The sequence below is a fragment of the Haliotis cracherodii genome, unplaced genomic scaffold (assembly GCF_022045235.1).
Source record: "Haliotis cracherodii isolate W230 unplaced genomic scaffold, xgHalCrac1.p SCAF_3, whole genome shotgun sequence".
NCBI lineage: Eukaryota > Metazoa > Mollusca > Gastropoda > Lepetellida > Haliotidae > Haliotis > Haliotis cracherodii.
Window position 1 is genome coordinate 15,133,253 of NW_027266286.1, and position 144,179 is coordinate 15,277,431.

At 42.1% G+C, this 144,179-nt stretch overlaps 5 protein-coding genes and 1 pseudogene across 6 annotated transcripts; 4 read left to right on the plus strand and 2 right to left on the minus strand.

The window, feature by feature from the left end:
- Positions 1–26,412: 26,412 nt before the first annotated feature.
- Positions 26,413–35,262, minus strand: LOC139475106 (probable methyltransferase-like protein 25). The gene is made up of 6 exons (XM_071258357.1): positions 34,541–35,262; positions 32,338–33,250; positions 30,217–30,341; positions 28,388–28,558; positions 27,620–27,766; positions 26,413–26,506 (listed from the first exon to the last, which is right to left on the minus strand). The coding sequence occupies exons 1-6, from the start codon at positions 35,246–35,248 to the stop codon at positions 26,414–26,416; spliced, it is 2,157 nt and encodes a 718-aa protein (XP_071114458.1). The 5' UTR covers positions 35,249–35,262; the 3' UTR covers position 26,413.
- A 1,249-nt stretch (positions 35,263–36,511) lies between these two features.
- On the plus strand, positions 36,512–65,498 carry LOC139474503 (protein CIP2A homolog). Its single transcript, XM_071257549.1, has 23 exons — positions 36,512–36,611; positions 37,759–37,896; positions 38,362–38,521; positions 39,965–40,077; positions 40,338–40,432; positions 41,492–41,585; positions 43,157–43,279; positions 43,835–43,980; positions 44,830–44,905; positions 45,182–45,418; positions 47,774–47,930; positions 49,450–49,591; positions 50,478–50,577; positions 51,355–51,473; positions 54,307–54,538; positions 55,780–55,842; positions 58,208–58,318; positions 60,488–60,621; positions 60,985–61,047; positions 61,224–61,337; positions 62,706–62,788; positions 63,301–63,461; positions 65,094–65,498. The coding sequence occupies exons 2-23, from the start codon at positions 37,795–37,797 to the stop codon at positions 65,250–65,252; spliced, it is 2,784 nt and encodes a 927-aa protein (XP_071113650.1). The 5' UTR covers positions 36,512–36,611; positions 37,759–37,794; the 3' UTR covers positions 65,253–65,498.
- A 2,877-nt stretch (positions 65,499–68,375) lies between these two features.
- LOC139474571 (caspase-3-like) lies at positions 68,376–75,109 on the minus strand. Of its 2 annotated transcripts, none has more exons than XM_071257635.1 (7): positions 74,973–75,109; positions 74,649–74,678; positions 74,137–74,194; positions 73,149–73,420; positions 71,605–71,783; positions 70,640–70,796; positions 68,376–70,026 (listed from the first exon to the last, which is right to left on the minus strand). In XM_071257635.1, the coding sequence occupies exons 1-7, from the start codon at positions 75,043–75,045 to the stop codon at positions 69,803–69,805; spliced, it is 993 nt and encodes a 330-aa protein (XP_071113736.1). In that variant the 5' UTR covers positions 75,046–75,109; the 3' UTR covers positions 68,376–69,802. The 2 variants fall into 2 exon arrangements, with proteins under 2 accessions (XP_071113736.1, XP_071113737.1); XM_071257636.1 differs by lacking the exon at positions 74,973–75,109 and adding an exon at positions 74,793–74,874.
- Positions 75,110–76,754: 1,645 nt separating this feature from the next.
- LOC139475022 (caspase-3-like) lies at positions 76,755–85,511 on the plus strand. The gene is made up of 6 exons (XM_071258238.1): positions 76,755–76,869; positions 78,471–78,513; positions 79,184–79,464; positions 79,984–80,162; positions 83,445–83,613; positions 84,953–85,511. The coding sequence occupies exons 1-6, from the start codon at positions 76,857–76,859 to the stop codon at positions 85,174–85,176; spliced, it is 909 nt and encodes a 302-aa protein (XP_071114339.1). The 5' UTR covers positions 76,755–76,856; the 3' UTR covers positions 85,177–85,511.
- A 12,524-nt stretch (positions 85,512–98,035) lies between these two features.
- LOC139475244 (uncharacterized) lies at positions 98,036–106,167 on the plus strand. Its single transcript, XM_071258483.1, has 2 exons — positions 98,036–98,126; positions 105,485–106,167. The coding sequence occupies exons 1-2, from the start codon at positions 98,036–98,038 to the stop codon at positions 106,165–106,167; spliced, it is 774 nt and encodes a 257-aa protein (XP_071114584.1).
- Positions 106,168–111,526: 5,359 nt separating this feature from the next.
- Positions 111,527–115,781, plus strand: LOC139473995 (uncharacterized; annotated as a pseudogene).
- Positions 115,782–144,179: the final 28,398 nt, after the last annotated feature.

A 144,179-nucleotide genomic window follows, 5' to 3' on the forward strand; every position in this document is an offset into this window, starting at 1 on the left:
AGAACATAAAATGTCAAGCATCCAAAGCAGCAGACACATCTAAAGTTTGAAAGTAATTGGACAAGCGGTTGTGAAGCAATAGGGCTAAATATAGCTTTAAAAATTGTTTATTTTTCAGTTATCTGCCCTTGGTCTTTGGGCCTACGGCCTTGGAATTTGTGTGGTATCTGGTACATAAGTATCTGGATACACATACAAAATTTGAACGGAATCGAGACAGTGGTTATTATGCTAGCTCTGGTACAAAAATCGGCGGAATAATAATAATATTAAATCGAACGATAGCACTGGGACTCTTCAGCTTTTCGGCTTGGTGACTCTTTAACAGGCTGTAACGTCTTTGTCAGTTGAGCTCCAGTCAAATGGATGAGCGTTCTGAGTTCGTCGGGGCCCCTGGTTTATGTCGTATTGCTGAGATAAAGTGCTAAACCTGTTTCCGACCTCGTCCATGTTCGAATCCTGATATGGTTTGCCTGTACCAACGCCGTCAAATGTAATGAACTGCTTGTCAGACATCCCCACATGTGTGCCAGTGGGTTCTTAACCCATGTTTGACTTCGACCATGTTCGAATCCTCAAATGGTTTGCCTGTACCAACGCCGTCAAATGTAATGAACCGCTTGTCAGACATCCCCACATGTGTCCCAGTGTGTTCTTAACCCATGTTTGACTTCGACCATGTTCGAATCCTCAAATGGTTTGCCTGTACCAACGCCGTCAAATGTAATGAACCGCTTGTCAGACATCACCACATATGTCCCAGTGTGTTCTTAACCCATGTTTGACATCGACCATGTTCGAATCCGCATATGGTTTGCTTGTACCAACTCATGCAAATGATAGTCACCGTTTGCAGGACATCACCGCTACGAAATTGGTGTGTGCCAGAGTTAACCAGTGTGTTCTAAACCCATTACCACCAAGACAATGTTCGAATCCCGATAATCGCCTCTTAAGACAAGCATGGGTTGCTGAAGACCAATTCTAACCCTCATCTTCAAGGGTAGTATACATACTGCAAAAGACACTTGACGGTCAAAGGGAAATAACCCTAGGTTTTCTGAGCGATGTATTCAGTATTTTGTCAATATTACCACCAAGCGGTTTTACTTTTAGCATGCAACCAAGAACAAAATATGATGTACATATGTCCGACTAACTTCATGTGAACTTTCACTGGTTTCTGTGGAGAACCTTACAAGATATGATCTTTGTATAAAGTAAATATTCGGTGAAAGAAATCATCAAAATCAAAATCCAGTAGCGCCGTCACCAAGAAAGATATCCAAAAACGGCTATGCCTATTTGTTGTGTTCTGTATGGAGACAATTCTCAGAAAGATTGAAAGCATTTCATGCAGTGGATTCAGAGGAGATAGTATTTGAAGACAGGTACCCAAAAAACCCTGTGAAAACCTTAAATTCAATATGGCCGCAACTAAAAAAGATATCCAAAAACGGCTATGGCTATTTGTTGTGTTCTGTATGGAGACAATTCTCAGAAAGTTTGAAAGCATTTCATGCAGTGGATTCAGAGGAGATAGTATTTGAAGACAGGTACCCCCAAAAAACCTGTAAAAACCTTTAATCCAATATGGCTGCCAAACCATGTGACCAATGACCAAAGTCAAAGAACAAACAATGTCAAGGAACTGAAGCAGCAGATACATACAAGGTTTGAAAGTAAATGGACAAACGGTTGTGGAGCAGCAGGGCAAAATATATCGTCCAAAAATACTTGTTTTTCAGTTATCTGCCCTTGTCCTTTGGGCCTATGGCCTTGTGTTTTTAGGGGAATCTAGTACTCAAAGGTCTCCATACACACACAACATTTGAACAAAATCGGGCCAGTGGTTATTGTGCTAGCGCTGGTACAAAAATCGGCGGAATAATAAATAATAATAATAATAAATAATAAATCGAACGATTACAATAGGGCTTCCAGCCTTTCGGCTTGGAGCCCTAATAATAATAAATCGAACGATTACAATAGGGCTCTACAGCCTTTCGGCTTGGAGCCCTAATAAATAATAATAAATCGAACGATTACAATAGGGCTCTACAGCCTTTCGGCTTGGAGCCCTAATAAATCGAAAGATATCAACAGGACAACAGGATGACAATAATAAACTGGACAATCCCAATCTACACACGAAATTTGGTCGAAATCGGACCAGTAGTTTCCGAGTTACAAGTGTCCAAAGGTCTGCTATTCAGAGGTCTGCTGTACGGCAGCTTGTGGCAGGGTGACAGGCAGGGTGGTAGGGTGGCAGGCAGGGTGACAGGCCGACAGGCCGGGTGGCAGGCACTTTGTGACAGGGGGTCAAATAGTCCGGGAGAAGAATGAGCGTAGCTCCTTTGTCCATTGAGCTACGGTCAAACGGATTAGCTTTCTGAGCTCGCCAGCACCCCGGCTTTCTGTCGCACTGCTCGGATAAAGTGCCGAACCCGAACCTGTTTCCGACCTCGTCCATGTTCGAATCCCCAGATGGTTTGGTTGTACCGACGCCGTCAAAAGCAAGGAAACGCTTGCGAGACATCGCCGCTACGAAACCGACGTGTCCCAGAACGTCCCGTGATGTTCTACGCCCATTTCAGACGTCGCGCATGTTCGAATCCGCACAAGGTTTGCCTGTGCCAACGCCGTCAAACGTAAGGAACCGTTTGCGAGACATTACCGCATGTGTCCTAGTGAGTTCGTAACCCATTTCCGACCTCGAATCCTCATGTTCGAATCCTGAAAGGGTTTGCTTGTCCCAACTCATGCAAAAGATAGTCACCGTTTGCAGGACATCACCGCTACGAAATTGGCGTGTGCCAGAGTCAACCAGAATGTTCCAAACCCATTTACCACCCAGACAATGTTCGAATCCCGATAATCGCCTCTTAAGACAAGCGTGGGTTGCCGAAGACCAATTCTAACCCCGATCTTCAAGGGCAGCATACATACTGCAAAAGACACTTGACGGTCAAAGGGAAATAACCCTAGGTTTTCTGAGCGATATGTTCGGCATTTTGTCCATATTACCACCAAGCGGTGTTACTTTTAGCATGCAGCCAAGAACAAAAGATGAGATACATGTGCCCGACTAACTTCATGTAAACTTTCAATAGTTTCTGTGGAGAACCTCACAAGATGTGATCTTTATATAAAGGAAAAATTCGGTGAAAGAAATCATCAAAATCAAAATCAAACAGAGCCGTCACTAAGACAGATATCCAAAAACGGCTAACAGAGTTTGGTGTGTTATGTGTGGAGACAATTCTCAGAAAGTTTGAAAGCATTTCATGCAGTGGATTCAGAGGAGATAGTATTTGAAGACAGGTACCCCAAAAACCCTGTGAAAACCTTGAATCCAATATGGCAGCAACTAAAAAAGATATCCAAAATCAGCTAACAGAGTTTGATGTGATATGCTTGAGACAGTGCTCAGAAAGTTTGGATGCATTTCATGCATTGGATTCAGAGGAGATAGGATTTGAAGACAGGTACCCCCAAAACCCTGTAAAAACTTTGAATCCAATATGGCCGCCAAAGCACGTGACCAATGACCAAGATCAAAGAACAGAAAATGTTAAGCACCCGAAGCAGCAGACATGTGTAAAGTTTGAAAGTAATCGGACGAGCGGTTGCGGAGCAATAAGGCGAAATATATCTTCAAAAAATACTTGTTTTTCAGTTATGTGCCCTTGGCCATAGGGCCTACGGCCTTGGGTTTTTTGTGGTATCTGGTACCTAACAACTTGCACACACACACAAAATTTGAACAAAATCGAGCCAGTGGTTAAACTGCTATCTCTGGAACAAAAAACGGCGGAATAATAAATAATAATAATAATAATAATAATAATAAATAATAATAAATCGAACGATTACAATAGGGCTCTACAGCCTTTCGGCTTGGAGCCCTAATAATAATAATAATAATAATTAAAGCTGCAAGCAGCAATGGCGGGCTCCAAGAAACACTGTGCCCAAACGTCCCTTTTCGAATCCTCAAACGGTTTCCTTGAACCAAATCCGTCAAATGTAGGCACCACTTGCAGGGTATCGTCGCAAGGAAAATGGCGTGTGCCAGGGTGTCCAGGTCTGTTCTAAAACCATTTCCGACCTCGAACATGTTCGAATCCATAATAGGTTGGCTTGTGCCAACTCTGTCAAAAGATAGTCACCGGAAATCGCCGCTACAAAATTGGCGTGTTCCAGGGGTGTCCCAAATATAAATCAAATATTACCACCATGCGGTGTTACTTTTAGCATACAACCAATAACAATAAATGAGATGCATATGGCACACTAACTTCATGTAAACTTGCAATAGTTTCTGTGGAGAACCTTACAAGATATGATCTTTAAAGCAAAATTTCGTTGAAAAAAAATGATCAAAATCAAAATTCAATACGGCCGTAACTAAAAATGAATTCCAAAATCGGCTATTAAAGTTTGATGTGTTATGTATGGAGATAATTATCAAAAAGTTTGAAAGCATTTCATGCTGTGGACTCGGAGTTCTTTGCGTTTAAAGACAGGTACCCAAAAAAACACTGTGGAAACCTTGAATCCATAATGGCTGCCAAACCACGTGACCAATGACCAAAGTCAAAGAACAAAAAATGTCAAGCAGCTCAAGCAGCAGATACATGCAAGGTTTCAAAGTAATCGGATAAGCGGTTGCTGAGCAATAGGGCGAAACATATCTTCAAAATATTCTGTTCTTTTAGTTATCTGCCCTTGGCTTTTGGGCCTACGGCCTTGGGTTTTTGGAGGGCACTAGTACCCAACGGTCCACATACACACACAAAATGTGAACAAAATCGAGCAAGTGGTTATTTTTCTAGCTCTGGTACAAAAATCAGCGGAATAATAATAATATTAAATCAAACGCTAACACTGGGACTCTTCAGCCTTTCGGCTTGGTGACTCTTTAACAGGCCGTAACTTCTTTGTCAGTTGGGCTCCAGTCAAACGGATTAGCGTTCTGCGTTCGTCCCTGGGTTCCTGTCGCATTGCTGAGATAGAGTGCTAAACCTGTTCCCCACCTCATTCATATATTCGAATCCTCAAAGGGCTTACCTGTACCAACGCCGTGAAATGTAAAGAATCTCTTGTGAGACATCACCACTACTAAATTGACCTGGATGTCCCAGGATGTTTTAACCAATTTCCAACTTCCACCATGTTCGAATCCTCAAATGGTTTGTTTGTGCCAATGCCATCAAATGTAATGAACCACTTGCATGACATCGCCACATGTGTCCCAGTGTGTTCTTAAACCATGTTTGACTTCGACTATGTTCGAATCCCAAAATGGTTTGCTTGTACCAACGCTATCAAATGTAAGGAACCGTTTGTGAGATATCACCACACGTGTCCCAGTGTGATCTTAACCCATGTTTGACTTCGACTATGTTCGAATCCGCATATGGTTTGGTTGTACCAACGCCATCAAATGTATTAAACCGCTTGTGAGACATCACAACACGTGTCCCAGCGTGTTTTTAACGCATGTTTGACTTCGACCATGTTCGAATCCGCACATGGTTTGGTTGTACCAACGCCATCAAATGTAATGAACCGCTTGTGAGACATCATCACACGTGTCCCAGTGTGTTCTTTACCCATGTTTGACCTCGACCATGTTCGAATCCCCAAATGGTTTGGTTGTACCAACGCCATCAAATGTAATGAACCGCTTGTGAGACATCATCACACGTGTCCCAGTGTGTTCTTAACCCATGTTTGACATCGACCATGTTCGAATCCGCATATAGTTTTGTTGTACCAACTCCGTCAAAAGATAGTCACGGTTTGCAGGATATTACCGCTACCAAATTTACGTGTGCCACAGTTTCCCAGAGTGTACTAAACCAATTTCCGACCTCGACCATATCCTAATCCGCAAATGGTTTGCTTTAAACGACGCTGTCAAAAATAAGGTACCCTAGCAATTGGCAATTGAGAAATAAAGAATCAAGTCTGAAGCGAGTCTGACCACCCGATCCGATTAGTCGCCTCCTGTGACAAGCATAGTTGCCTCTTGAGACAAGCATCGGTTGAAAAAGGCCAATTCTAACTCTGGTCGTCAATGGTAGTACACATAATATTGAACAAGGCTGTGGAGAACGCGAGGGTATCTGCTAGGCCAGTGAATGGGGGTTTATAGTAGATTTATGAGGCGCTTCCTTCAGTATTTGTACTCAAGTCTGATTTTTTTACTTAAATCGAATAATACCATACCAAGCAGTGGTGCTTTCAGTGCGCAACCCAGGACAAAATGAGCTGCATATAGTCTCAAAGTTTTATGCAAACTTTCAATAGTTTCTGTTAAGAACCTTACAAGCTATGATCTTAAAAGTAAAATTTCGGTGAAAAAAATGATCAAAATCAAAATCCAATATGGTCGCAACTACAAAAGATATCGAAAAATGGCTATGCTAATGTGTTGTGTTCTGTATGGAGACAATTCTCAGAAAGTTTGAAATCATTTCATGCAGTGGATTCAGAGGAGATAGTATTTGAAGACAGGTGCCCAAAAAACCCTGGCAAAACCTTGAATCCAATATGGCTGCCAAACCACGTGATCAATGACCAAAGTCAAAGAACAAAAATTATCAAGCAACTGAAGCAGTAGATACATGCAAGGTTTGAAAGTAAACGGACAAACGGTTGTGGAGCAACAGGGCAAAATATATCGTCAAAAAATACTTGTTTTTCAGTTATCTGCCCTTGGCCTTTGGGCCTGCGGCCTTGGCCTTTTGGCGGGCACTAGTACCCAATGGTCTACAAGCACACACAAAATTTGAACAAAATCGAGCTAGTGGTTATTTTGCTAGGGCAGGTACAAAAATCGGCGGAATAATAAATAATAATAATAATAAATAATAATAATAATAATAATAATAATAATAATAAATCGAACGATTACAATAGGGCTCTACAGCCTTTCGGCTTGGAGCCCTAATAATAAATCGAACGATTACAATAGGGCTCTACAGCCTTTCGGCTTGGAGCCCTAAATATTTAATGGTCGTCTTTTTGATGATAAAGGTATTGGTAAAATTACATGTAAAGCAAACAACGGACAGAATGTCGTTGATTACGTTTTATGTACAAATAAATGTCAATATAGTTATTTAGTAGTTTATGCAGCAATAACATTCCTACTGCATCTATACTTTCGTATTTGCCATATTATCTTTCTTACTTTCAACCACATGTGTCACATAGAGTTACGTCCCTTCTTTACCCCATTCCGTCGGGTACTAAACTTACTTGTTTGTTTATACATTGCAGCTAGAGTTTCTTTTTTATTTACCTTCATGCCACATGCATCATGTACATTACAATTCACTATGGCCTAATATTTCTTGTATTCCTGTCTCTATTAATAAATACTTACACTGGAACATTGTCCCATAATGCACTGCATTTCCGCCCAGCCTCGTCTTCACATTCCATTGTTGTTTCACATCGCCATCTTGTCTATACGTACGCTGCTAACACTTGAAAAAACGTGACACATGACTGAAAATTTTCTCGGTGATCGTTATCAGGCCATCGATCTAACTGCCCCACAGCTGACGCAAAGCTGTCGGAAGTACCAGCTAGTGCATTCCGGCTACGAGCGAAGTCTGCTTAGCCTGCATGACCTCGTTTTAAGGTCACCATGGAAGGGTCGTCAGGTCGGAGAGGCAAAACCCGCTCAACACGAATCCGCAGACAGAGGAATGCGCCTACACAACAAGACTGACCAGTCGACGTTTGGGATACCGACCGACCAGAAAACTGGACAGCTGCCCAGTTGAAGGATAAATTGAAAGAACTTGGTGTATGTGTTCCTGACAACATGACAAAAAAGTTACTGTTACAAATGTATGAGCTCAACCAGCCAAATCCAAGTGATAGCCAAACACGAACCCCTCCACAACAACAAACCCCTCAAAGTGTAAGCAGACGACAACCAACAGCTACCATTTCCAGAGCAGAATCTGATAACCAACAGGGGCAAGGAGGCGTGACTCCACAACGCATATCAGGAGATACTCAGCATGCCGACCTGAGTCTCAACAACTCGGACTATGTGGTACACTCCACGCCAACGCCTGGGACTTCTTCCAACATTACCCCGCCTAACAGCCTACATGATGGCGCTAATTACACGATCAGTGAGGTAGTCAACGAGATGAGACAACTCAGACAGATGGTACAGAGCCTACAACCTTCTCCACCAGGTAATAATATACCTGCATCGGCTAGCAATCCACCTGATTTCTACAGACTGAGGCATTCCAGACTCCAGACAATTTAGCCAAGGAATGCATGACAGGATTTATGATCAACACTCCAGCTACACTTGTCAGTGATCAGGACATTCAGCATCCCATCTCCGACCTGCACAGTAACCAGACAGAAGTTCCGGTATCCAACATGGCAGACAGAAACCTGAGAGACAAGGTCATGGAGTTTAAGGAGCTTACCTGTGCCATGGGTCAAGAGATTGGAAACAGAACCACACACCAGATGCCTCAATTGGTGCCTTCAGACAGCCTGCCCCCTATAGACACAGGGTCAAAAGCCATCAAGGACAAGATCAAAGCCGGTAAGTATGTGAATCTGGCTATCTTATTACAACAAGATTTAGACTATGGTGATAAAGGATACAGTCAAGAGAGCTGCAAGGACAAATTATCAAGAACCCTGCCTTTATTATGGCTTTCACCACCTTCAAGAACGTTTATTGTGAGAACAACAACCTCAGACGACAGTTGGATGCTCATGAACAGACAGTGATTAATTTGGCTCAGCTATTTCCAGGTAAAAGAAACCATTATGGCATCATAAACTGTCTGCCTCTCGCGTGGCCTCATATGCCAAGAAAGGTCAACCCATCAGGTGGGATATGCCTGATCAACGGATTCTTACAAGGTGCTCTACAAGAACCTACAGGTCGTGCCAACTTTGCCATAGTGTGACACACGATAGTGACCATTGCTACGAGTACAAACCAAGGAGGTACAACCCACCAGTCTCTGACAGACCGCAAGGCTACCGACAAGACAAGGCCGACATCAGGGGACGTCCCAAGATGAGGTTTGTCGGCAAAGAAATTTGCAACAATTTCAACGATCAAGTTTGCATCAGAAAAAAAAAGTTTCTTTGAATAGTTTGTTTAACCTGTAGGGAGCCAAGCCATGGAAAAAAACAACTGTAGCGACAAGAGAAAGAAGGTTTGACTGGATACCAGCTCCAACAACTCCGCCGTACCCATGGAAACAGTGCCTGTATCATCTCCACACACCCCAATTAACCATGCCCAGTTACAACCGGAACTGGCTCTTCATCCGGATATTGAGTTTACCAAATATTTGATTAACGGTGTGTGAAGAGGTATTGCGCACATAAAATCCTTGCCGTAAATAGTCGGTAACTTCCGGAAGTACTCACAAATTCGAAATGTTTTAGAGTTACATTTGCTGTTAAAATTTATTAAGAAACTGTTAAAATATAAGAAAATGTACCTGTAAGAATTCTGACGCATAGTAACTGTTAAATTGGATAAAAGTACGAAAAGCTTTCAACTTTTCCCAGGGTGCACTCGTTTCGTAGTTTTCCCGCCACAATCGCCATGCTTCTCGAAGTGTGAGGTACCCAACATTTTTAGAGCGCTACTCGTATGAAGACACAACTTTGTCATTCCTTGTAAGTACACTCCAATTACTTGTAGCACGTTGTATGTAGATGATTTGTTATTTAGAAATTATTTACGTAGATGGTTTGCTAAATTGATGTCTTTTTTAGAAGTCGTTTTTTAGTCTTTTTTAGTTCAGGCCTCGTCACAGTACAGTTCATGGTGAAAATAACACCACGTGGTAAAACTATTTCAATTCCTGACTGTTGTTTATTGACATGATCATGGAAATATAATTGTTTGCTGATGGTTGTATTTCTGCTAGAATTCTTTTTGTGTTATTTTCACTTATTTGTAATATCAATGCTAGTCATGTTGAATACCGTATTCGACCCATTAGGCGCCCAGGGCGCTTAAAAAAAGACAGAAGGGATGGGCGCTTATTGGGACCAATTCAGAGTCAAATTGGCGTAAATTCATCAGTAAGGGGCGCTTATTGGGTCGAATTCGGTAGTTGTAGTGAGTGATCACGAGTCACTTCCTTTGACCATTTTATGTAAACATCGGCCATGCTCATTGGAAATGAGATCGTTTTGATTTTCTATTCGGCCAAAGTCAAAATACATTATTTACTAGTTTTGTAAAACATGTTGTGATCATGGAGAGATTATATCGTGGATTGTTACGATTAGCCCTTTTGTTTGGTGCTTGGACCTGTGACTGTCCCTGTGTTTGCCGATAGGCATGGAGAACCTTTGACCCTTGTCAGTTGGTTGTAGTCACCTGGGGGTGAGTTGTTGTTAGCCCAGACATCTTAGAAAGATTGTAATATTTTGCTCTCATGTCATATGTCTGTATTCCTTTGTTGTTAATCTCGATCCTTACTTTGTAATTTGAAATAGAAGAAATTAGTGAATTAGTAACTGGTTTTATTGTGGAAGTGAAGGTTCAAGTGCCACTGATATTTTCAGTGCTGATTAACCCACTATGTATTTACTATTATGGATTTACGTGTGGTGACAGAAATTATTATATGATAACATGTAATATTTTAACATTTCATATTTTATGAATATTGTCTGTAGGAAATATCCATCATGCTTAAAGTGAATTAACTTGTTGTACATCATAATATCGGCGCAGATGCTGACAATTGTGTTTATATTGTTTTGTAGGTTTTTCATCATGTTTGACTTCACGGAACGCCAATAAATACTCTTTGATGAAACCATTCACTCTTCTGTGCTGAATTCCCAGGTTACAGGTGTAAGGTACGGCTTCACAGATTCATTCATCCTCTACCCCTAACCCCCATAGAGGGCAACACCAATTACAGTGCTAGGAAAGACCAGGCTGCAGTGTCAGAAGTTGCAAAGGATTACGTTGCAGGTCCATTTTACAAAGTGCCATACCCTGTATACAGGGTGAGTCCCCTCGGGTTGACCATTGGTAAATACAGCCAGAAGAAGAGACTTGTCCTTGACCTGTCGGCGCACCATGACAATCCGGAAATACTCAGCATCAATGAGCTCAGCAACAAAGATCAGTGTTCTCTTTCATGTGACAATCGACCACACTATCGCTATCATCTCTAACAAAGGTCATGGCTCCCAACTGTGTAAACTAGACATTTCAGATGCCTTCAAACAGGTCCCTATAGATAATGCATTCATACCTTTCCTTGGATTCAAGTGGCAAAAGCAGTACTTCTTTCAAAAACGTCTGGCCTTCAGATGTTGTTCAAGTCCTAAAATGTTTGACACTTTATCAGAAGCTTTATGCTGGATACTGCATCATAACTATGGCAACCAACACATTCTCCATCTCTTGGATAGTTTTCTTACTATTGACTCCCATGAAGCTGATGCCCAAAACACCATGATGAACCCCTATAGTACAAGACAATGGGACCAATACCTGGGCATTAATCTGGATACAGACGCCATGACAGCGAGCCTACCACAAGATAAGCTGCCAACAAGATCTCCACATGTGGCATATCTTTCTCCATCAGTGGAATGGCGTCTCCCTATTGCAAATTGCTTACGCTACCTCAAATCAGGACATGGCAAGTATACCGATGCATCTACATCGTTTGGTTTCGGCGAATACTTTCAAGGAGCGTGGGTTTCAGTGAAGTGGCCGGAAAACTTACTGACAGACTTAAGTGTCGAACATTCCCTCGCCTTCCTTGAACTGTATCCCATCGTGATAGCATCTGTTGGGGGCATAGGTAGACTCAGTTAAGAGTGTTATTCCATTGTGACAACCAAGCTACTGTACATATCATTCAGAAAGGGAGATCTAAATGCCCCCAAATCACGTCTCTTCTGCACACTCTAACACGCACAGAAGCAAAAGGCAATTTCGTTATATTAACTAAGCATATCCCTGGGGTTCACAATACTTTAGCTGATGCTCTTTCTCGTTCACAGCTGGACCGGTTCTGCTCCTTAGCCCTGGCAGCCCAGGTCGAACCCACACCGTCCCACCCAGCCTCTCAAATCAAATCATGTGGAACTGACAAGGCACCTGAACAAAATGTGGTCAGCAGCCCACGTACAAAGGATACCTATGCTACAGGGATGTCCGGATTCATAACCCCTGGGAAACTGATCCCATTATTAGGTCCTCGTCCTTTCTAACCGTGGGTCCAAGACCTACAGGTTTTTGTCTGATTGCAACTGTTAATATATCTGTTTGGCCACAATCAGACTCTGCACTTTAATGTGCCATGACAGTTCTTATGGTTTTTTTGGGGTGAGTACCTCATATCCCAAAGTATAGGGCTGCTTTGCAAAGTTTTGCTTACCCGCGACTCTGCATATATTGCTAATTGTTCGTGTTCGCTTTTGCTAATTACATTGAAAGTTTGGCTTGATACACACTGTACTTGGCTAGCCACCAGTCATTGACTAAAGGGGTACGCCTCCATTAGTTAGGTGTCTGTATAAGGCATGGTTGTGCTTTGCTGTATATCTAAGTACTGAGTAGTTACATTACATTTGTTCTTCATCAATTTCCCATTAAAAAGGAAATGAACATCGACAACGTTATTGGTGTTTGACCCAACCATCAATCATGGTGAGACTGTCACCATTACGAAAAGAGAGCTGAAAACATGGGCCGGATGCTTTGTCAATGATTAATTATTGAAAATATTGTAACCATGGTCAAATTATATTTCTCAGCTAGGTAAAACCATAACACAGATCCTGTTTGGATCTGAGACATTGAGACAGATGAAAATTATGTGGACAAGACATCACAAAGTGCTTCTGTATTTCAAAGAAAAGGCAGACAAACAAGATGTCGTCCAACCACACCATTGACACGGAAACCAACTAGGAATGATCCTCATGGATCACAAACTGTGCTGGGTGGCAGAATAACTTCCAGTTGATTGCTTTGACTGGCTGCATCAAGAAATGCCAAAGATACAAAAGTGAATTCATTCCTCCACCAAGGGCACCATTGGACATGGCAGTGAGACATCTAGAGTTGAGACACTTGTCCAGACAGAGGACAGCAACAGACATTTGGGACTTATTCTCATTACCACTTCAGGCCACAGTGCATTCTGACAAATAATCCACATTTCACACTAAGTAGACTAGTAACTGATCCAAACATAATATTGTCAGGTGACCATGTACAACACTGAGTACAAACTGGGACAGACATAACGCATACGATAAACTCAAGAGTACCATATTTCTGAACATCACAATGTCAAGACCCCCTTGGTGAACACACGTCTTGTCAGAGTAAAGAGGCAGTTTTGTCAGCTAGGCAGCAAATACTCCATAAGAGATTCATCTGATTCCAAAGACTTTTCCTTGGACCATCAAGAAATAGCAAAACCATACACTTATGAACCAACACAAGCCAGTTTCCCAAACTGGAAGATAAAGTCACGGTATGGAAACTATGAACATGATGAGTGAGTGAGTGAGTTGGGTTTAACGCCGCTTTTAACAGTATTCCAGTTATATCACAGCGTGTCAGCTTAATGTGGTAGGAAAGCCCGAAGTGATGCAGGTCTCAGACGTTTACCACGTCGGTGAAACCCACGAGCACGGGTATGGTGCTGACAAACCTAGAAACATAATCGGGGTGAACCTGGATTTGAACCCACAATCACAGGTTTCTGGCGTGTGCAGGGGACGCAACTCTGCACAGCGAATCACCTTAGACGACTGGGCCACCCGTGCCCCCCATGAACATGATGAACATGATGAAGTGGAAACAAGTGAAGTGATTAAACCTAGTTGAGGTGTGAAAGAATTTCAGTTCACTGCTTGTTTCCTGTTTTGTCACATGATAAACCATCCAAATAGACCTCCACGTTTGTCAAACTAACCTATCTGATACCAAGATATATCACTTGGAGCTTTACACAGCTGCTTGCAGCTACATTTATTATATCAAAATAAGAAGGATTTAACATCAAACAGACAAAACTCAAATGCAATGTGGGGCTGACACACACTTTGTTTAAGGTTTTTTGTTTAACGTCACACTCAGAAATATTCCACCTAATGTTTAAAAGACAGAACTTATTTCTGGGACAGGGTGGTTCAGCTTCTGAAAGATAAGATCCTTGCTCCATGTCACAGGACAGCCATGGCATGTTTGTGGTGTACACCTAAAGACATGAGATTATAGACTTTAACCCCCTTGGGGAACACATTTCTTGTCAGAGTAAAGAGGCAGTTTTGTAAGCTTGATGGCGAATGCTGCACATAAGATGTAAAAAGGTACTGAACTACGTTCAGACTTTGGCTTCCATTAAACCAGAATTTTTGCAGGCTCTATCATATCTCCTAGACAAGATACATGCCGAGCTTCAATCTTCAACCCATGCCCAAATAATTTTGACATGAAGCAGTCATATTTTGGGAAACTGATGTCGTTCAAAGTTGAGCAAAGTGAGAGGTCTATATTCGAAGTGACAAAGGATGATGAAAAGCCAGGATCTTCCATTGAAGACAGAATTTATACAAATCATGGACAATGAGATGTTCAAAGACGCCGAGGGAAACTGGGTGTCACCTCTTCCATTTCGGTCTCTCAGACCAAGCCTGCCCTAACAATAAGCCACATGTGGTAAAGAGAGCTAAGACCTTAGATCGCAGAGACCCAATTAAGAGACAGCACATCATCTCTCCTAGGCGAGATACGTACAGGGGAGGATGTGAGGATTATGAGGGCTGCAGCAAACAAGATGTGCCCTCTCTCCAGTCAAGCTGGACGTTCAGAAGTACGTCACTTTCTCAGTGTGTGCCCACACCTACCAGAACATGACAGAAAATATATGACAAAGGCTCAACAGATATCCCACATTTTGGAGATACACGACGACGACAATGAGGAGGCAGAGGCTGCTTTCACCATTCACCCCTCCACATTATCTAAGTCGACAACCTCTCAGCACTAAGGATTCAGTTCCGTCAATCACCGTATCTAGATGCTTTCCACCATCATCATGTTGTTCGCCTCACCCTTGTCTCTGTAGCTAGTGGCCTATCAGCCGCAAAACATCTAGATGCTAGCTTAGGCTAAAAAAAATCAAATAAAAAAAATCCTGGTTCTCAGGCACTGCCGCATCATCATCAAGTCCACCGCATGTTTCGTTTTTATCTGTAAATATCCCGCGTCTCGAACACACGACCTCGACAATGGAATGCTGCAAACTAACAATAACCCAATCCTTTATAGCACGCGGTAAGTTCCCACTGCGTTATTGCACACCTAGTAGTTATGGCGGGTAGACATTCGTGGAATTCAAAGCATGGTTGGTACACTATATTTTGTGTTTTTTCATGATGACACTTTCAGTGTCAGTACAAGTTGAAAAGCAAGGGCAGTCGTTGTTGCAGTGGACTATAATAGGCGTCTGTTAGAATCTAAACTTTAGTGTCAGTGATTTTATGTTAGCTTGCACTTCATTTATTCTTTATATATTGGAAGAGTTACTTCCCTTTAATTGCAAAGTTACTCGAAATCCAGAAAAGTGTATGAAACATCAATACGGTACTTGACCATGAATACCCTGTACCCAACAAAATCTGAATTTTGTTTAATTTAAGACCCATGACGGATGAAGTTCTTTAAGAAACTATCATGTATTGATGTTTCAAACACTTTTCTGGATTTCGAGTTATTTTGCAATTCATCGTTCTCATTTGGAGTCAAACAACTGTAGATGGAAAAATGGTGGACATGTGAAATGTAGATTTGATTGATGAGTTGAAGAAATACAGAAGATTTATTTGAAGATTTGTCTTTTTTGATCATTGAAGATAGAAACAAGATGTCTTTAACAGGTTATGGGCCCAGTGAACGCCTTAGATTTTGTGAAGATGAATCAAGATATGAACTTTGGGAGGTAAAATTTCTCGGTCACATGAGAATTCGAAAACTTATTGAAGTCTTTGAAGGGGTAAACTAAGAACAAATGGATGAAAATAAGAATGCTAATGCATATGCAGAACTTGTCCAATGTCTCGATGATAGGAGCCTGAATTTGGTAATTAGAGATGCCAAAAATGATGGTAGGAAAGCATTGAAAATTCTCAGAGATCATTATTTGGGAAATGGAAACCCAGGTGTTATTGCACTGTATACCATGGTATACTGAGTTGACTTCTCTGAGAATGAAACATGATGAATGTGTGACTGACTATTTGATTCGTGCTGAAACTGCTTCAAATTCACATAAATTGGCAGGCGAAACAATTAGTGATAGTTTACTGATTGCTATGAATTTGAAAGGACTCCCAAAACATTTCAAACCATTTACCACTGTTGTTACTCAGAGAGATACAGAAATGAACTTACAATCCTTCAAATCAGCATTAAGAAGTTTTGAGGAAACTGAAAAGACTCAACAACAAACATCTAGTAGTAATGACTGTGTAATGAAAATTAAGTGTTTTTCATGTGGAAAACCTGGACACAAATCAGGGCAATGTACTACAAATGAAAACAAGATGAATAGATGGTGTGAGATTTGCCGCATGTCGAATCATGTAACAAAATATTGTCGACGAAGAGACACTGTCAAATTTGCTAGCCAAAATACAAGTGATGAAGTTCAAGAGAATATGAATGCTGACCATTCGTGTGCTATTGCTCCTGCCACCAGACGATTGGTGGTACCATCTGTTGTACGACCTCATGATCGGTCGTACGACCAGTCCCAACTGGTTGCACAATTGGTGGTACCACCAGTCTTTAGTTCGCAGACCAGTATATTTGGAGTTGCTTCTGGGCTTCAGGTAACTCTAGACTAGAACACCCAAAGACAGCATTTCGCTATGGCAGGTGTACTAGTGCTGCCAAGACTTATGGAGCAACAACAACAGCTGGATGATCGCCATGACTGATTGTAGGATAGGTTGCTGATCACAAAAGCTAGTTGTACAATTACCTACGTTTGAACTTGCGATTGATTTTCTCCAATCATTGGCGATCGCACGACCACGTGTACCACCAAATGTTAAATTTGTTATTTTAGTTTGTGCACAAACAATGACTAACTTAGCTGCAGCATTCTTGTGCTTTTCTGTATCTTACAACGTCATATTTATATTATGATTATTAATTTGTACATGTTTCTTAACCCATTCCTGGCTTTCTTCATATTTTTCAACCTGATCAGCCACGAAAGTTTTTGTAACTCCGTCGTACGTTTGTCATAACTGCTTCATACCTCCTACCGATTCTCCACGAATGTTTGCATTATTGGCCGAATCATCACGAATTTCGAAAGTTTCCGATTCGGGGTGATTCGGGATATTCGTGGTCATAGTGAAATAGGGGCTTAAGCTAGGAAGGTCTTTGTCACTACCCGATTTCATCATTGCATTTACTGCCTACAAGAATGTGTACTGTGAAAATAACCATGAACTATGTGCACAATTGGATGACCACGAACAAACTGTTGTAGGACTAGCAAAACTCTTTCCTGGCAAGACTATTCACTATGATTATCACAAGCTATTTGCCGCACGTGTAGCAGCATATGCAGAGAAAGGAACTCCTTTTAGGTGGGACATGGTGGACAAAACGATTTATACTATGTGTTCCACAGGACAGAGGGCCAGGCAAAGTTGACTTCAACGGCGGAGAAGTGTGTAATAATTTTAATGACCAAGGCTGCCAGCGACAAACATGTTACTTTGAACATGTGTGTGTTCTCTGTAAAGACACAAGCCACGGAAAACAGAACTGCAGAGAGAGGAAGAATAAGACATGGTCGACTCCAGACGGGCTGGCTCCCCAACTATCATGTAGACCTGTCAACTCAACACCAATTAACGTGACTCAATTATAATAAGAACTTTCATCCCATCCAGATCAAATTTCCTCCAACAACCTAATCGATGGACTTACACTGGGCTTTGACCCTCTAATCTCTCAGCTGCCAACTACAACTGTCAAGTGTTCTAACAATCTCAGTGCACGACGAGAGCCTTCAATCATCACTAAACTGGTCCAGTCAGAGGTGGCAAAGGGATACGTGATGGGACCTTTCACAAAGTCACCTTACCCCATCTATTGAGTCAGTCCTCTGGGTTTAGCTGAAGGCAAGTACAGCCGCAAGAAAAGACTCATTTTGGATCTATCAGCCCCACATGACAAGTCAGATATTCCAAGTTTGAATGAACTGATTAACAAAGACTTGTGCTCCCTGTCCTACGTGACTGTTAACAATTGACCATTGTTTTTTTATCTCATAAAAGTTCTTGATATATAAAAAGTGTTGTATCCCAATGTACATGTGTCATATGTGCTAATAAAAATATAAATCTTGATTTTTACATATTGAAGCAAAAATTCCATTTTAGGTGCCGTGTCTGGCTTTAACATAATATGATAATACATAATAACAAATGTTTTGTGAAAGAACTGAAGATGCAAATTTCAGGGAAGACCATGTCCACCCAATTTGACACAAATGAATCCAGGATACCCTTCATCGCATCGACACCGACATTCTCATCTTCACCACAAGCAAGAACATTGAGCACCTGTGTGCAGCAGATGCAGTGATGAGTACACAGATCACGTTGGTGACCTGATCCACTTGGAGTGAATGACTTGAACACAACGTGTATGCCAGTGCAACCGCAATTTTATTATAGAATGTATTTATGTATTTACCATTATATTTTAAGATATAAGTTATTGTTGTTTTTGAAGAAATTATAGTGTACATCTATGAAATATTAAAGTATTAGAGTTATTAAATTTGTTAAATGTAAAGAAACTTTTGTGTAACTATACTATACTTCAGCATCTAGTAAATTACTACTGTGATTATGTTTTATGCATTTCTGTGTTTTTCTTGTAAGTTGAGAGTCCCGGTATAGCAATATCCCGTGTTTACTGTAGCTTGACCAGTCTTACTGTAGCTTCACGAAATCGAAGAGATTTTGGAGTTGATTATGGCTAGGTTTCGCTCTTCCAGCCCAGAACCGACGCAGGGGTAGCATTATGCAGATGGCTGTTTCAATTAATGCTTGTTCCACCCGTGACGAACAGGTCTGGTTGTTGATGAAATAAAGTGATAGCTATTTAGACAGATTTTTGTTTCATGCACCGATTGTCTTTAAATGTAATATCCAGTTATGTATGACTGTTTTATAATCTCATACCAACTTTGACTGGAGTAGGTCTGACAGTTTTTCAGATATTGTAGTTAACGTCGGTACCTTAAATTACCTTCCAGACTATAGTGTCACACTTTCCCGTAAGTCCAGAAGACAGACCCCTTATAAAACTACAGAGGTCTTGCGTCAACGTTTAGATACCATGTGGTTTAAACTTCCCAAATCTTGGGGACGTAAGATGCTGTTACAACTCTATACCGAGAATTCCTCACAGACTGCAAGCGAACCCAGCGAATCTCTACCGCAGTTGCCTACTCGGAAGTCACGTCCCACGCCATCTGCCACTGTCAGTGCTCCCCCTGACCTACCAGTACCAGCAGACCCAGACCTACTTGCCTCCCAGGCTAATCTGGAGGTTGCAAATTCGGCCAATAATGGACCCTGATCACCTCTCTGCAGAACCAGTTGAAAGAATTGAGTGACCTAGTCTACACCATGGCACACAATCAGTCAGCGGTTTCAGACAACCCACCTTCTACCTACCCAGCCCAGGATCATACAAAATCTTTGCCTGCAAATCATGATATGCATCAGATTTCAAATGTTGGACTTTACCCTCGTTCCCAAGATCCCATGTTTCCAGCAACACATCTAGTTCCACAGGTCGGACACTCTACTACAGCTGTTCCATCAGATTCCCTCCCCTCAATTTACCTGGTTCCAGAGCAACTCCTCACAAAGATCAGGACAGGTAAATTTATTACTCAGAAATTTGAGTCGAGTTTATAGTGACACACAACATTTGCTTATGACATGTAGGAGTACGTAGCTTAGGATTGCATGTGTCTTTTATACACTACATCTAGTCTTTAGTTATTATTAAGTATGTTTCTTACAGTTACAGATTCACGTAATTGGACTATGGTAGTTATATTTAGAATGTAAGGGCAGTAACTCACACCGCACATCTCATCTGCACATTGCGATGCGCATGTTCCTCAGTTGTTTTGTTCACAATCGCCATTGTTCTGTTTACATCATACGCTACATAAATCGATCTGACACAGTCACTACGTCAGTTTCGTTGCTGTTAGTCGGCTGGAACGATCTTTTCATCTCATAGATCATTTTCACCGAATGATCGTCATGGCTACTCGCCGTTCAAAGAGACCTCGAGGTAGAACTAGTTCATCGTTGCATGCGACGGATGACAAAGAGATCCAACATGGCGCCCTTGCGTCTTCTGACCACGAGAATCAAGCATCAATCGACAGCGCGCAATCTTTGGACGCAGAGACTTTCCGTGCGAGGTATGGCCACGAAAATACGTGGATTTACATATGGTATGTGCCCAGCTGAGAGCACGAATTGCCAGGGACATCGGTATACAACATCTTCTCCCAAGTCCCACCAAAGCACAACTTCTGGCGATCTATTTACGCAACCGCCCATCAGAGTCATCATGTGGACAGTCAGGAGAGCCAGAATCGTCGGATGTCACTGAGGTTCACAGGACACACTTGCCCAGTAGGACTGCCTCCTCCAGAGCCACCATTACATCAGCTGACCATAATGTGCCCAACTCGCCTGTGTCTGACCTTCAAGGTTTAACCATGACAGTTAATCAACTGGTTGCATCAGTAGCTGCACTAGCAGAGAAGGTTAATTCAACAGCCAGGACAGGTAAATATGTCAATCTGGCATTATTGTTGACAACTATTCACGACTTCTTGGATGGTAAAGGAGAAAACAGTTAATGCGGCATCTAAACTGACTAGAACCCTATCTCCTCGGGAATTCTCCAAAGCCTTCCGAACATATCGCAACATTTACTGCGGCCAAGATACCCAGAAGAAGGCTCTAATGGAAGCTCATGAAGAGTACGTCTTAGACGTAGCGGCCCTATATGAATCAGATGGGTACTATGAGTATCATAAACGATTCGCCATGAGAGTCGCAGCATACGCAGCTATCGGCAAGCTAGTAGATTGGTCCAAACCCAACACTTACATTTTTAATGTGTGTTGTGCTCATCTCAAGAGGAAGGTATGTATTTCTTGTGACAGTATAGATCATGTTAAAGCAGAGTGCCCTAGCGCTAACTTTTCATTCAAATCTGTTAGGTTCCATGGCGATCGCTTCCACAACCAGTCCCGGACCAGCAGGGAGCAAGATTCCAACATGTCCAAGGGCCGCACTTGTGTGTTCCTTGCTAACCGGGAAGTGTGTAATAACTTCAATGGAAATGGGTGCTCCCGAGAGAGATGTAAATTTTCCCATATCTGTTTGACCTGCTAAGCTACCTCTCATGGTAAATCTTCATGTCGGCAGAATAAGCACACTTCTGACAAATGACCAGATCTAGTAGTTGGGTGGGAGAATAACTTCCAGTTGATTGCTTGGACTGGTTACATCAAGAAATGACAAATACAAAACTGAATTCATTCCTCCACCAAGGGCACCATTGGACATTGACTGTTTGCATCAACCTCATTCGTTTCTATATGGAGAACATGGAAGCTAAAAAGGTGACCTCCCCAGGGACAAGGGAAGTGGATAATTCTGTTGTCGATTACCGAAGGGACACTAGTGGACCCGCTTCAACAGTAAACTCTCCTATCAACACCGGAGGACAGTCATCCATTTCAAACATAGCTGCCCTGATGCCAGAATCCGAACCTGACAGGGACTTCCATTCACTGGCACAGACAGTTCGGAAACTGCAGGATTCTGTGAACCTCATCACGAACTCCCTCCTACCCATGCACAATCAGCCTAGTGCAAGCAATAGCATACCACCTGGACAATCTGATACACCCCACCAGTACCCTCCAACAGTTACAGGCCAACGTACCGCAGCCATCTACAACAGGACGAGGCAGTCGACCAGCCACTGGCAATTTCACGTTACCCCGGTATATACAGCTTTGCCAGCATAGGAACAAGTTCCTAATACCAAGGTACCCGGTAACTCACCTATTACCAGTTCATATTCGTCTTTGATGGATGTCGAGGTTGTGTCAGCTTCCCTTCGGAAACAAATAATTGAAAGGAAAGACGTAAAGCTGGCATGTCTATTGATGCCAGACGACATTTTTATATATTCGAGAGTGATCGAGATGGGCAACCATGAACTCCACCTCAAATCCCCTTCTGACAACAGACTACAAAACGTCTTGACCATTCAAGAGTTTATTGTAGCATTCACCCGGTATAGGAACATCATGGTACAGGAGTGGCCAGGCCGTAAAGACGCATTGGACCGTTATCAACGATTGATCATGGAGATGCATGCCAGGTTTGGAGGTACGCTCTTCTACCAATACCATAAGACGTTCTCTTCCAAAGCAGCAGCGGCGCTGGCACTCACCAATCAACTACCACCATGGGATCAACTATGCGCACTGTGCAACAACTTTATTTGTTATTTTGTCTAGTAATTTATTTATCTATTACCTTTGTGATTGATTGATGTAGGTGGCTGCTATCAACTTGTAATCATCTGATATCATTGTTTTTGATGTAATACTAGTAAATAATACTGAAGTGATTTATTTTGTTTGTTAATTGTTTCCTTATTTTGATGGTACAAAATTAATATGCATAAAATTAATACGACCTTCTGTCACTCGCATTTTTCGCATTAATATTCTGCTCACATTAATTTCCTGTTTAACAGTATACAATATATATTATAGCATTTCAGGATATTATAACCCCTGTTCATTTCTCAACTGATCACTTAGTTTGTTTCAGTTGTTTCACATATGTGACAAGTCTCAAACGTCAGCTTAGAAAGCCCTTGTGACATCTATTTTCATAATGTCCAAGGTTCGTAAAAAGATCCATTGAGTTGGATAACAATGGGCATGATGGGCAATCAATCAACGGTTAATCCAGAATTGTTGAATCCTAAGCTACCAGACCGTTGTCTACTTAGGAACAAAGAGCAGCAGAGCAAATCAGCCCAGAAGAGAAACTTCGATCATCGACATAGGCTGGAGACTTCTGTGAGCTTGAACCGGGAAAGATGTAAAGCTGGCATGTCTATTGATGCCAGACGACATTCCTTCACATCCGAGGGTGATCGAGATGGGCAACTATGAACTCCACCTCAAATCCCCTAATGATCACAGACTACAAAACATCTTGACCATTCAAGAGTTTATTGTGGCATTTACCTGGTACCAGAACATTATGGTACAGGAGTGGCCAGGCCGTAGAGACACATTGGACCGGTATCAACGATTGATTGTAGAAATGCATGCCAGGTTTGGAGGTATGCTCTTCTACCAATTCCATAAGACGTTCTTGTCCAAAGCAGCAGTGGCGCTGGCGCTCACCAATCAACTACCACCATGGGATCAACATGACGAACACCTGTACTTTACAGTTGTGGCTGGTCACCGTGTCGATACCTGCGAACTATGTTTCCTGTCCGACCACAGCACAGACTTTTGTCCACTGGTCAGCAGCCGCAGACTGTCATTGTCACACAAGGTTCCCAATCAATCAATCACGCACCAGTCGGCAAGCAACAGCAGCAAGGACAAGCCCCCAGACTGATTCACTAGTAGAACCATCCGATTCCACAATGGACGCGCACTATGCAACAACTTTAATGAGAGCAAGTGCATATATCCTCGTGCAGGTATCTGCATGTATGCGCCCACTGCAGGCAGCCACACCCGGGTAACAAGTGTGAGGTGGTTTCGGACAAGCCGTCCCAGTCCTCAGCCAGAAAAACAAGAGAAAAAACAAGAAACAGAGACTAAAATCTGACTGCTTCCCCGATAAACGTGTCCACCTTACAACGACTGCTCAGACGACATCGACTAAATTTGACTGCTTCACCAATAAACGTGTCTACCTTACAATGACTGCTCAGACGGCATCCAGATCATCACTTCGTAAACCAACTGATATCAGGCCTAGAATCAAGTTTCCACACGGGTATTCAGTTTTGGGAATTCTCATTTTTTTCATAACTTCGTTTTGGGCATGTATTACCCTAAAATAATCCGTCTATAATTCACAGTTGCTTTGTTAAGGCATACACCTTCAGTCCGCTATACCCGTCAGGGTATTGTTTATCAGCTACACTGTTATCTGTAGCTAGTTTATAGACTTATAATAAACTTGTCATAACACCAAACACATTTCTAGAATGGAGGACCAGTTTCTACAAATCTGTTTATATCATTTTGTTCTATCAAGTTTCATGGTAAACACAAAGAGGGAATACAAAACATATTAAATGTTTCAGACAGTTTTGTTTTCTTAGAAAAACATCCTTTTACATCTTTTCCATACTGACCAGAATCGAGGAATCATAATGTTTTGTAATACCATGCAAGTAAAGATAGAACCTTCATTGTCTCATCTCTGGCAAAGTCAACATCTGAGGGAGGAAAGAGGGAGAGAACCGTTATAGATGCGAAAGAAGACATCCACCGATGTCCAATGAAATACTGACAATACCATGAGCTGTCAGTGGGTCGGGTCTGTAAGTCACAGATATGGTTCCAAGGGGGGAGTAATGTTAAACTAAGTTACGTTTGTAAATATGTGGTGAGGTGAGGTGAAATGGGGTTTAACGTCGCGTCCCAGATTATTGCACTTATATAGCGACATGCATGTACGTGTGTGTGTGTGTGTGTGTGTGTGTGTGTGTGTGTGTGTGTGTGTGTGTGTGTGTGTGTGTGTGTGTGTGTGTGTGTGTGTGTGTGTGTGTGGCTGCTTGTACTAGTCCGGACTGATGCCAATTTACAGTGCTAGCCCACTGAGATACCATGCTGCAGTTTAACATGAATAGCCCACTCAGACACAGTATACTGACTCGGAGCCGATCAGCCCTTGTTTAAGCCCCTTAATGCCGAGTGCCATACAGGGTAACAACAAGTACCATTTTTAACGTCTTTAGGTATGACGCGACTGGGAATGGAACCCCGGACCTTCCGCTCTCCGGGTGGACGCTCTACCACTAGACCACGGAGGCAGTCTTGTAAATATGTAACGGGATCTTACGAGAGACAAACTTCATTCAAGATGGTGGAACACAGCAAGTGATTGAGTTTGATGTTGCCAGCACAACTTGATTGGTCAGAAATTCTCTGTGATTGCATATGTGACGTAAGTGAAGGTAGGTTGCTGGACAGGGACGTAAGTGTTATTTGTAGGGGCAAGTGTGTAATTGAATATGAATGACTAGAAGACATTGATGCAAGACATTGTCTAATCACTGCAATATTCTGATCAAACACATGTCAAGCTACCAGTTAATGAATACCCAAATAACATTGAGACAATGTCGGAGTCAGTGTTGCATAGGACATAAATACAATGTCACCTTGACTGAAAATGGAACTAGACTGCAGAGCATACTGCCCCTTAATGCCAAAGGTTGCAGCAGGATCACGAGGGTGCATGGGTTTTATGCATCCCGAGGTTGGTTTTATACCACAAGGTGAATGACATAAAACATAAGGAGGGATGCATAAAACCCCATGTACCCTGTGTGATCCTGCTGCAACAAATTTATCTTACCGACATGTTTTAATATGACATTGACATCAAATTTGATAGAAAATAGCTGTGTGATTAAGCTGAGATTTACTAGAGCTATGTCACATGTCTTCTATTGACTCGGAAAAAGCATGTGATTTTTGCATCGAAGAGGGGTATAATTACTCCCCTCCAAGGCGGGGTACATTGTATTTTATCAAGATCACGCGGACCAATCAGATCTCTGACATGGAGGTATGATAACATTGTTTATACAATATAGAGCAAGTGACTTGGCCATGTTGGCTGTCCAATCAATGGAGCTCTTATTCCTTTTCTGAATCTAAAAGTAAAGCCAGACTTTATTCTAAATTGGATTACAAAGTTTGATAGTGAAAAACTTGGTAGTCAAGTCAAAATGGACTTTTTCACTACTAATTAGTGTTTGGTGTAAAAACCATTCAAGTAAACATTTACGGTATGAATCAATATTTTTTACTTTGTGTGCAACTGTGATCGATACTTGTATCGGGAAGTAAAATATCGCGATGCACCGATCGTCCCTTCACTAAAAAGTGCATCATGTTTTCATGGACAAATATAACGACACAGAGCTAACATGTCTACTTGGTGGTGGTGATGTAAATAGGTCCAGGCACTTTCAGCTTGTCTTCTTGGTGGCGATGATGGCAAAGCATCTCGGTGACACAACTGGATCAAATAGTTGTGTGAGGTACACATCTTGGATATTGTCCTGAAAAAGAGTTGATTCCATGTGACTGATAGTCAAGAACCTTGTGGAGGACAGCATGGAATCAATACATTAAAACATACTGTTCCAAACTCCCCTCAGTATATTCAGGGATGTGAATGGATATATTCCTTTTCAGCTGAAACAACTTTGCAATTGAGCGTGGTCCATAATTTGGGGGTGGTTATGGGGGAAGCCATTAGAATTTAACAAGTTTGTGGTCACTATGCAGAAATTTGCGAATCTGTGAATGAGCGAGTTGGGTTTGACGCTGCTTTGAACAGTATTCCATATATATTATGGTGTGTCAGCCTAATGTAGGAGGAAAGCTCAAAGTGATGCAGGTCTCAGACGTTTACCACTTCGGTGAAACCCACAAACACGTGTATACCGGGGACAAACCTAGAAACATAATCAGGGAGAACCGGGATTCGAGCCCATGATCATAGGTTTCTGGTGTGGCCAAGGGACACAAATCTGCACATTGAATTGTGGTGCCTCAACTGGTCCACCCGTGCCTCAAATATAAATTCTGGAGAGAGATTAACACCATTAGTGCCCACATCAAAACCTAGAAACTGCATGCGGTGACATTGTCTATGAAATAAAGTTAAATTACTTGCTAGATTAACATGTAAGTGAAGTGATATATGAATGTCTTGATTCAAAGTTGCAGGACTGAAAACTGGGAAAAGGAGAGTCTAACCTCTCATTACCAAAAGCTAAGGCTAAAAAAAATACTTGGCAATGACTTTTGAAAATATAGTGCAGGCGGTGCTGATTCTTATTTTTTTGCTTGTTCAAACAAGTATGTAACCAAACAAACAGTTGTGTGCCATCAGCCTGGGAAAGGGCCTCCCTATATAAACAAGCATACAAACTCCTATTGTCGCCATTACCATAACACGAAATGTGTAGTAAAGCAGTGCGCATGTAAAGGGAAGTAACTGCATGCTATATCGGATCACATTTTTTTTCAGTAGTGGGATTTAAAATATAAAAAATTAAAATGGAAATAAAAAAACAACTTGCGGCTAACTTTATGATGATGCAGGCGGTGCATGAGAACTAAGACTATTATATTTTTTAGCCTAATGTGAAATGTGCCCAGCTCACCTGTTCCAGGAGATACAGATATCTGTCGAGGAGGATGAGGGACTCGATACACGGAGCTAGGACGGCACGGAGCTGGACAAAGGCTGCCAACTGCTGCCGAACATGGCTGTACCTGCTGTCATAGCCTTCAACAAGTCCCGGGGTCACCTGACAAATAACATGACATGTTGCTGTGGTCTATACAATCTATGGGGCGTATCTTGCACCAATCAAATTCAAGTGAAATGTGTCATCTGGCAGAAGAGATTGTTGTTGGGTTATGACTTCTGGTTGTCATGGGCAGCAAATGAGTGAGGCTCTCATGAAAATATTGAGTCCTGTAATGTAGTGGTCATTCTGCACAAGACGTATGATCTAGAGTTACCTCCCTTGGTTGTCATCAAACAGTCGTCATCATTTGAGAAGTTTCATGATGTGACAGTTTCTAGAAGGCTGGCTGAACCTACATAAGAGCAACACAAGGCCTTTTTGTGACCCGCCTAGGGTCTTTCTGCTTGCCCAATGGGGATGTTAAGGATTGACCATTTAACATTCACGGAGGGCCCAGGGATTTTACAACATTGACCAGATATTTTTCCAGCTACATCTGCCAAACCAGATATTTTTTTTAAACACAGACAGTTTATTTATTTTTGAACAGACTGAAGTATAATTAATTACTTCTTGCATTTTCTGGGACAATTCATTTTGTTCGATAAAATCCCAACTGAACCAAGAAATATTGATATCTGCATGATCAGAGATATGTGTGTTCCTCCTGAAATGTACCTTGTCTGTAGGTAGTCCCAGTCTTGTGAATGCCTTCACCACATAGTCATACAGAGACTTGCTTCGCTTGTCTAGTTTCCGGAGTTTCCGACCTCCGTATTCCACGTCTCCGACCAAGTCATGGATGATCTTTTCTAACAGGGCCCTTGCATAGAAAGACTGGCCCTGAAGCTGGATACAAATGCTTTGTTACACATCAGTATTGATTACTAGCATGATTAGAGTCAATATCAATACTGTTAAAACTTGCTAACATCGTGGACAGAGCAGAGACAGCTGATCAGATCCAGACACTCATGATGTCAATCACTGGATCGTCTGGTCCTGACTGGATTATTTACAGACTGCCGTCATATAGCTGGAATATTGCTGAGTGCGGCATTAAACAACAAACAAACAAATATAATCAACAGACACATTAACTGACACAAATGCAATTTTCTAAAGAGAGTCATTTGACAATTTTACTGCTACACATGCTAAACCCATTAACCAGTTCGCATATTGAATATGTCCTGTGCAGGTAAACTTGTGGTTGATAATATGAGCAACAGCCAATGTCTCAGGTCACAATGACACTGTAACCATGGTAACCCAATTCAATAGCAGTCCACTCATATGCATTAGGTCCTGACAGTTCATTCTACAACATTTCAGCTATACCATGTCAATCTGTAAACAATTTAGTCAGGACCACACATAGAGAATCTCACCCGAGTGTCTTTTGATATTAAATAAATCAACATAAGTTGACAAAAGTGGAAAAATTCCGAGGCTTGCTGAGGAATTTTTCCACTTTTGTCAACGAGTGTTGATATATCTGATATCAAAAGACATGAGGGTGAGATCTTATTTATCATCCAACATCATTCTCCCAACTGTTTCAGTTTGTAGACAGTAATAAGCAGTGTCTTAAGTGTAAAAAGTACTGCTAACAGCTTCAGTAGCAGAGCCATTAGCGATCTCATAGTAACAATGATGTCACAATGGTCCGCAAAGCATTGTGATGCAATTTCATTGGAGCGATAACTACAATGTAGATATTGCTTGATCTACAATCCTGACATCGGTGATCGATCAACCAAGTCACCAAGTGGTGACAGTTACATTCGAAAAAAAATCTGCAACAAACATACAGATAGATGCCAATTGAAAAGTCTGTGTACATTTTGTATCCTGAACAGTCATTGAGTGATGATTAAAAAAAGCATGTTTCTTACAACGCTAGATTTTTGCAAACAAAAATGGCTTCCCCGTGAGGAAGTGAGTGAGTAAGCATGGTTTTACGCCGCTTTTACCAATATTCCAGCAATATCACGGCGGGGAACACAAGAAATGGGCTTCACACATTGTACCCACGTCGGGAATCGAACCCGGGTCTTTGGCGTGACAAGCGAACGCTTTAACCACTAGACTACCCGACCACCCCTCCCCGTGAGGGAACTGCAAGCAGACGGGTATACTATTATTCACATAGTTTTAAATGATTTGCAGTGATTGTTATGACACAGGTTTCAAGTTAGAACACCAAAATGTCAAGAAACTGGGGGGTAAAAAAAAATGAATACCCTCTGAAAATTGTGGATACCCAATCTACCAAATAAATACCCAAATAACTAAAAGCGTATCTAGAGCTCTGGAAATGACACTCTGAATTACAAATGGTTGACTGGAAGTCAAGTTTTATTCCACCAGTCCTAATAATGAGCATGATGAGAATATATAGCAAAACCATAAAATTGGCAAATTTCTATTAGTCCTTATGATACCTAACTATTGGGCAGTTTGGCCAGGACTACAGGATGAGTGCCAATTTCAGTGCCAGTCACCTGTTTCTCTGCAGCCATTCTGTGAACAGACAGACAGGCTATGTTCCGGGCAGCCTTCCCCAAGCCTATCTGTCCCTCCTGTAGGTAGCTGCTCATGGGGAAGTCAGAGTTGACACAGGGGGCACCTGCCGGATATAATGCACATGAACACTGCAGGCTGTACATACACATTGAGCATGGTCCTAATGATGCTAATAGCTATGTTATTGGACCACCATATCCTGTTAGTCAGTACCACAAATTATAGTTGTAGTTCCCTTTCAGCTTGCAAGACTCGGCAATATTCCAGCCATATGATGGCAGCCTCCAAATCATTGACACTGGACAGATAATTCAGTGTGCGACGATCCACTGTCGGGGTATGATGACACACAATCAACCACGTCTCTGGGCCTGACCATCCGATCCATTTGTTCACCTCATACGACCAGCATAGGGTGCTGGGAATCACTTCTTAACCGGACAAGCTACCAATCTCATTAAAATCAGACTTTAGTTCTCGCTACCGCTAAACAAAGATCTGAAGACATCCCATTTGGGGTCACGTCAGAACGACCTTTCATCCGACCAATCAGAGCGTCACTTACCAGATCATGAAAGTGACAGTCGGAATGTGATTTCTAATCATGTAACCAAGAAAACTTTAACAAAGAGTATTCCGAACGATAGTTACGGGCTTAACGACCGAATCCATACAATCTAGACTATCTTTCAGCCATTCCAGAATGTTCTTTTGTTCAGGTTTCAAATTTGTAATGGAGAATTTGTCAAAATATGTTTCGAAGCGTAGTCGCCAATTTGAAATTAGTGCCGTAAAGCTGGAGAAAACTGCCTTCTGATTGGTCATTCCACTGGTCGGTCAAAGTTCGCGCAAGGTCGGTCTGACGTGACCCGTAATGGGATGTCCTCAGATCTTTGTTCAGCGGTACCGAGAACTAAGATTTGATTATAATGAGATTGGACAAGCTTCAAGACTTACAGAGTGTGAGTAAGAATGGTTTTGTGCAACTTTTGGCAATACTGCAGCAATATCACGGCGGGGGACGCCTGAAATGGGCTTCACACATACTAGGCAACTTGGGTAAGCAACAGAAATATCAACAGTGATTTAGGAATTGGGAAAATAAATTGCTGTAGGGTGGACTCCCCTGGCAGAAGGTGCATGAAATTCAAAATAAATTCGCAGACAATATCGTGAATATCACACTGAACAATATTATACTCAAATAAGCAAGATAAGGGCATGTCTGAAAATAACTGAGTTTTGACGAAATACAAAGGTGGTACAGTTTATATGATCAATGATGCTTGCTGTAAAAGGTGACTATGCTTGTCGTAAGAGACGATTCACGTGATCGGGTGGTCAGGTTTGCTGACTTGGTTGATGCATGTCATCGATCCCAATCGCTTGGACCGATGTGCATGATGTCACTGGATTGTCTGGTCCAGACTTGATTATTTACAGACCGCCGCCATAAAGCTGGAATATTGCTGAGTGCAGCGTGAAACAACAAACAAACAAACATGAACAATGATCCATGCCACTGAAATAAGATGACACGAGTCAGCTTTAAGTCAGCTATAATAACATAACAACAGTGGCACACCAGGGGCCTCCTCCACCATGGATCTCACTTGGAGCAAGGCATCAGGTGGACTCTTCTCAAGAGACTACTTGTGTTTCAGTTTCTAGAAGTTTGGAGCGGATTTAAAGTGACTGACCCTGTCAGCATGCAATCAGGTTTTTCTCTGCTAAGAAGCTGATATAACTACTATCGACCAGTCTGTGCAAAACTCGCACATGATTAATTTAGTCTGGTTTGCAGATTGTCTTATGATAAGCAGTAAGGCAAATCTAGCCCGAGCAGCTACCAGGCAGAGTTTTTGTAAAACTTTGAAATTTTTCACCTTTTGAAAATTGATACAAATTTAAACTATGGATCAATACATGTATACTATGAACAATGAATGGTATCGACAGGTGTAAATTCATGATGCACTGATTCATCAGTGAAACCCCACCTGTAATTACTGCTCCAAAGGGAAAGTCACACACAGCTGTTTTGTCAGCCCAGTCTCACATGAAAAAGGTCCACCTTCAAACTCATACCTCTAACATACTTGCATCATCGCCAAATGGACCAGCAACAAGCTCCTCCTCCAAGAGATGATAGCAGCAAGCGACATTACACATGACTGCGACAGACGGACTGTTGACGAACAGACGCAGAAGACTTGAACCAAGACCCCCACAAGTGTGAAGACCCGTCAGAAGCATTCTGGCCTTGTCCGGGTCCAATCCCAACTCAACTACCGATTCCTTTACCGATTCCATCAGCTTCATGTTACAATCTACAAACTTAGTCAGTGGGACAAACCTTTCCTCTTTAGGCCTGTCCTTGGTGGTACTGTGGATCCCTAGGGTAGAACTATTGTTTAATGAGGATTGTGAGCATTTGTGCTTCTCAGTTGACTCCGAGTTACACAAACTCTCCGAATGTTCCACTGAACTATTACTTGTATTGTCAGCCACAGATAATTCATTGTTGATGGATCTATATTTGTTGATTCTTACTGTATTCTCAAAAACCTTCTTTGGACAAACATTTTTGCTTGTTGAACAATGGTCATGAGTAGTTTGGTCTGAAGGCTTAATATCTGCATTTTCTGCATGAAGAGTGTCCTCCATAGCCCCATCTACATCATGGACATTAAAAGCAATAAAACTGTCCGAGAGTTCATTAATATCACAGCTTGAACATTTACTCTCAAAAGAACTGGACTTCGTCTTAAAATCCTTCCTTGTACTTTTATCTGAAAAAAAATTGGATGGATGGCCTTCGTGTCTTTGTGAATTTTTTTTTGATTTCACAGGCTGTTTTTTTCTGGCACCCCATTCCTTGTCCAGTCTGCCTGCCCTCTTGGTGGCGCCCTCTGTGTTGGTGCTGGAGGAGTCGATCCCAATGACGTGATGATTAAATTCGTAACACAACTGAGTGCTGAGGTAGCCCTTCCCACTGCCTAGATCCACTGTCTGAAACATTATTGACCCTGGTCATGCTTCTGAAACCCGGGACCATGAGTGAGCATGTTCCTAATTGAACTAGGCAAGGGTGTTCAGTGAGCATGTTCCTAATTGAACTAGGCCAGGGTGTTCAGTGAGTCGCAACGTAGCCAAGGTAGTGCTGATGTAACATCATATTGGAACTCACTCACTTTGGCATGATGAGGGAATGCTTCAACAACTAGGCTATCCCAGCACACCCACAATATCGAAATTCTGTTACACAAAGCTATCTTACTGCTTTGAATATCATAAGCCTATGTTAATGTATGGAAATTACGTTCATCGAAGTGATCATAGTGCTCAATCTCATTAAAATCAGATCTTAGTTCTGGCTACAAAGATCTGAGGACATGCCATTGCGGGTCATGTCAGAACAAATTTTCATCTGACCAATCAGAGCATCACTTATCAGATCATGAAAGTGACAGTTGGAATGTGATTTTTTATCGTGCAACCTCGAAAAAAAACCACACAGGAAATTCCAAACGACAGTTATGGGCTTTGTGTCTGTATTCATACAGTCCAGACCATCAATTAGCCATTCAAGAATGATCTTTCGTTCAGTTCTTAATTTTTTAATCAAGTATATGTCAAAATATGTTTCGACGCTTAGTTGCCATTTTGAACCTTGTGCCATAAAGCTTGAATAAGCTGCCTTCTGATTGGCTATTGTCAACTTCTTGTTAATCATTCGATTGGTCAGTCAATGTTTGTGAAAGGTCGATTTCATCTGACCCGTAATGGGATGTCCTCAGATCTTTGTTTAGTAGTGGTAGTGAGAACTAAGATATAATTTTAATGAGATTGCAATTTGTGTCATAAGAAACAAATATTGCATAAAACATGGCATACACTCAAACTGAAAATGCTTTTTTGTTCATGTTGACCACTCAACTTAGTGTTCTAAAAGTTTTGAGAACTGATCATGCTGACTGGCCATTGTCAGCTGATTTAGTGATTATAGTAAATATAATGTACATGGTGTATGCCATGTATTTGGCAGCAATACACTGTGCAGAGTTGTGTCCCTTGAGCATGCCAGATGCCTGTGAGTGTGGGTTCGAATCAAGGTTCACCCCGATTATGTTTCTAGGTTTGTAAGCATCATACACATGCTTGTGGGTTTCACGAAAGTGGGAAACGTCTGAGCCCTGTATCACTTTGGGCTTTCCTCCCACATTAAGCTGACACGCTTTGACACACCCAACTCACTCACAATACAATAATTACAAATCTGCATCGACATGTTTTACTTACCAGATTGGTGTTGAAAACATCGGCCATATGTGCACAAACTTCGGCCATGACTTCCACCTCATGACTCTTCTTCTGTGACATCAGCACACGTTCAAGTCTATCATCATCATCATCATCATCATCATCTACACCACATCGCAGCACACTCACATCACCAGCTGCAGTCAGCACATTCATCGAGGTCAGGGTAGAGTCTTTGGCAGCTTGTGTGAAGGCATGCAGATTTGAATGATTCCAAGAAATAGGACATAATGTTTGAAGATGAACATTTTTTCTTCCTTCTACAGACATTGGAGATTTCTCGAGGAACTGACACTTAATGCGTTTAAGATGATGTTGCCCAGGGTTAAAAGACTCCCACTTTTCTTCTGCTTTTGCATTCACTTTGGTCTGCTCAGCATTCAATAATTCGCTGTTACAGTCTGTCACCCCATAACCTTCTGACATCACTTTTCCAGTCACGACAGATGGTAAAGAAGACAATTCATCATCTGACATCTCCAAAAGTTCTTCCTGGATGTTTTCCGGCACATAGAAACTCCACAAGTTTTTAACTATGAAATCGGATGCTTGTGAGTTTGCTAGAGGCAAATATTCTGCTAAGAAAGACCAGGATTTATAAAGCATTACTTTAGTGTTATTGATGACAGCTTTCCTGGAGCCACCAGTGACACCACCGTCAGGTTTAGGGTTAGACTTGGCCGCCATATCACAACATTAAAACTGCACCTGCAAAGAAAGAGGTAAAATATTTCAACTGGATGCCAATTATCAAAAGACTATATATAACTATGACTATATGTCACTGATGAGGTTGCCGCACGCCATGATAAACTTATACTTTCAAGTACTTTTTCGATGTTGATGTCCAATTTTCATTTGACATTCAATTTCAAGGTTTAATCATATTAAATCATACAAATGCAAACAGGGTATTTTTTTCTGCTTATTTTGAGCTTTATAGCCTTATTTTATTATTTCTTAAAATAGTGGTTCTGTCACGTGCTGCTTTAGTAGTAGCATCAAACAAGCATGGTGGATTGGTGTCTGGTGTAATGCATGTGTACCCCATACAATAACAGTGTATTGACACTAAAATGTAGGGCTGGGACAATACACCAACTGTGCGACCCAATATGTATCACGATACGTACAATGCTCACGATCTGATACATATCATGACACTTGTAACAATGTTTTACAAATTGCTGCGCGATCTTGCGTTCTTTATCATCAACGTTGTCCTTTTAGCAGTGAGTCCTTTCGTGCACTGACGTTCATTAGCAAGTAAATGTATGAATGAATGAGTGAAACTATGTATGTGCACAGGTATGAAAGTGTACAATGTTCAGATCAATGATACGAAATCAGTGAGAGAGCTTGCTTTGTAAATGTAGTCAGTCAGTGTCCTGATATGTCTTCAAATTAAAACTTTAATCTTTTTCGTTTAGGCTGCCATGCTCAATCGAATCGGACAGCACAAGGCACGATCCACGTGTTCAGGCACAGGACTTCGCCTACGAGATTTATGGAGTTTGTTTATTATTATTATCAATATTAGTTACATGGTCCTGTGTTTCAGGATACGATCAGTGAACACATTGTGATCAGGTCGGTCGATATACATTAGTATGATTGTTAATGTTAGATCTTTATAACTAACACATATATTAACTCACGAAATTGACGATTCCTGCCCTGTCACAAAAGTTCATCACCATTTTCTCCTCTGGCTTTTCGCAAGCACTTCCCCCGTGTTGTGTATCAGGGCGCTGTCATGTTTGACGGTGCAGTCTGGGAGTATCTGGACATTGAATCGCCGCCAATAAAACAACAATTTGGGTGATGACTACTCAAAAAGACTATGAAAATCTCCTTTCTGGCGACAGAAGATAGCATTTTCCCAAATTCTTGGCCAATTTTCTCGCGCATGCGTAGTAAAAGCTGAAGCGCGAGGTTTGAAACTTTCAAAATGGTTGCTGTAAACAAAGCACATTGCTATGCATTTTGATGTGGTTTGTATGACATTTCATAAGACACTGGAACTAAGCCGACAACGTCATTACAAACTGTAAGTTACAGTGCATGATCCTATTTGTCGTAGAATAGCAGATTGGTTTGAATCCAGTCTATTTCGTGTATGCCTAAAGTTGTCAACCACCTTGTGTCACCTATTTTCGTGGCATTGAAATGGTGTTTTATTATAAAAAGATACGAGAATACACGCAGTACATACGTAATCAGCACGATAGTGTGCAATATATACAGTGAGGATCACGACTTGGACCAAGATATGTGGTGGAAAATTTAATACAACCATTTATTGTTTCCTTCCTCGTCAGTCATCACCTCATCTGCATCTGGTGCTGTCACCGATGAGGTCAATTTGCCTATATCAGAAACAGACAAACTGATAGTCTTAGCCCAAACGATAGTGGGATTGCTGTGGGAAGTTTGGGCATTGGTAGTTATTGTCAAGGGGTCCTTGTCCATTTGGAGGCCAGTCAAAACGGGCCAGTGTCAAAACAGACCAGTCAATCTGGATTTCGTTTGGTAATGCTCAATGACAACCTGGTTATGTGATAATTGGGCAAGAATACAGTATACTGCACACCATTTTGGTAAGGGATGTGCGCTTCTTTTGAGCGGTTTCTATGTTTTTTAGATGCCATTTTTTTCTCCTCGCTAAAATAACGGGGTTTGGGGGACTTGCCCCCCCAATCTACAGCTTGAATTAAATGCTTTTGTAAGTAAATGAAATGTTTAATTACCAAAGTAGACACAAAGTATGTGTTCGCTGAAATGTGGCTCCGACGTTTGTCACTGATGAGACTGTCACACGCCATTATGGAACCTTGATTTTCAAGTACTTTTTCAATGTTGATGTCCAATTCTTGCTGTTTGTGCATCACATTGATATTCAATTCCAAGGTTTAATCGTATTAAACCATACGATTGCAAGCGTGGATAATTTTTTCTGCTCATTTTGGGCTTATTGCCCTATTTTTCAAATAGTGATGCTGTCGCATGCTGCTTTTTTAGTAGCATCAAACAAATATGGCGGATAGGTGTCTGGTATAATGCATGCATGTGTACCAATAAATATTCATTTAGTGTTTGAGGACTTGTTCAGGTGAGCTGGAAAACTTGAAGAAATCTGTGATCAGTGTCAACTCAGTCATACATTCTGTTGAACAATAAAATATTTCTGTCTGCAGAGAAGACATAGCTGACAATTCCAACTAACTACAATAATGGAGGCTGCCCCATGTGTGAAACAGGTGACAATCGCAGCCAATCAGTACCACAACAGTCGCAGCAACAGCAACCTTATCTATCTACAGCGCCAACTTGAGGTACAAGGATGATTGTTACAAGTCACTATGTGTACATTTAGAGACTATGATCTAATGAAATGGCACTACATTGTTGATTTTGAATATTGCCAATTCCGAACATCTTCTTGTTAATATTTTTGTGTGAAATTTATTAATAATTTATGAACATGATAAAGGAATATTTGATAATAGTAAATCAAGTTTTTCAAAAAAATATCCTAAAAGTTTGATTATGAACTTTGTATTGACCCTTTCCTTTGACATTGACCACCATCCAATTCTTACTACACTGCTTTTTTGTACTTCATCTGTTAATTAGATTAGCATTATTTAGTTTGGTACATGTACTATGGAACATCACAAGAGTCACCATGGTCACCAGAGAAAGTTCAGAAACTGTAATACTGAGAGTGGTTTTGTCACACTGATCATGATGATACTTGTAACAACACCAAGAATGACCGTTGTTCTGTTGTATTTTAGATCCTACATGGAGTGATAGGCCGCACTTTGCCCCTCAAGTTCTTCAACCCCCGCCAGCTTCTGGCTGCAGAGTGTCTGACATGCATCGTGGATATCCTCAATGACTCACAGTCCAAGTCGGGGCTAGTACTCAAGTGTCTCACAGTGCTCAATCAAATAGGTAAGCTTGAAAACATAGGAAAATCCTTTTACATATCTTTTATGTATCTCCTAACTAACTGAATATATTACTGCATCTCTTTATACCTTCCTCCCATGTAATGCTGATACAGCATGTTGTGCTATGTGTTGCAGTCTGTGGCATCAACTTTTGAGTCTTTTTGCCTGAACTTGGCTCTTGGCATCATTTTCAGTGCATTGTGGTGTTATGAAGTGGACTATTACTAGCTGAGCATACAAGGCCAAACAGAATTTTACCATGTTTACTAGACTAGGGTTTCGGACAAGTGGCTGAAGTTGCAAACTGTTAACGTTTTGTTCAAAGCTGAATTTAATGTAACTGTCTTTGAACCCATCGTGCATGTTGTGTACAGTCTGCATCTTTAGCCAATAGTCCATAGTCCAGTAGATTTCTTTTCTTCAGCTGGTAGCTCAGCTCATAATGGTCAAATAGTACCAACACTAATATCTACTGAAAATTAGGGGTGAAACGATACAGCAAGGTCATGAAACGATACATGACACGACGATGTGTAGGTCACAATACAATATGTATCACAATACGCATATTTACCTCAACATGCTCAAATCATGTGGAAACTTCTTGATTATCATGATTATAATTATTTCAGAGCAGGTTCCAAAGGAAAAGCTAGCTGTAGACACATTTTCGTAGTGGTTATTTTTAGTAGTGAACTTGAAAAGCTAATTACAACCCATATTGCAACAGTTGACTGACAAAAAATGCTGGGTTGAGGGGCTTTAAACAACTAGTAAATAGGGTATTTAGCAAGTTTTTAATCTTGTTTCGATACAGAGAAAAACATATTGTGTATCATATCATTGCATGAAAACTCACGATGCACCGGCTCAGCAATGTATAGTTTCACCCCTACTGAAAATGATGCAAACAGCATAGTCTTGGCTGGTAGATTAACAAGATTTTGGCACAACTAGACTTATCATCAATGTATTGAAGTCAGGCCATGGCCAATTTGGATGCATAGATTATTAGATCAGTCCTGACATCCCTAATATCTGTTGTGGGATGCCCCGATTACGTTTCTAGGTTTGTTAGCACCATACCCGTGCTTGTGGGTTTCACCGAAGTGCTAAACGTCTGAGGCCTGCATCACTTGGGGCTTTCCTCCCACATTAAGCAGACACGCTGTGATATAACTGGAATACTGTTAAAAGCGGCGTTAAACCAAACTCGCTTACTCCCTCACTCACTGTTGTGAGGCGACTAAATGGATCAGGTGGTGACAGGTTTATTGCATGACATCGTATCCCAATTGCGTGGATCGATGCTCATGATGTCAATCACAGGATTGTCTCGGGGTACCGGGGTACTATGTTTACAGACAGCTGTCATATAGCTAGAACATTGCTTAGTGTGGCGTTTAACAACAAACAAACAAACAAACAAACTTGTGTGTTTCAGGCCAGGAGCACGATATGAAGGAGATGCTGCACACGACCTTCAACCTGACCCCCGTGTTGGCTGGGGTGCTGAAGCTGCACGGGGGCCCCTCCTCAGACCAGCTCACAGCAGAGGTAATGCACACACGCCCCTTGGATTGTCTAGTGTGTGGTGTGACCATTTTGATAATAATAATAAACGGATGTTTGTAATGTGCTATGATCCTTCTCTTGAAGCCAGCTCAAAGTGCTTATTCTTGACAGTCATTTTGGAGACGTAAATGCGTAGTTAATTAATGCAAGCAAAGCCAACTCGCATTTTTCGCATTTATTTCACGCTCGCAATAATTTCAAGATTTACATTGTATTGAATCGTCTTGTACTGACTGTTTCAGTGTCTGCAGCTCATGATGAAGATCACCCATGGTCACAGAATCAGCTTTCATGAGAGTTTCATGGAAGATCTTCTCAAATACCTCATTAAACAAGTGTGAGTTGTGCTGGTGTTGTGAAGTTTTTCGTTTTTTTAATTCAGTTCCATGTAGAATTCAACCTGCTCAAGGTTCAATCACCACCGAACAAAAAGACATACCCTATGGTAATTCTAATGTAGAATTGGTCATCAGAATCCAATGCTTGTCGTAAGAGACGACTAAAATGGATGGTGTCAGTGCAGTCGTTGGACATGTTCCATAAGGCGATCTTAACACTACGACTGTCGTAAGTCTGTGTTAAAGTATGTGAGTTACGATAATCTTAGCTGTGACTTACGATCATCTTAGCACTACGACTGTCGTAAGTCTGTGTTAAAGTATGTGAGTTACGATCATCTTAACACTACGACTGTCGTAAGTCTGTGTTAAAGTATGTGAGTTACGATCATCTTAGCACTAAGATAGCTTTGTCCTTGGAGTCTTCCATGGTATTTGAATCTGGAGACCCCATAAATCTTTAATGTTTAACACAGGATCATGTTTGATAACACCCCCAAAACTGAAAAAAACCCAACACTTTTATGAACATTGTAGAAACAAAGATTGTCAGTAATTTTCAAAAGCTTGAAGTGTTCATATTAAGTACATGTATTAATATTAATCAAAATGTATTCATGCCATATATCACATATACAAATTTAAGATTGAAGAAAGTGTTATTTTTCAAGATTTACTGGTTTCAAATCCTATTTTATAGTATCTCTTTTAATCCAATCACTTTGCAGCACACTCTCATCTATTGTACATGAAAAGACTGGGTTAGAATTCTTCAGCAACCCCTGCTTGCTGTAAGAGGCGACTAATGGGATCGTGTGATCAGGCTCGCTGACTTGGTTGATGGGTGTCATTGTATCCCAATTGGGTAGTTCAATGCTCTTGATGTCAATCACTGGATTATCTGATCCAGACATGATTATTTAGACCGCTGTCATATAGCTGAATATTGCTGAGTGCAGTGTTTAACAACAAGCAAACAAACAAATTGCATCTGTTGTAAAATTCCCTTCTGAAGTGAGTTTTTTTTTTCTCAGTTTGAAACATGTGACCTGTTTCAGACTGACTCCCAATGAGATCACCCAGTCGTGTCTGGGTCTGCTAGCCAACCTGTCTCGGGACAACTATACAGTACAGTCGTATGTCAAGAGTCTGGTACGTCCTCATCACAAAGAATACTGCATGTATGCACTGGTTGTCAGATAACTGGTGCCTTTTGCTATTTTGAAATTTGTCAATAATGGAAACAATTTCAACTTAGTCTCAGCCGAGGGTAGGGTTCGTTTCTGGGCCATATTTTGAAAAATGTTCAACATATTTCAACAAAACTTGAGATATGCATTGCTCATCAGCTACACTGGTGCCTTTTGCTATTTTGATTTTTTTCTAAATTTCATTTTGTTATGTTTCCATGGAAACAATTTGGACTTAGTCTCAAACAACTCTAGGCTTAGTTTCCGAGGGATAACTTTCAAACTAATGAATATTTGAGCATGCAACTATACATGTGCAATGACCATATGCTCAGCTATTGCCCTTTCATATTTTTAAATTAATTTTTGTTTTTAATTTGTTGTGTTTCCATGGAAATAGTTTTGACTAAGTCTCAAACATGTAGGGTTTGTTTCCCACCAAAACTCTACAGTTAATGAATATTTCTGCATGTGACCGTTATCTTTCTAGGCTATGATTTTCTGTTATTATTTTTCAGATTTGCAAACACATTTACAGTACCAAGTTGAACTAATTAACAAAAAAAAGGGAAGGGAAACTTATTTTGTTATGACACTGGAGTTGGGTGCAGATATGAAACTCCATTATTTTGTGTCTTCTAGCCATTGAGTATCGCCAATCTCATTAAAATCAGATCGCAGCTACCGCTAAACAAAGATCTGAGGACATCCCATTAGGGGTCACGTCAGAACGACCTTTCATCTGACCAATCAGAGTGTCGCTTACCAGATCATGAAAATGACAGTTGCAATGTGATTTCTAATCATGCAACCCCGATTACTTTAACACGGGGTATTCCGGACAATATAGTTACGGGTTTAACGACTGAATCTATACATTCTAGACTATCTATTAGTCAGGTTTCAAATGTTTTATCGAGAACTTGTCAAAATATGTTTCGAAGCGTAGTCGCCAATTTGAATTAATTCCGTAAAGCACGAGAAAACTGCCTTCTGACTTCTTGTCAGTCATTCCATGGGCGGTCAAAATTCGCGCAAGGTCGGTCTGACGTGACCTGTAATGGGATGTTCTCAGATCTTTGTTTAGCGGTAGTGAGAACTAAGATCTGATTTTAATGAGATTAGAGTATCGCTTGATGGCTTCTTTTAAAATACATTTAGTTTTGTATTAAATGTTGCGTGAATGTATCAGGTGTTCATGTATCATTTTGTATTGACTTCTCAGAAACAAACAGTATCCCTTCAAAACAACTTTCTAGGGGCGGTTGGGTAGCCTAGTGGTTAAAGCGTTCGCTCGTCACGCCAAAGACCTGGGTTCGATTTCCGACATGGGTACAACGTGTGAAGCCCATTTCTGGTGTTCCCTGCCGTGATATTGCTGGATTATTGCTAAAAGTGGCGTAAAACCATACTCACTAACTACTAACAAAACACTTCTCAGAAACAAACAGTATCCCTTCAAAACAACTTTCTGAAATGCTATGTTAAAGCTCACAAGGCCTAATTATTGGTGAAAACATGGCTATATTGCAGGAGAACTTTAAACGGTTGATGCGGATGCTGTGTACGTACATCTCGGACAAGAACCTGACTGTTGCTGTGTTCAGCATGTGTGTCCTCACGAGTCTGTGTCTTCATGAAGAGATCGGTCAGGAGGTACGTCCACCAGAGACAGGTGCATGTGTTACTGGCAATTTCAGTCATAATACATCTGGAACGTTTTCTTCAAACTTCTTTTGTTTGTTTGTTGTTTAATGCCGCACTCCAGCTATATGAAGGCTGTCTGTAAATAATCGATCCTGGACTAGACAATCCAGTGATTGACATCATGAGCATCAATGCACGCAATTTGGATACGATGATATGCATCAACCAAGTCAGCGAGACTGACCACCTGATCCCGTTAGTTGCCTCTTACGACAAGCATAATCGCCATTTATGGCAAGGATGGTTTGCTGAAGACCTATTCTACCCCGGATCTTCACGGGTCTTGTGTACTTCTATACTGCATGTGTCAGTATAACACCTTCATACTGAACAATAGTATTTCTGTTTCAACCAAACCTTGTCATGTATATATATCAAAACCTTTAGTGCTTAAAAAGTAAATGTCATTTCTCTCTTGGTGTCATTGGTGTTTCTGAGATAAATACCAAAAGATTGTATTGCAGTAAACTGACAACTGATTCAGATCTCGTTTATTTTCTCCAGATTTTCAACACAGAGAATGTGAATGAGACTCTGAAGCTGATCTTCAACATCCTGGTGAATGGAGACTTTGGTGTGACGCGTCTCTACGTTGTCGACCTCTTCCAGGATCTGCTGAAGAAACCCAGCATACAGAACTCCCTACAGAGGTGAGTTTCATGTTGGTGGTCCCAGTACACTCCTGAATGTGGTACCTAAACAGGAGAAGGCTCAGGGAAATTGGCTCTCCTGACGGGTTTGATTCAAGTCACTTAGGGGTAACGGGTGGCCCAGTCATCTAAGGCGCCGCGATTCGCTGTGCAGAGTTGCGTCCCTTGGGCACGCCAGAAACCTATGATTGTGGGTTCAAATCCTGTTTCGCGTTGATTATGTTTCTAGGTTCGTCAGCACCATACCTCGTGGGTTTCATCAAAGTGGTAAACGTCTGAGACCTGCATCTCTTCAGGCTTTCCTTCCACATTAAGCTGACACCCTGGGATATAACTGGAATACTGTTAAAAGCGGCGTTAAACCCAACTCAGTCACTCACTCAAGTCACTTTAAACCACTTTGTTCTTCTGCACACTCAAATATACTCATGTATGTCGAGGCACCAGCTGATGATACCACCAACACCACAGAGACAATCTATCACTTTCATGTATCACTTATGAACACATTAAATGCAAAAAGTATCCATAAGTATCAGAAATATCTACTAAAAGTAGAATCTGACAATATCATGAGCATGTGTATCAAATTGTGATGATACCAGATGTTAGCAAAAAGGTGAGCGTATCCTATAACAGCATCTTGGCTTGTACTGCACATGGATGTGGTACCAAGGAGCATAGGCCCTTTAGTCTGACAGTTGTATGTTCGCTTAACTTTCAGGCTTATGAACACATAATTTTGTTTGCTTCATGATCAACATAATACTTATCGATGTAAGTTTTAATGTAAGTTTTCAATGATAATTATGCATGTGGTTTATCTGGGATGTGACTTCGTTATTTCAGGTATAAACACCTACAGATATGTATCAACCACACCTTGAACCTGATTGCCTCCAGCACAGGAGAAACTGTCACCAAGGTAGGTTTTCTCCAGGGACTTACTCTCTCAGACACACATGCTCCTGTGTAAATCTGCCCTCACTCTCTCAGAAACACATGCTCCTATGTTAATCTCCCCTCACTCTCTCAGACACACATGCTCCTGTGTTAATCTCCCCTCACTCTTTCAGACACACATGCTCCTATGTTAATCTGCCCTCACTCTCTCAGACACACATGCTCCTGTGTTAATCTGCCCTCACTCTCTCAGACACACATGCTCCTGTGTTAATCTGCCCTCACTCTCTACCCACAGTTATTTGAGCTGCTGCTCAGCTTCTGTACCCTGGGCACCATCAGGACGTCCATCTGCAAGACCTTGTTCAGTGCCCCCAGACTGCAGTCTGCTGACCACTACCGGAATGCACTCAAGGGTCCCGTGAGTGGTCAGTCTGAGCCGCTGTTTGCCGTCGTCCACTGGGCCATGCAGACAGTGGACACATCCGACACAGCATCACTGTTTGCCCTGGATCTGCTCACAGAGATTTACGAGGTTTGTGTTTTCTTTGTGTTGTCAGGATGAGATACGAAGTTATCTGCCTTTGACTGTTGATTATAGGCTTTATCAAAGAATGAATGCTTTTATTAGTCCATGTATTTGTGATATTTCGTCCATCGTTTCGGCCAAGCAGTTTCACAATACTCTGTGTGCTTTAGTTCAATAAAACAAGTGACCCCTGAAGTCTTCAGCAACCCATGCTTGCCGTAAAAGGCGACTATGCTTGTCGTAAAAGGCGACTAACGGGATCTTGTGGTCAGGCTCGTTGACTTGGTTGATACATGTCATCGATCCCAATTGCGTGGATCGATGCTCATGATGTCAGTCACTGGATTGTCTGGTCCAGACTCGATTATTTTACAGACCGCCGTCATATAGCTGGCATATTGCTGAGTGTGGCGTTAAACAACAAACAAACAATAAAACAAGTGATGACTGTATGATAATTCCTACAGTTTTACATGAACTTACTGTGGTGTGTGTATGTGTTGGCAGGGTTAGAAATTGGCACTAGTCCTAAAGTCCTTGCCAAACTGCCCAATAGTAAAGGTATCCTAAGGACCAGTAGAATTTTGAGATTTTTAAAGGTTTTACTATATGCTATCATTATAAGGACTAATGGACAGAAACTGTTAGTTTCTACCGCTGGTTGGGGTGGGAGAGTGGGGGGGGATTGTGCTGTAATATCTCCACCTGTGGTCAAGTCTGAGCACACACTGGACATGGAAGTTGTATGAGAGAATGAACCGACCATCGTGAGACACCATCCACCTGATCCATGTAGGTCTGTCACGCTACATCTTGTAGTATAAGGGGAGGTAACTTGTGTTACCATATAGCATTCGTGACCAACTCGTGTGATTCCGGGACAAGCCTACTTGTACCCCTCTCATGGCCATATTTGTGACCGGGTATCATCTTAGTGCAAACAGGCATACCTAAAACAGTTGTCAACTCGTTACGAAATGGGTCACATATATTTTCCAATATATTAAAAAGAATTCAGATGCAATTTAAAGCACATCTGGACGTGCAGAATTATACAGTATGATTGAACACATTTAACTGTGTCTTGGGTATATTTTTCAATGCAAGACATATGTAAAATCAAAAATCATACGCCCATTCTGATTGGTTTTCTCGTACTTTTGCACTTTACATTCATCGATAGGGGGATGAGTCTTCTTGCAAGTTACGGAAAGGGGTGTGGTGGCAAATGACCATACATGTACGGGCAGTGTAAGGGGGATAACTCTATAATGATGTAGAATGAATATGTGGGACGAGGGGGATGCGTTGTTAGGTAGGCAGGCGCACGGTAAGAATAGAAGGGAGGAGAGGGCAGTTCATTTTCCCCGAGGCAAGAGAGTTAACTGACTTTCAAAGTCCAGTTTCCACCCTTGCCTTTTAAGCCTGGTACCAATCAGATTCCACCTCTCGTATCACTTGCATTTGTTTCAAACAAAATGGCGGCACCCAGTCAAGGTGATCTGATCAATAATCAAGATCTCTATATTGCGATAAAGCGGGTCTTACATCGAGAAGTGCATCAAATCACGTGAGCACCTTGATCAAAAACATAAAAGATCTGGAAAATATCTGTTGGCAACGAGTTGGCGGTGCACATGTTTTGCAAATCCTGCAATCAACCAAAATCTGCATGACAGTTTACGTACCAGATTTCGATTTCGTTGCTTGAATTTGATTGGACTATGCATAGACTAGTAAGTCGAGCCAAAATGTAACTCCATAATACCAACCTAGTTCGGCAAGGGTGGAAACTATCGCTGTGTATAAGGCGATTTTTTTTTTTCATACCTAGAATTAGGGGGTTAAGAAGGGGGGTCGTCTTATACACAGTAGAAGTTCTCACATTTTTATCCAGTTGTTTCACTTTCAGCTTCCACTGGCGATGTCAACCGGCGTTTGATAGCCAGCCCGGCATTTGACAATAAAACTAAATAACTGTTCCAAGAGCTTTTTCCATACATAACATGATTTGTATCTGTTTTCCTTGAATAAAGTTGAATGTTTCTGCAAATGGTGGTAATATCCCATCAGCTTGCAGGCCTAGCCGGCCGTGCTAATTAACCTACACATCCTTGTTAGAGCTTTTAAGATTTGTTTGTGTTGTGACAAATACAGACCTAAAAATATATACTTTTAATTAAGCGCAACAGCACTAACTTTACCTTGTCATACTTTTCTTCTCAGCCATCGTATTGTACATCGTACTGGATACATAGTGATGTAAGAAAATTCTATTACTGTTTTTCATGATACTTGCCCTTTTAACAACAAACAAACAAACAAACATGATTCTCCTGAGATGGGTTCCATGTTGTGCAGGAGGTGCTGTACTCCGGCCGGACCCCAGACCTGTGCATCCACTCCGACCTGCTCCTCCCAGTGCTGGTGGAGATCCTGCGGTCAAGTGTGGACGGTGATGCCACGCTGGTCAGAAGGAAGTGTAACAAGGTGGTCAAGGCAGTGAGACTTCTCACAGGTCAGTGGTCACATCTATACTGAGATTCCCTTCACGTACGGTTGGCCATGGAGGTGGTGCTTAGAACTGATTTATAGTGAGGGAGTATGGTTTTACGCCGCTTTTAGCAATATTCCAGCAGTATCACGGTGGGGACACCAGAAATGGGCTTCATACATTGTACCCATGTCCGGAATCGAACAGGGGTCTTCGGCACGACGAGCGAACACTTTAACCACTAGGCTACCCAGCCGCCCCAGCTGATTTTGAAGCAATGACAGAAGCATCACAATCATGATCAACACCCTGGATTTACTCGGATATTATCGCATCCTTAAACTATCATTACAGATTTTTTTCACTTTTTTTCATAAAAATTAGGCAGGGCCCAGTTTTACAAAGTGTTTTTGTGCTACAACTGTCAAGTCCCATAGCTGAACATAGCTTTGATCATCATATCACTAAGAAAGCTTTCTGCAGCTTGGCCCACATTTCAGTTGAGCTGTACAAGCTCACATGACTAGGTTTTAAACCAGAGAGTAAAACCATGGGAGATTACACTGTGACAAGATTGACAATAATGATGTCAAATGATGCGAGTCAGGTTGAACATTAAAGGGCAAGTAAAGTCAACATAGCAACTTTGCAGATTTTGATTCTTAGGGCATTCGTAATCACAAATGCCTGACCAAGATGAAATTTGAAAAATTGCATAAAACAGACCAAAAAAACATGCGAAAACGGGTTCCTGGTGTTTGATGCACTGCTGTATTTCAACAATCATCATCTTCGAAAAAAACTCTAGTTACCGATTGTTAATTGTTATTTTAATTATTCACAATGTCAAAGATCAAAGTCTTTTCACACATTTAACTATGTATTCAATGTTGTTTTTGTAGGATTACCAGAAATATCAGTAACATTATATGTATCGCTGAGAATGATCACAAGATAGTTAAACACAGCAGCCCTCTCAGCCAATGAAAACAGTTGTCACCACTTTAGGTGACACCCCCAAATAGGTTTGTTTTGGAAGCCGATTACGCAGCTTGTTATTTCAGCACTTTCACTTGGATATTTAAATTAATGACAAATATTATGAATTTTTTTTTCTCAGAAATAAACTAAATGTAAATTGTTTGATAGGCATTACTTAGAAGTTTACGAATGACAAGGTAGACACAATTTTATGGATAACAACTTCTTTAATACTGTAAAAAAAGCGACGTTTCGGTATAGATCCTTATACAGTTGTCATGCAACGTTGACAACGGTATAATGATCTATACTGAAACGTCACTTTTTTTAGAGTATTAAAAAAGGTTTTAACCACAAAATTGTGTCTGCTTAGACTAAATGTATGTAGGAAAATTGACATTCGCAAAACATGCAGTCATTTTTATCTTTACTTTTTAACACCAACTTTTTTTTTAACATCAACTAGGGGCTTTTCTCCAGCATTATGCTGCAATGACACAACTGTTGTACTGTGCGAAGTAAGTTAAGTCCGCTCACTGACTGAGATCTCCTCTGTGCCCAGTGTTGTGCAGTGAGGATGACCTGAAGGCATCGCTAGTGGACCTGGTGGACACGCCCCTGTTCCAGACCATCATCGCCTTCCAGCTGGACCACAACAAGATCCTGCACCCCAAACCTGGCCCCCCTCAACCCGATGACTGGAGGTACACACGGGGCTAGCCATGATGGTTGATGATCATGTATTCTTAGTATTTATCAGGCGTGACAGGCGACTATGCTTGTCATAAGAGGTGACTGAATGGATCTCAGACTTGGTGACTTGGTTGATTTCACGTCATCATATTCCAATTGTGTGGATCATGATGTCAATCACTGGATTGTCTGATCAAGATTTGATTATGTACAGATTGGCCTCACATAGCTGGGATATTGCTGAGTGCGGCATTAAACAACAAGCAACCAAATCTTAGTATGCATGCATCTCTGTATCAAAGTATGTGTTGTAAATGTCCTTCTTTTCATATTTTTCTGTCTCGGTATTCCAAAAGACGTTAAAAGATGGTACTTGTTGTTGCTCTGTCTTGCGCTTGGCATTAAGGTGCTAAAACAAGGACTGGTTGGCTTGGAGTCAGTATACTGTGTCTGAGTGGGGAATTCTTGTAAAACTGCAGCATGGTATCTCAGTGCGCTAGCACTATAAATCGTCAGTCCGGACTAGTACAAGCAGGCACACACACACATACAGACAGACAGACAGACACACACAGACACACACACACACACACAGACACACACACACACACACACACACACACACACACACACACACACACACACACACACACACACACACACACACACACACACACACACACACACATACACACACTCTCTCACACACACGCACACACTAGCACACACTAGCACACACATACTGCAATAATCTCACGACAACGTTAAACCCCATTTCCCCACCACCACATCAGTCTGGGTAACATCATTTTTATTTTCTCACTATTTGTATGATGAATGGGTGACAGCGAGGTGTTCAGATATGACAGGTGATTATCGCAGCTCCCTGTGTTTCAGTGAGGCAGGCATCGAGGTGGCGCTGGTGTGTATGCACCTGATGACCAAGATCAAGAGATACGTCCGGGACATGGATGTGTACATCTCAGGGCTACTGCAGGTACGTGCAACAGCTGTACTGATGGTTGTAGAGTTGACATACACTTAACTTGTTCACTGCATCTTTTTGTCTAAAGCAGATCAAGTTTACAGCCCCTACATTTCTTGATTAATTCATAATCCAATAAAATCAGCCGAACATTTCCACATTGTGACATGGAGCTTGATTAGGTTAATTAGGACAGTTTACAAGATATCTGGGGCTGATCGAGACTTAAACTGCATAAACACGCGTTACATGCACTCATTGTTACAAGACCTGTGAACATCCAGGTTAGAAGAGGTCTTGCATCAACCCATGCTTGCCGTAAAAGGCGACTATGCTTGTTGTAAGAGGCGACTAACGGGATCAGGTGGTCAGGCTTGCTGACTTGGTTGATGCATGTCATTAATCCCAAGTGTATGGATCGATGCGCATGATGTCAATCACTGGATTGTCTGGTCCAGACACGATTATTTACAGACCGCCGTCATATAGCTGGAATATTGCTGAGTGCGGCGTAAAACAACAAACAAATAAAAACATTGTTACAAGTTGTGTAGATCACCTATCTACTCCGCTTGCTTCTCAGCACAGCATTGTAATCACACCATGCAACCTAAGAAATAGTTTGACATACTTTAGTTTCTCCCTATTTTGTTCTTGTGAGTTCTCTTGTTGATTGGCAGTAGGTCTAATTCTTGTTTGAATCTGTATGATCTAGACCAGCTGTAGACATAATTTACCGTTATGAAAATGTCACGATATTACCTGTGATGAGGTGACCTTGTGTTTCAGGACGGTCGTATTGTTCCGTTCCTGGCATCTGGTCTTGTGTGTGAGAAGAGTGACACGGTACAGCTGGCACTCAGACTGGTGTGTCAGGGGTCAACCCTGGAGAACTTCCCCGATGTCATGTGAGTCAACACATTGTCAACAAAGTTTGTATTTTATCTTATCCTGACTCATTCCCTAAAGCACCAACCCCACCGTCCCCACTTCCCCTGTTTCGGACGTATTAAGTGCGGGAAATATGAGGGTGACAAGCAACCGGGCTTGGTCACATGTTTCCAGTGTGCATGCTCAGTCCAGGGCTGCATTTGGGTGCGATGTTTTCTCTGTTCTCCGGGAACACAGTTCGGGAAGTTTCATCTACCTTATGAAAAGGAGTAGAGATAAGCAATAAGTATGAGTCAGGATAAGTATATGTAATATTTTTAACCCCAAGAATACATTATTCCCAGCAGTTTTACAGAGCTACTTCTGATTGTGTTATTTAGCTGTCCTCTGTAAATGGAGATGATGTATGGTTTGCAGAATTTAAGTGCTACAATTGCACCACTTTGTTTTCAAAACCATCTATGTCTAATAATCCAGGGACAATTGTTTACACATTCATCGGTCATGTCAGCAGTTACGGCCTGCCTCAGGGTCACAGCCTTAACAAATTCACAGCCTGTGGTAATTCAAAAAGAATTTACTGCAGGTTAAAGAAACTTGATGCATGTCATCCTTAGGACAGTGCTGCAGTCTGAAAAAGTCATGAGTGACCTACGTAATAGGTCAAGTAACAGTTGTCGTGTTCAGCTGTTGTTCTAGTTTACATTATCGCTGTTCCTCAGTCTGGGAGATGCTGTGGCTGCCTTGTGAAGTTGTTCTAGTTTACATTATCTCTGTTCCCAAGTCTGGGAGATGCTGTGGCTGCCATGTGAAGTTGTTCTAGTTTACATTATCTCTGTTCCCAAGTCTGGGAGATGCTGTGGTTGCCATGTGAAGTTGTTCTAGTTTACATTATCGCTGTTCCTCAGTCTGGGAGATGCTGTGGCTGCCATGTGAAGTTGTTCTAGTTTACATTATCTCTGTTCCCAAGTCTGGGAGATGCTGTGGTTGCCATGTGAAGTTGTTCTAGTTTACATTATCGCTGTTCCTCAGTCTGGGAGATGCTGTGGCTGCCATGTGAAGTTGTTCTAGTTTACATTATCGCTGTTCCCAAGTCTGGGAGATGCTGTGAAGTTGTTCTAGTTTACATTATCTCTGTTCCCAAGTCTGGGAGATGCTGTGGCTGCCATGTGAAGTTGTTCTAGTTTACATTATCTCTGTTCCCCAGTCTGGGAGATGCTGTGGTTGCCATGTGAAGTTGTTCTAGTTAACATTATCTCTGTTCCCAAGTCTGGGAGATGCTGTGGCTGCCATGTGAAGTTGTTCTAGTTTACATTATCTCTGTTCCCAAGTCTGGGAGATGCTGTGGTTGCCATGTGAAGTTGTTCTAGTTTACATTATCGCTGTTCCTCAGTCTGGGAGATGCTGTGGCTGCCATGTGAAGTTGTTCTAGTTTACATTATCGCTGTTCCCAAGTCTGGGAGATGCTGTGAAGTTGTTTTAGTTAACATTATCTCTGTTCCCCAGTCTGGGAGATGCTGTGGTTGCCTTGTGAAGTTGTTCCAGTTAACATTATCGCTGTTCCCAAGTCTGGGAGATGCTGTGAAGTTGTTTTAGTTAACATTATCTCTGTTCCCCAGTCTGGGAGATGCTGTGGTTGCCTTGTGAAGTTGTTCCAGTTAACATTATCGCTGTTCCTCAGTCTGGGAGATGCTGTGGTTGCCATGTGAAGTTGTTCTAGTTAACATTATTGCTGTTCCTCAGTCTGGGTGATGCTGTGGCTGCTTTGAATGTGAAGTTCTAGTTAACATTATCGCTGTTCCCCAGTCTGGGAGATGCTGTGGTTGCCTTATGAAGTTGTTCTAGTTTACATTATCTCTGTTCCCAAGTCTGGGAGATGCTGTGGCTGCCATGTGAAGTTGTTCTAGTTAACATTATTGCTGTTCCTCAGTCTGGGTGATGCTGTGAAGTTGTTCTAGTTAACATTATCGCTGTTCCTCAGTCTGGGAGATGCTGTGGTTGCCTTGTGAAGTTGTTCCAGTTAACATTATCGCTGTTCCTCAGTCTGGGAGATGCTGTGGTTGCCATGTGAAGTTGTTCTAGTTAACATTATCGCTGTTCCTCAGTCTGGGAGATGCTGTGGTTGCCATGTGAAGTTGTTCCAGTTAACATTATCGCTGTTCCTCAGTCTGGGAGATGCTGTGGTTGCCTTGTGAAGTTGTTCCAGTTAACATTATCGCTGTTCCTCAGTCTGGGAGATGCTGTGGTTGCCATGTGAAGTTGTTCTAGTTAACATTATCGCTGTTCCTCAGTCTGGGAGATGCTGTGGTTGCCATGTGAAGTTGTTCTAGTTAACATTATCGCTGTTCCTCAGTCTGGGAGATGCTGTGGTTGCCTTGTGAAGTTGTTCCAGTTAACATTATCGCTGTTCCTCAGTCTGGGAGATGCTGTGGTTGCCATGTGAAGTTGTTCTAGTTAACATTATCGCTGTTCCTCAGTCTGGGAGATGCTGTGGTTGCCATGTGAAGTTGTTCCAGTTAACATTATCGCTGTTCCTCAGTCTGGGAGATGCTGTGGTTGCCATGTGAAGTTGTTCTAGTTAACATTATCGCTGTTCCTCAGTCTGGGAGATGCTGTGGCTGCCATGAATGTGAAGTTCTAGTTTACATTATCGCTGTTCCCCAGTCTGGGAGATGCTGTGGTTGCCATGTGAAGTTGTCTAACATTATTGCTGTTTTCCCAGTCTGGGCGATGCTGTGGCTGCTTTGAATGTGAAGTTGTTCTTGTTGACATATTGGCTGTTCCCCAGTCTGGGAGATGCTGTGGTTGCCATGTGAAGTTGTTCTAGTTAACATTATTGCTGTTCCCCAGTCTGGGAGATGCTGTGGCTGCCTTGAATGTGAAGAAGGCGGAGGAGACCAGCAAGTCCTCGGCTTCCAGCGTGACGGTCACTCCGATGAAACACTCGAACCAGCAGGTCAAGCGTGGCCTGGATAACAAGGAGAATGTGCCAGTGAAGTCCATGAAGAGATCCGTCTCCGACAATGAAAATATCGACACATCACTGCAGTCTCTCATAGAGAAGATGCATACTAGTCTGGAGGTGAGGATAATTAGTGAAAACAACAACTAACCACTTCATTTCATATCCATGTAGATGAGAACTGAACACTACTGGTTAGATTCTCTCATTCAGCATGGTGTAATGTAATGTCACTGGGTCCGGTGGGGTAGCCAAGTTGCTTGTTCTCCTCTCACTGAAGGCCTGGGTTCATCCTCATAAGGATGCAGTGTGTGAGGCCCATTCTTGGTGTCCTCTTTCTTGATATGGCTTGAAAAATGCTAAGAGTTGTGTGATAACAACTGAGTCAGGTCCTGCTTCACTGGGTTGGTACAGTGACTGTTTCATTGGGAGCCCATGGTAGAATAGGTTCCCAGTACTTCATGTTGGTTCTGAGGGCAGACTTCAGTCATGATTGAGTGGTTACAGTGAGTGGCTTGGGTGTCACTGTAACCCACTTGTATGGATGGATGCACATGCTTCTGGGTCCTGGTTTGTCTGTCCCAGATTATTTCCTTGCCATCAGGACATGGCTACAATAATACTGATGCCCACTCACAAACTCACCCACCCACTCACTCACTCACTCACTACCTCACCAACCCCATCTCACCCCAAACCACCCCACCTCACCTCACCTCACCTCACCTCACCTCACCCACCCACTCACTCACTCACTCACTCACTACCTCACCAACCCCATCTCACCCCAAACCACCCCACCTCACATCAACCTCACCTCACCTCACCTCACCCACCCACTCACTCACTCACTACCTCACCAACCCCATCTCACCCCAAACCACCCCACCCCACGTCAACCTCACCTCACCTCACCTCACCTCACCCACCCACTCACTAACTCACTACCTCACCAACCCAATCTCACCCCAAACCACCCCACCCCACGTCAACCTCACCTCACCTCACCTCACCTCACCTCACCTCACCCACCCACTCACTAACTCACTACCTCACCAACCCAATCTCACCCCAAACCACCCCACCTCAACCCATCCCATCCCTCCCCACCTCACCTGACCTACCCCCCTCACCCAAACACTCTCTTACTCTTCTAAAGAAACAAAGGCTGTCCTTTAAATCTAATCTTTGATTTCCCATTGTAAGTGATTTGATTTACTTATTTGTGGACCATGTTATAAAGCAATGCTCTTATGTCATATAACGACTGATGCCTCATCACATGTTTGTCTTGGCCTGTTGTGTTTGTTTTTGCTGTGTGTCTACATGATCTCTAGTCTGTCTGATTTATTCCAACACAGGTGAAGGACACCAAAGCCTCCGATATAATTGAAATATATGAGCACAGATTTCAGACTCTACAGGTAATTGTTAAACTACTACCATTAATAGTTCCATGACAACAGTGTCAAAATATACTACAGAAAAAAAGTTAAGAATTTTTAACGTATACTGCATTACATATTGCACATTGCTCTTACTACCGAAGTCGTAAGTGGAAATGAATGACGATATATCAGCATCATCAGTAATTTTTGTTGCCCTCCATGATCCATGACATCTGTGACTGCATCCGGAGTGCTTCGGTTTACTGTGCCAGCAGTTGGGCATCTGAACATCAACCTGTTTGCCACAAGACACAGCACGCAGTTGCCGATGTTCGTGTCTCCAATGCCGGACCCTCAGGTCTGGACTGCTGATGCCAACGCAACAACCAGTCTGTCCTTGATCCTTTTGATGCCGCATTGGCCGCAAGAATCTGGTTCCCTGACCCATGACGTGTCCCCGGGCAACCAGCTCTGAAACTCCCAGAGTCGTCCAATCTCCTGCAGGACCCTCACAAACACCGCCTCAATCCATCCCCAGTGCAGTTCCAACTTCATGCTTGGGTCGTATACTGAAGGTACTGATAGCCAAGGGTTACTCCAGTAGAGCAGCCCAAGCCGTAGCTCAGGTTCACAGACCATCCACCAGGGGGCTGTATGTTGATAAATGGGGCTCCTTTGAGATTTTCTGTCGGAAACATGGCGTTAGCCCCACAGACGCAACTGCGCAATTCATGGCGGATTACTTGCTCCACCTGAGAACAAAGAAACTCCTTATGGGTGGTACTATAGCTATGTGTCTGCTTTCAATACTGTCTGCGTTGTCACTCAAGACTGGAAGCTATCATAAGGAGTTTCAGACGTTCTGCGCTTCCATATGGGATTCATATGTCATCCTCACACACCTCCAACAACGTCCCTATGAAACACTCGACACTGCCTCTTTTAAGCACTTGACTCAGAAGACCATCTACCTACTAGCTCTAGCTACGGCAGCCAGGGTTAGCAAGCTCAATGCTCTAGATCTCACACAAGTCCAGTGGGAACAACGCACAAGAGGGTCAGTCCATCTGGGCCTGTGCTGGGCTTTTAGCCAAAAACCAACACCCTCACCAACCCATTGTGGGGTGGAGGACCAGGATGAGCTGCTGCAATATTCTATCTGTACCCTCAAAGAAAACAGAGAAGGTCCCATGAGAACGACAAGACGCAGCCTCTTCTTCCAACCTTTGCTGACTTGTAAAGGAGAATCTCCAGGAATACCATCTCCTCTTGGCTGAGATCCACAATCATGCCGGCCTATGATGCAGCAGGATTGGCGCAACCCATTACCTCTGGGATGTGTCTGTAGAAGACGTGGATGGTGTGCATAATTTTGGGCCATTGGTGGTTGCCCACCAGATCACCAACGCCAAGAAATTCCAGTAGACTGCTAACGCAGCCTACCACCTTATCCCCCTCGGTCAAGCATTTCCCAGGGTCCACTGCCTAGGGAGTAGTGTAGACAAACCATCTCAGGCAAGTCCAACCTACAGGAGACCCTTGAAGATTCCTGGGAAGAATAGGTCTTCAGCCACCCATGCTTGCTGTAAAAGGTGACGGCTTGTCGTAAAAGGCGACTAACGGGATCGGGTGGTCAGGCTCGCTGACTTGGTTGATGCATGTCATCGATCCCAATTGGGTGGATTGATGCTCATGATATCAATCACTGGATTGTCTGGTCAAGACTTGATTATTTACAGATCGCCGTCATATGTAGCTGGAATATTACTGAATGCGGCGTTAAACAACAAACAAACCAACCAACCTACAGGACCACTGTATGAGATGCCATGCACTTGGCTGAAGGTTCGCACTGACACCTACCATCAGATAAAGTGTAATCAGCCCTGAGGGACATTGGAAGAGAAAAGTGACACCAGATATCACAAGGGTCATGGAGGTCATGTTGGGCAAAAGAGTTACTGAAGATTTTGACAGCATTCATTTCCAGTTGGGACTTTGGTAATAAGAGCAATGTGCAATAAGCATATTACTCTGATTGTGGATTTCTTTTCATTTCACTATAGTTAATATGATCAATGATTATTTCCCCTGACCAACTTCTAGACTAAGCTGCACCCCATGCTAAGACTGAAATTTGTACAACAGTCCATATTTTCTTGTGCATCTTACATGTTTACAGCTACAGTAGGATAGAAGTGGGATATAATTGCCTTGAAACTATTATCGGTGTTTCATAGATGTTAAAACTAATTCTCTTCACTACTGCTCGATCTGAAACACAGTTTAACTCACTATGTAGGGTTTTAGCTAACAGCCTTTCTTCAACTTTCTAAGTGCCCGGAATGCATATTATGGCAAAATATGGTATCTGCTAATTCCCCATCTCCCCATGTTTTAGACCAAGGAGGAGCACTTGGAAAATCTGCTGGAGGCTAAGACAATGGCAGTAGCCCAGGCTGACAGACTCATAGCCCAGTACAGGGCCAGACAGGCCAGGTATGAAGGCGAGGTGAGTACATTCTGTATATCTGCCCTTGTAATGGTAGTAGCCCAGGCTGACAGACTCATAGCCCAGTACAGGGCCAGACAGGCCAGGTATGAAGGCGAGGTGAGTACATTCTGTATATCTGCCCTTGTAATGACAGTAGCCCAGGCTGACCGACTCATAGCCCAGTACAGGGCCAGACAGTCCAGGTATGAAGGCGAGGTGAGTACATTCTGTATATCTGCCCTTGTAATGGCAGTAGCCCAGGCTGACAGACTCATAGCCCAGTACAGGGCCAGACAGTCCAGGTATGAAGGCGAGGTGAGTACATTCTGTATATCTGCCCTTGTAATGGCAGTAGGCCAGGCTGACAGACTCATAGCCCAGTACAGGGCCAGACAGGCCAGGTATGAAGGCGAGGTGAGTACATTCTGTATATCTGCCCTTGTAATGGCAGTAGGCCAGACTCATAGCCCAGTACAGGGCCAGACAGGCCAAGTATGAAGGTGAGGTGAGTACATTCTGTATATCTGCCCTTGTAATGGCAGTAGGCCAGGCTGACAGACTCATAGCCCAGTACAGGGCCAGACAGGCCAGGTATGAAGGCGAGGTGAGTACATTCTGTATATCTGCCCTTGTAATGACAGTAGGCCAGACTCATAGCCCAGTACAGGGCCAGACAGGCCAAGTATGAAGGTGAGGTGAGTACATTCTGTATATCTGCCCTTGTAATGGCAGTAGCCCTGGCTGACTGAATCATAGCCCAGTACAGGGCCAGACAGGCCAGGTATGAAGGCGAGGTGAGTACATTCTGTATATCTGCCCTTGTAATGGCAGTAGCCCAGGCTGACAGACTCATAGCCCAGTACAGGGCCAGACAGTCCAGGTATGAAGGCGAGGTGAGTACATTCTGTATATCTGCCCTTGTAATGGCAGTAGCCCAGGCTGACAGACTCATAGCCCAGTACAGGGCCAGACAGGCCAGGTATGAAGGTGAGGTGAGTACATTCTGTATATCTGCCCTTGTAATGACAGTAGGCCAGACTCATAGCCCAGTACAGGGCCAGACAGGCCAAGTATGAAGGTGAGGTGAGTACATTCTGTATATCTGCCCTTGTAATGGCAGTAGCCCTGGCTGACTGAATCATAGCCCAGTACAGGGCCAGACAGGCCAGGTATGAAGGCGAGGTGAGTACATTCTGTATATCTGCCCTTGTAACAGCAGTAGCCCAGGCTGACAGACTCATAGCCCAGTACAGGGCCAGACAGTCCAGGTATGAAGGCGAAGTGAGTACATTCTGTATATCTGCCCTTGTAATGGCAGTAGCCCAGGCTGACAGACTCATAGCCCAGTACAGGGCCAGACAGTCCAGGTATGAAGGTGAGGTGAGTACATTCTGTATATCTGCCCTTGTAATGACAGTAGCCCAGGCTGACAGACTCATAGCCCAGTACAGGGCCAGACAGGCCAGGTATGAAGGCGAGGTGAGTACATTCTGTATATCTGCCCTTGTAATGGCAGTAGCCCAGGCTGACAGACTCATAGCCCAGTACAGGGCCAGACAGTCCAGGTATGAAGGCGAGGTGAGTACATTCTGTATATCTGCCCTTGTAATGGCAGTAGCCCAGGCTGACAGACTCATAGCCCAGTACAGGGCCAGACAGGCCAGGTATGAAGGTGAGGTGAGTACATTCTGTATATCTGCCCTTGTAATGACAGTAGGCCAGACTCATAGCCCAGTACAGGGCCAGACAGGCCAAGTATGAAGGTGAGGTGAGTACATTCTGTATATCTGCCCTTGTAATGGCAGTAGCCCTGGCTGACTGAATCATAGCCCAGTACAGGGCCAGACAGGCCAGGTATGAAGGCGAGGTGAGTACATTCTGTATATCTGCCCTTGTAACAGCAGTAGCCCAGGCTGACAGACTCATAGCCCAGTACAGGGCCAGACAGTCCAGGTATGAAGGCGAAGTGAGTACATTCTGTATATCTGCCCTTGTAATGGCAGTAGCCCAGGCTGACAGACTCATAGCCCAGTACAGGGCCAGACAGTCCAGGTATGAAGGCGAAGTGAGTACATTCTGTATATCTGCCCTTGTAACAGCAGTAGCCCAGACTCATAGATCAGTACATTTTCTGTACATCTGCCCTTGTGTTTGGAAAAATATCGAACTAGCTGCTTTATTTTACAGACACAGAAGATGCGCTGCTACTTCCAGGAGTCTGAGCGGAAGGCTGAGAAGTATCAAGAGCAGATCAACACACTCAACCTAGAGCGTGAAACTCTGCAGCATGAGTTTGATCAACAGGCACAGGACTTACAGAGGTAGGCACAGAGTTAGAGGTGTAGGCACAGGACTTACAGAGGTAGGCACAGAGTTAGAGGTGAAGACACAGGACTTACAGAGGTAGGCACAGAGTTAGAGGTGTAGGCACAGGACTTACAGAGGTAGGCACAGAGTTAGAGGTGTAGGCACAGGACTTACAGAGGTAGGCACAGAGTTAGAGACCTACTTTATAAAGTACTGTGAAGTAACACCTTCAAGGACCCAAGGATCTCCCTGAATTTATATCACTGTATCAATACATCTATTGCCAAATATATACCCATGTATAAATAAACCCTGGTTCAGCATACTAATTCCTGTTTCACTGTAGTTTTATAACCATGTGGCTTGTTTCCTGACAGACTTGAGCTGAAGTCAGAGGAGTGCGAGGAGCTGAAGGCAGCGCTTACAGAGCTGCAGGAGAAGTGAGTCTGTCAGCTCATTCACCTTTATATCCTCTCATTAGTAACGACACTGTTCGAAACATCACATTGCTATACCTTGTAATCACGTCACATGTTACCTTAACAATCTCTTATTTGTAACATCGATGAGAGCAATCTAGCTGTTGAACTGAGAGTGTGTGTGTTTGTGTCTACAGGCATGACAAGAGTGAGCGCAGCCTCCTGTGTCTACAGCAGGAGCACAAGACGATGTCGGAGATGCACGACATGCTGCAGAAACACCACGAGAGTCTGAAGCAGCAACACGACGTGTGAGTCACACATTGTAGACATAGACAACCTCACCCTTGTGTCTTTTGATATCAAATGTATCAACACAAGTTGTATAGTTTACAATTCTGTGGTTTGCCAAGGAATTTTAAAGTTAAATCGACAAATGTTGATATATTTGATATCAAAAGACACAAAGGTGAGATTCTGTTTATCATCCAAAATCATTCTTCCCACTTTTTCAGTTGTAAACAGTAATAGCCAGTTGCCTCAATGTAAAAAGTACAGGTAACTAGCTTCAGGGGCAGAGATTTGTGATGTCATTTGATTGTGACATCATGTAAATGATGATGTCACTGATGATGTCACAATGGTCTTCAAAGCATTGTGATCCAATTTAGGTGTATTTAATCTTGCCCAAAAAAGGTGCGGTCGGGTAGCCTAGTGGTTAAAGTGTTTGCTCGTCACGCCAAACACCCAGGTTCGATTACTGACATGGGTACAATGTGTGAAGCCCATTTCTGGTGTCCCCCGCTGTGATATTGCTGGAATATTGCTAAAAGTGGCATCAAACCATACTCACTATCTCACTCACACACTTGCCAAAAAATATTCAGGTGTGCATGGGAAGGTGTTTAAGTGTAACACCTGGCCAGGTGTGCATGGGAAGGTGTTTAGGTTTAACACCTGGCCAGGTGTGCATGGGAAGGTGTTTAAGTTTAACACCTGGCCAGGTGTGCATGGGAAGGTGTTTAGGTTTAACACCTGGCCAGGTGTGCATGGGAAGGTGTTTAGGTTTAACACCTGGCCAGGTGTGCCTGCAAGCAGGTGTAAAGTGTTGGATCAGATCCAAGACAGAGTGGAGGCGATAACTTGGACTTCTGCATGAAGCAACATTCTCCAGGAATAGACATGGCCACAAGTACACAAGCCCCACCCAGACTGGTGAACATCAAGAGGGACGAGTGGTTTTCTGAGCAATCTAGTGATTTTTCAGGAACAGCTGGTCCAAAATGAGTGTGGACAAGTTGGATATGACCAGTGGTGTCTACCCTCTTCTCTAGCTGACAAGTCGTCTAAGACGCTACGATTCGTTGTCCCCAGTTACGTCCATTGGGCACGCCAGAAACCTATGATTGTGGTTTCGAATCCTGGTTCGCCCCGTTTACGTTTCTAGGTTTGTCAGCACCATACCTGTGCTCGTGGGTTTCACCGAAGTGGTAAACGTCTGAGACCTGCATCACTTCGGGCTTTCCTCCACATTAAGCTGACACGCCGTGATATAACTGGAATACTGTTAAAAGCGGGGTTAAACCCAACTCACTCACTCACCCTAACCGACAAATATTAACTGGACAACATTGACACATTTTAGTTGTCATGGCAATTTTTGTCTGTTTTTATTTCAGGACAACTGATCATCTAAGGAAGTTGGAAGATGAAAGGAAGCAGATTTCAAAATTACTGAAGGAGAAAGAAACAAAACTACAGGGTGGGTTAACTATATATTCCCAAAGTCCTTTGACAAATCTGTTCATGCAACGAGTCAAGTTTTCCCAATGGACTGCTGTAGTTATGAGTAGCTTGTTTTTACATGATGTGTATAGTTATTAGGGCTCGGACGATACACCAACTGTGCGATCCGAAATGTATCTCGATACCTTGCTCCTGATCTGATACGTATCGCGGTACTTGCTTGTGCACTTATCTGTAGTGTATAAGCCACCTTTTTCATAGTTAGGATTGCCAAATACCTGGCGCACTAATGAGTAAGAGCTAGCAGTGTCAGGTATGGCACAGTGGAGGAAAATATTTACGTTTTCACTACTCATTTTCACTAGTAATTGGTGTTTAGTGTAACACTTATTCAAGAAAACATTTAAGGTAAGAATTGATACTTTTCACTTAGTGTGCGACTGTGATTGATCAAGAAGTACAAAAGCGTGATCCACCAATGCATTGGTGTATTGTCCCACCACTAATGGTTCTATTGGTGTGTATCAGAGACGACAAAGACGCTGCAGAAAACAGACGAGAAGCTGAAGAAGGTGTCGGCTGAGAAGTCGACCATTGAGGAGGAGAAGGACAAGATGGAGCTGACTGTGGACCAGCTCCGGACAGACATACAGCGAGCTGAGCAGCTCCGGAGAGACCTGCAGCATAAGGTGAGTGTTCCCATCAACAATGTGGGGTAGTGTCAGGAGTTGTAGTGTACATTGAGTGTTCTCATCAGCAACAGGGGCGGTCGGGTAGCCTAGTGGTTAAAGTGTTCGCTCATCATGCCGAAGACCCAGGTTCGATTCCCGACATGGGTACAATGTGTGAAGCCCATTTCTGGTGTCCTCCGCCGTAATATTGCTGGAATATTGCTAAAAGCGGCGTAAAACCATACTCACTCAGTCATTCACTCATCAGCAACATGGGTTGTGTCAAGAACCATGGCATGAGGTAGTGTCAAGAGCCGTGGCGTGGGGTTATGTCAAGAGCCGTGGCGTTGGGTAGAGTCAAGAGCTGTGTTGTGGGGTAGAGTCAAGAGCTGTGGCTGAGCTAGACTCAAGAGCTGTTGCAAGAGGTAGAGTCAAGAGCTGTGGCATTAAAGTTGCATCAGGAGCTGTGTTGTGGGGTAGTGTATTAAGCTGTGACATGAGGTGTCAAGAGCTGTAGCGTGAGGTAGAGTCAAGAGCTGCAGCATGGGGTAGTCAAGAGCTGCAGCATTAAAGTTGTGTCAGGAGCTGTGTTGTGGGGAAGTGTATTAAGCTGTGACATGAGGTGTCAAGAGCTGTAGCGTGAGGTAGAGTCAAGAGCTGCAGCATGGGGTAGTCAAGAGCTGCAGCATTAAAGTTGTCAGGAGCTGTGTTGTGGGGTAGTGTATTAAGCTGTGACATGAGGTGTCAAGAGCTGTAGCGTGAGGTAGAGTCAAGAGCTGCAGCATGGGGTAGTCAAGAGCTGCAGCATTAAAGTTGTGTCAGGAGCTGTGTTGTGGGGTAGTGTATTAAGCTGTGACATGAGGTGTCAAGAGCTGTAGCGTGAGGTAGAGTCAAGAGCTGCAGCATGGGGTAGAGTCAAGAGCTGCAGCATTAAAGTTGTGTCAGGAACTGTGTTGTGGGGTAGTGTCTTAAGCTATGACATGAGGTGTCAAGAGCTGTAGCGTGAGGTAGAGTCAAGAGCTGCAGCATGGGGTAGAGTCAAGAGCTGCAGCATTAAAGTTGTGTCAGGAGCTGTGTTGTGGGGTAGTGTATTAAGCTGTGACATGAGGTGTCAAGAGCTGTAGCGTGAGGTAAACTCAAGAGCTGTTGCAAGAGGTAGAGTCAAGAGCTGTGGCATTAAAGTTGTGTCAGGAGCTGTGTTGTGGGGTAGTGTCTTAAGCTGTGACATGAGGTGTCAAGAGCTGTAGCGTGAGGTAGAGTCAAGAGCTGCAGCATGGGGTAGAGTCTAGAGCTGCAGCATTAAAGTTGTGTCAGGAGCTGTGTTGTGGGGTAGTGTATTAAGCTGTGACATGAGGTGTCAAGAGCTGTAGCGTGAGGTAGAGTCAAGAGCTGCAGCATGGGGTAGAGTCAAGAGCTGCAGCATTAAAGTTGTGTCAGGAGCTGTGTTGTGGGGTAGTGTATTAAGCTGTGACATGAGGTGTCAAGAGCTGCAGCATGGGGTAAAGCCAAGAGCTGCAGCATTAAAGTTGTATCAGGAGCTGTGGCATGAGATCAATGGCTATCTGCTAACATGTGTTTGTGTATCAGATGAATCTGTATATATGTGAAGCTGTCTGGAGAGGAAATGATGTCATGACTTGCATGTTTCAGATGGATTCTCTGGAGGCTGTCGTCCAGGACCAGGAGAACGCCATGAAGGAGCGGGAGGACAAGCTGGCGGTGCAGCAGGCCGAGATAGACAAGCACCAGCAGATAGCTGCCCTCATACACAGTCTTAGTGGGGGGAAGGATGGTAACCCACCCAAGTGACCACACACACATACTAGAGGTTTAGTTCAAGGATAAACAAGCACCAGCAGATAGCTGCCCTCATACACAGTCTTAGTGGGGGGAAGGATGGTAACCCACCCAAGTGACCTCACACACATACTAGAGGTTTAGTTCAGGGATAAACAAGCACCAGCAGATAGCTGCCCTCATACACAGTCTTAGTGGGGGGAAGGATGGTAACCCACCCAAGTGACCACACACACACACACACACACACACAAACACACACACACACACACACACACACACACACACACAAAACAAAAAAACTAGAGGTTTTGTTCAGGGATAAACAAGCAGCAGCAGCTAGCTGCCCTCCCTCAGTCCAAGTCCATTCCTTTTTTTTTGAAAATTACCTCCTCTGCCCAAGGTTATCTGGTCAACCACATCTCATGATGTTTATTATTTTGCATCACATTTTAATAAATTTTCATGACATGTTTACTAATGAACTGCATGTTTACGATGGTGGCTGTGCTACTTATTACCAGATCAAATTAATAATGCATTTAAACAACAGATTATATGCAATCACATTTTAGTCTTATTTGTGTGTTTGAACCATTCCAGACAAGAAATGTTCCAAGTTTGTATGATTTAGATTAGGAACACATTGCATGATATGTAGGTGGCTGTTTACAGATTGTCTGTTTAGAGGTTTTGTTTGTGGTATATGACCGATATATATACATGTATGTATGTATGTATGTGATTTGGTTGTATGGCTTTGTTAAGATGTATCTAACTTATTGCTAACTTCTAGGGGAGGAGGGGTAGACCCATTCACTTGTCATGCAGAAAGCCCTGTCAGCTACAGATAAGCTGCATATTTGCGTAAAATCCCCAATAAAGCTTTTTCAGCTTGCGTACAAAGGAGCTAATGTCTGAAACACAGTTACGAGCTAATTTACTTTCCGGTTAAATCCTTTATATATAGAACTTGTATACATCTAAAACATTATTTCATTTTTTGTAAATCTTCAAAATGTTCACTCATTTTGGGGAAAACCCATTAGAGTGATGAATAGATGAGTGAAAAAATATTGGTCACCCAATGAAAAATGTAATAACCCAATTAAAATAGAAGCCTTCGAGTAAAAAATTTATTGCTCAAAAAGTTATCTGGAGCTCTGCTTGTTTACACATTCTTCAGTGATGTCCAGTGTTCTGTCTAGTTAGGGGGGTATCTGCAAGACAGGTGAAAGTCCTCACTATCATTCTCTCTTACTGTCTCTCTCTCTCACTCACTCACTCACTCACTCACTCTACTGTTTTATTGTGTACAGACCTAAGTTGTGTGCTGTCCTGTTCTCTGTACAAATGTGACATACCTGTACATATGGATGATAAATATTACAACAGTCAATTTGAAGGAGTTTTTTTTGTGGAGAAATATGCTGTTTCTCAGTTACAGAAACAATGGATGTGATTGTAGATCTTGGCAACTGTTGCACCTGTAACCACAGGAACAAACAACTTGAGGAACTATGGCAGGAACAATTAAATAGAGCTAAGTGTCAAACTAATGCTTGGAATGGATTCAAGGTGGAACCCTAAAGGGGAAGCAGCATTTCCTACTGAACACTGTTTTGTAGCAAGAGATTTTTGCTTTTTAGGGTTCTGATCCCAGCTGGGGGTACAGGTGGCACAGTTGTCAGGTACCACAAGCCTGTGATTGTGGGTTTGAATCCATATGACAAGCCTGTGATTGTGGTAATGAATCCATACCACAAGCCTGTGATTGTGGGTTTGAATCCATATGACAAGCCTGTGATTGTGGGTACGAATTCATACGACAAGCCTGTGATTGTGGGTTCGAATCCATACCACAAGCCTGTGATTGGGGGTACAAATCCAGGCCACAAGCCTGTGATTGGGGGTACAAATCCAGGTCACAAGCCTGTGATTGTGGGTTTGAATCCATATGACAAGCCTGTGATTGTGGGTATGAATCCATACCACAAGCCTGTGCTTGTGGGTACAAATCCAGGTCACAAGCCTGTGATTGTGGGTACAAATCCAGGTCACAAGCCTGTGATTGTGGGTACAAATCCAGGTCACAAGCCTGTGATTGTGGGTAGGAATCCATACCACAAGCCTGTGCTTGTGGGTAGGAACCTAGGCCACAAGCCTGTGATTGTGGGTACGAATCCAGATCAACCCTGAGTTTGTGTCATGGTTTGTCAGCACCATACTATGATTCCCATGCCCGTTTGTTTTCCCAAAGTGGAAAATGTATTTGACCTGCTTCACTATAGGCTGAGCTGACACACCATGATATAACTAAAAAATAGAATAAAAAAAGTTCTTTTGTCTTACTTGTTTCAACGCTCCATGTTTGATTGATTAGAAAATGAAAAGATACAAGTACAAAACTTTACTAAATGGTTGATCAGATACATCGTATATAGTTTCTGGCCACTGCAGTCTTCACATGAAGAGAACAAAGTCTTCTCAGAAGTAAATACATATATTTACTGCAACAATATTAAACATACATTTATAATATCAACCACTAATTGTCTGGTTTGACATGATTATTTACAAACTGTGGTGATATAGCTGTAATATTGCATACTGCACTGTTGGAGAACCAACAAAACATTTACATGTCCACAAAGACCACCATGGCAATACACTGCCCTTGTACAATAGAAGATGGCTGTTTGATTCATTGAGTACCTATACTGTCTGATAAATGTCTTCATGCTTGGCTTCGCATGCTGATTGTTAACAGAAACAGTACAGCCTGTTACTTGACCTATATACTGTAAACAGGGAATTTTTTGCGACCGTTTTATTATTGCGAGTTTTGCGAACGAGACTCAATCTCAAAAATTAAAAACGCAAAAATAAGAATAAATAATACATACATACTTTATTCATTGCAACATGTCATCAAATGTTGAAATCATCAACCAGAACCACAGGTTACTCAAAAAGTTAAAAACACAAATGAATGCAGAATGGTCACACAATACATCACAAATGCCAGTGTAAACAGACCAATTAGTGTCACTGTTACCTCACAGTAATCCTGCCTTCTTCCAACCTCGCTTCCAACCCCTCAGTGTCCTTTGCAATTTCATTAAAATCCTTATATATTTTGCATTCAAACTCACAGTCATAACACTGAGTTGAGTCAATTATCAATTATTAACTTTCCGGCCAACTCAGATTAACTAGCTTCGGAGAGAAGCTGTCTATTGTTTGGTAATTGAGGGGTCATCTCAACACGGCAACTCGCAAAAATATCTCGTCTTAGTATTGTCTTTTGTGTGGTATTCGCAATATTTTAACGGCGCAGAAATAAAGCTTTTACAGTATATTTACTGCTCAAAGAAGTTAAAGACCACCTGATTCTTTCATGACAGATTAACTTTACAGAATAAGAAAAACTGGATGGTTCTTAACTTCTTTTGAGTAGTATATTACATGTAGGCAGAGTCATGACTTGTGTGTAGTCTGCAACAAGCTGGGTTGGGTCCCTGGAGAACCTGTATTGTCTGATCAGTGTTTGCACACACAACCCTAGGCTTCGCGTGTTGAATATCATTACTTGTGTGTACAGCCTGACTTAGGAAGCTGTGTGTTGGGTGTCAGGTAGAGCTCCTGGGTGAGAGTTGAGAGGAAGAAGCAGGTATACAGCCTGCATCCAGGTGTCTGTGTGTCGGGTGTCAGGTAGAGTTCCTTGGTGAGAGTTGAGAGGAAGAAGCAGGTATACAGCCTGCACCCAGGTGTCTATGTGTCGGGTGTCAGGTAGAGCTCCTTCGTGAGAGCTGAGAGGAAGAAGCAGGGTGTACAGCCTGCACCCAGGTGTCTATGTGTCGGGTGTCAGGTAGAGCTCCTTGGTGAGAGTTGAGAGGAAGAAGCAGGTATACAGCCTGCACCCAGGTGTCTATATGTTGGGTGTCAGGAAGAGCTCCTTGGTGAGAGTTGAGAGGAAGAAGCAGGGTGTACAGCCTGCACCCAGGTGTCTATATGTTGGGTGTCAGGTAGAGTTCCTTGGTGAGAGTTGAGAGGAAGAAGCAGGTATACAGCCTGCACCCAGGTGTCTATGTGTCGGGTGTCAGGTAGAGCTCCTTCGTGAGAGTTGAGAGGAAGAAGCAGGGTGCACAGCCTGCACCCAGGTGTCTATGTGTCGGGTGTCAGGTAGAGCTCCTTGGTGAGAGTTGAGAGGAAGAAGCAGGGTGTACAGCCTGCATCCAGGTGTCTATATGTTGGGTGTCAGGTAGAGTTCCTTGGTGAGAGTTGAGAGGAAGAAGCAGGGTGTACATCCTGCATCCAGGTGTCTATGTGTTGGGTGTCAGGTAGAGTTCCTTGGTGAGAGTTGAGAGGAAGAAGCAGGGTGTACAGCCTGCACCCAGGTGTCTATATGTTGGGTGTCAGGTAGAGTTCCTTGGTGAGAGTTGAGAGGAAGAAGCAGGATGTACAACCTGCATCCAGGTGTCTATGTGTTGGGTGTCAGGTAGAGTTCCTTCGTGAGAGTTGAGAGGAAGAAGCAGGGTGTACATCCTGCACCCAGGTGTCTATGTTTTGGGTGTCAGGTAGAGCTCCTTCGTGAGAGTTGAGAGGAAGAAGCAGGGTCTGGCAGGGATGCTGGAGGCAGATCTGACTCGATGTGCAACTTGGCGGTTTGTTCTTGTAAGTAGGTCACAGAACTCCAGAGGCTCATTGTCAAGTTTCAGACACATCTCGCTCAGAGCTGTCAGGAATATGTTCCCTTGTTCCACGCTGCCAGTCTTTTGGTGACCTTCAGAACAAAGAGTTGAAGATAATATTTAGGCTGACCAGATTTGATTTGATTTTGATTTGATTTTATTGGCTCCTTCATTCAGGAAAAATTATAATGAACAAAACAAAAAGGTTTTAATGAAATAGCAAGCTCAGTATTCACTACAAAAAAAACCTTCCCCAAATATATTCCTGATCCTTTTTTTTCAGTATACATCTATTTTTTTTATGAAACACTCTTGAAAGATGCTTTCCCTGCAGTTCCTGCCTAGAAGCACTGACCCGCCTCACATATATATTAAATTACATATTTAGAACAGCTTTTTTCCATATAAAGAAAATATGTATGTGTTTCATGTGTGAAATGGTCAGATACAGACACACCATTGGCCATAAGAATTGGTATATATTCAGGGTAATATGCCACACAAACACTGCCAGCATGCAGGAAGTCGGTCCTGGCGTTACAAGTTCCAAGACACATGGTCTGACAATGTTTCTGAGGTATATGCCAACAGCAAGTATTTCATTGGAAATCATTTACATTAACCCCCCTTGGTGTTGAGTGTGTCTGTGATGGAAGTCAACATCAGGAAAGAAGAGTTGGAACAACAGCCAAAAGGTTAACATACCAAATGTTACTGGCGAGTACACATGGATGAAGTCACACTCCTTTGGGATACAGATGGTCTTGTCTTTGGGCTCTGTCACCACATTAGGACTGACACATGCATCAACCTCATCATAATCTTCATCCAGATCTTCAGGAGATTCTTCCCAATTGCCTGCCTGTGGAAACATGTAACAAGACGTTCTTTTTCCCGTCATAGTTGTGCATATATCCTACGTTGGTTGATTTTTTACTAATGCATTTTTCAACAAACATGATTATATCATATTTTAATTTGTAATATCTTCACTTTTTGGTATTTTGTAATCCTAAAATGGTAATAGTTTGTTTTAGTAATATTCTTTACGTCTTCAAAGTATTCACAATGCACTTTTTTATGTTGGGTTTGGCAGCGTGTCTTTGATTAAATAAGACATGTATTGTCAAACTTTCTGCACCAATGGTCAGCCATTACTCATAGAGTCATATATCTGATCATCATCAGTACTTGATGGGTTTGGGGCAGTGCGGTGGCGTCAGTGTTTAAAGCTTCAACCGACAGGCAGAAAGCCCGGGTTGTAATCCCCAAATGGATACACTGTGTGTTTGTTCGTTTGTTAAGCGCCTTCAGCAATATTCCAGCTATATGACGGCGGTCTGAAAATAATCGAGTCTGGCCAGATAATCAAGTGGTTGAATTGAGCATCGATCCACGCAACTGGGATACGATGACATGCATCAACAAAGTCAGCGAGCCTGACCACCCGATCCCGTTAGTCGCCACATGACAAATATAGTCACCTTTTACGGCAGGCATTGGTTGCTGAAGACCTATTCTACCCCTTTTGGGGGTGCTTTGATATGACTGGAATATTACTAAAGGCGGCGTTAAACCAAACACGAGCAACGGTTTCACGGAGTGTAAACAAACCCATAAGTATTGGTTACTTATTGGTCTTATAAATCTGAAATAAATTATTGATTTACATTTATAAATACAATCTTCGGCTTGCCCGCAAGTCCCTTGCATTTCTTGCCCTTGAGGTTGTCCAGCAGTACTTTCATCTCCACCTTCTGGCCATCATGTGTGTAGATCTCCCTGTTGTCCCCATACGACATCACGACGACGGCCAGCGTGTCTATGTGCTTGTAGTCCCAGCTACGCACTAGGTGGAAACACATAGCGTTTGTATGAACTGTGATTTGTAACATCATATTGACGGTCCGAACCCCAACCCATCTGCATGATAAGCCTTTTTTTGCTCTGTGGGATTCCGATATTCGATTAAGTCTCCATCAACCTATGCTTAAAAAAAGGCGACTCAATGGATCGGGTGGTCAGGCTCAGTGACTTGATTGATACAGGTCATCCAACATGGGCGCTGCCGGTATCAATATACTGTTTTGTTTTAGCCAGACATGATGACATACAAATCGCCTTCAAATAGTCGGAATACTAGGGAGTGCGTCGTAAAAATATGAACGGTCCAAAAATCCAAATTGATGCTTGGCTGGATACACAAAATTCAGATTTAAACTAGAAGACGCCTGCAAAGGAGGAAAGCCCCTTAGTTCGAAGCTATCTGCGTATTTCCTTTGTTTTAGTCTATATTGTCACAATTCAAAAACATACATGTTATAGAAACAGGAGATGACATATACCGTGGTCTGGAGCAATATGGAAATGCAGTTTGGCTAGTTATACCCCACTTTTCACCCCACTTTTTTTATTCCTTGCCATTGGAGAGCTTTGTTGAACATGTCCTTGGCAGAGTTTGGACAAATGTAGCAGCATAACACAGCTAAGAGACGCCATACAAATTATTGTGACAGGCAATGACATGGTAATCTAAAGGATTAATGAATAGTAATTCAATTAACTTTTTCTTTAAAAGGGAAAACGGGGAATGGACAGTCAGATGGAACGGACATGCTCATCGCTATAATCGCCCCCTCCCCCGTTTTCAAATCCGGAGGGGGTTTAAAAGGTTTGCGTGTCCTATGAACATGGGGGGCACGGGGGGCCCAGTCGTCTAAGGCGCCACGATTCGCTGTGCAGAGTTGCGTCCCTTGGGCACGCCAGAAACCTATGATTGTGGGTTCGAATCCCGGTTCGCCCCGATTATGTTTCTAGGTTTGTCAGCACCATACCTGTGCTCTTGGGTTTCATCGAAGTGGTACCTGCATCACTTCGGGCTTTCCTCCCACATTAAGCTGACACGCCCTGATATAACTGGAATACTGTTAAAAGCGGCGTTAAACCCAACTCACTCACTCATATGAACATAGCTCACATAACTTTAATGCCACTATTGCAAAGTTTTCCTTTCAAGTCGACCAAGGTAGCGAAATGGTTTAAGTGTTCGCTGGTCGTATTCCTCATAATTATTGCTGGAATATTGCTGGAATATTGCTAAAGCGACGTAAAGCCATACTGACACACTCCGGTGTACCAAGCAGAGTTTCTTATCATGCCTCTACTTTCTACAAGACGAGATATGCATACGTGTCAGTTTGAGTTTTGCACTTACTTTCCTCGAAGAGATCAATGAGATCTTGTAATGTGAGGTTTTCTTTGGGGAAAATTTCAAATCCCAGCAGCTGTTCCAGCATGTTAGTGATGACGGCTTCATCCGTCTTGGCGTGAGTGCGTTGTGGCATCCCCGTGGAGCTCTCAAACTCTGTGATGTTGATGACAACCGCGAGTTTCCTCCCGTTTCTTGTGACGTCATACTTCTTCAGTTCACACTCTGAGGACGTACTGTAGTAGGGAAATGATGTACTGTCATTAACATTGGTTTTCCTGAAAAGAATAAAAATGGTTTGGGATACAATAATGGACGGGATAAATCATTCCACCCTTGACGAACTAGGTTGGAATTTCCAGGCTCAATCGTAGCGCCACCAGTGTCTATTACGAGTTATGTCCCTTCTATGTCCCTCCTATTGACCAATTAGATTCCACCACTCATATTACTTGTAATTGCTCCAAACAAAATTTCGGCGCCCAGTCAAGACCTTCAATATGGTAATAAAAGCGGCCTTTCCTCGCAAAGTGTATCAAATCACTTGAGCACCTTAATTAAAATCATGAAAAGATTTGCTAAATATCTGTCGACGCCCACTTGGCGGTACACAATTTTTTGCAAATCCTTCAGTCGACCGAAATTTGCATTTGAAATCCATGTTTTTTTCGAACCGGATGTCGGGTTCGTTACGTGATTTTGATTGGACTATGCATAGACTCGTTAGTCCAGCCAAAATGTAACTCTGGAATTCCAGCCTAGTTCGGCAAGGGTGACAACTGGACTTTTATCGTCAGTTAACTCCCTTGCCCCGGGAAGATGGCTTTGCACTCGACTGGCTGCTGTTATTTCAAGTCCCACAATAAGGGACCAAGCACTTGGAGAAGTGTAAAACGTTTTCTATTTTCACTATTTAAAGCCGTGTAATAATTGTTTCTATTCAAGACCCTTAATCGAAATAGGAATTAATGAGACGTAAAAAGGGGTATCGTACCCGATGTATTTGATCTTGGTTTTAGAACTATTGCAGCTATCCGTCTCGTCGTAAGAATCTGAAAATACATAATAAGCGGAAACAATAATTTTTAACATATTTTAGTCTAGCTGAAATCTCCGTAGTGTATATGCACTTCGTATATAAAATCTCCAAGGCATATAATCACGTAGATCTATACAGTGAGTGAGTGAGTATGGTTTTACGCCGCTTTTAGCAATATTCCAGCAATATCACGGCGGGGGACACCAGATATGGGCTTCACACATTGTACCCATGTCGGGAATCGAATACGGGATCTATAAAAGCACCATGCATATTATATTATTGTAAATATAACGTGAATTCGTAGGCCTACGATTTCAAATGCATGAGACATGATAGATAAAGGGGACAAAACTGATTGTCCATGTCCCAGCCGACTGACTGTGTGTCAGCGTGGCCCAATGGTGTGCATGGCTCGTTACTCATGTTATTGGTCACTTGTTTGATGCTCTTCATCCACAACCTACCTGCCATGTTGCAAATGCCGTGATGTGTTTCTGCAACAAAATTAAAAATCAGAAAATATCTTGCAACTTAAAACAATAACAAAAATCTACAAAAGACAAATTGACCCGCATCTAACGTACTACCCTCAAAACTCATAGACTCACCAACACAAAACCCAATATGACTTCAACTACTTATAACGAATGTTATCAAGACAGGTGACATGTGTTATCATTCGGGTATTTCCTGTTGTTGTCACTAACCGACCCGGAAGTAATTAATCATTGATAATAACAAAAACATCGCTTAAATTTCAGACAGGCGAACGGGGTAGATCCACTCACCTATATATCTCAGGCGCTGCGACGTATTGTCAAGCCTGGTGATAGGTCTATGTCGTACTTGAGGTAGCTGCATAAACTGTGTATCATTTCTTGTCTATTTCTTGGAACGATATAACACACGGGTCGATCAGTGTCAATAGTTCACCAACAAACGGCACGGCTCAAGTAATTCTTGTCCTCTATATCAAGCCCCCGACACTATGATACTTGAGAATGGTATGGGATTTATAAATAGCCGTAACTGCGGGGACGCGTTCCTAGAAACCACGGGGGAATCCCCTTTGTACTAATGGGGTCTCATAAGGGTTCGACAAATGAATTCATGTTGGCATGAATAAAATTATTTGAATTGTATTAATATTCAAACCAGGGTTGTCCATTAGGTGAGCAGATTCCTCTGTTCGGGGGTTCGAATCCCAGATTGGTCCTGATTATGATCCTTGGTTTGTCAGCATCTGTGATTGTGAGTTTCACCAAAATAGGCAGTGTTGACATTATAAACATGTTTCTTACTTTATTTTCAGAAATTCGCAATGAGTCAAATATGGACAGGATTGTATAATCCTAGTATAATAGTACCATAAGTATGATAATGATGTTAGAAATGTTTGGTGCCAATCCAAAAATATAACCTTTTTATGGACAACACGGAACTCTTCACCCAGCAGGTTAATGACAATCGATCTTCATGTAAAGGACCGCCTCCGTGGTCTAATGGTAGAGAGTCCGCCCGGAGAGCGGAAGGTCTGGGGTTCGATCCCCAGCGGCGTCATACCAAAAGACGTTTAAAGATGGTACTTGTTGTTACCCTGTCTGGCGCATGGGATTGCGGGGCTAAAACAAGGGGCTAAAACAAGGTGGAAGTAGTGGTGAAATGAATAAGCAACAACTTCGTTAGAAAAAGTGCAACATAGCTGCATATGAGTCGTGTGCTAAGCAGGTGGCCACCGGACAGAACATCCGAAATCTGAACACTGACATACCCTCAGACCGCCAAACAAAGGGAGATAATTCATCAACATCAAGTAATCGTTGCAAAACCACTTGTGATCGTACAGCTTGGAAAATTTCCATGCGGCTGACGGCGACCGGCGAACTCATGTATGTAGGTCATATGTATATAAGTAAGCCATATAGATGTATTGATCTGCTTATGATTCAGGAAGAAACGTACCCCCTTGACGAACTGTTTCTTTATGTAAATATACATACCTATATGAGACGTCCTGGACCGTTGAGTAACGAAGAGATCCGGATATGTGGTATGATAAGTTATTGATAACTACGAGGCAACCCTATAATGCATCTCATCAAAATCACATAGTTTAGTCCTATAAGAAGACACCTCTAGAGAGGGGTCGTATCGAGGTGAACAAGTTGAGGATTGACATTGAGCTATAACATGCACGCGCTCTATGATAATTGGAACACACGCAGTGTGAGAGAATGAGAGAGTGAGAGAGGTGGGTGGGTGGTGGTGTTTGTTTAACACCTATTGGCGATACCTTACTAAATATGAATAGTTGTGTCAAACTTCGGCTTAGAGTGTTCGATTTTATCCGAAAACGAATTCTCAACGTCATTCACGGCTAGGCACTATTGTCGACTTCCGTATAGAGCAGGATAATAAACGAAACAACAGTTTTCTATTTGTTTTTTTTTGTTTCAGTCACGTACGTGTCATTGTCGCGATTTTAAATCCACCCATGGAGGGCCTCTTGGCATGTTACCAGCAACTGCGACGTTTTTTACAAGAAACAACTTGCCTTGATATATGGCGGCTTGACTGTCTAGGCTTATTGTTTACAGTGTTCGACATATTTCACTGGATCAATGGGCAGTCTTCCAAAATTGAACAGCTGAAGCGTGTTTAGAAAATCCAACATGGATGACGGAGGTAAGACAGCTAGTCTTTAAATGTCGACCGAGTTGAAATCAGTCAGGCGGGTCGCTAATTGTTTCTGTCTCAACTGAGCGTGAATATAATCCTTCATTATTATTGATATCGATGGGTATGCCGAAATTATTATGTGATCAATGAATACTGTGATAATTATGCCTGCTTGGTATCTTTGCAACATGCTATTCACTATACCCGTGATTATACGGGGTACAATAGGTCTTCAGCAACCCATGCTTGCCGTAAAAGGCGACTTTGCTTGTCGTAAAAGGCGACTAACGGGGTCGGGTGGTCAGGCTCGCTGACTTGGTTGATACATGTCATCGTATTCCAATTGCGTGGATCGATGCGCATGACGTCAATCGCTGGATTGTCTGGTCCAGACTTGATTATTTACAGACCGTCGTCATATAGCTGGAATATTGGTGAGTGCGGCGTAAAACAACAAACCAACCAACCAAGCTATTCACTACGTAAGTGTAGCGCAGTTGTGTTGAAACTCAGGGGTGTTGTATTGTGTTAGCGAAGCAGACGACAACAGGATTATAAGATCACGGTTTAGGATTATTTCATTTTAAGATCTGGATCACAATTTTTACACACCCACATTTGGTTCGGCCTACTATTATCATCCAAACAGACTTTGATTTTATAGAAAAAGAACAAATATATAGAGAGAGTGAGTGAATATGGTTTTACGCCGCTTTGTAGCAATATTCCAGACGGGAACGCCATGAATCATGTTTCTAGATTTGTCAGCACCATACCCGTGATTGTGAGTTTCACCAGTAACTCTGAAACCTGCATGACTTCGAGCTTTCATCCCACATGAAGCTGACACGCCGTAATGTAACTGGAATTTTGTTCAAAGCGGCGTTAAACCCAACGCACTCACTCATTGCCCATACTTGCCGTGAACGGCGACGATGCTAACTAACGGGATCGGGTAGTCCGACTCGCTGACTTGGTTGATGCACGTCATGGATCCCATTTGCGTTGATCGATGCTGATGGTGTTAATCACTGGGTTGTCAGGTCCAGACTAGACTATTTACTGAACGCTGTCATAGAGTTGGAGTATTGCTAAGTGTGGCCTTAAACAACATAAAACAAACAAATAAATACTCACTCGTTGCCTGGCCATAATGTAGCTTGACTATTGCTGACTGTGGCTCAAAACAACATTCACTCACTCACTTAAAAAAACATATCTACTGATTATCATTAGCATACTAACACCCCTCTCTTGGCATCCGACATACCACTTAATTTGTCTTGGCAACCAACTTAAGATCTCTTGATCAGTGTACACAGCTGGTATTTATTAATTAGATTTAGAATTTACAATGAATGCATAACCATGCGTGTTCATAAGACTTGAGATAAATATTTTATTGATTTGTCACTTTTTGAACAAAAAAAAGGTGTTAATCAGCGTACCAGATAAACATTATCAAGTCATGGCATCCAGCGTAGTGCACTGCGGCATTGCAATGCAAAAAGGAGTTGACACACTCTGTCATAGAGATATAATCTGTTTTCGAAGTCTTTTGACTTGTTAATAATGTACTTTACGTCTGTTCTCAACCCCTTCGACAGGCTTTGACGAGGTGGACGCTACCTGCTGGACCAACGCTCCTGTGTAAGTTGGATCCTTAGCATCTCTGTCTGTGTGCGTGTGAGGATTCGAGCGCATGGTTATTGTACGTATGTGATATTATATCTGGTGTATAAGCTTCAACGTGCGTGCGTGCTTATTTTAGTAACCCGACTCGTATGTAAAGGATTGACTCAACTGTGTCATATCTCCATGTTATAATTGACGCTGGGCCCATGTCCTACCGCATTAGCTGCTTTATTTAGGTCGTAGGGGAACGGATGGCCCAGGCCTCAAAAGGCGCCGCAATTCGCTGAGCAGAGTTGCGTCCCTTGGGCACGCCAGCAACCTATTTTAGAGGGTTAGAATTCCGGTTAGCCCCAATTGTTTCCAGGTTTGTCAGCACCATACTCGTGCTCGTGTTTTAGCAAAGTGGTAAACGTCCTGCATCACTTCGGGCCTTCCTCCCTCATTTAGCAGACACGCCATGATGTAACTGGATTACGGCGTTGAACCTAACTGACTCACTCACTCCTTTCGATTGTATAATTTTCACAGGATTGGTTGGAAAAGGATATTGTGCAAATCTAGTATTTATGGGCTCTCTCCCATTAACAAAGTCGTTTTTACATGGTCAAGTGCAGCATGGTACTGTTCTCGTGATGACGCTTTGTAACGCACAAGCTTTAAAAGTGAAACATGTTTCTGTCCTTAGAGCAACGCCATCAGCCCCGAGTCACAACGTGCATGCCCGTACTAAAACCTCCTCAAAGGGTTTCGGTGACATCACTTCCGGTCCAGTCCAGTACAAGCTGAACCGTCAAAACCGAGGCTTGGCACTGATAATATGCAACCAGAGCTTCAGCACAATCAGCAGCCGTAACGGAGCCGAGGTGGATGCCAAGAGAATGACAGATACACTTGTCAGGCGCGGCTTTGACGTCGACAAAGTCGAAGACGTTACAGCGGACACGCTGCAGGCTTGTCTCATGTCGAGTGAGTGTACAGGACTTGTACACAGGAAGCGTATCAGTCTGAGTCCCCCATGCATGTCCCCCTTGATCTCCTATAATACAATTGTCTCGGTTGATTTTAGTGGAAAGCGTATGCTCCTGGCTGCGTCACACCATAAGATGTAAGAAGATGGTACTTGTTGTTACCCTGCCTGGCGCTCGACATAAAGGGACAAAACAAACAAAGGACATGTCGGAGTCAGTGTCCTGAGTATTCATGTTAAAACTATGGCACAATCTCTCTCTCTCTCTCTCTCTCTCTCTCTCTCTCTCTCTCTCTCTCTCTCTCTCTCTCTCTCTCTCTCTCTAACACACACACTGACCCCAAATGAGCGATGCTCATGATGTTAATCACGGGTTAGTCTGGTCCAGACTCGATTATTTACAGACCGTCGTCGTATAGCTGGAATATTGAAGCATTGGCGTTGAACAACAAAAATGCATTGATCTGCCAGGGCACAGTACATCATTTTGGTCAAACTAAAACACTCTTCTCATCCAGAAGCCGCATCGGACCACAGCAAGCGTGACTGTTTCATCTGTGTCATCATGACGCACGGCTCTGAGGACCACGTGACGTGCACGGACGGGCGAACAGTTCACATGAAGACTCTCATCTCGTATTTCGCCGGCGGACGTTGTCCGACACTGATTGGGAAACCGAAGATATTCATCATCAATGTAAGTCTTCCAAGATATTTTGATTCTTTTGTTAACCTGTTTTAGAATTACTACTTATTATTTATAGAATACAATATTATATGAATCGTATTATTGACATTGTTCTGCTACCCAAGACATACTGGAATGGAATATAGTGAGTGAGTGAGTGAGTGAATATGGTTTTACGCAGCTTTTAGCAATATTCCAGCAATATCACGGCGGGGGACACCAGCAATGGGCTTCACACATTGTACCCATGTGGAGAATCGAACACGGCTTCTCGGCGTGACGAGCGAACGCTTTAACCACTAGGCTTCCCACCGCCCGAAATGGAATATATATAATAACGGAAACTGTACTGTACATCATATAATTTATTAAAAATATGTTTTTTTCTGAAATTTAATGATGCAACTCTCAATACATATTCATGAAGACATCCCCTCGAGTTTAAGGCCGTGATTGACAATTTGTACATGCATGTGCATGCCGGGCTCACGATGTAGGTGTTTGTTCAATCTCATTAAAATCAGACCTTAGTTCTCGCTACCGCGAAACAAAGATCTGAAGACATCCCATTAGGGTTCACGTCAGAACGACCTTTCATCCGACCAATGAGAGCGTCGCTTACCAGATCATGAAAGTGACAGTCGGAATGTGATTTCTAATCATACAACCTCGAAAACTTTAACATGGGGTATTCCGAACGATAGTTACGGGTTTAACGACTGAATCCATACAATCTAGACCATCAATGAGCCATTCCAGAATGTTCTTTTGTTTAGGTTTCAAATTTGTAATCGAGAATTTGTCAAACTATGTTTCGAAGCGTAGTCGCCAATTTGAAATTAGTGCCGTAAAGCACGAGAAAGCTGCCTTCTGATTGGTCATTCTATTGGTCGGTCAAAGTTCGCGCAAGGTCGGTCTGACGTGACCCGTAATGGGATTGGTGTTTGTTGGAAGCATGATACTCACACACGTGGTTTTTGATCGCGAACAGCACACACTGATTGTTGAGCTATCAGTTGCTCATACAAACACTTTGTTTAACCGTATAGCCCCTACGCAATGCCACGGCTTGAGAAAATCAACGTCTACCCACCGTTGGTATACTGCAAACAGGAATTGCGCAAAACGAAGTTGACAGGCATTCTAATGTTGATCGAAACACAATATCCTCTCTTTGGAGACATTAGCTAAAGCAGGGCAACACTCATGACTTGACAAGAGCTGGTCGTCCACGTGTGACGTCACGTCAACAAGACAACCGTATTCGGTTGGTGCATCGAAGGAATCGACACCAAACTGCCACGTTTACAGGTCGGACATTTCCTGGGCAGACCAGTTTGTGGCAGAACGGTACACAACCTATTGGGGGAGCACATGATCCGGCTCCGACCTCCATTAATGCTCCCAGCTTTGCTTTCACGTCAGGCCCGCTTGCTTCAGACAGCCTCTGAGGTTCAGAAGACAGAACACAGATAGAACTCAACTGATCGTTGTTACCTAAGTTGAATTTCGCATTTGTAAATATACATGTAGTCTGTTATGTTCGGTGAATTTGCTTTGACAGCACATCTCGTGAATACTTTTACATAATTTGAAATTTGTTTGGTGCAAACTGTCAGTGAAAATATTTGAAAATTGTTTTGAATTTACATTGAATAAAACTCTCAGTAGGTAGAATAGGTCTTCAGCAACCCATGCTTGCCGTAAAAGGCCGCTATGCTTGTCGTAAGAGGCGACTAACGGGATTGGGTGGTCAGGCTCGCTGACTTGGTTGATGCATGTCATCGTATCCAAATTTGCGTGGATCGATGCTCATGATGTCAATCACTGGATTGCTAAGTACAGCGTTAAACAACAAACAAACGAACAAAACAAACCAAGGCGACAGTGACTCCCAGCATAACCAGAAAGAGCAATCTTGGTCATCAGTAAGAAGAAGCTGTAGTACAGTTATACATGATGGCCGGCTCCTGTAGTAAACGTAAGGAACTGCAGGCTGCGATGACACATGGCAGTTGACGCCATTTACTTGAAAGTAGCCACATTTAGCGTAACTGATGCTAATCCATACAGACTAAATATTGAAAAGCTTGGTCAAGGGTATGCTATGGGTTGACTCAGATTTGGAAATGATGTCAATATTTGATAATATCATCCAATCATATACGTTCTACTTTCTCCATATTAGGGGCGGTCGGGTAGTCTAGTGGTTAAAGCGTTCGCTCGTCATGCCGAAGACCCGGGTTCGATTCCCCACATGGGGCCAATGTATGAAGCCCATTTCTGGTGTCTCCCGCCGTGATATTGCTGGAATATTGCTAAAAGCGGCGTAAAACCATACTCACTCATTCGCAACATCCAAACGAAACTCTTTCGGGTTACAATACTGCTTAAACTGGTTCTGACTAATTTTGTGGAGCGGACCTGTTGCTACGGGACAGTTAAGAAGTGGATGAAAATCGTAATTCCTTATAAGTTTGGTTAGGGCGGTAGACTGTCTGACAGGATCAACCTTTCACGTTTTGTACGGTTCAAGAAAAATAGATAACAGTTCTAATCTCATACTTTACTTTGAAAATGAACGGCATCTCAGACAGGTTCAATGAGTTGAAATGCAAGGAAGATCGTACTTGTTCAAAACCGTCTTAGGCGTGTTGGTCTTGTGCATATGTGCTATACCTTAAATGTTTCGTACAGGGCGACTATGGGATGTGTTCTTTCTTAATGTAAGAATCCATTTTGAGGATGTTAGCATTTCTGTGATTAGTTTTATATGGTGGTTGGGTATATGTCGTAAGACTTAAGAAGTTTTACAGTTTTCTGCTCTCAAAGGACAGGATCGCCCCCGTGTTGTTACCCTGCCTAGCGCTCGTCATTAAGGGGATAAAACAAGACTGGTCGGCTCGGAGTCGGTATACTGTGTGTAAGTGAGGTATCCATGTTAAACTGAGGCATGGTACCCAGTGGGATAGCATTATCAACCGACATTAGCACAAGCAGTCACACACACACACACACACACACACACACACACACACACACACGTCGCTATATAAGTGCAATAGCCAATTTCAGTTCACCTCAAGGGACAGACCATCACATACCAAGGGAGGTAATTCACCATTCACCAGTTGTATTGTGAGGGCCCCTGTACAATATGTCCGATCGACTCAAACAAAAAATAATATAGTGCCTTGTCGAATCGGGTCACGATAGGAATCTGCCTGTGTGCGATGTAAATACTCACAATATATCGTTTATAATTCGTTTGTAATACCCTGGTTGTTGCAGGCCTGTCAGGGCGATCAGGTGGACGAGGGACAGGATGTTGCTGATGCTGCAGTCTTCTCTGACAGTAAGGATGATGAAGATGACGACAACGACAACGAGAGTGAGGAAGGTCTTTTCCAGAACCTACCCTACGAGGTGGACTTCCTGTACATACACTCTACAGTGCATGGTGAGATAGCCCCCTACTGTAGTCAGTTGTTTCGTCTTTTGACGTCTACCCAACACAGCCTACTTATCTTATATAGCTGTAGGTGTCAAAATACCATACATATTTCATATATATTTTTCTTAAATATTAAAAAAAAATTTTTATTCACATTTCAAATAAAATACAATGTGTAGCATTTCATCAATTATACATTATTCAAAAAACAATCCCTTTACATCAAGCTTTCAAAACCTTTTGCAAATATAGACAATCATTAAATATGATATCGTGCTAGTATTCTTTGCTAGGATTGAAAAGTTTGTGGAAGGAAGACTAAAACTGAAAGAAATCTGTATAATTGCAATTTGAGAATGCAAATAACTTGGTCATATTGTAGTATCTAATCACTTCACGTTGAAAACGTTTCAACTTTAGCTGATAACCCTATCGTGATTATTTACACATAATAAATTTGTAATATAATTACATTGAGAGAGTTTTTATTCTTCCCCTTAAATCCATATAAAATATTCTCATATTTCATATATGATATGTTCACAACAAATAAGAGTTTTCGTCCTTTTAGTTATGAAAATAGGTCGCACGTCACCGCGAACGCATACCACTGTATAACATGGGCGGATACAGAAGGGGGAAACCTTCGCGATTTCCCCCCGACACGAAAACATAGGCAATCATTGGTTAAAAGATCAAATAGACATATTCGTCTCAACAAAGACAGGCAGCGGTAAATCACTTTCATAGGAAGGTGCACCATTTGTGGATGTTGACCTAGTGCAACGTTCTCTGATTGGACTATCGATGTGTGCTATAGTCATATCATATTTACGCCGCTTTGAACAGTATTCCATGATTTCACGGCGTGTCTGCTTAATGTGGAAGGAAAACCCGAAGTGATGCAGGTCTCAGACGTTTACCACTTTTGCGAAACCCACTAGCACGGGTATGGTGCTGACAAACCTAGACACATAATTTGGGCTAACCGGTTTTAGAATCCAGAATCAAAGGTATCTGGCGTGCACAAGGGACGCAACTCCCTTTGACGACTAAAATCAGCATCGAACTCTATTGGAACGTTATGAAGGAGTGAATCGTAGCTATGTGATTGTATAACGGCGATCAGTATCGGTGATGGAGGAATATAGAAACCTGCATTTGAAGCACTGACTGTGGAAACGTGTTTGAGTTAATTCGAATAATTCCAGGTCACCAATGACAATCAGATTCTGAACATATAAGTTTATTGTAAAAAATGAAAACGAGGAGGAAAGATGTGAAGAAGTATTGAACATTTTTGTGACCAAATCTTCCAATGTTTTCTAACGTGTATTCCCATCAGGTTACTTCAGCTACCGGAATGTAAAGAGCGGTTCCTGTTTCATCCATACCTTGTGTGACGTCATGGGGGAATATGGCGGACAGCTTGAGATCTGCAAACTCCTGACGCTGGTAAACAGACGGTTGGCGGTTAATTTCAAGTCGAATGCCAGACAGCAGGAATTTGATTCCAAGAAACAGTGCTCTTGTTTCTTATCCTTGTTGACGAAACAGTTGTATCTGTGACGACTTTCTATCTGTGCCCACAGTAAGATGGACTTTGTTAATTCATAGGTGACAAACACAAGTCTTAATGTAACGATTAACCGATTTATCGGAGGATGGCCGGTGTCCATGGACATCGATATATATAAACTGACGCTGGACATAGACATTATCATCCAACAAAATAATGTTAATCATTTACTTTTATTCATCTCTTATATTTTTAACAGGCAATAATCGAATATTCCGTGCTTGCTTCTTTACACCTTGTCAAACCAGCTGCTGAAATCACTAGGCTGGCGTGAAGGCGCAATCTTCATGCCCTACAGTGCAAGGAGTGAGTGAGTGAGTGAGTGAGTGAGTGAGTGAGTGAGTTTGGTTTTACGCCGCCTTTAGCAATATTCCGGCAATATCACGGCGGGGGACACCAGAAATGGGCTTCACACATTGTACCCATGTCGGGAATCGAACCCGGGTCTTCGGCGTGACGAGCGAACCCTTTAATCACAAGGCTACCCGACCGCCCCACAGAGCGAGGAGTCTAAATTGATGGGCGTTATAAGTACCTCTCAGTTGTTGCAATACCAGTAGAAAATTTGAATCTATTTGAAAATCGTGTTAAATCTGTCGCAGTATGATTGAGGTGAGGAGAATGGAGTTCAACAAGATTATTGCACTTGTACAACGACGTTCAATCGTGTGTGTGTGTGTGTGTGTGTGTGTTTGTGTGTGTGTGTGTGTGTGTGTGTGTGTGTGTGTGTGTGTGTGTGTGTTTGTGTGTTTGTGTGTGTGTGTGTGTGTGTGTGTGTGTGTGTGTGCGTGCGTGCGTGCGTGCGTGCGTGCGTGCGTGCGTGCGTGCGTGTGTGTGCTTGTCCGGACTAATGCCGGTTTTATTGCTCTATGCACTAGACCACTTAGGCGGTCTATTTACTTGTCTATTCTCGCTTTAAGGCGTCGCAAGGAAACGAATGGAAAGTGTTTGTGGTACTACTGCTGTAGTCAGTGAGTAAGTGAGTGAGTATGGTTTTACGCCGCTTTTAACAATATTCCGGCAATATCACGGCGGGGGACACCAGAAATGGGCTTCACACATTGTACCAATGTCGGGAATCGAACCCGGGTCTTCGGCGTGACGAGCGGACGCTTTAACCACTAGGCTGCCCGACCGCCCCTTTACTGCTTTAGACCATCGAGCCCTCATTTCAAGCTTTGCTTAATCCCAACATGATAATCCAAAAATTAATTCACCCTGGCCTTATTGCTTATGATATTATTCATACACGAGTGTTTGCTCTCATTCATGTATACACATTTGTTTAATATACAAGTAAATATGTTGTCCTATTTGACAAGAACATGTATAAACATTGAATAAAGTGTATTAACGTTATTTTGTGTTATTGAGTCTTGGGTGAGTCTTAGAGTGAGATTGACTTGAGACCGCTTTAAAGTGTAACCAGTATCCAGTTCTACAGCTGTAGAAGTTTACACATTTGGTGAAAACCGCTTAGCTAAAAACTAGGGCCAGCCAAGAGTCTTACCCGGGACGAATGACGCAAGTGTTAGCGGTATGACTCTGTATCCAGCTTACTGCAGCACCCTCCAATATATATATATAGGATATATACTACACTAAATATATTACGCTGTAAACACCACTCTATATACCATACTGGGGCTACCCATACGGTCTCATAAGTGGTCCTCTCTTTTTTAAATTCTAACTTTTGTCCATTTAAGATTTGATATCTTAGAATTATATTCAAATGTTAAACATGTATGTGTTACCATTAATGGTCGATTATCTGCACCATTTATGAGAATACAGATGAACCCAAATTTGATGTCATTTAGCACTCTCACAGCACTACACAATGACACTAGTGAATCACAGCACTAAACAATGACACCAGTGAATCACAGCACTAAACAGTGACACCAGTGACTCACAACACTACACAATGACACAAGTGACTCACAACACTACACAATGACACCAGTGACTCACAGCACTACACAATGACACCAGTGACTCACAGCACTACACAGTGACACCAGTGACTCATAGCACTACACAATGACACCAGTGACTCACAGCACTACACAATGACACTAGTGACTCACAGCACTACACAATGACACCAGTGACTCACAGGACTACTCAACGACACCAGTGACTCGCAGCACTACACATTGACACCAGTGACTCACAGCACTACACAATGACACCAGTGACTCACAGCACTACACAATGACACCAGTTACTCACAACACTACACAATGATACCAGTGACTCACAACACTACACAATGACACCAGTGACTCACAGCACTACACAATGACTCCAGTGACTCACAGCACTACACAACGACACCAGTGACTCACAGCACTACACAATGACACCAGTGACTCACAGCACTACACATTGACACCAGTGACTCACAACACTACACAATGACACCAGTGACTCACAGCACTACACATTGACACCAGTGACTCACAACACTACACAATGACGCCAGTGACTCACAGCACTACACATTGCCACCAGTGACTCACAACACTACACAATGACACCAATGACTCACAGCACTACACAACGACACCAGTGACTCGCAGCACTACACATTGACACCAGTGACTCACAGCACTACACATTGACACCAGTGACTCACAGCACTACACAATGCCGCCAGTGACTCACAGCACTACACAATGACACCAGTGACTCACAGCACTACACAACGACACCAGTGACTCACAGCACTACACAATGTCACCAATGACTCACAGCTCTACACATTGACACTAGTGACTCACAGCACTACACAATGACACCAGTGACTCACAGCACTACACATTGACACTAGTGACTCACAGCAATACACAATGACACTAGTGACTCACAGCACTACACAATGACACCAGTGACTCACAGCACTACACAATGACACCAGTGACTCACAGCACTACACATTGACACCAGTGACTCACAGCACTACACAACGACACCAGTGACTCACAGCACTACACATTGACACTAGTGACTCACAGCACTACACCTTGACACCAGTGACTCACAGCACTACACAATGACACCAGTGACTCACAGCACTACACATTGACACCAGTGACTCACAGCACTACACATTGACACCAGTGACTCACAACACGACACAACGACACCCGTGACTCACAGCACTACACATTGACACCAGTGACTCACAACACTAAACAATGACACCAGTGACTCACAGCACTACACAGTGACTCCAGTGACTCACAGCACTACACAATGCCGCCAGTGACTCACAACACTACACAATGATACCAGTGACTCACAGCACTACACAATGACACCAGTGACTCACAACACTACACAATGACACCAGTGACTCACAGCACTACACAATGACACCAGTGACTCACAGCACTACACATTGACACCAGTGACTCACAACACGACACAACGACACCCGTGACTCACAGCACTACACATTGACACCAGTGACTCACAGCACTAAACAATGACACCAGTGACTCACAGCACTACACAATGACACCAGTGACCAACATGGGTACAATGTATGAAGCCCATTTCTGGTGACACCTGTCGTGATATGGTATATACTGGAATGTTGCTAAAAGCGGCATAAAACCATACTCACTCACAACTCTACACCCTCAGTGTGGTGAATGCATTGCACTGGTGTGGCACTCGGCCAAAATTCGATATATTTAGAAATAAATGTCTGCCAGTAATGTTTTTTCTGTTTTCTTTATGATGTTTTTTTTTTAACCAAATATGCAAAAATACGGCATCAATCCATCCTGTACACACAGTTCGAAGTTTGATCAATATATACAGATATATTGTCCACAAAACTAAATATTAATACCAGTTATCTTGTATTCACGACCACAGACTTTTAAACATATTAATTCAGTATATGACATTTAACGTAAGGATTTTACCTGCGCATCCTACAATAATGGGAGGTTGGTAATACTGATATACGATAAATGAGGTAGGTCGGGTAGCCTAGTGGTTTAAGCGTTTGCTCGTCACGCCGAAGACCCGGGTTCGATTCCCCACATGGGTACAATGTGTGAAGCCTAGTTTCTGGCATAAACAAAAAGTAATACCATTACATTATAGAAATATACATGTACGTTCAAAATCACCTGGACTTTCAGACCTGGAGCTTTATCTTTTGGCATCCGGCACATTGTCTTGACATCCAATTGAAGAATTGAAGAATTAAAGAATTTAAGAAGTCAGTCTTCACAGTTGGTACAAGTATAATACATTAGGATTTTTACATAAAATGCATGACCGTGCGTTCTCAAAAGCTTAGAGCTGAATTTGTATTATTTATTTTAATTATCTGTGTGGCATCGGCGTACTAGATAAAAATCTTATGGCATCAACCCGTGAATATCCGGGGTAGAATATGTCTTCTGCAACCCATGCTTGCCGTAAAAGGCGACTATGCTTGTCGTAAGAGCCGACCGTCCGTTAGTAACGGGATCGGGTGGTCAGGCTCGCTGACTTGGTTGATGCATGTCATCGTATCCCTATTGCATGGACCGATGCTCATGATGTCAATCACTGGATTGTCTGGTCCAGCCTCTTTTATTAAGAAACGCCGTCATATAGCTGGAATATTGCACACGCATTCATTGCATCCAACGCCGCATCCCGAATACCACTGAACGGGGTGCCGTTGTACAAAACAACCTTAGCGCTACGACTGTCGTAAGTCTATGTTAAGATATAGGAGTAACGATCACCTTAGCGCTAAGATCGCTTTGTACAACGGCTCCCAGGGAACGACATTGTAGTACAGTGCCTATGTGTTGAGGAGATTAATACACATAACGATCTAGTGTGTATTCTTCCAATGGTAATACCCGCCTAACTCAGTTTGCAAGATACACAACACGTTCAAATTAGAACAAAATCCACTGGCTTTAAAAGCGGGTCGTTCTATCGATATCTCGTCCCGCGTTGACCTCAACGCAGTGTCAATGACAGCTATAGATGAGTGTTGTCATGTTGTTACAACCTGTTGACAAGGACACTGATACCACCGACGACCGTCTTTGAAGTATTGGGTTGCAGGGGAATTATGTGCAAAGGAAGCACTCGCCCGTTGCTGTCATTGTCGAGCTGGGGCCTTCTCAAAATGTCCCAGTCTTTTTATTGAGTTTCCTCGTAGCCGATTAATGGTAAACAAGTTTCATGTGAAACGGATACGAGACTTGCCGTTAAAGTCGACTATGCTTGTCGTAAGAGGCGACTAACGGGATCGGGTGGTCAGACTCACTGACTTGGTTGATGCATGTCTTCGTATCCCAAATGCGTGGATCGATGCTCATGAGATCAATCACTGGATTGTCTGGTCCAGACACGATTATTTACAGACCGCCGTCATATAGCTGGAATATTGGTGAGTGCGGCGCTAAACACCCCCCCCCCCCCAAAAAAAAAAAAAAAAAAACACAACAAAAAACACAACAAAAAACAAAACAAAACCAAACAAACAAAACCAACAACACCAAACAAACAAACCCAACAACAACAACAACAACAACAACAAACAAACCTCAACAACAACAACAACAAACCTCAACAACAACAACAACAACAAACAAACCTCAACAACAACAACAACAACAAACAAACCTCAACAACAACAACAACAACAACAACAAACAAACCTCAACAACAACAACAACAACAACAACAAACAAACCTCAACAACAACAACAAACAAACAACAACAAAAAAACACGAAAATAAATCCAAAACAAAAAAAAACTAAACAAAAAATCCGATACGATACTCATCTGTCTGAAGCCCTGGCCATCTACGGAAGAGGTCTCGTTCCGTGAATGTTTTAATGAGCCAATCAGAGCCGAAAATCACATTGTGGAGATGTGTAACCGAATCATGCAGGCAAGCATATCTGATTTCTTTATCTCAACAACGAACTAAAACGACAAGTTCCGAATGAAGAAGGTATAGCGACGCCATCATATTGTTGTGGCTATGTCACAATTGCTGTCGTTTCTGAGCGCTGCGGCATCGACTCCCAATATAGGGAGTACCAACGAAGGATAAATGTGTTGGATGTGTTCGTAAATATCATATTTTCACAAAATGAAACCGAATCGATTGGTTCAAGAAACCACGAGCCTTCTTTTAGATTGGGCTCAAAATTCGCTCAACATTCCCCTGACGCGACCTTTCGTGAATGTGTCCTAAGATCTTAACGCAGATAGCTATGTTATACAGGATTCGGCTTTAATGAGAATGGTACTGTACTGACGAACGTGGCTCGCTGAATTTGTATAATAAAATGACGGAGGGCAATATATCCATAAAATCGATCATTTTAAATTTGCAGAATATAAACCGAGGCAATTTGTTTTTGTCTTAAAATTTGTTTAGGTACATGGTTTGTGGATTATAGTAACGGGCACACGGGATGATTCATTTATTTGTGTCGAAATGGCTAACACCTTACTTAATTTTTTCAATTTTGGAACACAATCCATTTCGAAAACGTCAAAATTCACACTTTTTTCTCACTTTGTTTCAGGCACTGATGTCCTTGTCAGTCTTTCGCACACGTGTACACTATACAATTACATATTAAAACTTTGAGACGACCCCTCGATTGCACATAGCGTGACTGATTGATACTACAATACCATCTCATTGTCCATTGTCACTCACCTCCAGGTTGTTATTTATTATAATCGTTTTGAAACAACAATGAACTTTGAACAGACAATAAACAAAGTCTTGTAGACGAGTGTAGCTCATTGTTAACAGGGCCGAAACATAAATAACTGAAATAAGCATAACTTTCAAAAAATAATTCAGTGGAATCAATATATTTTTTAACATTGGTAAGGATTTTTGACTTATACAAGCAGTTTCAAAGAATGACATGAAAGTATAGCCTGGACGTTGTAATTATATATCTTTAGGAATCAGATGTAAGAGACTTCGGGGGCGGTCGGGTAGCCTTGTGGTTAAAGCGTTCGCACGTCACGCCGATGACCCGGGTTCGATCCCCGACATGGGTACAATGTGTGAAGCCCATTTCTGGTGTCCCCCGCCGTGATATTGCTTGAATATTGTTAAAAGCGGCGTAAAACCATACTAACTCACTAAAAAACTTCGGAGGTACAGTTTCACGAAAAGCGTCGAGTCTATGTATATCTTATGGTTTAGCCTCAGCATATTTCTGATAAGACATTGCCAATGCGGTACCGGTGAGCCAGATTGACGCTTGATGTATGGCGCGTTTGTTTTCAGCCTATCTCTGAATGGGGATCCCGGGTGGGATATAGATATAGGATATAGCTAGAGTATATCTATACCTCGCCCCCGTCACTAACACCCCCCACCCCTCCCAACCCCCTGTAATTATTCACTTGCGTAGTTCTTTGTCACGACGCGCTGGATTGTAACAGAGCTGAGTTGGAAGTTGAGACGAAGGGAATGCGTGCTCTCCCCACACCCACGCCTCAGCCCGACCCACGGGAGAGACATAGCCTGGGGGTCAGCTCTCGGCCCGGGGGTAGGTCTCACACCTATCTGTACAGCCGGTCTGGGGGTAGTAGATGTGTTGCTCAACCTTCCCCTATTCATGTCTCTGACCGCCGAGCTGGGCCAACCGTGGGTGACAGCCCTGTTTCGTATTTCTGTGGACATAACGCCACCACCCCGGCCAAACCACGTCACCACCCCCGAGAGAAGACCGTATCGGGGTGTGGTTCTGTCAGTGCCAGAGATATTCAACTTTATATTGAGCCAGGTGAGTTACATGTATTATTGTTTTAATAACAGATACACAAACATACATTTGCATTCACCGCACGTTATATATCGTATACATCATGACGTTTGATAAATTTCCCATATAGGCCAAAGGCCAAAATATAAGTACATAAAAACTGTACATGGACATATGTAGGTACAACAGACAACCATCAATATCCCAACCCATCCACGCCCAAACCCATATACATATCCCGCGTCACATGTTTTCGAGCCTCACCTCTTTTCGAGCCTCTAAACAATACGTTACCACACGCTTACAAACCTATAATCAAGGTAGACGCTTCAAAGCACATTGAATACATCAATGTGTTCGCCACTTGCTGGAGTTATGTTACGAACTAAGCGACACGAGGTGAAATACTAGTATTAAAAAAGTAATGAAAATATGCTTCAAAACATGCTTCTTTCACTAAAGCACATTTTAATCAAACTCGATCTGATGATAATTCTGCATCAGAAAAATCGTATGCACTGGTAACGTATCGGCTGCTGTTTGTAAAGTTCCTGCGTGTAAGGTCATGTGACTGATCATGTTCCGCATCTGGTTTTAACTTGACTGCAATGGAAGGCTCTAAATCATGTGACGGTAACAAGATGGCGCCTGATCGACTCGTCTCGCTCGGTGAGGCATTATCACTATAAATTTAACAAGACATACTCATTAGACCGTCCAAGTGTTAACAGAAGTAAATGTTCTCAAAGGTAAGACTTAATTTTAGTGGATTGGGACTTTTATAAGCCACGTTAACGGAAATACTTCTTAGGGGCTCGAAATCAGCACGCGAATATATATAGATCACAGTATCTTATCAGTACTTAATCATCCTTGAAATAAAGAGTGAGTGAGTTAGGTTCATGAGCCGCTTTTGACATATCCGTTATATCACAGTGTGTGAGCCCGTGAGAGGAAATCCCGAGAACGAAATGATGCATTTCTTGTTTGTTTGTTTTGTTTGTTTAACGCTGCACTCAGCAATATTCCAGCTATATGACGGCGGTCTATAAAAAATCGAGTTTGGACCAGACAATCCAGTGATTGATATCATGAGCATCGATCCATTCAATTGGGATCGATGACATGCATCAACCAAGTCAGCGAGCCTGACCACCCGATCCCGTTAGTCGCCTTTTACGACAAGCATAGTCGCCTTTTACGGCAAGCATGGGTTGCTGAAGATAGTAATTATTTTAGTATCCAAACGGATCACCGCATCAAGCTGCTCGGCAATGTTTTTGTTTTTTTAACATTTATGAATCAAATCGACGTTTTTATTTTACACGTAATTCAGTCGTTGTTAACGTCTCAATCTAGTTTCGTCGTTTTCACAAAATATGTTTTGAGACGGAAAGAGTATATATCTTCAGCTAGGGCGTGTAAAATTAATGCCCAGTTAGCCCGACATAAGATCGCCAGACAGTAAAACGATCAGCTGGTGTAGTTCGTTGACAACCTAAGCTAGACGACATAGTCAAAAATGATAAAATATTCGTAACATGTAATAAATAGAACTTTGAAAACGTTACCCCCCTTTTCCAAAATACGCACGCACGCACGCACGCATGCACGCACGCACACACACACACACACACACACACACACACACACCGCCACACACACGCACGCACGCTCGCAAGCACACACACATTTCCTCATTCGCGTAATATAATAATAGCGCAGTCAAAACTATATCGTAGTTACTACAGTTGATAATGAGTGAGTGGGTGAGTGAGTTGGGTTTAACGCCGCTTTGTAAGTACTTCAATTATACCACGGCGTGTCAGCGTAATGTGGGTGGAAAGCCCGAAGTGTTGCAGGTCTCAAAACAGGAGATAACAAACTTGTGACTTTTGCGATAAACCATCACTAGACATGATGATTTAAGTAGTATTTCCTGTTATGCGAGGCATTTTTTATATGCTGAGATTAAGATTATCGAGTGGATCGTAAACCATTGCGGAAAGTGCAGTCAGCTCTAAGACATTCTCTCCCAGACTTCCCGGTGATTCAGTGATTCAGTTATAGAATTCTCAATATTAAAACTGAAAGGTAATCAATGGTTTTAAGAAATTGTATTCGAAACTAATATTATACCGACAACAATATAATATTTTATTCTAATATATTTTTCATTTTATTTGCTACTTTTAACATACATATTTTAAAACAAAACCAAACCATAAGCTTCGTACTTTAGTATATTGCCGGTTATATTTTACGTATAGACAGTTTGACGAGTAGCCGCTTGAGGCTTTCCTTCGCCTTGCCCTTTTGATCGCGAAAACACGGTACAAAGTTTTGACATATAATAGCCAAGCAATAACAAATAGGACTTTTTACGAGTCAGAGTATGGTATTCATGATATGTATATCCAGTCTCTGACAAGTACCGTCTATAGCGGTAATCTGATTATGATTGACCTCATTTGCATATTTATCGGATTTGTTTGGCGCATGCGCTACACTATCCATTATATGATGGATACAGGTGTGTCGCACAATAAACATCGTTGTCTTTGATACCTCTACAACATACAGTGATGCGAAGTCACGCAACAAGCTTTCAATGAAGTGATGTCAGAGTTAAAAACGGCGTGGCGCTGATCGCAAACAATTTCGCTGTCAGAAATACGCAATCTCATTAAATCAGATCCTTGTTCTCGCTACCTGTAATGGCGATTGAGAAATACGTCACCTGTCGGAAAGGGTGATTCTAAGCCGCACCGCTTCATATCAGCGATAAACTGACTTACAACGACAACAAATCATTCCCGATTCATTACAGTTAGAGTTGCACAGTACCTAAAGTTTATCACAATTATTGTATATTTATTGATGAACTGGCGAACTTGAATGACAAGAAATACGTCACTATTTTTTAAAGTATCTTAGCGAAATAATCGTACACACTTTCTTAAAGCTGTAATGTACAAATTGTTACGACTAAAGCATCAGAAATCAGTAAGCAGCATATCATTACTTGATTTCGACGTTTCGGAGAAATTACCATGTATCACTATCAATATCGTTCAACACAATATTCACGCGAATATCGCATCAATATTAATTGTACCGTAATAAATACACTCTTACAGGAAATGTCAGAATGTCGGGCAATGTGAATAGTTGTCCGATGTTACAGAAATATTCTCAGATAGAACCATGTCACCTTGGTCAAATTAATATATCTTTATTAATCCTTCAATATAGGTTCGGGGACGTGTATATTAAAACTTTCAAGTCACTGCTGACCGCCTCAGTGGTCTAGTGGTAGAGCGTCCGCCCGGAGAGCGGAAGGTCCGGGGTTCGATACCCGGCCCCGTCATACCAAAAGACGTTAAAAGATGGTACTTGTTGTTACCCTGTCTGGCGCTGGGCATTAAGGGGCTAAAACAAGGACTGGTCGGCTCGGAGTCAGTGTACTGTGTGGGGTATACTGAGTGGGGTATTCATGTTAAACTGCGGCATGGTATAGCACTATAAATCGGCATTAGTCCGGACTAGTTCAAGCAGCCACACAAACATACACACGTACATGCAAGTCGATATATATGTGCAGTAATCTTCATTTCACCACCTCAACTAACTGCTGATAATGTTTAGCTTGTCCAGATACTGATTGATTCTGCTGTGGGAATTGTATGACATGGTCTAGTTAATTCATGAATCGGTTATCCCGATTTCAGTATTTACTACCAACTCCTGCATATTTATATACATGTATTTAGCTGTGAGAGTGAGTTGGGTTTTACACCGCTTTGAACAGTATTCCGGTTATATCACGGCGTGTCATCTTGATGTGGAAGGACAGCCCAAAGTGATGCAGGTCTCAGACGTTTACCACTTTGGTGAACCCCACGTGGTACTGACAAACCTAGAAACATAATCGGGACGGACCGGGATTCGAACCCACGGTCATAGATTCAAGCGTGTCCAAGGGCCCAGACTCTGCACCGCGAATTGCGTGATTAGACACCTGTGCCTCCTCAGCTATGAGAAACAAACAACAATCTTGGCTAATAATTGAAAACAGCGCCTACAGTTTGAAAGTACATATACGGCCATCTTTTCATTTGATATCGGTGAATTGTAACAGTCACTGATCTTGGCTATGTAAAGGCTTGTCATAGTCGTCGTAGATCACGTTGTGGAACGGGGCCTGGTGTTACTGCACCGGATGTAGGGAATGTAAGTACACAGGTTGTATTGGTTATTGTAAATAATGATAATCTGACGTCCTTGATGATTAAGATAAGTCAAATCGGACAACGCGCCCTCTTGACCAGCGACCTCTTGTTCTAAATGCTACGACTATTGTAAACCCTGAACTTCAATGTTTACCACAGTCGTAGAGCTATTTAATTTCTTAAAGATAGCTGCCACTGTCGCTGTCGAAACTACAGCACGACCACGCTTTACAAACACCCACTAACGATAGTCGTAAAGACTGTCCCAGGTTAAAAAAAAGTTTTCTTGTCAATTTAGTCAAGAAATAAATCATCAAAAACAAATATGAATTCATAAATGCCACGTTTACATAATAGGCAGTTTTGCTATTATCAGTTTATCGCCGGTAAATATTACTTTTCATGTTCAGCTATGAAACGAGCTAAAATTAATATATAATGATTAATCATATCAATATTAATCTTAATATCAGACACTGCTATGGACTTGACACATAGATAACAAACAGTCTTTGATAAAACTCATCTTGCATTAAAATTAGTTTTTTTAGTGTATGTACGTCATCAGACCGTAGAGTGTTCAGCTTGATAACGAGTTGCTCACGCGATCATGTAACTTGACAGGTGTACATATCAACCCTGACTGAAACTGACAACTGAAATATACAACGTGGCAAAATCCTGTTGAGAGTGAATTTTAACAGTTAAGATGAACTAGCTGTTGTTGCTTCCACTGCAAAACTTGATGATGCAGTGATTGTGACGTCATGATACTGTGACGTCACCTGTCTATGACGTCACGCTGTCCGCATTCCCTGTTGAAGCTCTTTACGTATGGACCGACTTGGAAATGGCACTACTCACGATTTGAAAATCTGGCAAGGAGTGTACGAAAGTTTGGTTTTCGGCAAAGGCGTTGAAAATAGTAAGATTTTTCTCTTTGAATAATTTAATTTTACAAGTCAGATTTCGAGTGTGCATTAATTCGTCTAATATATATTTCCCCTTCATCTTGTGCCTTATTATTATCATAAAAATTCCTTATTTATTTACACAATACTTATTTAATAACGCATTAGTACATCGAATTAATGGGTTGGAAGTTATTTTAATGCTGTCGAATGTAGCCACGTCTGATGTCAGTACGGCAGTCATGTAATTGACACTGGATAAATAATTATTAGTTTGTATTTTGTTATAAACTTGTGTACGTTGTTGTGTTGGGGTTAAATACTGTAGTTATCCCCAGTGAATGAATGAGTTTGGTTTAACGGCTTTTTAAACAATATTTCAATTATATCGCCGCGTGTCAGTTTAATGTCATAGGTCAGCCGGAACTAATGCAGGTCTTAGACCAATGTGCACGGGATGGTGCTGCCAAATCAGGACCCACAATCATAGGATTCTGCCACGACTATAATCGCAAACTGTAAGCGAATAAGCTTATAATTAAAGATTTGTATAAATTTATCAATATCAATCCAAAATTAACTTCACACGTAATTAAGAGTGATTCAAGTGTAATGGGTTTTGTGATAAGGATTACGATAACATACCCTTAAAAAAAAGTAGAGGATCATGAAATATAAATGTTAAGATCAGGTATCAGAACAGAGATAAGTGTTGACGACAAACATCCTATGCAGGAACGTATATGTCTTTGTAACATAACACCGAAACACATCCTATAGTTTGCACGTACCTCACACAGCAGCGCCACACACGTGTAGGGTGACATTCCTGATTTTGATATTTCGAAGGAAGGTCGATTAATCACTGTGGACCTTGTCAGTCATATTGATTCTGCTTATCATAATGCTGTGATGTACCCGATTTCCTTCATTATTTATGTAACCGCCTCCGTGGTCTAGAGGTAGAGCGTCCGCCCGGAGAGCGGAAGGTCCGGGGTTCGATCCCCGACCGCGTCATACCAAAAGACCTTAAATGGTGATACTTGTTGTTACCCTGTCTGGCGCTCGGCATTAAGGGGCTAAAACAAGGACTGGTCGCCTTGGAGTCAGTATACCGTGTCTGAGTGGGGTATTCATGTTAAACTGCGGCATGGTATCTCAGTGAGCTAGCACTATAAATCGGCATCAGTCCGGACTAGTACAAGCAGCCATACAAACACACACACGTGCATGCACGTAGCTATATAAGTGCAATAATCTTGGACGCGACGTTAAACCCAATTTCACCTCACCTCATTTTTTGTGTATGAACTACGATGTGGCGTCTGCTATTAGCATGCTGGGGGTCTGCTTTGTTTGTTTGTTGTTTAACGCCACACTCAGCAGTATTCCAGCTATATGACGGCGGTCTGTAAATAATCGAGTTTGGACCAGACAATCCAGTGATTGACATCATGGGATTGGGATACGATGACATCCATCAACTAAGTCAGCGAGCCTGATCACTCGTTCCCGTTAGTCGCCTCTTGCGACAAGCATAGTCGCCTCTTCCGGCAAGCATGGGTTGGTGAAGACCTATTCTAACGGGTCGCTGGAGGTCTGACAGAAGTTCGTGTGCAGCGGCCAATACGTTCCATGCTTCAGTCTGTGATAAGCAACCCACCAAAAATATTGAGGGTCGAACCCGTTCAGGGGGTCCAAGGTCAACAGGAATACAGGATAGAGTCCCAATTCACTTCAGTGGCGTTTCTGGAGACCTTGCAATGAACGTCAAGTCAATGTCAACCTAAGACCACATGAGAGTGAGTGAGTGAGTGAGTTTGGTTTTACGCCGCTTTTAGCAATATTCCAGCAATATCACAGCGGGGGACACCAGAAATGGGCTTCACACATTGTACCCATGTCGGGATTCGAACCCGGGTCTTCGGCGTGACGAGCGAACGCTTTAACCACTAGGCTACCCGACCGCCCCTCATGAGAGATTTGGCTGTTGATCGGTTAGAGTGGGGTGGCATCACTATGACTGGGCGAACCGCACTCCATATTGTGCAAGGAAGGATCAGTGGACACTATCATCGGGACAACATACTGACCGTCAACGTTTCGTCGACGTTTCGTCTTTCAGAACGACAAGAGCCATGCCTACCATGCACAATCTCTAAAGCTCACCTCCTTCTGCACAGCATCCACTGAATGCCATGGTCAGCATTGAACACGTCTCGGATATAGGGAGACGACCGACGGCCAACCCGTGAAGATCCGGGGTAGAATAGGTCTTCAACAACCCATGCTTGCCGTAAAAGGCGACTATATATGCTTGTTGTAAGAAGCGACCAACGGGATCGGGTGGGCCGGCTTGCTGACTTGGTTGATGCATGTCATCGTATCCCAATTGCGTGGATCGATGCTCATGATGTCAGTCACTGGATTGTCTGGTTCAGACTCGATTATTTACAGACCGTCGTCATATAGCATGGATATTGCTGAGTGCGGTTTTGAATAACAAACAAAGGACAAAGAAAGGACCGACGACCACGTTGGCTGAACTTGGCCAGGTGCTGCAAGAGGAGAGGGGCAGTCTGTCTCAAGTCGCCACGGTGAGCCTCATACACAGTGTGCCTCATCGAATGAATGTTTAATAAATCGGGGAGGTATCACACACAACTGATCCAAAAAAGTCAACTTTGAAATTTCGCATCTTACACCTATATCGTCCTTGAAATTGCTAGCTTTCATAACATCTACTGTCATACTCCACTACCGGTTGTAATGCGTTCCCAAATGGTTTATTAGTATCAAACAACTATTACTAGAATATCTCTTACAATTTTTTGATTAGTTATTTCCGAATGTCCCCAACTTTCTTTGGAGATTATATTAACAATAACGTTTCCCTCTGTTGAGGCATTGTCTTCCTGAACTGATGAGCGAGTGAATTAGGAGATAAACATACTGTGTTTTCAATGTAGAGCTAAGTTACCTGTAGATTTATTCCCGCTTAATTGAATTTGAAACCGAACGCGCAGCGTGAGGTTTCAAATGTTAAATTTAGCGCGGTTAAATCTACAGGTAACCTAGCTCTACATTGAAAACACAGTATGTTTATCTCCATTCTACCATTACTAAATAAAACGCGAACTCTTTGGTGTTAGCAAATATACTGAGTGAAGCGGCATGGGTTGAGTTCAGTGTTTTGAGTGGGTTATCGATCTGAATTACGGAATCACCGAACAAAATATGGTGCTGTATATACTCAAGCAGTTTGTTTACACCGTTATACTTCACTCGAACATATGACAGGCATTGAAAGCATATAAGCAAGGCAACTTGGTAAGCTAACATGAGGTGGGCATCCCTAAAGATAAAAAAAGCCAGCTTTGCAAGGCTTTCGCTCTACATCGCGCATCACCATTATGACGTCATATCGCTCATTGTGACGCAAAAAATATGACGTCACAGTCGTATATAGAAAAGCGCAAAAATTCCAAGCTCTCTGTTGTCTCCAAAACGTAAATACATTCCCTTTGTTGATTTCTGTCGTGTTTTTTCTGCACGAAATGTATTGCCACACATCCTTTGAATATTGTAGTAACCGCATCTGTGCATTTCGTAACCTGTAATTGTAGATATAATTATTTAAATATGCCTACCGACAATGACCGAAAAAAGTACTATTCGGTGAATATTAGCTTCCGCGGTGATGCGGCCATCAAACCATCTGTTTCAATCAGAGGGGGTTTATTGTGATTTAATAGCCTCTGATTGACCAATCAGAATCGAGTAAATTCCAAATTCATGGTAGAATATGGTTTTACGCCGCTTTCAGCAATTATTCCAGCAATATCACAGCGGGGGACACCAGAAATGGGCTTCACACATTGTACCCACGTCGGGAATCGAACCCGGGTCTTCGGCGTGACGAGCGAACGCTTTAACCACCAGGCTACCCGACCGCCCCCCTGAACTGATGAACGTCAAAAAATACTACTTCAATCTTATATTGACAGATACATAAATCATAACAAAACAATACATTTAACATCGAACTATATCAACGCCGAGCGTCGTGACGTCGTGACGTCATTCGTCCCAAACATTCCATTTGGAGTGACATCCCTTGGTTTTACAAACGGTAGAAAATGGCGGCTACGGCAATGTCATTCACTTGAAACAAAAGTTAGCGTTGGGGAGAAGTCCAGACCCGACTGATGCTGACAATGGATTGATATTAACGTTCTGTGAATTTTGGGTGTGTGTTTGAGTCAGATCACGGCTGCTGATTACGGGGATTACCGCTTTAGGCGGCGCGGTTGGATTTCCCTAAACACAATATACACGACAGTGTGGAGACATATATCCGACATATACATGATCCGTCTGGCTTCTCAGCCTGAATCGATGTCGCTCTCAGTTTTCCCTTATGATTTTTAATTTTATTTTTAGACATTGAAGAATTCCGTATGTCTATGCTCGATTGACAACGTAATCACGTGACATACTGACTGGAATATTGTTAAATGCGGCGCTAAACCCAACTCACTCACTCACTCAAATAAATGCTACCAAGGTTTGAAACTTATGTTTAGTGATTAATGCATTTGCTCGTTTCGCTTAAATATATACTTCCCAAAATCTATTTCCACTGATATGTAACACTAATTTTTGTCTCACTCGTTGTGTTTTGGCAATTGGATCGGTGTTAAAAGCCTTGATTAACCTGCAAATGCAAATAAATAGTCAATAAAAGTACTGCCTTAAAGACGATGGAGACAATAGTTCGTGCACACCTCAGTTCACGCCGTTGCACGCGAGTTTACCGTGTCGAATTACCTCCCTTAACGCGCCATGTCTTCTACACAAATGGTGGGAGAAGCAAAGACATGTCTGTGTATGATTGTGGAAAACCAGCAACATATACCTTTGCTATCATTCCCAATCATGAGCCGATAAGTAATAAAAAATAACTGTTCCAATGCATCTCTGAATTTTCAGATTCAGTGGGAAAACAGTGTGTAGAGTTCTTACACATTATTTTATTAACTTGACACATTTTATTCCCCTCCCTGAATTTCTAAAATATTCTTTCTTTCTGTTTTGCATAGCTATTTTTGATTAATTAATTGCTATTCATGGATGAACAGAAAACATTGTAGAACACCAAACCTGCCTCTTGTGCTATATCTAAACAATACTCAATGACAAGCATAATATGTGATTGATAATATTTAGATAATGAGTTATCTCCCTTTTCTGGTATCAGGATTAACACCCCAAGCTTTCTTTGGGCATGCAAATACTCGTATTATGCGTGAAAATGGTGACTCTGTAGTGGGGTTTGAACTTCTCAATAACTATTTACATGAGTACTTGTTCCTTTGACACCCGAGCCACATTAAATATGTTGCTATTTTCCCTCAATTGTTTCTATTTTTGGTCCTTTTTTCACCATACTTTATGTAGTAAACAAACTTAAATAGCAATAAATACTACAAAGTAAGTTTAATTACACTATGAGGTTAATGTGTTTCAAGGAGTCAGCTAAAGCAATTTATTTTATAGTGATGTTAAACATAATCGGGGCGAACCGAGATTCGAACCCACAATCATAGGTTTCTGGCGTGCCTAAGGGACGCAACTTTGCACAGCGAATCGCGGCGCCTTAGACGACTTGGCCACCCGTGCCCCTTACGGTTATAACGGACTCAAAGGGACCACTAATTTTAGTTCGTTTCAAGGAATGACATGGGCCTATGTACGTAGTTCGTTATAAGCATATATACAGCATATATACAACAAATGACGGAACTAAAAATATGTTCGTTTATCGGTCAGTTGGTTATAAGCGTGTTCGTTATAAACGTAGTTAAGTGTAATAATCGAAGTGCAACACGTATTTTCATTCGCTTGATGAACTTAAGAAACATTTGAATCAAATGCGTCAATTAATCACCTCGTTTATTATAAATGTGCAGCCACGTAAACAGAGTGAGAGTGTGAGTTGGGTTTAACGCTGTATTCCAGTTATATCGCGGCGTGTCAGCTTGATGTGTTGCAGGTCTCAGACGTTTACCACTTCGGTTAAACCCACGAGCACGGGTATGGTGCTGACAAACCTAGAAACATAATCGTGGCGAACTGGGATTCAAACCCACAATCATAGGTTTCTGGCGTGCCCATGGAAAGCTCGTAAGATTCCGTTTATCCGCAACTGAAACGTAACTCATATGTAGCAACTGACTTGCCTTTGCGTGTGTTCATGACATGTTACACCGGTGGGGCAGGATACGCTCACATTTCCCAGAACATCCGGTATGATCACAATCCATTCTTATACCGAGTATGATGGAATCGGTATCGTACAATGGGCTCTGATTTCAGCAGATATATCTTGTGTTTTGTCGCTTTAATTAATATTCAGCAGAACAGTGTATGATAATGACCCTGTCTTGCTAACTTAAAGTGAGTGAGTGAGTGAGTGAGTGAGTATGGTTTTACGCCGCTTTAAGCAATATTCCAGCAATATCACGGCGGGGGACACCAGAAATTGGCTTCACACATTGTACCCATGTCGGGAATCGAACCCGGGTCTTCGGCGTGACGAGCGAACGCTTTCACCACTAGGCTACCCGACCGTCCCCTAACTTTAAGTGTTTCATAACTGAAGACGAGCGGTGTTATAGGAAGTGTTGCATGTGTTAAACTGACTGGCTAGTGGCTGTTCTGTTCAGTATTATTATTGAAGGGAACACTGACATTGCAGGGGAAGGGTTAAGTGTATTAAAAAGGAGATTTTTCAGTTTGAAGTGCAGAGTCATACATATGTTTTACCAGGTGCACATCGTGACCCCAGAGGTTATTTCGGGAGATGTAGCTCAGTGCCAGCCTGCTGTTCTGAATCGGTCTTCAGCAACTCATGCTTGCCGTCAGAGACGACAAACGGGATCGGGTGGTCCTAGTTGATGCTGACTTGGTTGATGCATCATGTCCATGATGTCAATCACTGGATTGTTTGGTCCAAATTCCAGTATTTACAGACCGACGTTATGTAGCTGGAATAAATATTAACGATTTCGCATAAAACAACAAATAACCAGACAAATCCATGAACATTTGTCTTACAACTGTATCGGGGAGCTGTTCATAAATATAGCTTCATATAGAGTTGAAAACAATCATAATTTCAACCACATATAAATTTCCTTGTTAAGTCTAAAAATGAATTTTGAAAGAAAAGCTCGGGAGATGTATATACAACAGAAGAATCTTTTCACGACAGTAATATAGATTTGTAAAATGTTTTAACAAAGGATGACATAAGATGATGAAAAACAATATATCATTGAACCGTTTCCTTTATTACTCATATTTTTAGGGCGGGAGGAGAAACATAAGATTGAGCGAGCCTTTCAGAAGAACTCCATCGTGTACGCCAAGAAGAGTCCAAGGCTGCCCAAAGTATACCAGCTCTCGAAAAAGATTCATCATTTGGCCAATGCTGAGTACCCATTCACAAGTCCTACAATTCCAGAACACTTACCTACACTCACGGCAAAAGTAGCGTCCAGCTCTTCGTCACCGGACAGGAAGTCACCCTTCACAAGGGAGACAACTGCACCACTCGGTTTACCACCACTTCCGGCTTCACATTTGCACGCTTCGTTACTAAGACGACCAACCACGCTCGGGACCCGACCTTTGAAAGAAAAGGACGAAGAATTCAAAGCGTTTGCGACCCGTTTAGATTTACAGCCACTGATTATCGATGATTGTCCGTTTAAGACTCTGAAGTTCTACACCTATAAATACCCGCTGTTGCTTAAGAACTTGCTGAAAAAAGATCGGGAAAAGTACGCCGACCGACACAGCTTGAACCCAATCCTTTGTCCAGATCCACTACAACGAGGCTCAGACGTGGGAAAGAGGCTGGCTGTGTCGAACATGGCGTTGGAGGAACTGGACAAGGAAACCGAGGATTGTCGTTTTACAACGGAGCTGAGGGATGACACCTTTGATCCGAGGAGGTGGCTCTGGAATAGATATAGGTATCAGAAGTAGCATCAGAATATCAACGATTATTATTTAACTCAGATATATCATCATATGTCATAGGGATGATCAACCTTCATCACGTCCATCATCGTGTTTGGTAAACTGTTCACGAAATATGTTCTGTTGTTGACCTTTTTTCTCAAGAATTCAAGAATAAAACGTAAATAAGAGATATTGTGTGTTCGGTTTTGTCATAACTGCTTTAGGGCGTCGAGTGGGACCCCACTACAGGTACCTGAACGTATTGTCGTTACTTGTCGTCATGTTCAGTTAAGTCATGACTTTGCAGCTCCCCTGGTCAGCATGGGGTCATCTATGTCAAGGAGTGATTGGTCTATCGACGCCTACTCCGAATCGTCACCATCAGCCTTCATACTCGAATAATAAAGAAACGCAACACCAGTTTTACACTCACATTAGTTTTACTTACCCTCAGTCCATCTATCAATACACGACTGGACCAGACCGGCCAGGCTCTTCACAGAGTGGGGACTCTTAAAGCGATCGGGGTTCGACTCGATCGGCTGCTAACCGCGCTCTCCTCTCCTAAAGTGGAGGTTATCTTAATTGGTTAAGAACAACATCAGACCATGAACTCGTTTTTGTATCGTGATAAAAAACTACCGGAACCTACTAACCGAATCAAGATGTCTACTGATTAATTGTCGACAACGCCACCGCGATCCCGAAATATCCTGTCATTGTCATCGCCCTATTGATTTCCAGCTTGTTTGCGCCAACACTTCTGCTTTCTGTCTCCATTGTTTTAGAGCTATAATCCTGAATTTAAAGGCTGACTTTGTTATAATTTTAGGATGCATTTATTCGTATAACTGTTTCATTTTGTTCCGTGCAATATGGTCTGACATGGTTTCACGTGGAATAATACGAGTGTACCTTCTGGACACATACTCCGGGGGAATTCTGGGGTAGAATATGCCCTCATTGTGAGTGAGTGAGTAAAGTTCAACGTCGCCTCGGCAATATTGCATTGGTATAGGAACGAGAACTATACATTCATTTAAACATAAAGATATAACACTATCACCGGTACCCTGAAGGACTTTGGGTAACATCATCACAAGGTCTCAGCTTATTGATACAAATATGTATACACACGTTTATACAAACAATGAGTGAGTGAGTGAGTGAGTATGGTTTTACGCCGCTTTTAGCAATATTTCAGCAATATCACGGCGGGGGACACCAGAAATGGGCTTCACACATTGTAGCCATGTCGGGAATCGAACCCGGGTCTTCGGCGTGACGAGCGAACGCTTTAACCACTAGGCTACCCGACCGCCCCGTTTATACAAACAGATAGAAACATAACAAACGTAATAAACATTACATATAGCACTAGCGAATAAATGCTCAACGAGTTTTATCACAAAACTTACGATAAAACCTGGTACTACCTGGTATGAATGAAGAGTAAAGTAAACAATAAGGTGGAATGTGGTTTAACGTCGCGTTTAAGATTATTGCACTTGTATAGCGATGTGTGTGTGTGTGTGTGTGTGTGTGTGTGTGTGTGTGTGTGTGTGTGTGTGCATGTACTAGTCCGGACTGATGTGAGTTTGATAGTGCTGGCCCACTCTCCGGCGCAGTGGTGACTCAGTATTCCACAACTGCCACTGGTAAATTTGCATATCACGTAACCGGACTTTTCTCTTGATGGTAGGTGAAGTGAAATTGGGTTTAACGTCGCGTCCAAGATTATTGCACTTATATAGCGACGTGCATGCACGTGTGTGTGTGTGTGTGTGTGTGTGTGTGTGTGTGTGTGTGTGTGTGTGTGTGCTTGTACTAGTCCGGACTGATGCCGATTTATAACAATGAGATACCATGCCGCAGTTTAACATGAATACCCTCACAGACACGGTATACCGACTCCGAGCTGACCGGCGGACGCTCTACCACTAGACCACAGAGGCGGTCCTCTCTTGCTTGTAAACAAACGCGCTTATTCTGAACTCAGAACAAATAAAACTAATGCAAGTATTTTGGGGCGCTTTACATATTGTTTTTCATAAATATTTATACTGAACAACAAAAGTTCCTGTGGCACTGAATGAGATTTAATGCAAAGTTATGGTTTTTACCAAATCTGAAACAATTTCGGTTTGCAACAGATAAAAGACCCCTGTAAGTGTTCAAATGGTTTAATTTGCCATACTGACTTCAGAAAATGCGTGATTTCATTAAAAAAAACATGAACATGCCAAAATTTTGATTTACAAATCAATGGCGTGTGTGTGCACCTCTGGTTGCTATGCAAGCAACACATCTCCGTCTCATGGGATGGACGAGGCCTGTGGGATATCTGTCCATATCTGCTGGAGCATGTTTCGAAGTTCCTGGAGTGTCTGTGGAACACGTGGTTGACGTCGAAGGCGCCGATCCATCTCATCCCACATGGGCTCGATTGGTGAGAGATCAGGGGAGCGAGCCGGCCAGGAGATGACATTCACGTTGTTTTGTTGAAGAGAATCCTGAACAAGTCGCGCCATATGAGGCAGGGGTTGTCATGTTGAAAGGTAATGCCTGGGCCATGACGACGCAAAAACGGTAGAACAAAAAGGACCGATGATCTCGTGGCGGTAGCGCTGTCCATTGAGATTTCCCTCTACCAATATCAAATGGGTCCTCTGTCTTATTGTAATCCCACCCTATACCATAACGCTGACGCCCCCCGTACCGATCTTCTTCCAAGACACAATTTGGATATAAACATACTGTGTTTTCAATGTAGAGCTAGGTTACCTGTAGATTTAACCGCGCTAAATTGAATTTGGAACCGAACGCGCAGCGTACAGGTAACCTAGTTCTACATTGAAAACACAGTATGTTTATCTCCATTCTACCATGACTAAATAACTCTTTGGTGTTAGCAAATATACTGAGTGAAGCGGCATGGATTGAGTCCAGTGTTTTGAGTGGGTCATCGATCTGAATTACGGAATCACCGAACAAAATATGGCGCTGTATATACTTAAGCAGTTTGTTTACACTCTAATACTTCGCTCGAACATATGACAGGCATTGGAAGCATATAAGCACGGCAACTTGGTAAACTTACATGAGGTGAGCATCCTAAAAAAACAAAGCAAGCTTTTCAAGGCTTTCGCTCTACATCGTGCGTCACCATTATGACGTCATGTCGCTCATTGTGACGCAAAAGCTATGACGTCACTGTCGTATATAGAAAAGCGCCAAAATTCCAAGCTGTCTGTTGTCTCCAAACGTAAATACATTCCCTTTGAAGATTTCTATCGTGTTTTCTGCACGAAATGTATTGCCACACATCCTTTGAATATTGTAGTAACCGCATCTGTGCATTTTGTAACCTGTAATTGTAGATATAATTATTTAAATATGCCTACCGACAATGACTGAAAAAAGTACTATTCTATGAATATTAGCTTCCGCGGTGATGCGGCCGTCAAACCAGCTGTTTCAATCAGAGGGGATTTATTGTGATTTAATAGCCTCTGATTGACCAGTCAGAATCGAGTAAATTCCAAATTCATGGTAGAATGATTGACGTAACGTTCACCTTGACGTCGGTACACTCGAATCCGCCCATCGCTGTGGCTGAGGTGAAAACGAGACTCGTCAGTGAATAGAACTTGTCCCCACTGCATGGCCGTCCAGTGTAGACGCTGTCTGCACCACTGTAGACGTGCTTGACAGTGATTTCCTGTCAAAATGGGACGTCTGGCGGGTCTTCTAGCGACAATCCCTGCACATCTGAGGCGACGACGTACGGTTCGTGAAAATATTCGTCGAAGGCCAGGGCATACTTCTTGCAGTCACTGTTGCTGGCTGGAATCGATTTCGTAGGTGTGTTGTTCGAATCCAGTTGTCTTGTCGATTATTGGTTACGCGTGGCCTGCCACTCCGAGGATGGTCTCTGACTGCATTCATCTGTTTCCAACGTAGCCATAAACACCTAATGGTGTTTCTGTGGACGTTAAATTGTCTTGCAACATCACGTTGACTCGACCCTGCTTCAAGCATACCAATGGCTCGCAGACGCTCATTTTCGGACAGGTTTGTCAATTCGTAATGTTGAATAAATGCGTAATATTTTATTTCTGAGTGGTTGTTGTCAGCATGATGCTAAACAATGCATATGGAATCCCGTTAACGCACATGTTTTTATACCCATTCTTGGGTAGTGAAATGCATGGGGCTTGCATAAAAGTCAACTTTTGTATGGAGTGCATACTTTTCTGTAGCAGTTGCGTTTTTGTGACTTGATTCCATACATGTACTACAATATTGAAAACCAAACTTTACTTGTTGGAAAATACACTAAAATATTGGTGTCACAGGAACATTTGTTGTTGAGTACAGATATACTACCACAGCTGCGACAGCGAGGTGCATGACAATATCTGTCTGTATCAAAGTGACCTATCGCTAGCTCTACGTATGACACGTGGAGCCGAACAACCAATTTGAACAAAGGATAACTTCGCAAATGGATTTTTCACGATTTAGGATATTTTCTCAATAGAATTAACCATTCTATGACATATGTTTATCAAGATGTGTAGACATGTTGAAAATAAAACAGATGAAAAACATATGCAATATCTTGAATGGACTGTGAATGGATGTAACGAATGTCACATGACGCTGGCTTGTGGCAGAGAAACAGTCGTGGCCGCATGGAACTCTGGGTAGGAGAGTGGTTAGGTCTACCATGCCGCCACAGTGTTGGCTTAGCATAACACCACTGCCGCAGGCTAATTTGCATATCACGTGACCGGACTTTTCTCTTGTTTGTAAACATGCGCGCTTATTCTGAAAACACAACATACTGGCCTAATGCAAGCCTTTCGGTGCGCTTAACACATTGTTTTGCGTAATTATACAGATATTCTAGTACAACTGCGACAGTGAGGTGAATGACAAATATCTGTCTGTATCAAAGTGACCGTATAGCCAGCTCTCCGGAGCGCTTGGATGACAGCACGTGCAGCCGTACAACCAATGTAAACAAAGGATGATACGCATTTTGAAGTAGATTTTCACGCATTAGGATACTTTCTTAATGAACCGTAACCATTCTTTGGCATTTGTTTCTCAAAATGTGTAGACTTGTCAAATATGAAACGGCTGAAAAGCATAATTATGCAATATCTTGAATGGACTGTCTAAGATGTGACATGGCGCTGGCCTGTGGCAGAGGTACTATGCTGGCTGGCCACCGCAAGGAACTCTGGGTAGGAGATTGCCATGCCGCAGTTTAACATGGATACCTAAAGGCACAGTGATTGTGACGTCACGATACTGTGACGTCACCGGTCTATGACGTCAGCGTTTCCCGCATTAAGTTTTGAAGCTTCTACGCATGGATCCACTTGCAAATTGTTCCGTTCATTATCTGAAAATCTATCAAGCAGTATACGAAGGTTTGGATTACGACAAAGACGCTGTAAATAGTAAGTTTACATTTTCCTCTTTGAATATCTAAAGTTTTACAAGACAGATTTCGGGTGTTCATTAACTCGTCTAATATTTTCACTCACACTTTTTGTCAAATGTTTGTCTATTAACTAAATATGCTGATGGCCTTCTATATTAGTTTGGTTAAAAATGATAGTTTTCCTGACTTACTTTATTATTTTATTAAATCTGCACATGTAACTAAGGTTGATTTAAGTGTAATGAGTTTTTGTGTTAAGTGAGTGAGTGAGTTTAACGCCGCCTTTAACAGTATTCCAGATATATCACGCCGTGTCATTTCAATGTGGGAGGAAAGCCCGAAGTGATGCAGGTCTCAGACGTTTACCACTACGGTGAAACCCACGAGCACGGGTATGGTGCTGTCAAACCTAGAAACATAATCGGGGCAAAACGGGATAAAAACCCACAATCATAGGTTTCTGGCGTGTCCAAAGGACGCAACTCTGCACAAAGAATCGCGGCGCCTTAAACGACTGGGTCACCCGTGCCTCCTTTTTTCATAAGGATTACGATAATATTAACAATAACATTAAAATCATGCCAAGTAGTACCGGAGGAGTCAGGTAGATACTGTGCGTTACACAAACTCGGGTCCAAATATATGTACGTATTCTTCTCCAAACCCTGCTTGGTATTGGCATGGATATTTGCAAGTGATGTAAAGAAGTTTTCTTTCAAATGAATACTACCAAGATGGAAATTATCTTTGATTAATGCTTTTGCTCGGCTGGCTTAAAAATATACTTCCCAAACGTATTCCCAAAGATATATGCCATACTAATTTTGGTCTCAATCGTCGTGATATTTTTTAGAAATTGGATCGGTTTAAAAAGCCCCAGTTAAGCGGCAAATGAAAAAGATGATCAATACAAGTACTGATTTAAGCGCACATTAAAACATACTTTTCTCACTTAGGTGTAGAAGATTACTAAATACATTTCATTCCCAGCAAAAAGTATAATACACAGTGATAAATATCATATATTAATCAAATTTGTACTATGCCTGCCTTCATTACTGTAAAGTTCTTATACCTGTAGGAGATAAACTTAGGGTATTACAACATGAACTAGTTCTCGTGTCTTGAATTGTTTATATTCTTCATTTGAATTTGGGTAGATTGACAATCCTTGCTTCACAGGTGTTAAAAAAGAGATTGATTGACACTTTTCATGACTTTTCTGGGGGCTGTCGGGGAGCCTAGTGGTTAAAGCGTTCGCTCGTCATGCCGAAGACCTGGGTTCGATTCCCGACATGGGTACAATGTGTAAAGCCCATTTCTGGTGTCCCCCGCCGTGATATTGCTGGAATATTGCTAAAAGCGGCGTAAAACCGTACTCACTCACTCACTCATTACTTTTCTGGCCATTTCGTATGCAGACCTATAGTAGGCTGGCGGGTATAAGTTAAAACAAAAGGAAATGAGAAATTGTGACTTTTTACATTCCCCACAATAAAACAAGCAAAATGTGTCAAACTTTGCATAAGCGGGACAATGCAACAGCGCGACATTTCAAAATGTACCGTTATCGCATTGTCCCGCTTGTATTAGTTTCTACTAATTTTCAATTGAGTGAGTGAGTTGGGTTTAACGCCGCTTTTAACAGTATTCCAAGTTATATCGCGGCGTGTCAGCTTAATGTGGGAGGAAAGCCCCAAGTGATGCAGGTCTCAGACGTTGAACAACTTCTGTGAAATCCCCGAGCGCGGGTATGGTGCTGACTAACCTAGAAACATAATCGGGGTGAACCGGGATTCGAACCCACAATCATAACTTATTTTCAAAATTTTAATGGAACATGATCTTTGATTATTGATGAATGTGCACAGGAAGCGCTATCAGGGATATCACGAGTGAGTGAGTATTGTTTAATGCCATTTTGACAGTATTCCAGTTATTTCACGGCGTGTGAGCTTTGTGTTGGAGGAAAACAGGAAGTGATTCATGTACATGGTGCTGGGATTATAACCCACGATCACTGTTTTCTGGCACACCTTAGGGCGCGGGTGGCCCAGTCGTCTGAGGCGCCGCGAATCACTGTGAGTTGCGTCCCTTAGGCACGCCAGAAACCTATGATTGTGGGTTCGAATCCAGGTTCGCCCCGATTATGTTTCTAGGTTTATCAGCACCATACCCGTGCTCGTGGGTTTCACCGAAGTGGTAAACGTCTGAGACCTGCATCACTTCGGGCTTTCCTCCCACATTAAGCTGACACGCTGTGATATAACTGGAATACTGTTAAAAGCGGCGTTAAACCAAACTCACTCACTCAAAAAAAGAACCCCACCCCATATTCCCATTGGAACTTTGGTTTTAGAATCATTAGAATTAAAAACAACACACTGGAGTTTGTATAGAAATATAACCATTTCTGCGCTTGTGTAGATTAATTCACTTTCTACACAAGTATAACATTATTGAAAATGGGCGACAACGCCAAGTTATCAATATTTCGCACATTTTCGCGCCCTTTTCACACATTCTAATTGAGTTGTTAATGCGACAACGCAATATATTTTGAGCTGCATCACCCTTCGATGAAATACAAAATGCTACAAATGGTCAAAAAGCTTGTTTTGGTAGATGACAAAGTGACAGTGTCCAATTCAACAAGACGATTTATAAGTTAATTTGTGAACAGGTATACATACATTTTAACAGGCGCCAATCCTAAACAGTATATTTAGGGAGGTGTAGGTCACTGCCACAATAAAGTCCCTGTGAACATACGGGCAAGAATTGGTCTTCCGCAACCCATGCTGTTCGTAAGGGGCATCTAACTGGATCGGTTGGTCAGGCTCGCTGACGTGGTTGATGCGTGTTTTCGCATCCCATTCGCGTAGATCGATGCTCATGATGTCAATCACTGGACTGTCTGGATTAGATTCGATTATTTACAGACCGATGTTACATGCCTTGAATATTGCTGAGCACGGCGTTCAACAACAAACAAAAAAGTAAAGAAACAAACAAACAAACAAACACACAAACAAAGCCACAATGAAGTGAAAATTTATCTTGCAACTGCATCCAACATTATTATAGCTTTCGTATACAATCGAAAACATTAATTCACCTACATTTACATTTCCTTGCAGAAATCTGAAACTGGATTTTAAAAGAAAACCTCAGAAGATGCCAATAATACAGTCGCATATTTTCACAAATTAAAAAAACCCAAACCATCATAACGTGAACATTTGTCTAACAACTGTATCGCGGAGCTGTTCATAAATATAGTTTTCATATACAACTGAAAAAATTTTTAATTCAATTACATATACATCTCCTTGTGGAAGTCTAAAAATGAATTTTGAAAGAAAAGCTTAGGAGATGAAAATATAACAGACGAATCTTTTCAGTACTGTTTAACATGTTTAATGTGATGATTTAGCAAGAGATGACATTAGATGATTTGAAAAAAAGTCACCATTGGACCGTTTCCTTTGTTATTCTTTTTTTCAGGGCGGGAGGAAAAGATTAAGAACGAAAGAACCTTTAAGAAGAACTCCATCGTGTACGCCAAGAAGAATCCCAGGTTACCCAAAATATACCAGCTCGAGCAGAGGGTTCATCATTTGGCCATTGCCGATGACACCTTCACAAGTCCTACAATTCCAGAACTCTACCCGACTCTCACGACAAAACTAGAATCCTATTCTTCGCCCTTCACAGCAGACCGGAAGTCAGTCTTCACAGAGGAGACAACTACCCCAATTGCTTCGAAACCACTTCCGGCTTCACATTTGAACGCTTCGTTACTAAGACGACCTACTACGCTCAGGACCCGACCTTTGGAAGAAAAGGACGAGGAGTTCCAAGCGTTTGCGAACCGTTTAGATTTAAGGCCACTGATAATCGAAGATTGTCCGTTTAAGACTGTGAGGTTCTACATCTTTAAATACCCGCTGTTGCTTAAGAACTTGCTGAAAAAAGATCGGGATAAGTACGCCGACCGACACAGCTTTGTCCAGATCCACTACAACGAGGCTCAGACGTGGGAAAGAGGCTGGCTGTGTCGAACATGGCGTTGGAGGAACTGGAAAAGGAAACCGAGGATTGTCGTTTTACAACGGAGCTGAGGGATGACACCTTTGATCCGAGGAGGTGGCTCTGGAATAGATATAGGTATCAGTAGTGGCATCAGAATATCAACGATTATTATTCAACTCAGATATATGTTATAGGGATCATCAACCTTCATTGCGTCAATCATCGTATATGGTAAACTGTTCACGAAATGTATTCTATTGACTTCTTATCTCAAGAATTCAAGAATAAAACGTAAATATCTAAACAACTAACTGTTTGTACGGCTGAATTTATCACGTAAAATATGGGCTGACACGGTTCCCCAAGGAGTACTGAACCCACTTCCCGGACCCATATTTTCGCGGGAATACTTGGGTCGAATAAGTGCAGACATACCAAGCATATTTATCGGAGAGAATATGCGATATTATCATACCCTTCATGTCAGAATGATGAGATCTGATTGGTCGACGTCATCTTAATAACATACTGTGTAAGTACCGCCTTAGAGGGTAATACATTACTCAACAGGGGAATAAATCTCTCATACCCCGCCACGAGCAATACAGTCTGCACGTGAATAACCCATGCCGAGCCCCCTTGGAACTGGCCTTCAGCAACCCATGCTTGTCGCAAGAGGCAACTAACAGGATCGGGTGGTCAGACTCGCTGACTTGGTTTGATGCATGTCATCATATTCCAACAGATAAATGCTGAAGATGTCAGTCTCTGTCTTTCTGGACTTGATCATTTACAGACCATCGCCATATAGCTGGAATATTGCTAAGTGCGACGTTAACACTAAAGAAACGAAACAAACGCGGCGGCGCCTTAGACTGTGGGACACCCATTCCCCTTTCATTTCAATTGACGGTGTGGTTTTAAGGTTATATTGTTGTTCAGATGTCTTTGTTATTTTACAACACGAACAGAAACGCGTTTACTTAACCTTGTTATCAAAATGAACAGCGTCAAAGCCTTTCACACGGTCTATTAATTGAATCGGAAATGCATGTCGACTATGACAGCAAGGGCTCTGATTGGGAGTTGGGTGGCATAGTTCAGTGTTCGCTCGTCATGCTGAGTATCCGGGTTTCATTCTGCATATGGACATGCTGTGTGAAGCCAAGTTTAATGTTTCTGCAATACTACTAAACTATAAATTTCTCTGATTTGATCCTGTGCCCCATCAACGAAATCGGAAGTTTTCCATGTTTTCATCCATGAAATCGGATGTTTTCGATGCATGTGTATGTGAAATACGAGACAGACAAAACCCTTGTCTTTTTAAAGAGACACCACCTCTGTAGTCTCTTTATAGAAGGATTCAAACCATAATTCAATACAATATATCGAGTATGCCATGGAGACTTTTAATGTGTCTAAAATTCCCTTCAAAGGGGTATTTGAACAAACGCCACTGAGCCGATGTGTGGATTTAGGCACCATATACAGTAAACTACGGTTATAACGAACACGCTTATAACGAACTGACGGATATAACGAACTATCTTTTTAGTCCCGAGTATTTGATGTAGTTATGCTGTATATATGCTTATAACGAACTAAAATAGTGGTCCTTTTGAGTTCGTTATAACCGTAGTTTACTGTACGTAGTTTACATTATAAACACTGACCTCCTCTGCATATAAAGTATATTTGATAGAGTTACAACAAGACTGTAGTGTTTATTTGAGTATACCTTAAGCTGCAGTGACTACTAGTATTTAAGTTCACAGTGAGTTGCAATGTTTATTAAAGTATACCGTAGGTTACAGTGATTATTTAAGTTCACAGTGAGCTGAAGTGTTTATTTAAGTACACAGTGAGTTGCAGTGTTTATTTAAGTACACAGTGAGTTGCAGTGTTTATTTAAGTACACAGTGAGTTGCAGTGTTTATTTAAGTACACAGTGAGTTGCAGTGTTTATTTAAGTACACAGTGAGTTGCAGTGTTTATTTAAGTACACAGTGAGTTGCAGCGTTTATTTAAGTACAGAATGAGTTGCAGTGTTTATTTAAGAACACAGTGAGTTGCAGTATTTATTCAAGTACACAGTGAGTTGCAGTGTTTATTTAAGTACACAGTGAGTTGCAGTGTTTATTTAAGTACGCAGTGAGTTGCAGTGTTTATTTAAGTACACAGTGAGTTGCAGTGTTTATTTAAGTACACAGTGAGTTGCAGTGTTTATTTAAGTATACAGTGAGTTGCAGTGTTTATTTAAGTACACAGTGAGTTGCAGTGTTAATTTAAGTACACAGTGAGTTGCAGTGTTTATTTAAGTACAGAATGAGTTGCAGTGTTTATTTAAGTACATCGTGAGTTGCAGTGTTTATTTAAGTACACAGTGAGTTGCAGTGTTTATTTAAGTACACAGTGAGTTTCAGTGATTATTTAAGTACATCGTGAGTTTCAGTGATTATTTAAGTGCATCGTGAGTTGCAGTGTTTATTTAAGTACACAGTGAGTTGCAGTTTCTATTTAAGCACACAGTGAGTTTCAGTGATTATTTAAGTACATCGTGAGTTGCAGTGTTTATTTAAGTACACAGTGAGTTGCAGTGTTTATTTAAGTACACAGTGAGTTTCAGTGATTATTTAAGTACATCGTGAGTTGCAGTGTTTATTTAAGTACACAGTGAGTTGCAGTTTCTATTTAAGCACAGAATGAGCTGCAGTGTCTATTTAAGTACACAGTGAGTTGCAGTTTACTTCCTATATTTTTTATTTCACTTAAAATAATCTTTGGGTTGATGCGATGATATATTGTTACAGCTTCATGCTTAAACATGTGCATGAATCATTTGCATGAAATGATAATAGAGCCAGCTAACCGAAGATGAAGATGGATATTGTTTTCATCTCCACAGCGAGGTAATGTGTCTGTGTAAGACGTATGTAGGTATTCCTGTACTGTAATGTTAACGCAAGGCACACCGTGCAAGAAACGAGCCCATCTAACCATTCGTTTCTTCCGCCCGGTCGTAACGGTAACTGTCAAGGCTATGTATGACGATGTTCAAAGTGATGTCTCAACGATCGCGAGTGTACCCCGAAATGTTCGCATCTTGTTCACGATTGATGATTGATCCATTAAATCTTCTATGAGGCTTAAGTTAACTTCAATCAATGCGCACGCATCATAGGTGCCCTTATCGCTGTTTATCCTGGTTTAATCCCCGAAGAACTATACACGTCCATTGCTTAGTGAGTGAGTTTGGTTTTAAGACGCTTTAAGCAATATTCCAGCAATATCACGACGGGGCACATTAGAGTGAGTGAGTGAGTTCAACGCCGCTTTTAACAGTATTCCAGTTGAATCACGGCTAGTCAGCTTAATGTGAGAGGAAAGCCCGAAGTGATGCAGGTCTCAGACGTTTACCACTTCGGTGAAACCCACGAGCACGGTAATGGTGCTGACGAACCTAGAAACATAATCGGGGCGAACCGGGATTCGAACCCACAATCATAGGTTTCTGGCGTGCCCAAGGGACGCAACTCCCCACAGAGAATCGCGGCGCCTTAGACGACTGGGCCACCCGTGCCCCCTGGGCACATTATAAATGGGCTGCACTCACTGTACCCATGTAGGGGATCGAACCTGGACCTTCGGCGTGAAGAGCGAACGCTTTAACCACAAGGCTACCCTACCGCCCCTCTATTGCGTAGGAAGAGTGTGTCTAAAAGTCTAGTAACTGGAAACATTTGGCTATCGGTCAAAGCGAACTGAAATTATACCTTGAACAATATAGAACTCGTGTGAGCCGTGTATTTCAAATTTCAAATTTTAAATAATGTTTTCTTATAAAAAAGAATGGTAACATTTTTCATTATGTATTTTATCATGACCAATACTGCAAAGGTGAACAGAAAATGCGACCTTTGCAGTATACATATAGCTGGAATAATGCTGCGGGCGGCGTGAAACAACAAAATATACAGACAAGGTTACATCTGGTAAATGTATGCAGTTAAAAGTTGGTTGGTTGGTTTGTTGTTTAACGCCGCACTCAGCAATATTCCAGCTATATGACGGCGGTCTGTAAATAATCGAGTCTGGACCAGACAATCCAGTGATTAATATCATGAGCATCGATCCACGCAATTGGGATCGATGACATGCATTAACCATGTCAGCGAGCCTAACCACCCGATCCCGTTAGTCGCCTTTTACGACAAGCAAAGTCACCTTTTACGGCAAGCATGGGTTGCTGAAGACAAAATGCAAGGTATAATCTGAGAACTTATGTTTTCAGTCTTGATAGTTTCCAGAGGTTGAGCATGTGGTCCTTGACATTATAAAGACGTCATATAGGAGACAGTTTATCATCAATACAATGCAGGCGAACTAGATAGGCTTCATGAAATAGTAACAATGCTGCCAATAAGAAGCTACAGTGCTTTCAAAAGGTGTTGTGGTCAACAGCACCAGAGTAAAGACGTTGCTTCTGTGCATGTGAAACTGACGATGAGGTGTTTTACAGCAATGTGCATCGTCTTGATGACATGCACTGTCATCACTCACACTCAAAGAAAACCTAGAAAACCATTTGGTCTTCGGATGTGCGAGGAGCTGTGTCGTCGAACCAGTGGTTGTTCATCATACATGATTGGGGCTCAAGATCTGGCTTGCCATATAGGTGATATGGACAACGCTACGCTGTTTTCAGAGGACATCGCCTTATCAAGGCATCAGGTATTTGCAGTGTCATCCTTATTTCTGGCATAAGAGACTATTGCTCTTTACCAGGCGCACATTAGCTTTGTTTGTTTGTTTATTTGTTGTTTTACGTCGCACTCGGTAATATTCCTTCCTTTTTTACTGCGGTCTGTAAATTATCGAGCCTGGACAGACACTCCAGTGATTAATGTCATGGTTATCGATCCACGACATTGGGATACGATGACATGCATCAACCAAGTCAACCCGATCCCGTCATTCGCCTCTTACGACAAGCATAGTCACCTTTTACGGCAAGCATGGGTCATAGACATATTCTAACCCGGAACTTCACGGGTCTGCACATTAGCGCCGCGCAGAGGATCGAACTCGCGTTGCCAGGATGATGCTAAACTAGGCTAAGGTCTTAATCTAGATAGCCAACCCTTTACCACGAGACAATAAATTGTTAGAGCTCGTTTACCACGTGATCGGCACCAACTGTTTACATTCATGCGCATGCGCAGTAGCCATTTTCTCCGCGAAACTCGAAACTTGATAAACATTGCACATATTTACCTGAAATTACATTGTATTAATTCGTTGAAAGATATATCTAGCCCATAGGTATCTCACAACTAACTCTAAGGGTGTTTGATTGGCAATGGGTGCCTAACCCTTAGAATCGTGAAGAGATGTTTGATATCAAGGGTCATCTAACCCTAATTATCGTAAATGAATACTTGCCCGGAACGTGGATCTAAGGGTTACGTAGAGTCAGGTAACCTACTCTTTTGACATATCTTTATTCGACATCACAAATGATGGAGATCTGGAACATGGAACAGGAAACATAACTTAATGCAACATATGATGGTATAATGTAAATGTACATAATCCTCTATCATTGGTAGATCTTGCAAAAGGTATGCCAAGGACTAAATAAGACAGTCCAATCTTGACTGAGTGTTAAAATGAACTGAAACGTTTCAGGTGTGGTGATTTCACATATAGTCAAGTCACCTTAATCCGACATTGTTGGTTGCATAGGATTATGTCGGATTAACGAGTATGTCGGATAAACGAAATTGGGTAGTATAAACGTTCGTGATCGAAAATTGGACAACTATACGTTAGATAATGATACGAACACGTAGGAAAATGAAAAATGAAATATTCATATTGTTGTGTTACATTGTCAGCGGAATACGTTTTCTAATCATGCATCCACTAAAGTTTAACACAAAACTAGCGTTACGGACTGTATGACTGATTCAAATTTGAATGATTTTTTAAGGATAGTCTGGAATGGAAGTCGCTAATTTGAAACTAGTGCCGCAATGCTTGAGAAAGCTGCCTTCTTAGTGGCTAATGTCGATTTCCTGTTAGTAATTTCATTGGTCGGTCAAAGTTCGCGAAAGGTCGTTCTGACGTGACCTGTAATGGGATGTCCTCAGCGGTAGCGAGAACTTGTATCCGATTTTAATGAGATTGAGGTAATCTAGACATGTGATTAATCCTGTTTTGTTTGTTTAAAGTAATAATTGTTTATTATTAAGCAAGTTTATCTCTGCAGCCGTTGAAATATGCAGCTACACGCTAACTCGTCTCGCATCAAAACACGGGGCTGTGTACTCGCGGACAGATGACCACGGAGTACGCTGTATTATGAATGTTCCAATCCTCTATATCTATGGAAGGGGAGGATGACAGGAATGTCATGTAACACATGCATGTCTGACAATCTTTATAAGATTTACAGCCCTTCGAGTAGAACGTGTGGGTTCAACTTCCACTGGGACCGGACATGGGGTGTTAGCATTTTTGTATTTGATATTGGTGTCAACGACAGTGCGGCAGGTTGTTGAGTGTTGAAAGCCGGGTAGTGCCGATGACAGGTCTGAGGAACTCACAGTAGTCGTTGCAGGCACGGCTGAGGGTGATGGTTCAATCCAGTTTAATTCCTTCTGCGAGGGGGCAACAGGCTGATTACTGTTGGAATTGCTGGGCCTGGATGAGTCATACTGGTCGAATTGGCGAACTTCGATCACACATCCAGTTTTGTCCCGTTTCAGTGGGTGAAGACCTGTTTGATTTTGGATTCGGACGAGATTCCCAACAACAAGGAGTGGTAGCTGTTTGGTGTGCTCAGTAAGCCGTTCATCCGTCCTCATATGTCGGTTTCTCGAAACATCCTCTCTCATGGAAAAGTTAACGCGCCATGTGTCATGTGGTTGATAGCGACGAGGTAGTATGGGTATAAAGTCCTTTACGGGTCTACCGAAGACGCACATAGCAGGGGATAACTTGGAGTCTGGAGTGTTCCTGTATTGTAGCATTGCACGTTGGAAGGCCTCAGTGTCAAGTTCCCCATTAGGTCCAGTGTTGTTCGGGATCAATCTTTTGACAGTCTTGACACCGACCTCTGCTCGACAATTGCTGTGTGGGAAGGCAACAGATGACAGGCGATGATGCACACCCCAGGTTCGAAGGAACTCTCTGGTAGCTGAGGCTGTGGACTAAGGGCCACAATTAGAGGATAGCTCATCAGGGATGCCAGGTAACAAATGTTCGGTGTAGGTAATAAATCAGGCCAGATACATCACTGGAGGTTCCTTCCACTATAGGCCAGTTGGAGTATCTGTCGACGACCACAAAGTAGTTGACCCCCTTGTAATGAAAAACGTCACACACACATTGAAATGGGTAGACAGGTGGCGTGGGTGGGCCACAAGGCTGGGGGGGAGCCATACGGTTGCAGTGATTGCAATCGTTTCTGAGGGCTGTGATAGCTGGCGGGACAGATTCTTCAGCTCTCGACACCATCGATGACACGTCGTAGTAATGGGGAATCACGATTCGATCTGACATACCGGGGGAATCACGATTCGATCTGACGTACCGGGGGAATCACGATTCGATCTGACATACCGGGGGAATCACGATTCGATCTGACGTACCGGGGGAATCACGATTCGATCTGACATACCGGAGAAACTGAGGCACCTTATTTAAACAAAGTAAAGTGTGTACCACAACCTAATTGATGGATGCAAGTTTAATTTTATTTTTTCTCCCCGTAGTATCATACGAAAAAAATATTTGGCACTCTGCTAAGGCGATGACGACAGTACTATACATGCTATGTTGAGTTTGATCCATATTTGCCGAACAATCCAGCCTTAGAGATTGGACATATAGTATTAAAGTGGGGCGGAGGAGGGTGGGGCGGTGAGATTGGTCTTAGGACTATATCACCCCCCCTCCCCCCCCCCCCCCCACCCCACCCCCACTACAATGAAAAAATTCTCCTGACCAGTCCCTTAATAATGCCCAAAGTTATAAAAACAACCATCGTTTGAAACAAATATAACTGTTATTTTTACAGACAGACACACAGACAGACAGACAGACACACACACAGACAGACACACAGACACACAGACACACACACACACACACACACACACACACACACACACACACACACACACACACACACACACACACACACACACACTCACACACATCACACTGTCGATTCCAGGTAGATTCTCCGTACATTCAATACTCTAAAACGGCAAATCCGAAAAGAACTGATCTGTCCTTTTTGAGTATCATGTCACGTAATTTATAACACGTAATTTATAACAGTGGCACATTCAGTCTCATTACAAATCATATCTTAGTTCTCGATACGGCTAAAGATTTGAGAACATCCCATTACAAGGTAACGTCAGAATGAACTTTTGCGAACTTTGACCGACCAATGAAATGACTAACAAGTTATTGATATTAGCCAATCAGAAAGCTGCTTTCTTGAGCTGTACGACATTAGTTTTAAACTGGCAACTTCCATTCCAGACTATGGTTTCCAACCGGTTTCCCTTAACATTGTGTGAATTTACTGACAACGTTTACATTATAACGCAGGTCAAAAAGAAGAGGAAAGGGTCGTGTCCAAGTGGTCTCGTGTCCATTCTCTCAAGAAAGAGGACAATGGAATGTGTCCAGTGTAAGTGTCATTTGAGCCCTAGCAAGGGCATCACATGATTACATATACGTCTCTGACAAAATGAACATGACATGGTTTCATGATCAACTTTTATTTCAGAAACCATAAGAAATTACCAGAGTCGTTGTTATACAGGTAGCTCAGAGCACCTACTGATTTGACAATGGGTGACGGTCGGCGGACAGTGAGTGGCGGGCAGAGGGGAGATTTTATGAAAGAATGAATCAATCCCCCGTTTCACTGACAGAAATATACTTATGCCTCGCACTGTAAGGAAACGCATGTGCGCTATCCTTGAGGGCAAATGTACAAAGAAAATGTGAGCATCTTTTTTTGTTGGAGAAAATATTGAGCTCTTAACATTAACAAAACAAATGGAGTTCTCAAACCAAAATGAACCCCTTCCCACACCACCACCCCCTACTTAAAATGGCGCCCCCTCCTCCGCCCCCTCCTCCGCCCCCTCCTCCCCCTCCTCCCCCTCCTCCCCCTCCTCCGCCCCCTTCACACATGGTACTCATGTCGGGAATCGAACCCGGGTCTCCGGCGTGGCGAGCGAACGCTTAAACCACTAGGCTACCCGGCCGCCCCATTAATGTCAAATGTACGTCTTGTCGGAATGTTAAAAAAAGATTATCGATTATTTCACATGCTAAGCACTTTATTTGAATACAGGTAAAAAAGTACTGGAAAGATCACCAATGCCGCTTTTATCATTTCTTTGTATTCATATATTTTTTTCAAGGCTGTAGAGTCAGTATTCCAAATGAAAATACTTTTTAGAAACTTACGTGTTTCATTCATTCAAATCTGTGAAATTTAGGGTTAGTTGATCTCTAAATAAAACCTAAAAAATAACCACCTTACTTTTTTCTCAATAGATTCATTAAAGAAAGCAGAACAGGACCGTCAAGAAGACCCGAGGACACGATTAGTCATCGCTAAACTCTATGGACATGGCACGGTACCCTTTTATCAGCTGTTTCTAGGCAACTCGTCTTTGCAGCTGTATCCGTTCAACAGCACAGAGTCAGTCAAAGCTGTTGCTTTCATCCACAGCTCAAGGCGGCTACTGATTGCTGTGGAGCGAAGACTGATTTCATTCCCCTTGGACAGTTCTGAAGTTACGGTCATCGCGCACAAACGGGACATACATTCTATTGCTATGGATGTAAAAGAGAGAATCATCTTTTTTATAGTGGGTCCTAACTCACTTCAGTCGATGGATCAAAGCGGTCAAAACCTCAGAAATGTCCACCTGTTTGTCGGATCAAACCATATTTCGATTGTACTTGATATAATAAATAATCGGATATTTGCGCGCTTTCATGGAGGTGTATTCTCAATGACATATGATGGTGAAAATGTGCAAACAATACTGAAAGGGAGCCGAATCTTTACCCTGTCAATAGATCAAAGTCGCTCATTGCTTTATTACAACATGGGGAATTGCGTGTATAGTTTTTCTTTATCAGCGAACAAGACTAGCGTGATTATTAAGATTTCATTTGCCCCGACGTCTCTGGTCTATTTTAATGGTAATATTTATGTATCGTCAGGTGGTCAAGACAACGAAATCGGCGTAATAACCAATATGGAATATCACATGTTGGGTACAACACATCACGGCTTGTACAGCCGTACAGCGATGTGTCTTGTAGCATGAGTGAGTGAGTGAGTGAGTTTGGTTTAGCGCCGCTTTTAACAGTATTCCAGTTATTTCACGGCGTGTCAGCTTAATGTGGGAGGAAAGCCCGAAGTGATGCAGGTCTCAGACGTTTACCACTTCGGTGAAGCCACGAGCATGGGTATGGTGCTGACAAACCTAGAAACATAATCGGGGCGAACCGAGATTCGAACCCACAATCATAGGTTCCTGGCGTGCCCAAGGGACTCAACTCTGCACAGCGAATCGCGGCGCCTTAGACGACTGGGCCCCCCGTGCCCCCCTTGTAGCATGAAGACTGCTAAAAGGGGTACTCTGCGCGGGGCTATTGACAGTCCCGGCAATACTGGTTTGTTAGTATGCTCGCAATCTAACAATAATATTTTACTCTAATCCCACTTAGATGATGTACCTATGACACTGATCAGTGTACCAAAGACTGTACCCTTGACCATCACTCAGACAGGCGAGGGGCAGACAAATAAATGATTGTAAATTGTAAATAAAAACGTGTTCTGCTACTCCTACAAAATATTATACTGACTTTTATTAAAGGAATCAAACCAGCGTCTTGGAGTGAGTGAGTGAGTATGGTTTTACGCCGCTTTTAGCAATATTCAGGCAATATCACGGCGGGGGACAGAAATGGGCTTCACACATTGTACCCATGTCGGGAATCGAACCCGGGTCTTAGGCGTGACGAGCGAACGCTTTAACCACTAGGCTACCCGACCGCAGCAGAAAATAGACAACCCATTGTCACGTGAAGATCCGGGTTAGAATTGGTCTTCAGCAGCGCATGCTTGTCGTAAAAAGTGACTGACGGGTTCACGCGGCCAGCCTTGCTGACCTGGTTGACGCACGTCATAGTTTCCCAATTGCGTAGATCGATGCTCATGATGTCAATCATTGGATTGACTGACCCAGGCTCGTTTTTGACGGACCGCAGTTATACAGCTGGAATATTGTTGAGTGCGGCGTTAAACAAACAAACAAACATACTTATCAATGTCCAGTTGTAGGTGAGTATGGTTTTACACCGCTTTAAGCAATATTCTAGCAATGCCACGGCGGGGGACACCAGAATTTGGCTTCCCATGTTGTACCAATGTCGGGAATCGAACCCGGGTCTTCGGCGTGACGAGCGAACGCTTTAACCACCAGGCCACCCCATCTATTTAAGAATAGACTTTCAGCGTATTAAGTGTCATGCAGTGACGGCCAACTGTATGAACGAGGGAGGTTGCGACGTTGTTCCTACAATTTTTGGCCCTCAAAGTGAAAATATATTCTTATAATGTTTTATCTCCCTATTTTCTTCCTCGAAGGTTGTGTACACATAACTTCGGTGGTGCGTGTGTCTTCAGCTTTACACTGACAGCCATACAACAACCAAATATATCGCGAAAGAAAATAGGTCCCCCAAAAGCGAGATGACGTAAGACTATTGTGTCATAAAATTGCCGGTCATATCATAGGGGGTGTAATAACCAGACCGTATCACAGTGACACCCTTGACGGGTTGACATTGTGTGTCAACGCATTTTGAATGGGCGATCGATATCAGCCCGGTGGTAAGCAAATATATTAGAGTTACGTCCCTTAGTTCATCGTATGCTCGTCTGCTCAGCTGGCTTTTCCGTGACAATGACTTGCAAACAAGGTGAAAATGTTTTGTATTCACTTGCAAAGAGATACATTTGTATAATATGGCATATGATGACCCCGTCCCTCGGTGTGATATGTGATATGTTTGTTTGTTTGTTGTTTAACGCCCCACTCAGCTTAGGGGGTGTAAGTAGGTCACGGGACTACGCGAGACCTAACGTTATTTAGTACTTCCGGTGACAAACAACGTCTCGCGGCAATGGCGACAGCACTGTCACTTCGGGCAGGGCCCGGCGAATCATATTTGGAAAACTCAGGTGTAACTTAGAAAAACATGACACTGTCACAGTCATTAAAACACTCAGATGGGGAACATGAATAGCAAGTGTTGGCTTGTCAAAACAGTTGCAGTGTTGTCAAGACGTCCTATGGTCGATGTCAAACTGGCCGCTAAATATTGAGGTAAGTTTTCACTTTTTGCACACTTCTGATAAGTTGGTATAATTGTCAGTGTTGATAAGGCAATACTGATCGGTTCATCATCACACGTACACTGGTGATGGCGTTGAAAAATGAGCATAAACATTCGTTTTGAAGGTATTTGCAATACGCTCTCGGTTTGTGCACCATACAATGTTATGGCAAATTTCCATTAGGCTACATCTATCCTGAGCCTTTTCCAATAATAAATGTTCGGCTCTGATAGGGAACGTCACAGAATTATATTTGTAGGTCCAGGGGAGATGACACAAACTATAGTCATATTTAAAGAGGGCCTATCGAGTGCATGTTGGCAACGCATATTTTGAACGCAAATATATGAAAAATAGGTGCAATTGTTTCTATCTCTTCATCAAGTCAATATGGTTGCACTACATTGTGTTCATCAGTGTTAACTGAGTGATAAGTTGAATCAATTAATGTTTGGACTTGTGGCAATTGTTTTACTTGGTTCAATTGAGCCTCACAACCAGAAATATTAATTTAAAAAACCCTACCGTTTATCACAATTAATCTTTTAATCTTGCCCCTTCTATCAATCACAGTCTGCAATGTTATAACAATTATATTGCTGACGAAGTGTAACACTTTTATTTCTTCCCCCAGAAAAACATCACACTTTTTATTTATTGGTAAGTATCTTTCTTAATGTAGGACATGTCATTGGTGATCGCCTCCATAATTCAGTGTATTTGTCTTGCATTTTGGCCACTTCTGACTTGAAGTTGCTGCGTGCTGGACGATGCTTCATCTTTTGGTTGCTGTACAGCAGAAACTCACTCCTGTATGACCAAGAAAAAACCCATTCATGTTCTGCAACAACATGGAGCTAGACATCAAGTACATACACAGTGTAAAATTACCATTGTCCAACACCAGTTCTATTCATCACCGGACTTAACAAATAATGTTTACACAATTTGATGAATAAGTATATCACTGTGAATATTCATATGGAATACTAACAGCAGTTACTTGTTGCACAAACCTGAAACCACCTGAGACTAAGAGGTCTTTGATTGAAATATGCGAGTAAAATAAAACAATTTGACTTACATACTTTTAATATAACTATGATAATACATATTCAAATGTAGTTCGAAATTAAGGGGTATGTGGGTTTTACAGGATAGGGTTTGATATATTTATTTCAAATACTAGATTATAGTTATCAATATAATGTATTGACTTGCCTTCATGGTTATTTGATTAACTGTTGAGTGATTTGTGACATTATAAGTTATTATGTTTATTCTCCCATATATTCTTTTTTGGTGCATGTTGATGAGAAGAGCTTTATTTTATTCAATTTGGATAATTATTTTTGGGATCAATATATTTACAGGCAGGGCTAAGAAAATCTATTTGGCATGCAGTAATGACTGTCATTCATCCAAAGTAGAGGAAATTATTCATTTTCTCTTGACTTTTTTGACATTTTTTATATTATTATTATCTTTTTTTTTTTTTTTTTTTTATGGGGTGGGGGTCTTTTGAGTCTTTCTTGTTAATTTCTGACATCCCCACTTCCATACAGTCATTAAGTACATGTAGGTGAGAGTAAACTTATGGTGCAAACTACCAAAGTGCAAGAAATAGTACATCTGCATTATTATATCTATTCACATTTAATATACAAACTAATTTTCATAATTACACATCAATTTATGCACAGGCTTTCTAAATTGCATTTTACCTATTGTATCCTTCATAAAAAATATTTATAAGTAAGTTTCTTCTCCAAACTAACAAATTTCTAAATGGAATTTTATTTACTTAATTAAAGGTGTGTGACAGAGTAAACATGGTAATTATGAACAAATATAGTGCATATTAAATTTTAAGTTCCAAACACGTGACTTGGTTATTAAGTACTATAATTACTAAAAGAATAAATAAATACAATATACTAAAATAAATTTCACGTTTAAAAATATATTCATAGCATAGATTTTCCAAATTTCATCCTCCAAATCTTGCCTAATTTAATGCCTATTCAAACTGTCAAAGGCACGGCTTCCATGACACTGCTCATGCCGTCAGATACCAGAATAACGTGGTAAGTTGGGGAAAGTGGCCTACCTGTTAGTAGTTACATCTTCATAAATAATATTACATCACAGAAACATGAAACACATCCTCCGTAATCATAAAACACTGTCCACCGAGACTATAAATACACGTCTGAACGATAGTACCGCACTGGTTATCAAAATTATTTTAAAGGTAAAGAAAAGAACACAAACCTTTACGAACGGTGCCATGGTTGTCAGTTGTCATTCAGGAACCGATAAACCTTTCAGTATTGACAAATAACCGATCATATTATTGTGAAATAAGTAAACTTTTACGACTGTCAACAGCGGTGACAACCAAGCGTGGTAGTTCACTTGGTACCGTCTACAAAGTTAGCTTGGGCGGCCGCGCATTTCGAAAGCAGCACCAGTTCACGCGGAGAGGCATGTCACCGGAAATGCTGGCAACGGAAGTAGCGCTTCGCGAGACTTACGGGCCCTATATTCCAGCTTGATGACGGTGGTCTGTAAATAATCGAGCCTGGACCAAACAATCAAGTGATAATTGGGATACTATGCATCAACCAAATCAGCGAGTCTGTCCACCCGATCCCGTTAGTCGCCTCTTACGACCAGCACAGTCGTCTTTTACGGCAAGCATGGGTTAATGAAGACCTATTCTACCCCGGATCTTTACGGTTCGGTCTGATATACGGGTCTCGGGTAGATATGGGGTATGTAATAACCTCTAAGTATCAAACATGTACTGAAATATATTCATAGACCATTGACACACACACACACACACACACACACACACACACACACACACACACACACACACACGCACGCCGAAAATATATCTAGCGTATCCCATATTGTATCAACATGTTGCAGTGAATATCTTCCTGATACTGTCTAATCTTTGAGGCTCGCTCACCACTGCCAACCTCTTACCAGAGGCAAAGGAAAGGACATCATCCCCTAAAGTTGACGCCATGGCCGTTTGGGTGACAGTTGGAGTAAGCCCTTTAGTTGGAGACACTTGATGATAACGCGGTAGCCAATTTTGTCCAATTTCCACCAACGAAGAAACCTAGTCACTTCGATGCCTGCAGAAACATACTGCCTGGTTGTGTATTTGGTTCACATGCAGCCTGTAAGCATGACAAGTACTGTACTCACAACAAGCAAACCTTAAATGATGTATCATTCATCTTTCATAGTCTGCTCAGAAAGTTTCAGCCATTCCACAAAATATGCCACGATTAAAAAAAAAGAAATGTTTTTTTCTTCAGATTTTGGTTATTTTCTCAGTAAAGGAAAACTTTATTTCTTGATCCACGAGGCACTAAACATGGTCACTTATCATGGCGCTCATAGATAGAGTTACATCTCCATCTTCATAGGTTCAGTACAAATCTGAAGATTTGAAGACAAATCCGAAGTTTACTGAGAAAACAAGATGGGAACTACTGGACTTCCTCATAGCTAACAATCCATGTGAATCTGGGGGATAGGGCATTTTAGCTAGAGGTAAGCATCCCCATGGGTACCAGTTATTACCATGGGTACCATGGGTACCAAGGCTGTACATGTCGGTATTAAGTGTCAACTAGTAGCATATGTCCAGGGTCCTAGACTACATGTACACATAACTCAAATTCGTTCATCTAGTCAACCGACCCAAAGTTTCATTCGTGACCAATTCCGGGACAAGCCGAATAGCGACTCGTGCCCACCTCGTGGCATTTTTTGCGACTGTGTTCCGTCTAAGTGCAAACGAGCATAACTAAAAGAATTGTCAACTCGCTGCGTCATGATTCACGTATATTTGCCCCATATATCATATACGTTCCAGATGCTATTGAGGAAACATCGGCACTTAAAGTATTATACAGTATGATTGAACACATATAACTGTATCTTGGGTATATTTTAAAATGCAAGACATATGTAAAATAAAAGATTATTCCTGAGCGATTCTTTGACCTTTCATACTCGCACTCTGATTGGTTTGTCGTATTTTCGCACATAACATTCATCGATAGGGGGACGGAAGGGGGCGAGTGGTGACGAATGCTTAAGTTTGTCAAATGATCTCCATACCTGACAAACCCTTACATCACTCTTGTTTTGTCTGTGATATGGGTCCCTTTGGGACTCCGGGTTAGATGTAATCCCCAGCAACCCATGCGTCTCGCAAGAAACAGCAAAACTGATGTTGTTGTGTTGAAAACAAAAAGTAGAGTGAGTGAGTGAGTGAGTATGGTTTTACGCCGCTTTTAGCAATATTCCCGCAATATCACGGCGGGGGACACCAGAAATGGGTTTCACACATTGTACCCATGTCGGGATTCGAACCCGGGTCTTCGGCGTGACGAGCGAACGCTTTAACCACTAGGCTACCCGACCGCCCCACAAAAAGTAGCAATCTTGTTGTAAGTCATATATTTTTTATAAAAGGTGCCTGTAATATGATCGCATACATATTTGTTAATGACCTACATGGTTGGCAAACACTAGTAAGAAAAGCTTTCTAGTAGAGAGTAAACACATTCGCTTGACATATCTAAATGTTTCATGCGAAAAAGACTGACAGTGTGATAATTTACCTTTTTTTAAATAGCCATTGTATTTCAGTGTGTATACCTGAAGGGAGTGGAAGGACGAATTATGTTCATTTCAAAGCTCTGGCTTGACATTTAACCATACTGTGTGTCCTCTTTCTACTGTCACAAGTCAGGGAGCATGGTGTTTATCGCCGCCATTTGACATGATGAAACATTGTCAGACAAGACCCTTTCTTTGAATAAATAATAATAACACTTTCCAGCAAATGCACACGTGCCACTAACTGTTTTACACCCTTGCACAAAAGGGGTTTGCTCAATAACCAGAATTTACTGTTTAACAAGAACCCTGCGTACTTGAGGACCTCTTCATTGCGTTAATAGTTCCTCAAGGAATGTTTCAGAAGAATATGAAGAAATACTTTGCAATTCTTACTATAACTTGAGTGATATGTGGGCCAGAAATGTCACACTTGTTGGATTCCCCGTGGACCCCGTAGGAATTCCGGGTTAAAATAGGCCCCCGGCAGCAACAAAATGGATCGGGTGGTCAGGGTTGGTGACTTGGTTGATTGCGTGTCATTGTAACCCAACGGAAGTTGCTCATGACATCAATCACTGTCGTGTCTGGTTCAGAGTCGATTACTTACAGGCCGCCGTGCTGTAGTTAGAATCTTGCTACCTGTGAAGATCCGGGGTAGAACAGGTCTTCAGCAACCCATGCATGCCGTAAAAGGCGACTATGTTTGCCGTAAGAGGCGACTGACGGGAAGGGATTGGTTGATGCATGTCATCGATCCCAAATGGTGGGTCGATGCTCATGATGTCAATCACTGGATTGTCTGGTCCAGACGCGATTATTTACAGACCGCCGTCATTTAGCTGGAATATTGCTGAGTGCGGCGTTAAACAACAAACAAACAAACAAAGTTAGACTATTGTAGCGTTAAACAGGAAACAACGAAACTCGATAGTCCGAAAAAAGGCATTAAAGGAAGTCATATTATACCTAAATGTAAAGTTAACAGCTTTATAAATATGTAAAGTTTACGACTACTGCAATAAAGTTTCTTCTTTTACTGGTAAATGGTTCTCTTAACTCTTCCACGTTTTCCAGAGTAAGGCTGGGGACATCTGTGGCCGTCGTTCAGAAATCAGCACGATTGGTAATGGCAGCAATAGACCATACCTATAGACAGTTGACGAGTAACTGTGAAGGAATAAAAGTAATATCAATGGCTGTAGATGGAGAAAGGGATATCCTGCTTGTAATGTCGTTTGGTGTTGTGAAGAAGATGACATCAACCCCCCAACACCCACAAAATGCCTTTGAGTTCAGAGCTCAACCCAAAACGTTTGTGCTTGATTCTTCAAAAATATGATTTTTGCACAACTAAATGTGAAGGTGCAAACATGCAAACACTACTTAAATGAAAATAAATACACACGTTATTATTTGATCCTGGTCGGTTTTCCTTTACAACAGCCAAGTATTCAGTTGTTCTTAATTCCTTGGTGTGTGTGTGTGTGTGTGGGGGGGGGGGGGGGGGGGGGCATATCCTACACCACAAGATCTGACTTGTTTGTGGTTCAGGGGATAGCAACTCGCTACATGAATCAAATTCTTCAACCTCACCTTCTTCCAAGCTCTTGCCACGGTAGACTACCTTCATAATGCCAAGGTCAACGCTTTGCCCTGGCCGTCGATATCTCCAGATCTCACCCCAATCGAACACCACTCGGATGAACTCGATCGACGTGTACGTCAACGTCAAAACTGGCCAACGCGTTACAAGCATAATGGCGCAGAATTCCGCAGATACTTATGGTATTCAATGGATTTGATCTTATCAAGAGAACAGTTAAGTTCGATTAAAATTTTCAAAGAAGATACCTCGTGGCATGGGTTTCGTGGTGGTAAACTTCTCAGACCTGCATCACTTTCCGCCCACAGTGTACCATGATATAAGTAAAATACTGTTAATAGCGACGTTGAAAATATTAACTCACTGTAGGTCGGCAGTAAAACATACAGAGGTATAGAAGTAAGACAAGTTATATGGATTAACAACTTCTTTATTACAATTAGTGCGACGTAATAAAGAAGTTGGTAATCCACAGAACTTGTCTTACTTCATCACACCAACTTCTAAATGCCACTGAAAGAAGTTATACAGAGGTATTCCTGAAAGTCAAGTGAACCAATGTCAATGCACGAGGTACCTTTGTCTGACCGTCGTTAACGTTTGCATAGTCAGCTACTCGTCTACGGTCACACTACTAACTACGCTATGGTGACGTTAAAAGTCTGCTCCCAGAGTTCCAATGCAAATGTAAACATGGCCGCCATGATGGCCATATTAAAAATGTCGTTTTTACTCATTATACGGCCATTTCTGCATGTATCATTACGTAATATGATACCAGGTATTTGGTATCGGAAATAACATATTGTATTGTGTTTGTATTTTGGGTTCAGATACCACCTTTGACCTTCGTGTATGTATTGTACCATATTCGATTCCCCTCGTTTACAACTGTTGTGAAACCCATGCACACAGAAAAATGTGAAGTCGAGATTCGACTCATTATCATACTATTAGGTTTCTGTCAAGCCTAAGGGACGCAACTCTTCACAATTATTGGATTTCGACTTCGGATACAATTAGCTGGATCCGGTCAATGTCAGTGCAGAAGCACGGACAACACGTCGTTCGTGGTAATGTGAGTGAGTGAGTTTGGTATTACGCCGCTTTTAGTAATATTGCAGCAATATCATGGTGGGGACACCAGAAATGGTCTTCACACATTGAACCCATGTCGGGAATCGAACCCGGGTCCTCGGCGTGACGAGCGAACGCTTTAACCACTAGGCTACCCAACCGCCCTCATGGTAATTTCGCGGGAATTCCAAGCCAATGAGTTCGCATAAACACCCCACGCTGTCGTCAATGACGTGTATATAACAATGCTATAATGTTGGTTTGCATTATTTGATTGAAGTTAATATGCATGACGTGTCAAATAATATTCCAGCAACCCCAGCGTCTCCATGTCACAGCTTTTGAGGTACAATCGAGCATTCTGTTTCTGCGAAGATTTATAGCATGTAATAAATGGCATATTTGGGATAACACTGTCTTAGTAAAGTAAATATTCTAGTACTTGTTTTGGTTGAGTTCCATCCAGGATTCGAACCCACACTCCCAGAGTTAAGCTTTAATCAGCGATCTAACCCATTTAGACACCGAGGATTCGTCAAAAATGAAAGTCCAACAACTGGTAAGACAAGATCACGTACCTTTGTAACAAGTGTCTTTTTATTGTCCCAAGACCCCCGTCAGAGATTCCTGGTTAAAGACTGGTCCCCCTGCAGCAACACATCACGGGTTCCTATTGAGTGCCTTCAAAACATAATGAAGAAGCGATTTATTAAGATGTCATTTCATTTCTAAAACCTGAAACAAGATCGCCAAGAAATATGTTTTCAAACTTAGTCGAGGCTAAGCAGTCACAAATATATATTTTTAAAGAGTATCACCTTCGCTTGATATATCTAAATATTTTCACGCGAAAATACCTTTTTAAGTAGACATCTTATATTCAGTGTTTATTCCCACAAGGAATTCATTCCTGTCATCAATAACCGAGAGGTTTAGTGATCGAGTGTAGCAAGAATTATGGTCATGTCAAATAGAAACAGTCCTGGCTTGAAATATAACTTACCTTGGGTCCCCGTGAGACTGTTACTGGTCAAAGAGTTTGTCAGTTGCACAGTCGTCTTTTACGGCAAGCATGGGTTGCTGAAGACCTATTCTACCCCGGATCTTTACGGTTCGGTCTGATATACGGGTCTCGGGTAGATTAGGGGTATGTAATAACCTCTAAGTATCAAACATGTACTGAAGTATATTCATAGACCATTCACACACACACACACACACACACACACACACACACACACACACACACACACGCACGCGCGCGCGCCCGAAAATATATCTAACGTTACCCATATCGTATCAAGATGTTGCAGTGAATATCTTCCTGATACTGTCTCATCTTTGAGGCTCGCTCTTCCCTTCTTCAACTCCACTGCCAACCTCTTACCAGAGGCAAAGGAAAGGACATCATCCCCTAAAGTTGACGCCATGGCCGTTTTGGGTGACTGTTGGAGTAAGCCCTTTAGTTGGAGACACTTGATGATAACGCGGTAGCCAATTTTGTCCAATTTCCACCAACGAAGAAACCTAGTCACTTCGATGCCTGCAGAAATATGCTGCCTGGTTGTGTATTTGGTTCACATGCAGCCTGTAAGCATGACAAGTACTGTACTCACAACAATCAAACCTTCAATGATGTATCATTCATCTTTCATAGTCTGGTCAGAAAGTTTCAGCCATTCCACAAAATATGCCATGATTAAAAAAGAAGAAATGTTTTTTTCTTCAGAATTTGGTTATTTTCTCAGTAAAGAAAAACTTCATTTCTTGATCCACGAGGCGCTAAACATGGTCACTAATCATGGCGCTCATAGATAGAGTTACATCTCTATCTTCATAGGTTCAGTACAAATCTGAAGAAGTGAAGACAAATCCGAAGTTTACTGAGAAAACAAGATGGGAACTACTGGACTTCCTCATAGCTAACAATCCATGTGAATCTGGGGGATAGGGCATTTTAGCTAGAGGTAAGCATCCCCATGGGTACCAGTTAGTACCATGGGTACCATGGTTACCAAGGCTGTACATGTCGGTACTTAGTGTCAACTAGTAGCATATGTCCAGGGTCCTAGACTACATGTACACACAACTCAAATTCGTTCATCTAGTCAACCGACCCAAAGTTTCATTCGTGACCAATTCCGGGACAAGCCGAATAGCGACTCGTGCCCACATCGTGGCCTTTTTGCGACTGTGTTCCGTCTAAGTGCAAACGAGCGTAACTAAAAGAATTGTCAACTCGCTGCGTCATGATTCACGTATAATTGCCCCATATATCATATACGTTCCAGATGCTATTGAGGACACATCGGCACTTACAGTATTATACAGTATGATTGAACATATTTAACTGCATCGTGGGTATGTTTTTAAATGCAAGACATATGTAAAATAAAAGATTATTGCTGAGCGATTCTTTGACCTTTCATACTCGCATTCTGATTGGTTTGTCGTATTTTCGCACATAGCATTCATCGATAGGGGGACGAGTCATCTTGCAGGTTACGGAAGGGGGCGAGTGGTGACGAATGCTAAAGTTTGTCAAATGATCTCCATACCTGACAAACCCTTACATCACTCTTGTTTTGTCTGTGATATGAGTCCCTTTGGGACTCCGGGTTAGATGTAATCCCCAGCAACCCATGCGTCTCGCAAGAAACAGCAAAACTGATGCTGTTGTGTTGAAAACAAAAAGTAGAAGTCTTGTTGTAACTCATATATTTTTTTATAAAAGGTGCCTGTAATATGATCGCATACATATTTGTTAATGACCTACATGGTTGGCAAACACTAGTAAGAAAAGCTTTCTAGTAGAGAGTAAACACATTCGCTTGACATATCTAAATGTTTCATGCGAAAAAGACTGACAGTGTGATAATTTACCTTTTTTTAAATAGCCATTGTATTTCAGTGTGTATACCTGAAGGGAGAGGAAGGACGAATTATGTTCATTTCAAAGCTCTGGCTTGACATTTAACCATACTGTGTGTCCTCGTTCTACTGTCACAAGTCAGGGAGCATGGTGTTTATCGCCGCCATTTGACATGATGAAACATTGTCAGACAAGACCCTTTCTTTGAATAAATAATAATAACACTTTCCAGCGAATGCACACGTGCCATTAACTGTTTTACACCCTTGCACAAAAGGGGTTTGCTCAATAACCAGAATGTAATGTTTAACCAGAACCCTGCGTACTTGAGGACCTCTTCATTGCGTTAATAGTTCCTCAAGGAATGTTTCAGAAGAATATGAAGAAATACTTTGCAATTCTTACTATAACTTTAGTGATATGTGGGCCAGAAATGTCACACTTGTTGGATACCCCTTGGACCCCGTAGGAATTCCGGGTTAGAATAGGCCCCCGGCAGCAACAAAATGGATCGGGTGGTCAGGGTTGGTGACTTGGTTGATTGTGTGTCATTGTAACCCAACGGAAGTTGCTCATGACATCAATCACTGTCCTGTCCTGGTTCAGAGTCGATTACTTACAGGCCGCCGTGCTGTAGTTAGAATCTTGCTACCTGTGAAGATCCGGGGTAGAACAGGCCTCAGCAACCCATGCATGCCGTAAAAGGCGACTATGTTTGCCGTAAGAGGCGACTGACGGGAAGGGATTGGTTGATGCATGTCATCGATCCCAAATGGTGGGTCGATGCTCATGATGTCAATCACTGGATTGTCTGGTCCAGACGCGATTATTTACAGACCGCCGTCATTTAGCTGGAATATTGCTGAGTGCGGCGTTAAACAACAAACAAACAAACAAAGTTAGACTATTGTAGCATTAAAAAGGAAATAACGAAACTCGATAGTCCGAAAAAAGGCATTAAAGGAAGTCATATTATACCTAAATGTAAAGTTAACAGCTTTATAAATATGTAAAGTTTACGACTACTGTAATAAAGTTTCTTCTTTTACTGGTAAATGGTTCTCTTAACTCTTCCACGTTTTCCAGAGTAAGGCTGGGGACATCTGTGGCCGTCGTTCAGAAATCAGCACGATTGGTAATGGCAGCAATAGACCATACCTATAGACAGTTGACGAGTAACTGTGAAGGAATAAAAGTAATTTCAATGGCTGTAGATGGAGAAAGGGATATCCTGCTTGTAATGTCGTTTGGTGTTGTGAAGAAGATGACATCAACCCCCCAACACCCACAAAATGCCTTTGAGTTCAGAGCTCAACCCAAAACGTTTGTGCTTGATTCTTCAAAAATATGATTTTTGCACAACTAAATGTGAAGGTGCAAACATGCAAACACTACTTAAATGAAAATAAATACACACGTTATTATTTGATCCTGGTCGGTTTCTCCTTTACTACAGCCAAGTATTCAGTTGTTCTTAATTCATGAACAAATGAATTCTATTCAAACCGAACAACATGGCCTATTTCAGAGTTGGTGGTAGTGTCATGTTGGTGGAGGGGGCGGAGGGGGGTGGGGGGTGTGTGTGGGGTGGGGGGGGGGGGGGGGGGGGGGCTGGGGGGGGGGGAGGCATATCCTACACCACAAGATCTGACTTGTTTGTGGTTCAGGGGATAGCAACTCGCTACATGAATCAAATTCTTCAACCTCACCTTCTTCCAAGCTCTTGCCACGGTAGACTACCTTCATAATGCCAAGGTAAACGCTTTGCCCTGGCCGTCGATATCTCCAGATCTCACCCCAATCGAACACCACTCGGATGAACTCGATCGACGTGTACGTCAACGTCAAAACTGGCCAACGCGTTACAAGCATAATGGCGCAGAATTCCGCAGATACTTATGGTATTCAATGGATTTGATCTTATCAAAAGAACAGTTAAGTTCGATTAAAATTTTCAAAGAAGATACCTCGTGGCATGGGTTTCGTGGTGGTAAACTTCTCAGACCTGCATCACTTTCCGCCCACAGTGTACCATGATATAAGTAAAATACTGTTAATAGCGACGTTGAAAACATTAACTCACTGTAGGTCGGCAGTAAAACATACAGAGGTATAGAAGTAAGACAAGTTATATGGATTAACAACTTCTTTATTACAATTAGTGCGACGTAATAAAGAAGTTGGTAATCCACAGAACTTGTCTTACTTCATCACACCAACTTCTAAATGCCACTGAAAGAAGTTATACAGAGGTATTCCTGAAAGTCAAGTGAACCAATGTCAATGCGCGAGGTACCTTTGTCTGACCGTCGTTAACGTTTGCATTGTCAGCTACTCGTCTACGGTCACACTACTAACTACGCTATGGTGACGTTAAAAGTCTGCTCCCAGAGTTCCAATGCAAATGTAAACATGGCCGCCATGATGGCCATATTAAAAATGTCGTTTTTACTCATTATACGGCCATTCCTGCATGTATCATTACGTAATATGATACCAGGTATTTGGTATCGGAAATAACATATTGTATTGTGTTTGTATTTTGGGTTCAGATACCACCTTTGACCTTCGTGTATGTATTGTACCATATTCGATTCCCCTCGTTTACAACTGTTGTGAAACCCATGCACACAGAAAAATGTGAAGTCGAGATTCGACCCATTATCATACTATTAGGTTTCTGTCAAGCCTAAGGGACGCAACTCTTCACAATTATTGGATTTCGACTTCGGATACAATTAGCTGGATCCGGCCAATGTCAGTGCAGAAGCACGGACAACACGTCGTTCGTGGTAATGTGAGTGAGTTTGGTATTACGCCGCTTTTAGTAATATTCCAGCAATATCATGGCGGGGACACCAGAAATTGTCTTCACACATTGAACCCATGTCGGGAATCGAACCCGGGTCCTTGGCGTGACGAGCGAACGCTTTAACCACTAGGCTACCCAACCGCCCTCATGGTAATTTCGCGGGAATTCCAAGCCAATGAGTTCGCATAAACCCCCCACGCTGTTGGTTTGCATTATTTAATTGAAGTTAATATGCATGACGTGTCAAATAATATTCCAGCAGCCCCAGCGTCTCCATGTCAAAACTTTTGAGGTACAATCGAGCATTCTGTTTCTGCGAAGATTTATATCATGTAATAAATGGCATATTTGGGATAACACTGTCTTAGTAAAGTAAATATTCTAGTACTTTTTTGGTTGAGTTCCAACCAGGATTCGAACCCACACTCCAAGAGTAAGGCTTTAATCAGCAATCTAACCCACTCAGACACCGAGGATTCGACAAAAACAACTGGTAGACAAGATCACGTACCTTGTAACAAGTGTCTTTTTATTTTCCTGGTTAAAGATTGGTCCCCCTGCAGCAACACATCACGGGTTTCTATTGACTGCCTTCTAAACATAATGAAGAAGCGATTTATTAAGATGTCATTTCATTTCTAAAACCTGAAACAAGATCGCCAAGAAATATGTTTTCAAACTTAGTCGAGGCTGAGCAGTCACAAATATATATTTTTAAAGAGTATCAGCTTCGCTTGATATATCTAAATATTTTCACGCGAAAATACCTTTTTAAGTAGACATCTTATATTCAGTGTTTATTCCCACAAGGAATTCATTCCTGTCATCAATAACCGAGAGGTTTAGTGATCGAGTGTAGCAAGAATTATTGCCATGTCCAATAGAAACAGTCCTGGCTTGAAATATAACTTACTGTGGGTCCCCGTGAGACTGTTACTGGTCAAAGAGTTTGTCAGTTGCAATATATCATCACAGTTTGAGGTTAAAACGTTGTCAGGCAAGATCCTTTTCTTTGAACAAAAACAGTTATGCTTTCCAGCGAATGGACTGCCACACTGTTTAACAACTTCCTGCAAAAGGGGTTTGTCATTTACAAACTGTACATCGAAAACCATCACACAATTGAGTGTCCACGTTACCAGAACTAACTCCTTAACTGGACCTCCATATTTGTGGAACAAAATAGTTCCAAGTACTGGAAGACCGCTTTACAACTTCCCGCAAAAGGGGTTTGTCGTTTACAAACAGTACACAAACCATCACACAATAGAGTATGCACGTAACTGTAACTAAGTAAGGATAAGAATTTATGGATGAACAACTTCTTCCCACAATTAAGAGCAATGTTTCAGTGTATTAAGCAAGTGATATACAGGGTATGGTTGAGAGTATATATACAGGTAGGAGGCAATGTTTATAGAGTAGATATCAGATGTATGTAGTTATACTGGAGTGGAGAAGTCCGTTATGTACACACAAGGGTAGTAAGGACAATTATCGGTGAAGTCAGTGACATAAACAAAGAATGAAGCCAGTGATATAAACAACAGGATTATGGCTCATTTGGGTCTTTGATGAGTTGATGGTACGCCCGGGGTATGTGATTGTCTTGGTCACGGTTGATTGACGGTTGGGGTCTTTTGGTGTTGATTTGCTGTTGATTTGGTTTTCTGATTTTGAAGTCTTTGAGGCTGGTGGTGAAGGCTTTGACTTTATCCCACTGAATGCTGTGGCATGGGTTGTCACGGATGTCACGGATGATCAGCTCTATCAGACCACATCGGTGACAACCATCCATAAATTCTTATCCTTACTTAGTACTCCAACTTCTAAATGCCTATCAAAGATTAACGTTAACTAACTGTTTAACTTGATCTCCAAATTTGTTGAACAAAATAGATCTGAGTACTGGAAGACAGCTTCAATGTTTCAGAAGAATATGATGGAATACTTTGCAATTCTCAGTATACCTTTAGTGATATTTAGTTTTACAACTGCCTCTCATACTCGTGTGTATGGGCAATACATAAAGCCTTTTGGTCCGCGAACGTGTGAAGAACTCTGTAATCGTGTCTTACTTACTTACTTACTTACTTACTTTGGAGATTTAACGTGCGCTTTCCGACTGATGCGTATTTCGCACACGGGCCCGGCCAGGCCATTTAATGTGTTTCCGAAAGGGGCGAGGTGGCCTGTGCAACCCTAAGAGGGGGCTTTAGGGGTTGCTTATATATAATTTGGGAATTTTGAGATTTGGAATAGATGCCAATGGGCTTGGGGAGGAGAACTAAGGGAGCTGGGTATGGTGGATGTTTGTTTATTTATGTGATTTTGATTTGGTAGGTTATTATGTTTTTAGATGCGTTTTATTAGTTCCGTTTTGATTAAGAATACGCCTAAGGCCTTGAAGTTTTCTAGTTTATTTTGTGGGTTTAGTATTGCTTCTAGAGTGAGAGCCTTGTTTAGATTGAGGGTGGTTTGTAATGCGGTTCGATGTGTGAGGTAGTGTGTGCAGTGGATGAGTGCGTGTTCTGGGGTTTCTGGTTGTTTGCAGTGTGGGCAGTTGTCTGTAGTGTGTTTTTTATTTTTTTTTAGGTGGTTATTTAGGTTGGTGTGTCCTGTTTGGAGTTAAGTGATTACTCTGTCGATTTTTTTTGATGGATGGAGAATTTTTGGTTTGGTTAGTGGTTGATTTGGCTATTTGAGTTTAGATAAAGGTTATGCCATTTTTTGGTGATTTTTTGCTTGTTTACACTTTTAATTTCTGATTTTGAGATGGGTAAGTTTAAGCTTATTTCTGGGATTTTGAGGGATAGTTTAGCTGCTTTATCGGCGTTTTCATTACCGTATATTCCTACATGGGCGGGGATCCACAAGAAGGTTATTTGTTTGCCTGCCTTAGTTAGGTCGTTGGAGCTTTTAAGTATTTGATTTATTAATTTAGGTCGGTTTTTGGTATTTTTGTTTTGGAGGGCTTGCAGTCCACTTGGGGAGTCGGTAAGTATTAGGATTTTTTTGTGGTTTTTGGATTCTTGATTATGGAGGGCTGAGGCCATGCCC

Excerpts from the sequence above, each read along its gene's own strand:
- LOC139475022 (XM_071258238.1), top strand. Across the intron at positions 78,514-79,183 it reads TGCTGGACCAACGCTCCTGT|AGCAACGCCATCAGCCCCGA; the intron begins GTAAGTTGGATC and ends TTCTGTCCTTAG. Across the intron at positions 79,465-79,983 it reads GCAGGCTTGTCTCATGTCGA|AAGCCGCATCGGACCACAGC; the intron begins GTGAGTGTACAG and ends CTTCTCATCCAG.
- LOC139475106 (XM_071258357.1), bottom strand. The coding sequence starts at position 35,248 with ATGGCGGCCAAGTCTAACCCTAAACCTGACGGTGGTGTCACTGGTGGC. Across the intron at positions 33,251-34,540 it reads ATGTTTTCAACACCAATCTG|ACAGTGGATCTAGGCAGTGG; the intron begins GTAAGTAAAACA and ends ATAATGTTTCAG. Across the intron at positions 27,767-28,387 it reads TGGGACTACCTACAGACAAG|GTGACCCCGGGACTTGTTGA; the intron begins GTACATTTCAGG and ends GTTATTTGTCAG.
- LOC139475244 (XM_071258483.1), top strand. The coding sequence starts at position 98,036 with ATGGACCGACTTGGAAATGGCACTACTCACGATTTGAAAATCTGGCAA. Across the intron at positions 98,127-105,484 it reads CGGCAAAGGCGTTGAAAATA|GGCGGGAGGAGAAACATAAG; the intron begins GTAAGATTTTTC and ends TCATATTTTTAG.
- LOC139474503 (XM_071257549.1), top strand. The coding sequence starts at position 37,795 with ATGGAGGCTGCCCCATGTGTGAAACAGGTGACAATCGCAGCCAATCAG. Across the intron at positions 47,931-49,449 it reads GGCAGTGAGACTTCTCACAG|TGTTGTGCAGTGAGGATGAC; the intron begins GTCAGTGGTCAC and ends CTCTGTGCCCAG. Across the intron at positions 54,539-55,779 it reads AGATGCATACTAGTCTGGAG|GTGAAGGACACCAAAGCCTC; the intron begins GTGAGGATAATT and ends ATTCCAACACAG.
- LOC139474571 (XM_071257635.1), bottom strand. The coding sequence starts at position 75,045 with ATGCAGCTACCTCAAGTACGACATAGACCTATCACCAGGCTTGACAAT. Across the intron at positions 70,797-71,604 it reads CGAAGATTGTATTTATAAAT|GCAGGCAATTGGGAAGAATC; the intron begins GTAAATCAATAA and ends ATGTTTCCACAG. Across the intron at positions 70,027-70,639 it reads GTACTCGCCAGTAACATTTG|GTCACCAAAAGACTGGCAGC; the intron begins GTATGTTAACCT and ends TTTGTTCTGAAG.